Below are 121,896 nucleotides of genomic sequence, written 5' to 3'. Positions count from 1 at the left end.
CCTCTGTCAGCTCCAGCTCCCCATGAGAAGACAAGCCTCCCACAAGGATAGTAAAATATCAAACATCCGGGCGTCCCCTGGATAATGTCCTTGCAGACGGCCAATTCTCTTACACCAGAAATGACTTGGAGTTTCTCAAGTCACTCCTGACAAAAAAATGTCATTTCTGACTTACAGAGACCTTAAAATGCTTTGAACTGGGTTAACTGAGACTACGCTGCCATATATTCCAGTTCAAAGCAGAAAATGTGGGAATGTATTCAGCTGTGTGGAAGGGCCTAAGTCACACAGGCTTTCATTGTTAATGTGGCTCAATAGAGTTGCCTGCATTTTTAGACTCACTATGTGGGTATAGCTATGGGAACTCTCAAGATGACTGTCTGCATTTAAGATTTAACACTACAAATGGTTATCACACCATGAGGCTGAAGTTCACAATTGAGTTATAACTTAACCTAAAAGACAGATTGTACTACTTATGACATGACCATTGTTTCTGAGGGACAAGGAAGTAGAACTTTTTTCTGTCTGGGGCAGAACAACAAATGGCACATAGTACCCAAGACTAACCACTTAATTCTTTGACACCTAAAGGCAAAAAATCTCACAAAGTTTCCACCTCAGAGTAACACCAACAACAAAAACATCACACAAACAGTGAACCATTTGCTGCCCTCACCCTTTCATTATATAAGCTAGGTGATATGGGAGCAGTGTTTTCCCTAATGGGAGTCCTGGACTTGGGTCCAATTCCATAATAGTGCTATAAGTTTTTACTGTGAACAGGCCTCTGGTAAGTAATTGACAGGGAGAGGAAAAGCAAAAGGGAAGAAGAGTGGGGGAGAAGTGGGAGTGGAGAAGAGAGATGATAATGTACAGTGCTGATATAGTAAAATAATGTAATATAATGTAACATGACAACTTGGAAGTGAGACTAGGGCAGGGCCTCAAAGAATTTACAGCACTGTGCTAAACTGAACACTCAGCATTTCACACAGCAGGTGGAACCACATCACAAAACATCCAGTTTCTCTGGTCTTTACTAAATCAGATGAGGCTGTGTGTGTTTCACAGGTGAGGTTTAAACAAAATATAGAAATTGGGAGTTCCAGCTAAGTTCCACGTTTGTGTTCAGAAGCCAACTGAATCCAGAGCATCTGTAAACCTCATGGGTGAAAATACCCATTACTTCTCCGTCAAAACTGGTTTTATTTCATTGATCAACTTAATTCACCAAGATTTCTCTGTGCCTTTAGCAGCTACAGCACAGGCTCCATCTATACTACTATATAGTGCAGTTTGAAACTGCATTATATCATCAGTGTAGACTCCAGTAATGCAGTTAAGCTGTATTATATGAGTCTACATTGGCCATATAATGCAGTTAATGCCATCAAACTGCATTATATGGCAGCGTAGATGGGGCCACAAGCAGAAATCTAGCTGGTACAGTTTTCCCACCATGATGGCCCATCTACATTGCCATATGATGCAGTGTGAGGAAGAAATGTGCAAGTCAGTGTAGGGGTATGTATTGTCTTGTATTTTTAATGTTATATCTCCTTTCTTGTAAGAACCTGACTTGCACATTTCTTCCTCACTAATTTTATCATCCCAACAATTGACAAGGTTGAAAGATTAAGATGGATGCCAAGTCATGCAGTGAGTTTCGTAAATGAATGTCTATTTGAATGCCTTTCTTCCAGGCTATTTTCACCCCTGATTCTTAAGCACAGCTTTCATCTCCCACTTCCATAGCGTGGTCTAAACATCAGTAAAGAATTCAGAATTTTTGGGATTTCAGGCAGCCGTTTTCCTCCCATTTGCAAAGCTATCAGATTCTTCTTTCTAAGTTACTTTCCCAATAGAGGTGTTAGCATTGTCATTTCCACAGGGCTTTGTGTTGGGCATCCTCAGGTCGGTAGCACGCATGTCTTCTTTGATGGTGTTCATCCGTCTTTTCTTTGGCCATTGACATGGTCGTCGTCCTTCAATCTCCAAATGTAGTGCTGTTTGTGCTGCTGATGTTGGTTCTCTTCTCATGACATGGCCATGCCAACATAGTCTTGCTTCCTGCATTTTCTTGCTGATTGTTTTTATGCCTAGTCTATGATAGATGCAATCATTTGGCACATGGTCAAGAAGTGTCAAGCCAAGTGTCCATCTCAGCATTTTAATTTTTATTGTGTTAAGGGCTTGTTCATGTTTCTTTGTTGCTGGCCAGCACTCTGTCCTGCAGAGGGCTACTGGGAGAACAACTATAATGTAGATCTTAACCTTGACTTGTTCGGGCATTTTTGAGTCACACAGAATGCCAGTCGTTTGCCACATTTCAACCAGGTTGCATTTATTTGTGACCGTACGTCTGGCATTGTGTCGCCATCTGTGGAGACCAGTGACCCTAGATGTTTAAACTGGGTGGCCTTCTTCAGTGCTTGTCCATTAATTTGAATGGTTTTTCCAGTTTGAAGACCACATTCCAGATATTCTGTTTTGAAGTCCATTTTCACTGAGGCTATCACTCCATGCCTGCAGCCGTTGTTGGAGGGCTGCACGTTTTTGATACCTAAATCTATCAAACAAAAACTGAATTTCCTTAGACATTAATTTGTTGCCATGCACCTTTTAGTGTCTCCCACAAACAATGATAACACATTGCCATTGCTCTATCTAATCTCCACACAGTCCATTTTGGTATAATTTCTGCATGATCTAATTGCTGAGAAATAAAAGAAGTCAGTAAGTGCAATGGCAATATATACTTCAGTGTCAATGAGTGCATTGTGTGCTCAGCACCTAAATTATTGCATATATTCTTAGATGTGGAGGTCAATAGGGCCTGTACATAATCTTACAGTAATCTTTATTACAGTAATTTTGTTCTTCAGTTGAGGCTATAGACACTTTGATAGGGCTGGTGCAACCACTAGGCAGAGTGCGGCGGTGGCTTCAGGCAGCTGATTTTGGTTATCATTGAAAGGCAGAGAAGTTATTAAATGCATTATTGGTCTTTTCTGAATTCCCAAGGAGACATGTTTGTGGAATTTTTCTAACTCAGATGCAAATATGATAGAAAAAAATACAAAATTTGTGTGGTACATTTTAGCATGATATGCTTTATTATGGGTCATGATTTTCCTCCCCTATGCATTTTACACTGACACAATTTGCCCACGCTAGCATGCACTGTCCTAAGCTTTGCTGAATGAATACAGGCAGTTTTCCATGTGACCAGGAATACAGCACAAATAGCTGGTCAAACATAGGCAAATATAGATTGAGCATCCTGTAACATGAATTCTGAAATTCACAATACTCCAAAATCTGAAATTGCTGACATGGGTAACTGAGATAGTGACACCTTTGCTTTCTGGTGGTTCAATATATGCACACTTTATTTCATTTACAAAATTATTAAAAGCCTTGTGTATAAAGCTACATTCAAACGAAGTGTCCAAGGGGTATATCAAATATAAAAGGTGTTTGTCTTTAGATTTGGGTACCATCTCCAAGATATCTCATGCTGTACATACATGCAAGTGCAGCCCCCCCCCCCCCAAAGAGAGAGAGAGAGAGAGAGAGAGAGAGAGAGAGAGAGAGAGAGAGAGAGAGAGAGAGAGAGAGAGAGAGAGACTCACAGGTTGGGTAATTGGAAATATTGAAATGAATGATATCTGTTCTGATGTTTTCCCCTTGTCTGTAGAGAGTAATTTCTGTAGGATATTTAATAAGAAAGGACTATAGTGGGCCTTTGATATCTTCTGTGGGTTGGATTTTAGGACCTCACAGTGGACTCAAATATTTGTGGATGCTCAAATTCCATTACATACAGTTGCACAGCATTGTATACGAAATGACAAACAATTCAAATGAGTACCAGAGAGAGGCTATGGTTCTTTGAAATGGTGGAAGGCTATAGCAAAGTATAGTTACACATCAGCATAGTGACAAAATCACATGCCAAAATCAAGGTTTGCTTTTGGGAATATTTTTCTCTAAATATTTTCAAGCCATGGTTGAATCTGTAGATGTAGAGAGCGGACTGTGTTGAGTGATTTCAGTAACTGCTTAAACCATGGGTTCAGAGCCTGGCACGCTACACTATCCCAAAGGCTGAAACTGGACATGAATCGGGTTGAAGGCAAAGAGAACAGAGGTCTATTCTTTCAGGTTCAAAAGGATTTCAGAATAGAGTCTGGCTGTCAAGGATCTGGCATACGTCACTGGGAAATACAGAGTATATTGATTCATTTGGACAGCCATTTGGAATACATGTGCCAGCCCCTGATTGGCTGAGAAATGGCGCAGCCAGGATCCGGGCAGAGGATTCCCTCTGATGTATTGCTAGTTGGTGTTCTGCAGTGGAAGGAAAAATAAAGTTGTCATTTGTTGGTTCAAAGTCTTAGTCCATTCATTGTTCTGCCCCTGAGAGGGGTATAAACCCCAGGGATATGGAATGATAATGTGTAAATGAATTCTTAATTAACTTGACAATTCAGCTTTGGTATATACAAAGGAGGAGGTCCAATAAAGACAATGAGTAATTATGACTGATAGACAGCACAATGGGTGAAGCCTCTCACACAACTTGTGTATTTATTCTCATCAGCAGATACCTATGAAATCTTGGCAAACTTCTCCACGACAGCAGGGAATATACAAATGAAACAGGAATTTATCAATGGAGGGGGTTTCAATCAATAGCATTAATGAGAACCTCATCTATGGGAGAGGGGAGCACTTTGAGTGTGTGCCGTAAGTGTTTCTACCTATTGCCCCTTGTCCTATTGTAATGGGATTATGTAAATTGGGTACACGCATCTAGGTGTGGCTAGGCAGGCATTTCAGGCTACAACTTTGGGAAGAAAGGGGAAATGTGCAGCTTGTTTAGCCTCTTCAGGGTTGTGGAACCTAGGAAGACAATCCAATGGCATTGCAAGATTATGGGACAAATATTAAATATCATTTTGTGAATGAACCCCTGGAATTTATGAATGAATGCCAGGGGGGACTCTAGAGGTTCATGAAGGGAGTAAACTTATGAATGGCTTGGCTCATCCCTGATTGTATCAGGGCGATTGGGGTATTTAGCCTGGTGTGCAGCTGATCTGCCTTTCCAGGTGAGTTTTGAAAAGAAAAGGTGAGGCAAAGGAAGTGCCCCCTGGGTTTTACAAAGCTATGGCTTTGCCCATTCATGAAGATTCATACAATTTTGTATAATTCATATTTTGGGGGCACAATTTCTCGATAGGTGTTATACTCTGCAGCTCTTGGAACACTGTAAAATGTCGATATTTATTTGAAATTTTAAAAAATCCAAGATTTTAATTCTCTGCTTGGGAAAGCAGAATTGCTTCCTTTCATCTGTGCATCGATAAAATACTTTAAATGCAATCATTATGATGCTTAGAGCAAAAATTATTTACAATTTGTTCAAGGCAGAGCTGGATCAACCAGCAGATCTCTTGATGGTTTACAATTGATCTGCAAGGACTTTTGACATTCAATTCTTTAATAGTAACTCACAGCAATAAAATAGCCTCCCACTGAAATGGTATATAGACATCAATTTTTGTGAAGGACCGTAACCATCTACTTCGAGCACTCAGATTAATTCCTGAGCTCCAGATTCTTTAATCTAGGTTTATATCTTCTGCACAAAGCTCAAGCCGATGGCTATTGTGACCATAGGGTAGGTAAAGGTTTTCCCCTGATGTAAAGTCCAGTCGTGACCGACTCTGGGGGTTGGTGCTCATCTCCATTTCTAAGCCGAAGAGCCGGCGTTGTCCGTAGACACCTCCAAGGTCATGTGGCCAGCATGACTGCATGGAGCTCCGTTACCTTCCCGCTGGAGCGGTACCTATTGATCTACTCACATTGGCATGTTTTCGAACTGTTAGGTTGGCAGGAGCTGGGGCTAACAGTGGGCACTCATTCCGCTCCCGGGATTTGAACCTGGGACCTTTCGGTCTGCAAGTTCAGCAGCTCAGCGTTTTAACACACTGTGCCACCACCAGGGCCCATTGTGACCATACTGTTGTTTAAATGAAGTGCCTGTAAGTTTCCCTTCTCTAATAATCCTAGGATGCCCAGCTTTGGGCTAGAGCAGTTTTTAAAAAAATCAAAACTAAACTACCTGTATGTTTGTTGATATATTCCAATTCTGTGATATTTTCAGGATGCTTTTAAAAATCTATCTCACAGATAAATAAAATTTTCAACCACGTTAAAGAGGGAAATACATTTTTGTATTTGGGTTCTGAAGCTTGCAGGAATGAAATGGACTCTGAAACTTGTGAGAATAAAAGCATCATGGCAAGAGGCTAAAATTACATTGTTTATGTGATTTTTAATATGTTGTAAGCTGCTTTGGGTCCCATGAGGGAGAAAAGCAGTATATTATTATTATTATTATTATTATTATTATTATTATTATTATTATTATTATTGTATGACACAGCAAACAAGATAGATATGCTGGATTTCGTATCACAAAATCACAAGTCGAACACTTCCCAAGTGTCTAGGACTGTGTGATGTATTTTCGGATGATGCGCGCAAATCCCAGTAGGGTGGCCTTTTGTATTATTATTATTATTATTATTATTATTATTATTATTATTATCTGTGTTAGATGAATATCTTGTTAGGGGACAGGGTGAGACCCCACAACTATGGTGCTACTATTCAGAATGATTTGTCTTTAATCGTCTGATGGCTTTTTAGATGTCTTACGGATCAAGCCATAATGACAAACTTTGACTTACATGGACCATAGGCTGGCAGCTAGAGCCCTATGTTTCCCAGAAATGTATGATACAAAACCCGATAAAGATATTTTTAAAATACCTACAGTAACTCAGTCACCTTTCTGCTGCTGAAGGAGGAACTGCACCTTTCTTGGTGTTTCCTAACTAGCTGATCAGCACACAATAAACACAATAGTTCTCCAGGGGTTTTCATGCTCTGGTGTGAGAACACCTTGTCCTTGGCAGCAGACCAATGTCCATTCCTCATTTGGAAAATGGGTTCCTGAATTAGCTGACCAATACCACCTATAAGCAGGGAAAACTGCTCAGTTTTACTATAGAGCTTAAATAAATTACCATATTTCCGCACTGTTTCGAAATGCTATGCATTCAAAGGTGAGAACTATGCACCATTCCAGATGTTACCGGATAGCAGTTCTCAGCAGCCCAAGTGAGTACAATCAATGGAGAGGAATGCTGGGACTTTCAGTTCAACGATATCTAAGGGACCACAGGATTCCCATCCTTAGCATTAGATCTGTGGTGCACCTGTGGTCCCATCTACACAGTCATATAGTGCAGTTTCTGAATGCAGATTAGCTGCATTGAACTGAATTATAGCAGGGTAGATTCATATAATCCAGTTTAAAGCAGTTAATCTGCATTTTGAAACTGGATAATATGTCAGTGTAGATCCAACCTAAGTAGGAGAGGGAATGGAGGAGAACTTTGAAGGTAATACACTCTAGACTGTCAGAACAGGAAAACCACAAGAATAAACCTAAATGTTGCCTTTCCGTAGGTGATTTTGCCTCTGGGATTAGCAATTGAACTGTATAGAGAGGATTCTCAATCTTTTTATGATTCATATAAGTGAAAAGAAGAGCTATTTTTGAAACCATGATAAAGTTCTGTCGATAGCCTAAAACAAATTTGACCAGAACGCTTATTATTTAATATTTATTTAAAGCATACCATTTACTATTAATATAAAGCATAGTCTTTTTTCATAGCAGTTTACAAAGACCCATAAATCACTGATCAACACACATTTTTTTGCCTCACACATTGGACCTGTTTCTGGTTATATTTGGCCTGCTGATTCCAAAAATGGCACCAGTTTTCCCTTAAGCTCTCTTTTGTGAGATACAAAACACATGGCATCTACCAGTCGCCATCTGCTTACCCATTGAAGATCATGATAGCCATATCTAAGAAACTAGAGCTGATGCTGTCTATGCAATGCAATTTTTTGAAATAATCCCAGGAACAGTCCTAAAAGCCAAGATAGCAGGAATATTTTTGGTTGGGCTGTGAAGACAGCCCTAGCTTCAGTGGTACAGCCTGATAATCATGATACAAAAAAAAGGGTGGATATTGGGAGAGAAAGAGGAAAATATGAACTCGTATACCAATTCTTGTAACATTCTTACAACAACCAGCTGGAGGAGCTAAAACAGTTTAAGAAACAAGAGCCAAATGCTACTGTTCAAAAGAGCTTTTTTCTTTCCCTCATCTTAGGTGCTGTCTGCACCTGAAAAAAAATCTTATTTGTCCAGTATTTTCTCAAATCAATAGACTCTTGTGCAAACTCATCTCACTGTAAGCTTCCTTGGAAATCCCATCCCATTTGCACTATTGGCAAAAGTTATTAATGAGAAAGAGCATGTAAGCCGGGAAAGGCTGCAGAACTTTGCTTTTGTTTGAATCTACTGGGAAGGGCCACATTCTGCCACCTCAACTCCCCCCGTTAAGTTAATCGAATGCAAAACACTTTTGTACTTTGAACTCAGTTTGTAGCATTCAGGGCCGTAGCCAGAAAAAAAATCGGGTTTTTTTTTTTTTAATTTCGGGGGGGGGGGAGGTTGAACCCCTAGCACCCCCCCACCCCCGCTACAAACCTGTCAATATCTGCTTGAGATAGTGCCTGGAGGGACTCTTAATGTTTTGCGTCTCATAGATTTAGCATGGGGATTTGGTTAACCAGTTAAAATTCATGAGTAAACCAGGTTTTTTTTATAACCTGAAAAATTTGGGGGGGGGGGGGGGTTGAACCCCTAACCCCCCCCCCCCCCTCGCTACAGGCCTGGTAGCATTTGAAGTAAACTGAGGACAAAAGTAGGATGAAAAGAGAGAAATTGGGACATATTAAATACAGAAGGAAGAGTGGGACAACAAAGAATGATTTGAGATCATCCCTGCCAAACTAGGACAGTTGGAGGACATGGTCCATTGTTATGCAGTGGCTGGTGAGGCCATATCAACCTGAGTCTCCTGAAGTGCATGTACAGTGTAGAATTAATTTAGACACCACTTTAACTCCCATAGCTCCACGTGGAAATGCGGTTTGGTGAGGCCAAAACAATATTTGCCCTCAAACGCAAAGATATACACAAAGAATGTCAATGATAAATCAACTGATATATACAGTATAGAATGATATTAAATGAAATATAACTGGTACAGAATTTACAGTTACAATAGTATTGTTCTATACATCTGAGGCACTAGCATTCTTTGGCAGAAAAAATTACTTGTAAAATGACAACTGTCATGATCCCATAGCATTAAGCTGTGGCAGTTAAAATGGGGCTAAACTGCATTAATTCTATAGTGTAGATGCACCAAAAGGCTTCCAAGTATAAAGAGGTGACAGTTTTGACTGAAGCAGGTAGTGTATTTACAGATGTCACTGTCTGCAGATGTCACAAAGGACCTTTTCATTGGCTGCCCGGAGTGTAGAATAACCTGTCGGAAGACCTCTGACAGCTAATTTAGAGACAATTTAAGACCTATCACTTCCAGCAGGCTTACCCAGCCAGTTTTAACTTTGAATTTTAAACTCATGACTTGTATTTACTGTATTTTAATCTTTGCTGTGGTTTTAATATATGTATTTCATATAAATACATTTCAGTATATGTATTTTACATAATGTTTTATAATTTGTTTTTAACTCTGTTGTGCCTTGCTTCGAGAAGAGGTGGCTAAATTATTATTATTATTATTTTCATTTGCATCAAGTTCAAATGCTTTTGGGTGCCAGGTGAATTACAGCAGTGCTGTGCTTCAAATAGATGTTAGTGCTTCTACAGTGTTGACACTGTATAAAAATGAACTTTCAATAAGTAATTACATTCCTGAAAAAGTGAAGGCCTTTCATGAAACAAGTTGTATTACAAGTATGCTCAATAAATGTCACTGAGGATGCCTTACAGTAATCTGGAATGCCTTTTTATGACCATTTAGAGATTACATATAATATGAGTCAGAAGCTCAATGAGTTCACTCTTATCAGGTACTAAGAAAAAAAGTTCCCGTGCTTCTAAATCAGATTCTAAGTTCAAATCTCAAGGTAAAATTCTAAAAAAACAAACAAACAAAAACCCCACACAAAATTGACTTCATTATGAAAGTGAGATCAGATACTCACAAAACAAGGATGGGACCACCTGATTACATGTGGCCAAGCCCTTTTTTCAGCCCTCAGTCTTTAATATCACACCAAAAGGAGAACTGCCCTTTCTGCAATCTTCCAGCACTCTCATATAAGGCAAGGCCTAGGGACTTGCTTTAGAATAGGTGTCTTTTATGTCTTCTCATCTAAAAAGGGAAGTAAAATTTTGATCACTCTCAGTTTTCCCTACAATTCTCTCACTCCTCACCACCACCATTTTTGGACAAATTCCATAAAGGGGAGGGTAGAATTATTGGCCTTCAGATCCATCAGAGTTACCTTCCCTGATTTAGAGGAATGCAGCTTATACCTTTCACTGTGGTTGAAATATTGCTCACATCTTTTCAATTGTGTGGTGGGCACTAAAAGTGGGGGAGACTGCCAATGAAGTGGGATGTGAGAATATAGTGGACCTTTGGTATCTGCTGGTGTTTGATTCCAGGACCTCCATGGATACCAAAGTCCTGTCATATATAATTATTACACAAGCAGTTCCTAGAATACAAACAAGATAAGTTATGTTATGTAGGTTTGTTCTTAAGTTGAGTCGGAACAGGTACATTTTAAAATGTAACCCCAGGGAAGGGTTAACACCATTGTGACATTGGCTTTGCTGCCTGTGCCCCTGTTCAGAAGATTTCACCTCACTTTCTTCTCTGGGACAATTGGATTTTGAAAATTTTGGCTTGTCATGGAAACAAGGATTGGTCATAAAGCTTCAGTGGAGACATAAGGTAAAGGTAAAGGTTTCCCCTGACGTTAAGTCCAGTCATGTCTGACTCTGGGAGTTGGTGCTTATCTCCATTTCTAAGCTGAAGAGCCGGCGTTGTCCGTAGACACCTCCAAGGTCATGTGGCCGGCATGACTGCATGGAGCGCCGTTACCTTCCCGTGAGTGAGTGATCTATTCACATTTGCATGTTTTCGAACTGCTAGGTTGGCAGGAGCTGGAGCTAACAGCAGATGCTCAAGCCGCTCCCGGGATTTGAACCTGGGACCTTTCGGTCTACAAGTTCAGCAGCTCAGCGCTTTAACACACTTCATCATTGGGGCATACTTTCCCTATTATAACTCTTTTAGGGGTGAATTTCCCTTCCAAGGGGTAGATTTCTCTCATTTTCTGTTGTCTCACCTCTGTAACTAGGAGTGATATATAAGTCAAATGTTTGTAATTGGAGACTGCCTGTATATTCCCAGCATTGCCCAAGTTTGCATTTTCTTTGTGACTCATACACCTTGTCCCTCTCTCTTTGCTTTGGTTCTTTCCTTCTTCCCTTGCTTTTCCTAATACACCTTCCTTTCTCTTCTTTCTTTCTGTTCTCTGCCTTCCTTTCTGATCCCTTCTTTTTCTTTCTTCCCTTACTTCTTTCATCCTCTTTCTTTTTCATTCTTATTTTTCTTTCTTTCCTTCCTTTCTCCATACCTTCCCCAGTTTTCTTTCTCTGTAATGCTCTCTACGTGGGGCTGCCTTTGAAGATAGTTCGGAAGCTTCACTTGGTTCAGAGATCGGCAGCCAGGTTACTAACTGGAGCGCCGTACAGGGAGTGGACAACTCCCATGCTACAGCAGCTCCACTGGCTGCCGGTCCACTTCTGGGCTAAATACAAAGTGCTGGTCATTACCCATAAAGCCCTAAACCGGTAGTTTAAAAACAAAAACAAAACTATGGGTCCCCAGGTGTTTTGGCCTACAACTCCCAGAAATCCCAGCCAGTTTACAAACTGTTAGGATTTCTGAGAGTTGAAGACCAAAACATCTGGGGACCCACAGGCTGAGAACCACTGCCCTAAATGGCTCGGGTCCAGGCTATTTGATCAATCGCATCTCCCCTTATAGACCAACTCGGACACTGCGGTCATCTGAGGAGGCCCTGCTCTCGGTCCCACCCCCGTCTCAAGCACGGCTGTGATCTTCCCCACCTCTTGAATTCCCTCCCTAAAGAAATAAAGACAGCCCCTCCCTCCTCGCTTTCAAAAAACAACTGTAAACATACTTCTGCTCATTGGCGAGAAGGAGGATTAGATAATGATACTGCTATTACCTCTGATTAAAATCTGTGACCCGTATCCAGGCTCTGTTTACCCTGCTAACCCAGTTAACATCTTTGGCATTAATCATCTTATATACGCCCAATGAATTCTGTTGGCCTGGGGAAAGTGATGTTTCTGTTAGATGTTTTGTTTTATGTTGATATAATTTATTTGATAGGTTATGTCTTATTTTAATTTTAGATGTTAGTTATAATTTGTTTTCATAAGTTGGGACATTCTTTTTTGATATTATGTGTGTATTCGTTATTGTGGGAGCCCCGGTGGCGAAGTGCGTTAAAGCGCTGAGCTGATGAACTTGCAGACTGAAAGGTCCCAGGTTCAAACCCTGAGAGCGGCATGAGCGGCCGCTGTTAGCTCTAGCTTGTGCCAACCTAGCAGTTCGAAAACATGCCAATGTGAGTAGGTCAATAGGTACCGCTCCAGCGGGAAGGCAATGGCACTCCATGTAGTCATGCTGGCCACATGACCTTGGAGGTGTCTACGGACAATGCCGGCTCTTTGGCTTAGAAATGGAGATGAGCACCAACCCTCAGAGTCAGACATGACTGGACTTAACGTCAGGGGAAACCTTTACCTTTACCTTATTGGTTATTGTACTTAGGCATTTAATGTTTGCCTTTTTGTGATTAGAATCTGCCCTGAGTCCCTTCGGGGAGACAGGGCGAAATACAAATAAAGTATATTATAAAGTTTTATTATTTCTTCCATGTCCCATCTTTTTCTCCCTTCCCTCCCTCCTTCTCTCCCTCCCTCCCTCCATCCCTCATATAAAATGACAAAATAAAACATTGTTTCTTGGCATTATTTTTGGATGCAGAATCTGTGGGTATGGAGGACTGAATGTATTGTTATTTCTGCCTGCAAAATAAGATGCCCCAGGAGCTGGCATTTGACCTCCCACTCATCCCCAAAGGTGCTTCTATCTTGTTTTCCAGGGAGCTTAGTGAACAATGTATGAGGCTTACAAGATTTCTGGAATGTTTGGCTGAACACTCAATATAGCCCCATGTGCTTGTCACCACTTGTATTGTCTCCTCCTTCACTGCTCCAATACTTATCCTGTTCTTGACAGCCCTCACTGTTGTTTCAAATTTCAGACCAGGGAGAGGGGGAGATTGCAAGGAGTTTGGGAGGAGAAATCAGGATTAAGCATTTTGCCAGAGATTTGTCCCCTGTAATGAGCTCCTTTTTCTCAATGTACAGAAAAATTTCTGAATAACAGTCCCCAAGATTTCCCACTCTGCATGTGTCCGCAGGGATTTTGGGGAGTTACAGTCAAAAGTCATAATTTTGCCTGGTACTTCCAATTCTTTTGTAAGCTAAAGCATATCTAGAATTTAAAAGACTTTGCTTTAGTTAACTGCAGCTATTTAAGAAATAAAGTTTTCTCTTTTTAATTTGTCATTACTGTATCTTTTAGCTGTCATCCAGAGTGCAAGGGGACAGTAATTTTAAAACTGACTGCAAACCTTAAGAGTATTTTTTTTCTACTGACGTCACTGAAGGTGGTGTTCTCTTGCATACATTTGCTGTTCTTTACGACACTGAGCGCATTCCCGTGTCCTTGACAACTTTATAGAGAGTCACTCTGCGTCATTCATAAGTCGGCACAGAGAGAAGTGAGAACAGCAGAACGAACACTGGCAGAGCTAGGATGAGGGTGATTTATAACAGATTTTACAGTTGGACTGGTAGTTGGGTAATTTTATGTTCTTTCAACTCAATGACCCTGATTTGTGTGTATTCCTCATATACTGGAAGAGAATGTGAATAGGATAATAGCTGCAATGGAAAGTGACCACCAATATCACTGTGGAACCATTTGTGTCTGTAACCTTAGCAGCAAGTTTTGCTGGAGGGGCTTTGGCTTTGGAGATCGAAGTAGTGTCAATGAAATGGACCCAACTGCTAGGTTGGCAACAAGAAGAGCATTTAGTAGTAGACTAGACAATACTGTTGGGTGGATTTAGAATTAGTTAAGCATCAAAACTCAAAGGGTGTTGTTGTGTGTTTTCTGGGCTGTATGACCATGTTCCAGAAGTATTCTCTCCTGACATTTTGCCCACATCTATGGCAGGCATCCTCAGAGGTTGTGAGGTCACAATCTCTGAGGATGCCTGCCATAGATGTGGGTGAAATGACAGGTGAAAGTTTAGAGGGCGTGCTTATCAAGTTTGCATATGACACCAAATTAGGAGGGATAGCTAATTTGGATCAGAATTCAAAATAACATCAATAGATTACAGAGCTGGGACAAAACTAACAAAATGAATTTCAATAAAGAAAAGTGTAAGATACTGTACTTAAACAGACAAAATGAAATGCACAGATACAGAATGGGGGACACCTGGGTTGACAGCAGTATGAATGAAAAAAATCTTGGAGTCTTTGTGGACAGCAATGAGCCAACAATGTGATCCAGCAGCTAAAAAGGCCAATGAGATTTTGGTCTGCATCAAAAGGAGCATAGTGTCTAGGTCAAGGGAAGTCATGGTGCCTCTCTATTCCTCTTTGGTCAGACCTCATCTGGAATACTGCATTCAATTATGCACTCCACAATTTAAGAGAGAAATTGACAAGCTGGAACGTGTCCAGAGGAGGGCGACTAAAATGGTCAAATTCCGGAGACCATATGCTGTGAGGAGCAGCTTAAAGATCTGGATATGTTTAGCCTGCAGAAGAGGAGGCTGAGAGGAGACATGATAGCCATGTATAAATATTTGAAAGGATGTCATAAGGAAGAGGGAGCAGGCTTGTTTTGTGCTGCCCTGGAGTCTAAGACTCAGAGCAATGGGTTCAAATTACAGGAAAGGAGATTCCACCTGAACATTAGGAAGAACTTCCTGACCAAAAAAGCTGTTCAGCAATGGAACTCTCTGCCTTGGAGTGTGGTGGAAGCTCCTTCTTTGGAGGCTTTTAAACAGAGGCTGAGTATTTTGACCATGCTTTTCCTGCATTGCAGGGGGTGGCCTCTTTGAACTCTATGATTCTAAATGGCTTATTCTGTAATAAATAATCCAAAGATGTTGCAGATGAAGATACAGTTTGCAGTGATATTTTTTTCTATCCATGTATTAATTGACCAGACATGGGCAATGTTCAGCCCTTTAGGTGTTTTGGACTTCAACTCTCAAAATTTCTAACAGCCTACTGGTTATTAGGAATTGTGGAAACTGAAGTCCAAAATACCTGGATGGCCAAGGTTTGCCCATGCCTGTAAGAGACTATGAAATAAAAATGAGGTACCAATGGAATTTCCTTGTTTTAAGTTTAAAACATTAAAAAAACAACCTAGGATCTTATCCATTTATATTAATATGCATCCTGTATTTTTTAAGAACTGGATGCATACTGTATCCAGATGAGATGCTTACTGACCCAATCACAGCCAATTCTTAAGGTTTTAAAAATACTGCACTTTGATTCATCACAACACAGAAGGCTGGCTCCATGAGAACACCTGGAGGGCCAAAGTTTGTCCATGCCTGAGCCATTCAAATGCCTCACTACATCACTTTTTAAAAACAATTTCTAATGTTGCACAGGGATGTAGCCTGGAAATCTCCAACTACCATTCCCGCAAGATTTTAGCTGACGGAATTCATACTAATTTTATGATCACACATGAAAATGCCAAGTTAAAACCATATTAAATTTTTAAAGAACATGATTAGAATCCCATGTGAAATTCCTCAGTTTCTGCAACATTTCACAGATTGATTCCAATGGATTACTGGTGGAATGGGACAAGTGTCATGCAATAGGACCCGTTCGGAATCGCATTCGACGTGTCTCAGAAATGGAGTATATCCCAATGTTATAAGGTCCTTATACTTGTAGCACACAAACTCAGAGAGCAATCAGATGTCAAATTTTAATGTGTCGTTTTTCTTTTCCTGGTAAAAGCCTACACAGTGAGAAAGGCTGCCTAGATTCTGGGAAGAGTTTTACGCTTTTGTTCCAGTCCAAACCGCCAGCAGCAGCACAGGCAACAAAGTTTGCAGAGTTTATGCTGGCAGCGAAACGATACAGGAAGTATGTGTTGTCTTTTCCCCAGCAGTGTTTTGATTATAAATTAATCTCTTGAGATATTGTGACTGCTTCAAATGGTTAATGCGTTTGGTTAATGAATACCTGAACAGGTGTCCAGTGAGCACTTTTCTCCATGTGTATAAAAAGCCTTGAAGGAGTTAGACAGGAAAGAGTGCTGATAGAGAAAGAGAGACACCGAGCCAGACAGAATAACTGTCTGGACCCAACTGCAAAGATGTCAAAGAACTTTATCTCCTTCCTCCGCTATTTTGTGCTTCTACTAGGCTTCCTAATTATTTGCTTAGGAGCCTTTTGCATCTCTACTGGTGCCCCTGCCTGCAAGTGCAATAACATGCCCATTGCATATTTTCTGTTGCCCCTGGGGTTCTTCCTTCTCATCTGTGGGATTTTCTGGAGCACTTATCACGAGGCCAGTAAGCACAAGAGCCTATTTCACAGCATTTTGCCTCGACATCCTAGAATTCGGGAGAGCCACATCGATACTGTAGACAGGTATGTCTCCTGTGTTTCAGCTCATAGTTCCACTCTTGGAATTTGTGCAGCTCTTCATCTTAAACATGTCACTATTTCATTGCTTTTCTTACATTTATTTTATTTGTCCAGTCCTTGCTATTTTTAATTCCGATAGCTCTCTAGTTATATCAGTGACTAACCAATAATGATGATGATGATGATGATTCTTCCTCCCCTCCCCCTCCCCCCCCCCCAAAGCGGCTAATACTAAAAACAACACAATATGCAACCATTTCTTATTATGTCCCCCATCACACCAGTCCTTGTTTCCCTGTCTTAATTTAATCCAATATTTGTTAATTTGTCTGAAAAGTGTCTTTTGTCCTCTGTTTCTTCAATTCTAAGATGCACTCCCCCCTATGAACATCTCTAAAATGGGGTGTGTTTTAGAATCACAAGTGCTTTTTCATATTTATAAGTAAAGCTTTTTTCTGTTGGTGGTTCTGAAATCACAATTGATGATGTCTTGGAATTGAAGAAATAAGGTAATTTTATAAAACTGATATCTTAATAAGTTTGTTTCATGTAATGGCTTTTACACCTTTGTACAATAGATTGTTCCAACTTTATTTAGTCTTGTGGATTGAGCTCTATCCATGGGTTGCTCTATTGCTGCTCCCTGGAATGATGTAGGAGGAGACAAAAGGGAATTTGGGAGAATCCCTCCAACACTTCCTTTAGCACAGTGGTTCTCAACCTAGGCTCCTCAGATGTTTTTGGCCTTCAACTCCCAGAAATCCTAACAGGTGGTAAACTGGCTGGGATTTCTGGGAGTTGTAGGCCAAAAACATCTGGGGACCCCAAGATGAGAACCACTGCATGACGCTGGTGAAATCTGATCCAGTGAGCCTCAATCCAGACTAAATTAGTTGTACTATTAAAATTGGTGTGCAAAACTTGCCATGACCAACTTAAAATGTCATTGGCCCACAACTGGCTTATATCAGTATCCCAATACATTCTGCTCCTTTACTTGTACCTTTGCCTTTAATATTGCAGAGCCAATTAATTGCCTTCCATTTATATTTTACAAAATTGACATAGTACAGGTTTCAGTAAGTGAAGAAACAAATTAATATTTTTCCTTGTTGAATGACCAAATGAGAAATATATCATTCATCCTGTATAAAGTCCAAGAAACTATGTTTAGATTTTATAGTGCTTTTCTTTTTGTGTGACCTGTTCTCCCTATCAGCAGCATAACATTACAAGAAAGGTTAAAAAATACCTTTAGGCTAATAAATGCAATAGCAGTTACCTTTCTGTTTTTGAAAGTTTTATAAATTGTGTTGTCGAAGGCTTTCATGGCTGGAATCACTGGGTTGCTGTTAGTTTTCTGGGCTGTATGGACATGTTCCTCATGTTTTGCCTGCATTGATGGCAGGCATCCTCAGAGGTTGTGAGGTATGTTGGAAACTAAGCAAGTGGGGTTTATATATTTGTGGAAGGTCCAGCATGGGAGAAAGAACTCTTGTCTGTTTGAGGTAAGTGTTAGTGTAGCAATTAGCCACTTTGATTAGCACTGAATAGCCTTGCAGTGTCAAAGATTGGCTGCTTGCTCACAAGCATGTGGACAATTTCAGCATAAAGGAGGAAACAATGAAAATGAACAAAATCTGGCTACCAGCATTAAAAAAATACGCAAAAATCAGGACACTAAATAAAAGACAACACTCAAAAGTCAGGGCAATTCCAGACAAGAAACAATCAGGACCAGCTAACACCTCCTAACAAAGGATTCCCTCAGGCGGCAAGCAGCCAGTCTTTGAAGCTGCAAGGCTATTCAGTGCTAATCAGATGGCTAATTGCAACATTAACACTTGCCTCATACAGACAAGAGTTCTCCCATACTGGGCTTTCCACAGATATATAAACCTCACTTGCCTAGTTTTTCAACAGACAGACCTCACAAGCTCTGAGGATGCCTGGCATAATGCAGGTGAAACATCAGGAGAGAATGCTTCTGGAACATAGCCATACAACCCAGTTCTATAAATTGTTGAATTTAGGCAAAAATTGTCTTACTTTATTCCTACAGTTACTGGGGGGGGGGGGAGGAATCTGATCTATACCTAAGAATTCATTTAATTTTATTTCTCTCCTTTAAAAATCTGGCTTCTCTATTTCTGGACAACATTCTCTGTTACAGATAGTATTTTGTCAAGTTCAGTGCTATAGCAATATGGCCTTGAGACAGAAAAATTAAATTAAGTTCCTAGTTCAGCAAAAAAAAAATGTCTCAGATGACTAACTCTCACTATTATTATGAGCACAGAGAGACTCTGGATGCTCTTCAGATGAAGCATAGCCTTCAAAATGTGAAAAAACAGCACCTGATTGGCAATATTTTAAGAAGCTATATATCTTCCAGAGCACATACAGTTTGCTTTCATTTATTAAGCAAACACCTTCATGATGGAAATGATTAAAAGATTGCTTATGACAATGCAGCACACATCCTAATTAGCCAGAGTGCAACTATTGAAGGATTCTGAGTGGCAAAATTCATTCCAGAATATTGTACATTCTAAAGTAGAATCGTAGTCTTTTAAGTATATTAATAGTATAATGCATGCAGCCAATATGGTTCTGGATTATTTTTTTCAATCAGGTTCTTGAAACAGTAGACTTCATATTGTCCAGGCAGTGCTCAACAAAAGCTAGAGCTCTTATTTGCACATCTGCCGTTTATACTTCTGTGTCAATGTCTCAGCCATTCTTAGAAGTGAAGGCGGATGCTCTCACAAGTAAGAGTTTCGGGATGTCAAAGTGGCCTCTTGCCTGGTAAAGTTTGTCAATGGGCCATGGATACAAATGTCACTTCCTGTTCTGTTGTGGTAACAGCATCATAAACACTCCCAATTGGCAAAGTAGCAGCTCTATAAATACAACACCACATGGAACCTAGTTAGATAAGCAAAAATATTTAACACGGAGACTGCTTGTAGCCTGCCCTGCTCAATAAATCAGATTAGACAGACTGCAGGATTCTAATAGAAGACAGGGATACAAAAACTGGGCACAATCCTTCCTTGTCCAAATCTTATCTCACTGTCAGTGGTAGACATATCAAAATGTAAAAGAGTTGCAAAGGTCTGTGCACAAAAACTATTACCCAAATATTCTACACCTGCCCTTCCAACTTTCCATAAATGTAGGCCATACTTGGCTCCCAGATCAATAAATGTGTTTGTGAGGGATTCTGAAAACTGCCCAGAATATACATCATCTTCTGTGATTTTGAAAGCTAAGCAGACAGACCCACTTAGAAGTGCATCCACATAGCAGAATGAATGCAGTCGAACACTACTTTAGCTGCCAAGGCTCAATGCTACAGAATTTTGGGTGTTATCGTTTGGTGAGGCATCAGCCTTCTTTGGCAGAGAAAGCTGAAGACCTTGTTAAACTACAATTCCCATGATTCCATCACATTGAGACCTGGTAATTAAAGTGGTGTCCAACTACATTCATTGTGCAATGTAGATGCACCCTAGCACAGACCATCTAGTAATACCAGATGGGGATAGGAAACAATTCTGCTTGGAACCCAAGACCTGTTGACTGGTCTAGATAGATCAATGATTTAAATAGTCTCTCAATACAAGGTGTCTTCCTATGTATTGCTGCTTGAATTTTGAAGAGAAAGGAGAATGTGGTCGCAATATGCAGGAACTGAAATCCAAAGCAGATCTGTTGTCATCCATTCAAACCATTTGTGTTTTTGTCTTGTGTCATTTGCAGGCCTGACTTCTATCCTCCTTCTTATGAGGACAGCACTGATCCTGAGAAGCAGACGTATCCGCTGCCGGTCAACCCACTGGAAAGAGAGAAGGAGGCTTACAATATACCTCCACCACTGTACACAGAGAGCAGCCTTGAATTCATTGAAGAAGTGAGTGCTCAGGATGAACAGCCGCCTTCATATGAAGCATCCCTGAGGCATCAAGTTGCTGAGCCTGATTCGGTCCAGGAAGAGATGCCTAAGGCACTTGGGTCAGAGACCAGCTGCTAATGAAGGCTTGAGGAGGACACGAAATAGTGTCTGTTGTTCTGGAAGACAGTTCGCAGTCATGGCATTGTGTGCAAAGTGCTGTTGAAGAGGACAGGTCTCCTCTCTCCGTGTGCATTAAGTGCCAGGGGAGCCCTTTGGGTAGCACTCAGTGACTGGCAGTGTTGCAATTAGAAAGGTTATTTCAGAATTCATGTGGCAATTTCAACCAGGAATACAGCCTGGTGTTGCTAAGGCTTTGACTGATGTCACTGGGTTAAAAACAGTATTGCTGCCTGCTTTGGATCTCCTTGTTTACACTGTTGTGGCTTGCTTCACTCTGCCTGCTTTAAGAAAACGTAGCAAGAACCAGTATCATTTTGCAAAGAGCAGAGCAGCAAATGTTCAGACCTAGAGAATGAAAAAAAGAGATCCCAATAATGAGTGACGGAAGCATATACACACAGACGTACTTAGTGAGATCAGTTATGCTATTGCTGTAGGGAATAACTTTATCCTTCCCTTGGCATTTACAAAGAGGATGGGAGGCATTTTTCCAAAGATAAACTCTTGAGCTGCCTTAATTGCTTTGCAAGTATTTCTGCGTACAAAAGGGTAAATACATCTTGGCAACAGGGAGCCAATTGTGCTGATTAAATAACACTAAGCCTTGACTGTACTAAGCAGGCGAATTTTACAGCTCAGGTAAACAAAGATTTTGTTTTAAACGCAAGTGGTTCCACTAAAATAGAAAACCAAGCAACATGGATGTAGAATGTTTAGGTTGTAGGTTGGTTTGACTTTATTTTGTATTTAATTATTGGGTGGCATTTTTGTGCAATACATATATATGGTGACCCTCAGTGACACAACATGTGGACAAAGTGTTGTTTAGGATGAAATATGATGGTGAGAACAGTTCTTTGAGTAGTCCTTTTGAAAAAAAAAGTTGGTATTAATAATGTCATTTTCCCATTATGTACCCAATTATTGGTTTCAGACCCAACCTGATAAATGTATATGTATATCAAACTTGATAAATGTCACTCCACTAGACATGGAGCTCTTAAGACACTTGAAATATAGGATTACTAGCATTGATGCATCTGATGTCCATATGTGTTATCTGTTTACGTATCCCGTGGAGTTTTGACATCCGCTTCCTTTGTTTTTTGTTAGTAATAGCAAACAGAGGGATAGGAATTATTTTCATGAATTATCTAACTGCATTTTGTAATGTAATCTATAATCTAACAGACAGTTATTTTGTGTTTATACACTGTTATGAAACTATTTGGTTTACATACTGCATTGCACTTTCTTATAATAAAGTTTTGTATTGAAAACAGTTTCAGAGACATTTGTTATTTTTAATAAAGGGGAAGAACATTTGTTTCCGTATTATACACCAAAGAAGATCCAATGCTGAATGCAATGCATTAGAGTTGAACAAGGTGCTTCATGGTTGAACAGAAAATCCCACAAAAGGCACATCCTTGTCATACTTTTTTTCCATGCATCATTATCATATGAGGACTCTTCTTCCCACATTTTAAAATTTTCAAGGAATTCAAGGCTTGGGTTGCTGTGAGTTTTCTGGGGTATATTCCAGAAGCATTCTCTCCTGATGTTTCGCCCACATCTATGGCAGGCATCTTCAGAGGTTATGAGATCCAGGGTGGAAGAATGAACTCATCTGTTTCAGACAAGTGTGAATGTTGCAATTGGCCAGCTTGATTAACATTGAATAGCCTTGCAGCTTCAAAGCCTGCCTGCTTCTTGCCTGGGGGAATCCTTTGTTGGGAGCCTTGAAAAGTAAGGAGTTCAAGGCTTCCTTACTTTTCTCAACATTCCTGTGCAGAACAATTAAAGAATTTTTCTGGAGAGTTTTACTCCAGATCAATCATCTTACTATTTTCTATATAGTAGTAATCAATATAAAGTTAAGGTTCTTCATTTTATTTATCCTTAAGTGAATATGATAAATTAGGTTATATTACGAGCCAGCAATATTCACAGTAAACATTCAATTTGAGCACAGTTCTTATACTGCAATCCTTAAAAGCAAACCCAACAAATTTGTTCCTAAGCTACATTGTTAATTAAAATATCCTCAAAACGGTTACATTTTTAAAAATCATTACTTTGGCAAGAAATGAATGAACGGTAAAACTACTTTTGCTTAAGAAACTTGTGGAACGCACGTCCTAAAATAATGACTCCTTCTCTATCATTTTCTAAGCTGCAGAACAAAAACCACTTTTGAAATAGGGAGGTTCTTGAACTGCAGTTCACATGGTGCCATGAATGCCTTATGTTTACAGCAATATGCAAGATTGTTTAAAAGCAAAACTTTGGATGCTGATTCCTTTTTTGGAAACTTGCCTTGAAATTTTTATGTACCTTGGAACCCTCCCCACTCAGTTTCTCAGAAAATTAGAATGCACGGAAGAATAGGATTCCTACAGTAAGCCATGGGAACACAGGCATGACTTTGCTTTGGTTCAGTGAACTGTCCACTCAGCTTGTTTATCCTTTGCATTCAACCATGAAGTTAGTTCTGATGCATGGACTGACTGACACCAACATCCACTGCTTAGAGCATTTTCAAGGGTGGCCTGATCCAACTATGTCAAGATTAATAAGCTTCGAACTATCCAAGCATTTTACAGCATTCCAGTTTGATGCCTTCATGCCATGAGTCAAAGCCACATACCTTGTAAGAAAGAGGAAACAATACACAATACTCATCCCCTGAATTGGTTCCTTATAAGAAGCAGCAAAAAGATGGTTAAGAATACTATGTGGTTTTAATTTTTGAAAAAAATTATAAAGGTCTCTCAAGTTTTATTCAGCATTCAGCTTTTTCTGTCCCCTGTCATTGTAATAAAGCCATAACAACTAGTGAGACTGGGGCACCTCTTCTGAGGTCCCATCTGAACTGCCATTTTTTTTTTCGTGTCAGAAGCGACTTGAGAAACTGCAAGTCACTTTTGGTGTGAGTGAACTGGCCATGGGCAAGGATATTGCCCAGGGGACACCTGATTGTTTGATGTTTTGCCATCCTTGTGGGAGGCTTCTCTCATGTCTTCGCATGGGGAGCTGGTGCTGACAGAGGGAGCTCACCCACTCTCCCCGGATTCGAACCGCCGACCTGCCAGTCAGCAGTCCTCCTGCACTGGACTGAATAGCAGTGTAAACTCATATAATCCAGTTCAAGCAGTTAATCTGCATTCTGAAACTGGATTATATAGCCGTGTAGATCTAGTCTCAGAAAGGGAAAAAATATTGCTTACAAATCGGTTGCTCTGTGTGTGGATATGTGTGTGCATGTACTAGTATTATATGAAAATGATCCAGAAAACCCATTTTGATTTACAGAAAAGAGTTGTTTAATAAAATTTCAGCAAAAGTGAAGAAATGCTCAGTGCCCCATTTACTTAGACACACATTTTTAGAAGTCTTGTTTTATTAGGGTATGCCATATCCTATCATCAGCAATTTCATGCAAGGCAGAAGATTGACACTGCACTGTACTACATGTCATAGCAAATTTCAGCCATTCTCAAAAGGAAACCAGATCAGCTTCTTAAAGCAAAAGGCTACTGTGTGATTGCACTTAAGAGGAAAAGTTGGCCACTGCAATAGATGCTACAATGCTACACGTGTCAGATTGCACAAATGCCATTTCAACAAATGCTGTTCCCAAGGAAGAATAGCACTCAAATGAGTCACATGCACAAGGAGTTCTCATTGTGTCAGTGCTCTGTGCCATCCTTGGAACCAAACTATTCCTTCAGAGGCACAAGCACCATTTGTTGTGCCCAGGCATTCACTGAGCCACCTTTTCTCCTCGGTTTCATTTGTCCGATGATGACTCATTCTATGACCTTCTGATAAAGTATCTGGTAAGCTTTCAGACAGCTAAGTGAATTAGAAAAAAAGTGAAACATCATTCAATTAATTATACATTCACAGGCACCTTTTCTATTGTTAGCTGCCTAGTCTTCACTTTCCACAGAAAAAACACTCAAGAGGTACAGCACCTCTTTCTGTCACAGCAAGGTTGAAGTTCCTTGAACCAAAGTTATATGAAAATGAAAAGTATAATGCATTTCGCTGGTTAATTAATGCACTCCAAATGAAACCGCTTAAGGCTACAGATTGCTGACCATTTCTGACCCATCCCCTTTAAGGTGTGAAAAGAAAGGAATCAGGCTACTGCGCTGTTGTAAGTGGATGGAAAAAGTTTAGGATCTTCACTGATTGTTCCACAATTCTTTTTAGCACCACTAGTCTATGTGGAAACAACTCAAAGAAAGTGCCACATCGTTCTGTGCTGGTCATTTATTCTAGTGATGTTGAGTAATATTGTTGGACTCATTTGAAAAAAACCCCACCCACACACTATAATTGTAAATGGATAATAACCTCTTAACCATCAACCTGTGAACTCAAAACTTAATGCTTGAAATATCACTAAAGGTTGGCATTGAGTCCCCACGCACTTAAGGAATTGGAGGACAGTGCCATTTTACACTCCGCATCCTGGTGAAAAAGCTGTGCAATAAATAAACACTTCCCAGGGAGGCTTTTTCTAGCATATTCTTCTGAATTCACAGTTTAGCTTTTCAAAGGAGCCAGGGAGCACTTCCAATAGAAATGCCTGACCCTGCCATGGCCATGCATCCCAAAGAAGAGGAGCACAAGTTCATGGTAAGATACCATTTGCTAAGGCTTTGACCTCAAATTCATAACACCACTTTTGTTTTTTTTAAAGAAAGGGGGACAGTCAAGGCCATCTCCCTCCAAAAGGAGTTAAATTAACAAAAGACATGGCTCTCTGCCAAAGCAGCTGAAATAGCTTGATACTAAAAGAAATTCTCCTTTAACATTGTCCTTAATAAAATAGATAGCTCTTTTAAATTAAAACTGTACAAAGTCAAGATTCAGAAAGGGGTTAAGTGGGAAAAATTCACTGCAAGCACATAGGCCACATGTGCAGAGCATTTGTGCTGGTGGTGGATGTGTGAATAATACAGCATACAAAAGCAGAAAATGGAAACTGTTTGCCAAAGAATTGGCTGCATGTTGATTTAAAATGTCTTCTTATATGGCGAAATCTTTATATAAAGCATGCAAGAACATAGTTTATTCCAGGATTCAGCTGATATAGAAAACAGCATTTATTATTTGTGCAACTTTGACTAGATGCTTAAGATGACTGTTGCCAATATGCTCTGGAAATCATGATCTGTTCAATAAAATCTCATTATAAAGCTTCATTGTGTGGATTCAGAAAAAAAATTCCACTGAGTTTAATATTAATTAAATATGCAGAGGATCAAGTGACATAACCAAAACTAGTAGAGGTTACGTTACTTATCCTTGCAATTTTTGTACCTGAGCCATATTGCTTTGACAGCCTACTAATATTAATATTTTAATATTAAGGAAACATTTGTGGCATTTTGAGTGGCTTAGGCAACCTCTCAAGAAATGAACTCTATGTTTTGCCGGAGTGATCATAAGTCTGCTACACTTTAAGTTAAAAACCATGACTGCCCCTTATGATCAAATTTGGTAACAATATGGTACAGAATTTATTCTGTTTCTGACCTTTTTGAAAGCATTATTTCACAATTTCAAACTTACATTTGAATTATAATTGAGATTCTAAAATACAATCACTAAGAAACTGCAAATTGTAACCAAGTCCCAAAAGTGGAGAATGTAGCTGACAGAACATAATATTAGAATAGATATAAAGGAAGTTTTTTCTCTTTGGTTAATTTTGTGTATAATAATATAATGAAGCCATAGTATGGACATAAGTGCATTACTGTCTTAGCAGAAGAATAAAACCAAATACAATCAGCATTTAATTTTGTGTCCCCCCGAATTGCTCTTAAACCCTTAAAATAATATAAGGCACAAACAGCTGACAGGTTGTAACAACGTCTTCTTTCTCTCATCCTGTTAATCTTGGCCCTGGGTTATTGATCTTCCTGTGGTTCAAGTGATGACTGTTGGGCCTTTACGACCTGTCCTCTCGTGAATCTGAGATATTTTCAATGCAATTGCTATGAGAGGACTCAGTACAGCCTAGAAGAAAAAGAACAATAAAAGGATTTTAAATAAGATAAAGTAAGATGAATAATAACTTTTTTTTCCAAAGAAGATAATTTAAATAAGAGGTGGCAGCTGTGTATTTAAAAAAGAAATGTATTAATAGAAACACTGATGTGTACATACAGTTGGCCCTCATTCGTAATTACTTTCATGTTAACATGCAAAGAGTTGCACTGTTAGGATTTTCAATCTGTTTAATCCCAAAATGGGAAGTATTTGAATTACAGTAGAGTCTCACTTATCCAACATAAACGGGCCGGCAGAATGTTGGATAAGCGAATATGTTGGATAATAAGGAGGGATTAAGGAAAAGCCTATTAAATATCAAATTAGGTTATGATTTTACAAATTAAGCACTAAAACATCATGTTATACAACAAATTTGACAGAAAAAGTAGTTCAATACGCAGTAATGCTATGTAGTAATTACTGTATTTACGAATTTAGCACCAAAATATCACAATGTTTTGAAAACATTGACTACAAAAATGGTTTGGAAAATCCAGAATGTTGGATAAGCAAGTGAGACTCTACTGTATTATTGAATTATGACTATAGATATGAAATGGCATACCTAGCACAGTTCACTTCAAAACCTGGAAAGGATGTTTCATAGCAAAACAATAGCCAAGAACAACATGTGTATGTCACCACAAACACAATTTAGACTGCTTATAAGTTACCTATATTTATTTGTTCAGGCTCCATTGGGGACTAGGAATATTGTGCATGTTTTATCCTGCTACTTGACTGCCAGAACCACAGCCCTAGTATAGAAAGTATTGGCTATGGTCTTAAAATTCAAGTTGATATCCAATGGGAATCAATGTGGTACACAAATGAGGGGAGTGTTGAAAAAGCATCCTCTTTTTTATTATGTTTTTTATTCCACAAAGATATAGTGTGTGGCATGTTTAGGGATTTCATGCACGTAACAATGTGTGGCTTGTAGTCATGGGCCCGGTTACCATCTCATCTTTTCAATTCGTGTTTCCGTACCATTTTGTTCATTCAGAACGTAAATATCAGTGAGATGAAAGGAAAGTGGAAACAGTTGAGAGGGACGTGGGTTTAAAAAGAAATTTTCAAAGATACTTGTAATGGCTATAAGTCCCATATGTTTTGATTGACCTAAGTTGCAAAAGGCCTATGTTTGAGGAAGGCCTGCGCTTGAGAGAAAATGCTGATGTTTGGGAAAAGAGTTGTTCCAGAGAAAAGAAGTTACTTTCAAATAATAACAATACATCAAGTCAGAACCGGTTCCCATACGATTTCGAGCATATACTTGTAACAAGTCAGGGTCAATAACATGAAAGCACCATTGTCTAAAGAATTACATGTTGTTACAACATAGAAAACCAATGGGATTGCATGATGGTTAAGATGCTTGTGACATAGACAACATTAGACAAATGGGATAAATGATCTTTGTAAGCCAATAAGGATATGCTTGATAACTTCTGTGAGGTGATAAAAACCTTGCAACCATTTTGGAAATTTGGACAAATCCTTTGATTGCATGTATGCATGTTTTTGTCTCATTGCTATGGCCACGCAATAAATAGTTCTTTTGCAGTTTGAAGATCCAACTTTTGTGGTGTTTTTCCTCGCCCTCTTCATAGAAAAGGGGCCTCCTGCTTTTCACTTTGGATTAAGAGGAGTATTTTTACATCTTTTACGTCCTTGCCCCTTTACAGTAACCGTTTGTTTGGCTGATTTTTGGCGCTCTGTTGCAGGCCTTGGCAGGCACAGGTGCTTTGGGCCTGCTTGCCCCCCCCCCCCACACACACACTATCTTTCCAAGGAAGGGCCTACAGCCTGACTGGGCCTACAGCCGAGCACCAAGCACCGAGAGAAAGCCCTGGCAGACCCTGGCACTTTGCCGCCAATGGGCTGAAAATATTCATTTTCTTGGACCTTGGACAGAGAAGCTCATTCAGAAAGGTGTCAATTTTTAGTTCTCGAAAACTAAAATGAGGCCTTACAAATGAAACCAACAGGAAAGGATAGTTATTCTAGACAAATGCACAAGACTAGTGGCTTATATAATGAACATCTTTGTCTGCAAATCCCCTATTAACCCTAGCCATGTGTTGTCTTTAAATTCTGTCACCACTGGAATACCCCAGCTTTATTCATATACACAGTCTAAGCAAATGAGAATGGGGAGGTTTTAATACTATCGTCTTGATATATTTAAATTCAAACACATACCTGTCATCAATTATCCACCTAACCACATTGCCTACTGACTAACACTGGGAACAGCTGAAAAAAGGCCAATCTTCAGCTGTTTCCAGTGTGAGTCAACCAGGGTAGAGACACACACATCAGCTTAGGAAGCTGCCTGTATTAAAAAAACCCTCCAAAATCAGGAAAGTAAATAAAGAACAATACTGAGAAGACAGGGGAATTCCAGATAAGAAACAATCAGGGCCAGCTAACACCTCCCAACAAAGGATTCCCCCAGGTAGGAATCAGCCAGGCTTTGAAGCTGCAAGGCTATTCAATGCTAATCAAGCTAACCAATTGCAATATTCACACTTGTTTCAGACAGACAAGAGTTCTTTCTCCCACCCTGGACCTTCTAAAGATATATAAACCCCACTTGCCTAGTTTCCAACAGACCTCACAACCTCTGAGGACGCCTGCCATAGATGTGGGAGAAACGTCAGGAGAGAATGCTTCTGGAACATGCCCACTTCCCCTCTGTCAGGCAACTCAGTAACTTTCTTTCTTTCTTTCTTTCTTTATTTTTTGCCAGCCATTTCTATCCACAATCTCTCTCTTCCCACCAGCTTTGATCTCTCTCTGATTCTATGCATTCTGTCATTTCACAGATCAAAACTCTGTGGCCAAGCAGCATCAGAATGTAGTCAAGATAGCACCCTGTACCATCTGCCAAATGGTAATAATTCCAAAATGGTAATAATTTTTAAAAGTAATATACTGGGTGAGATGGAGCCTTAAGAATGTTCTTAAGGCTGTAGAGAGGGCAACCAATGATTCTCTATGCGGTAGTGCATTCCTATCTGCCCCTGTGGAGTTACCAAACCATGCGCAGAGGCAGGTTAAGACACTCTCTATAGCACTGCGGTGGAAAGTCGCAGCAGTTTTTCATTCAGTAGTTGGTTCCTTAGAAATCTCAGATTGTGCAATCTCTGCTGAGCCCCCTTAACCAATTCTGCCATATGAACGCCCCAGATCAGATCCTCCTTAAGGGTGACACCCAGGAACTTAAAACTGGCCACCAACTCCACTTGGTCTCCATTTATGACCAAGGGCTGAATTTCTGGTCTATTCTTTATGTACTTCACTATGAGCTCCTTAGTCTTGTTGGTGTTACAAACCAAGTAATTGTCCCTGCACCACAAGAGCAGCCGATCCACCTTATCCTAATAGGCAGATTCATCCACTTCAGAGATAAGCCCCACCATTCTTGTATCATCCGCAGATTTGGTAATGATATTGCTATGGTGGACGGGGATGCAATCATATGTGTACAAAGTATAAAGCAGAGGACTCAACACACAGCCCTGTGGCATTCCAGTGTTGAGTGAGAGCTGAAGTGGTATGATTACCTAATAATTTTTTTTGGTTTGCATGCTGCAAGTCACCACTGGAGAAATTAAACTGTTTAGCTGATATTACACCACCTGACATCCTCCATTAACGAAAGGACCAAGGCAGTGACATCTCCGGCCCATCCTATTTGGCTATCAGCCAGCACACCAATGCCTTAAATCAAGAAATAGTTTTCTAAGATCTGCAGAGATATTGCAGGAATAACTCAGCAAGCAAGAGTCCAAAAGTGGCAGGCTAACACTCAGAATCTCAAGCCATGGCTGATACTGAATGAGAGACTCCCTGCTGGGCACACAGAAGACTGGGCAACTTGGAAGGCGCTGAACAGACTACGCTCTGGCACCACAAGATGCAGAACCAACCTTAAGAAATGCGGCCACAAGGTGGAGTCCACAACATGTGCGTGTGGAGAAGAGAAAACCACAGACCACATATTACATTGCAATCTGAGACCTACCACATGCACAATGGAAGACCTTCTTATAGCAACACCAGAGGCATTCCAAGTGGCCAGCTACTGGTCAAAAGATATTTATTATAATGCCACGTTTTTAACTTTGTTTGTATTTTTTAAATACTTTACATCTGCACTCTCGATTCACTTCTGATACAACTAATAAAATACCTAATAATCTAACCCTCTGGAAACATCCAGACAAGAAATTCATAATCCAAGAACAGATTGAATATGATAATCCAAAATTCATAAGTTTAGACACCAGCCTATGTGGAAGAATTGTATTAAACGCGGAACTAAAGTCTGCAAAAAAAAAAAAAAAAAAAAACATTCTCAAATTGTTCCCTCATCATTCCAGGTGACTCAGAGCAGTGTGGAACATGATTAGAAGATGTTTTGATTGTTTTTTCACCTTTTCTATTGTGGTATTGCTTCTTATATACTATACTAAGCACAAACTGCATCGGCCTCTTAATTTAAAGTACAGTAGAGTCTCACTTATCCAACATAAACGGGCCGACAGAACGTTGGATAAGCAAATATGTTGGATAATAAGGAGGGATTAAGGAGAAGCCTATTAAACATCAAATTAGGTTATGATTTTACAAATTAAGTACCAAAACATCATGCTATACAACAAATTTGATAGAAAAAGTAGTTCAATACGCAATAATGCTATGTAGTAATTACTGTATTTGCGAATTTAGCACCAAAATATCATGATTTATTGAAAACATCGAGTACAAAATGCGTTGGATAATCCAGAACGTTGGATAAGCGAGTGTTGGATAAGTGAGACTCTACTGTACATAAAATGCTGATACATTTAACTTCCAAAATCTAAATTCTCTCCTTTAGGTTTGCAATTTGTTACAGTTTAAGAACTGCTTTATTGTGCATTAAAGAGAAGACTAGACTGGTGGGAGCAGAGCATTATAAACCTACTGTTTTTGATTTCAACAAAGAGATTTAAAGATGGGCTTAAAGCTAACCTTAAAAACTGTGGCATAGACACTGAGAACTGGGAAGCCCTGACCCTTGAGCACTCTAACTGGAGGTCAGCTGTGACCAGCAGTGTTGAGGAATTTGAAGAGGCATGAATGAAGGGTGAAAGGGAGAAACATGCCAAGAAGAAGGCGAGTCAAGTCAACCCTGATTGGGACTGCCTTCCACCAGGAAACCAATGTCATCACTGTGGAAGAACATGCAGGTCAAGAACAGGGCTCCACAGTCACCTATGTATCCACCACCAAGACACTTGGAGGACCATGATACTCGGATGACGAGGGATTGCCTAAGTAAGTAAGTAAGTAAGTTACTGTGCATTAAAGAGAAGATTAGACTGGTGGGAGTAGAGCATTATAAATCTAATGCTTTTGATTTCAGCTATACTAATACTACGGGAATGAGCTGACCTTCATAGCAAAATATTCGCATTAATTTATTAAGCACCTCTCTGTACATTTTTCCAGCATACTATTTATATGACTGTCTAATTTGGACACAGATATGGCTTGGCTTAAGAAATATATAAAGTTTTCTGTTATTCATCTATTGGTTTGTCAACCATGAAACCTGGCCCACTTTTAAAAGGAGGCCACCAACTTACTGTTCTTTTGAGTGTTTTTTAAACTTTCCAAACTGAAGTATGACAATCCAAAGACAAGTATCCAAATCCGAGGTCAGATACTTCTCCCTTTTGGTCAAATTGGTTCCCTTTTCTTCTTTATCCCAGTTTTTGCTGTATTACAGAAGAGCCAGGAATTAAGAAAATAAAGGAAGTGGGGTACTGAGTTGCATAATATTTGGCAATTGCCAATTGTTGAGTGAGGTTTAAAAGGGTATTAGAACAAATTGTTATCCAAAGAGACTACGGCCCCATTTGCATTGCCATATAATGAAGTTTTAAAATAGGTTTCAATTGCAGTGGCTAGAATATTCAAAATCCAAAGTTTGGTTTATAGAAATCAAGGTTTTACAGTGCATTGTTAGCTACACACATATCACGAATTACCTTTGCATTTTGACCAGTTTTTATCTCAGTGAATGGATATTTCCCCACTTTTGACAGAAGTGCACACTACAGTACATTGATAAAATCCTATAATGATTTTTTAATGTGCTCAAATGGACCAGAGTTCTTGCTGCCACTGATAAGTCAGTTTAATTAATGTTTCTTTAGAAACTGCTCCTTAAAGAGACAAGAAAGTAAGGGGGGAAAGCAAAGTGACAATATTTTGAATAAATTAATACACCCAGAATTCTAATTGTTGAACAATATCCAGAAGTTTTTCAAATGTTATTGAAATTGCATTTTCTGTCTTTAAAAATTATGTGAGGTAAATATTCTTCAAATACTTGATATTCATGTCTTTCCTTTCGTCATAGGGTTAATTATCTGAGGAACCTGAAGTGTCCCAGATATCTTAGCTTCTGAACTTCTAAACCTCAATGGATAAAACTTTAAAAGTAAAAAAGAACTGAAGTATTTTAAAAGGAGCTTATATTTCTTATGGGAAACTTTTATGCTATGGAGACAGTGATAGTATTTTTTTTTCTTTGCTTAATACCTGATTGCTGCTAAAAGGAATAGGAGCTGTATACAGAGCTTGAAAGAATTACTTGGCCAGTGACTATATTACCTAAATGAATCCAGGGGCTGCAATTCAAAAAAGGAACTTTTCTAAGTTTTGAGAACAATGCAATACATAAGGTACACTAATGCTCAGAGCATGGGAAATAAGCAAGACGAACTCCAACTCCTAGCACAGCACCACACATACGATGTCATAGGCATCACTGAAACCTGGTGGGATGACTCCCATCACTGGAATTTAACCATTGAGGGCTATAACCTCTTTCACATAAATAGAACAAAGGGGAGAGGAGGGGGAGTAGCTTTATATGTCAAAAACAGTTACGTTGCAGAAGAAATGCAAGACTGTAATCCGGGAAACCAGCTTGAAAGCATCTGGATAAGAATCAAGGGAACCGGGACTCAAAAAGATCTTGTCGTGGGTGTCTACTACAGACCTCCGAGTCAGGATGAAGGACTTGATGAAGCCTTCTGTCAACAGCTGACCAAACAGGCACAAAGAAGAGATATAGTAGTCATGGGCGATTTCAATTATCCCGATATCTGCTGGAAAACAAACTCAGCCAAGAGTACAAAGTCCAACAAATTCCTCACTTGCCTTGCAGATAATTTTATGGTCCAGAAGGTAGAAGAGGCAACAAGGGGATCAGCAACTCTTGATCTAATCTTAACAAATGTGGAAGACCTGATCAATACAGTTGAAGTGGTTGGATCCTTAGGGGCAAGTGACCATGTGCTCCTGCAGTTTGCAATACAAAGGAATGCTGAAACTAAGACAAGTCAAACACGCATTCTGGACTTTAAGAGAGCTGACTTCCAAAAAATGAAGGAATTACTGAGCGGCATTCCATGGACGCCGATATTAAAAAACAAGGGAGTTAAGGATGGATGGGAGTTTTTCAAAAGTGAAATACTCAAGGCGCAAATGCAAACAGTGCCAACAAAGAAGAAAAATAAGACAAGTGCAAAGAAGCCAGAATGGATGTCCAAAGAACTTCTAACTGAGCTAAAGCTCAAAAGTGACATGCACAAGAAGTGGAAAAGGGGAGAAATCACCAAAGAAGAATTCAAACGTATAGCCAACTCCTGTAGGGAAAAGGTTCTCAAGGCTAAAGCGCAAAATGAGCTCAGGCTTGCCAGGGACATAAAAAACAACAAAAAAGGTTTTTTTGCTTATGTTGGTAGAAAAAGGAAGAAAAAGGAGGCGATAGGGCCACTGCAAGGAGTAGATGGGGTGATGGTGACAGGGGATAGGGAAAAGGCAGAACTGCTTAATGCCTTCTTTGCCTCGGTCTTCTCACAAAAAGAAAGCCATCTTCAACCTCAGCAACATGGAATGGACGAAGGATTGGGGGAAATCCAACCCCAAATAGGGAAACAAGTTGTCCAGGAACACCTGGCCACTCTAAACGAATTCAAGTCCCCAGGGCCAGATCAGCTACATCCAAGAGTATTGAAGGAACTAGCGGAAGTTATTTCAGAACCACTGGCAATCATCTTCGAGAGTTCTTGGAGAACAGGAGAAGTCCCAGCAGATTGGAGGAGGGCGAATGTGGTCCCTATCTTCAAGAAGGGAAAAAAGAACGACCTAAACAATTACCGTCCGGTCAGCCTCACATCAATACCAGGCAAGATTCTGGAAAAGATCATTAAGGAAGTGGTCTGCAAACACTTAGAAACAAATGCGGTCATTGCTAATAGTCAACACGGATTTACCAAAAACAAGTCATGCCAGACTAATCTGATCTCTTTTTTCGATAGAGTTACGAGTTGGGTCGATACAGGGAATGCCGTGGATGTAGCATATCTAGATTTCAGTAAGGCCTTCGACAAAGTCCCCCACGACCTTCTGGCAAACAAACTAGTAAAATGTGGGCTAGACAAAACTACGGTTAGGTGGATCTGTAATTGGCTAAGCGAACGAACCCAAAGGGTGCTCACCAATGCGTCGTCTTCATCATGGAAAGAAGTGACAAGTGGAGTGCCGCAGGGCTCCGTCCTGGGCCCGGTTCTGTTCAACATCTTTATTAACGACTTAGACGAAGGGTTAGAAGGCACGATCATCAAGTTTGCAGATGACACCAAACTCGGAGGGATAGCTAACACTCCAGAAGACAGGAGCAGAATTCAAAACGATCTTGACAGACTAGAGAGATGGGCCGAAACTAACAAAATGAAGTTCAACAGGGACAAATGCAAGATACTTCACTTCGGCAGAAAAAATGGAAATCAAAGATACAGAATGGGGGACGCCTGGCTTGACAGCAGTGTGTGCGAAAAAGATCTTGGAGTCCTCGTGGACAACAAGTTAAACATGAGCCTACAATGTGATGCGGCAGCTAAAAAAGCCAATGGGATTTTGGCCTGCATCAATAGGGGAATAACGTCTAGATCCAGGGAAGTCATGCTCCCCCTCTATTCTGCCTTGGTCAGACCACACCTGGAATACTGTGTCCAGTTTTGGGCACCGCAGATGAAGGGAGATGCTGACAAGCTGGAAAGCGTCCAGAGGAGGGCAACTAAAATGATTAAGGGTCTGGAGAACAAGCCCTATGAGGAGAGGCTTAAAGAGCTGGGCATGTTTAGCCTGCAGAAGAGAAGGCTGAGAGGAGACATGATAGCCATGTACAAATATGTGAGGGGAAGTCATAGGGAGGAGGGAGCAAGCTTATTTTCTGCTGCCCTGCAGACTAGGACACGGAACAATGGCTTCAAACTACAGGAAAGGAGATTCCACCTGAACATCAGGAAGAACTTCCTCACTGTGAGGGCTGTTCGGCAGTGGAACTCTCTCCCCCGGGCCGTGGTGGAGGCTCCTTCTTTGGAGGCTTTTAAGCAGAGGCTGGATGGCCATCTGTCGGGGGTGCTTTGAATGCGATTTCCTGCTTCTTAGCGGGGGGTTGGACTAGATGGCCCTTGAGGTCTCTTCCAACTCTACTATTCTATGATTCTATGATTCTATGATTCTATGAAATCAAAACAGGGAGACAGTGTGATGTAGTGCTTTGGTGTTAGTCTATAGCTCTGGAGACCAGGGTTCAAATCCCTGCTGAGACATGAAATCCACTGGGTAACTTTAGGCAAGTCACATTCTTCCTGCCTCAGATGAAAGCAAAGACAGTTTCCCCCCAAAAGATCTTACTAAGGCCCCTTCTACATTGTCCTATATCCCAGGATCTGATCCTAGATTATCTGCTTATTCCAGATTGTCTGGCAGTGGAGACTTATATAATCCAGTTCAAAGGAGATAACCTGGGATCAGATCCTGGGATATAAGGACAGCTTAGAAGGGGCCTAACAAAACCCTGTGATAGGGTTGATTTATGGGCACCTAGGACTTGAAAGTATATAACAACAAAATAAAAACAATGCCACTTTCCCACTTTTTATCTCCTAACTGCTTTGATCAACTGACATGGAAGAGATCTTTCTTTGAGCCCAGCCTCTTATTCAAAGGTGCTTCCTGTCATCTTAATCAGATGGGTCATAAAATCATAAATAATTTAGTGTTTCATATTGGCAGAACATTCAGTATTGTTTTCCAGATCAGTTCACAATGCTTTTGAATACAACTCTTCTGGGGAACAAAACACACCATAATCTCTCCTACCAAAGATTTGTTAGACAGGAAATAAGTTCAGATGGTTATGTGTGTTTTACAGCTGCAGACATATTAGAAATGTACTACAGGTTTCCTCAGATGTGTCCGGAGTGGAAGCCTGCAGTTACTCCTGCTCTCCCCATGACGCAAATCAATATGAATTAACCTCTGCCTACATTGAAAAGGATTTTGCTGAAAAATGAAGGTGGTGTACTTTACACACTTACAAACAATGATCATTGTCAGTCATACTTTCAGTTTAAGTTTTAGGACTTTCTCCAACAAGACTTAAAAAAAGATGAAATGCCGGCATCCATTACTAATAGCAGTACGATAAAATAAGATTACAAAGCAAAGCAAAAAAAACCAAAACAAAAATACCCAAACCAATTTACAGCAATCTCTCCAATTTTGGAGGGTTGAAGGCCCATGATTCACATCGAAGTGGGGAAAACTCCCTAAATATAAATAATAATATAATATAAAGTTTTATTTGTATCCCGCCACCATCTCCCCGAAGGGACTCAGGATGGCTCACAGAAAGCACTCAATAGTGCAACAATAAACAATACAACAAAATATAAAAAGATACAAAATAAAAATCACAATTGTTAGTTTTTGACTGGAGAAACTACATTTGTAGTAGTCATCTCTACTTTCTCTAACGCAATTCTATAGTGCTACAGAATCACACTGGAGGAGATAGAAAATGCCTAGAGAAAACATATTTTTTCAGATACACATAGGGAGGCAGAAGAGGTGGTGGGAAATACTGCAATTGTGAATAATCAAAGCCACAAATGCTTATCCTGCAAATGTGGAGAGACAACTCTAATAATTAGCATCTCTGTATAATAGTCAATCAAACCTGATAAATGAACATGATAACCTGTTTCAGCATAAGGAGATTTTCACTTGAATATGAAATGGGACATTATTGATGTCTTAGGTTACCTTGGGAGAAGTTTGGAGGATTTTGGTGATTCGAGTACTTTTGGAGATACTTGGGTGTATGGAAGTTTTACTACCTTAAATGATTTCTGCTCCCTTTCCTATACCTTTAATAAAAAGCTCAGCCGACACAAAATAGAATAAACATCTGTGTACAAATGCTTTACTGATTGAAGGAACTGACAAGAAATATTTAAATATCTCAGTACCGTGAATCTAGTACAGTAGTCTCACTTATCCAAGCTAAACGGGCCGGCAGAAGCTTGGATAAGCGAATATCTTGGATAATAAGGAGGGATTAAGGAAAAGCTTATTAAACATCAAATTAGATTATGATTTTACAAATGAAGCACCAAAACATCATGTTATACAACAAATTTGACAGAAAAAGTAGTTCAATACGCAGTAATGTTATGTTGTAATTACTGTATTTACAAATTTAGCACCAAAATATTGTGATATATTGAAAACATTGACTACAAAAATGGCTTGGATAATCCAGAAACTTGGATAAGCGAGGCTTGGATAAGTGAGACTCTACTGTATTTCATCTGACCTTGAAGACTGACTGTCACATTGTTTGGGGAATATGTCTGCCCAGCCCACAAAATATTTCAAACTAAAATTGATCAACATGAGGCTAAATACTTATTTTTGTAATCATAGAAGTTTTCCGCAATTGCTGCTCAATCAAAAAAAAATCAAGTAAAACTTTCATCAACTTGAAATTTTCAGTTCATGAATGACTGAAAGCTTTTCTTGTAAAGTTTCCCACCAATCAGACAAAACTGTAAAGCAAATATGATATAGCAGATGTTTGCTTCATTCTGCTGGAACTCCCTTGGTTTTTAATTCCTCTTTGGTACAGAACAGATTTTGTTTATAAATACAAGAGAACTCTCATCTCTCATGCAGCTTCACATTTCTTCCTTACAAGGAATCCAAAAATAGCTTAGACTTTGGCATTTGGGTTTCCCAACTGTAATATTGTTATGGCAAGTCACTAGACTGAAGTCACTAAGCAATTCTCCAGACAAATTGGCCTGACAGCAAGTTATTTTAAAAATGGTAAATTTTAATTTAGATTAGTGCATTTGAACAGAAGAAGAGAAAAAGGAAATATACAGGCTTTTCTTCAGTACATAAATCTTGGTAGACTAACATTTCCTTCTCTGTTCCCAGGGGAAAATGTTACAAGGGAAGAAGTTAATTATTCCCACCCCATATCCTAGGCATATAGAAGTTGTTTTCCAGAACTGTTCCTTTGGAACAGGGAAAGGAGAAGGAAAGAACACATTTTCCATAGCTAGTTTCACACAGCCTGACTCCACTATAATTACAGTATTTGGAATTGCTATTCATGTCCAAGTAACTATGTTTAAATTTGCATCCTTATTTGGACAGTGCAAAGTAACCACATCACGACTAAAATGGTGCCTTAACTACGTTTCAGTATACTATTAAATGCTTCCTGATTTTTTTCCAGCAGGACTGGACAGTCTCCTGGGTCAGGGCCCACTAGATGTTACGGTATATTGAGAAATCCAGGGAAAGTTTTATTTCATTTAGCTTCCTCTGGATGAAACAGTACTGAAATCTTGTTTTGGTAATGAAGCAGGAGACTACTGAATAACAGCGAAGATCATAAAATGAGGAATAAGTGGGGATCTACAAGTGAGGAGATGATATATAAATAAGGAGAAGGAGAGGAAGGAGGAGTGTGCAACAAAATACTAGAGTACTTCTGATCAGTGGCCCTACCAGTCAGATGAGTCTCCTCTCACCTTATGCCCTTCCCTTCCATACCTATTTTCTCCTGTTACCATTTTCATGCCTACCCCTCCAAATGTGTATGCTAAACATACACATTTTCTCCCTTAAATATTTTTGTACTTCTTTAAAGGGTTTGATGATACAATTACCCCTCCACTTTTATGGGGGTTAGGGGCACATTTGCCACATGAAAATGAGAAATGTGAATATCTTCAAGGGGGAATGAGGTGCCACTGTTAAAGTCCCCAGGAGAGGACTGCCCTGCCCACCATGGTCTTGGGAGAAGAGGAGGAGCCAGCCCTGTGCTCAAGTCACCAACTCTGTGGCTCCTGGCTCATTTTCGTATTTCTGCGTGCCATGAGCCTCTGTTTCACAAAAGGACAATACTGTGGGTAAGTGATGGCAGGGAGATACCAAGAGTAATTGAAATACATAGTAAAAACGAAAAGGAGGAAGAACCGACCCTGCATGCATCTATAACATCACTTACTTGGCAAATATAGTTTATCCTTCTTTTCCTGTATGTGGTGTATTTCTGTTCCCCTGGTATGTCTGGGGGGGTTTTTTTTGCTTTTTTTTTTTTGCCCAGGGAAAACAGACAATTGCAGAACACAGGCAAAGGAAGATGAGACAAATCAATAGGGTAAATGAAGTGGCATGCAGTGCCAGCTTCCCCTCTTACCTCCATGCTGCAAATGTTCATTATGACTGGGCAAAAGAACATGGCAAACAGGAGGAAGATGAGGAAATGGCCTCACACAACCCATAACATCGCTTATCTGGTGGATCTGGTTATCCTCTTCTTCCTGTGTGTCATATGTTCATGTCCCCTGTTCCTCCCCTGTCCCCAACCTCTGTACCCCATTTCCTTTGCCTGTTGAAGTAACAAAATGGAAAACTGATATACATAGTTCATCTTGTTTTGTCAATTTATCATATGTATTCTTTTTTTTCTTTTGATGGAGTCTCATTTTCATTTGTGATCTACAATGGCATTTTGGTTACACTGTGCAAACATCCTCTTTCTCTTTCAATAACAACAACATCTTTATTTGTACCCCACCACCATCTCCCAAGCAAAATACAAAAAGTGAAGAAACAAAACATAAACAATAAACAGCCAACATAACATCACAATATCAGAATACTCCCTGATTAAAAACAGTAAAATACAGCGAGTGCTGCAGATAAAAGTAGTATTTGATCTCAGACTAGTAAAGTGCTTGATGGAGAATCTGAAGGTCCTCATACGTATTTGAAAAGAATCTAGTTATGGTTGAAGGCTTGTCGGAAAAGCCATGTGTGCAGAAAGCTTGGAGGGTGGGTGCTAGTCAGATCTCCCTTGGGAAAGCATCCCAAAGCAAAGGGGGGGGGGGGCATCATCAAGAAAGTCCTCTCTCTCATCCCCACCAACCGTGCTTGAGATGGAGGAGGGCTTCCCCAGCAGATCCTTCATAGAAGGAGACGCGGTCTTGAAAATAGGTTGGACCCAAAGCGTGTAGGGCTTAATAGATGATAACCTGCACTTTGAATTGAGTCTGAAAACTCATCGGCAGCCAGTGGAGCTGCTTTAATAGGGGCATAATGTGCTCCCTATAACCAGCTCTCGTTAGTAATCTGGCTGCCGGCCTTTGCCATCTTCAAAGGCAGCCCCACATAGAGTGCATTGTAGTAGTCCATTCTAGATGTAACTAAGTAGTCCATTCTAGATGTAACCATATATATAATGGGAAAAATCAAAACCACATTTTTCCTTTGAAAACTCTGTTTAAAATCTCTGAATTTGCAAATGTTATTTTCTCTATTGAGTTAATGCTAATGTAGCTTATATAATTGCTACCTACATCTACTTTATATTGGTTGTACTTTGGCCTATTCTAAGAGCTGTGTGCCCCCTAACTTAAAAGTGCAACCACTCAACTTTGTCAAAAGGATCAAGTCATGGGATGATATGAAAGACTTCTAACAAAGATCCTGAAGAGCCACAGCCTGTCAGAGTACAGAATTCCCCTGGTGTAAGGCAACCTTCTAAGCCATCTATGTAATGAAGCTCCTGCAAAAGTATTCATCAGGGGGATCCACACAATGTAAATGCACGCCACCATACAAGGATTTTATTGGACACCTAAAAGAATAACAGTCAGCTTACACATTTGTAAGAGATGCAAGACCCCTGAGAAAGTAGAAAAACTGTGAATTAAAAACAGCATTTTTTTAAACCTGAGAAAACATATTTCTGGGAATCTCTACATCTTCCAGTGCAACTCTATGGTCAACTTCTACCAGATATTAATCAAAGCTGCAAAAAATAAATCCACAAATGTGGAGGGCTGACTCAATTTTGTAGAAATAGCTATCTAGTTATGTTTTGAGTGAAGACAATGCTACTGTTTACAAATGTGAATGTTCAGAACTTTTCTCAAGCTTCACATATCTTCATTCAATGTATGCCAAATCAGCACGTCACCTGATTCGCAAAGACAGCTCATTTTAGTTTGTTACTCTCTTTCACAGTGAACACAAAGAACAGGCATTGCATACAAATGTAACCTATGTAATAGAAAGGTATTTTCTTTATCTTCTGAGAACTTCCCGCATTCAAGATACTCATTTTTTTGAGAGAGAGCTAAAAGCATTTTTCTTCTATACTCACTTGTGGTTCTCTGTCGTGTTTGCTGGGGTCTTTTTCATAGCTTTCCGCATAGATCCGGAGAGTAGCGCGTACATGACTAGAAGCACTTAATCTGAAGATGAGTCTGGATGCATCAGAGAAAATTATCCGTAGTCCCTTGGGAGGAAAGCAATAACATGGGTATTGGAAGCAAAAATATTATTTGCCAGTATCATTTTGTGACATATTCTCTTAATATATTCTATTAAATAATGTTTAAACCCACTCACAGTTATTTAGTATGAATCTACATATTGATATAATTCTTCCCTAGTTTTTAACTTCCACTATTATGTTTGGGCTATTATGTTGACTAAAACAGAGAGCATGCATATATTACTGTAGTTTCAGGTGCTATTCATAGGGACTATTCCCACAAAGTATTTTTCCAGCTCTATTCATTCAAAGATTCCAGGGGTGGGGGAGAAGCCCTTGCTTGTCATACCTGTCTTTTGGCCACAGTACCATCTACGGGATCCACATATTCAAAACTGTTTCCTTTTTGCACAGTGTAGACATGGCTTCCAACCGCAAACTGTTGATTAGTGAAAGACTTATCAGTGATTAAAGCCTCCAGGTCTCTCATTATGAAATATGCTGTTCGAGGATCCAGCGCTTCATAATCAAATCTTGCATTGCAGAAATTTAAAGAACAAAATATGCATGTGAAATGTCATGGTAATATCGAATTTTAATGTAATTATATAAAGGGAACATTATTTTCATTTGTATTCAAATAGATGTATCAAATAATAATCTGCATCTTAGACACTGCCTAGTATCCTAAGAAGCTATCTTGCCATAAAGCAGTAGTTCTCAACCTGTGGATCCCCAGGTATTTTGGCCTACAACTCCCAGAAATCCTAGCCAGTTTATCATCTGTTAGGATTTCTAGGAGTTGAAGGCCAGAACATCTGGGGACCCACAGGTTGAGAACCACTGCCATAAAGTATGATAAGAACCAGAGAAAGGATGAACAGCCTCCACCTGCTTTATCTCCTCCCTGGGATAAAAAAGTGGACTATAGGTCTACTGGGAGAAGCAATGTGAAAGGGCAGATGGGCAACAGTTAATGGGAAAACATTCAGAGTGAGCATTTGACAAAGTACTTGCAAGATATGGAGTTGGCATTGTTCAACAGTCTAATCCTGTGTCATGGCACAAGCAGTGCTGCCACATTAATGCCAGTGGCCAAACAAATATATCAGCAGCTGGTGGTGTCACAGTACCTAAATTAACTTGAATCATTCAATGTCTTCAGCTCTTTTGGCAAAAGGTCTAGAACTCTAGGTGAACCCTATTCTTCGTCTAAATAATGAAACCTCTTTTCTATTCTTCCTCTATTCTATTCTTCCAGGATCAGAGTTTAGAATATTACTGACGCCAAACAATCACTTCTTAGAATATAAATCTGAAGGAAGTTAGGTTGACACCTCTTATACCCTATATAGCAGGCATTGGCAAACTTCGGCCCTCCAGGTGTTTTGAACTTCAACTCCCACAATTCCTAATAGCTGGTAGGCTGTTAGGAATTGTGGGAGTTGAAGTCCAAAACACCTGGAGGGCCGAAGTTTGCCCATGGCTGCTATACAGTACTAAAGTCACTGTATGATGAGTTTACTGACAGACTTAAAACCCCTGAGCGCTGCATTTATCAATTGGAACTTGACAGCTATCAGAAGTTTGTGCTTTGGCGAGACTACAGAGACATATTCAATCACACTTACTAATGTTTTTATAATTATTGTATTGGATACAAAAACCAAAACAATTTATCTTTTCATGACACTAGCCCTTCTCTAGAGTAGTCATAAATTACCTGCAGTAGTAGTGACGGCCAAATTTTGTCCAGTGCTCTCTGACAATCTCTTCTACACCCTGCTTTCGAGCAGCCACAATTGAGAGCCAAATTAGGACAGCCCAAAGTCCATCCTTTTCTCGGATGTGGTCAGATCCTAAGAGTAAAATATGAAATGTGTATTGAGTGTTTATGGTGAAAGAAGAAAATGAATATTCAATTGTTGGTATGTGGTAGTTCTTGTTACTCAGTTATAAACAAAAACTAGCAATTCTGGCTCCGTTTGCAAGAATATGCAAAAATACTCAGACTATTGATACATTAGAAATCCACAACTTAAGAAATGCAATTGATTGGTAAATCTGTATTACTACTATTTCATCAGCTAAGCTAAGCATATTTTTAAAATATTGACAGAAAAAAGAAAATCTTTATTTTGTAAATACTACAAAGCAGAGGATGCTGAACTACTTACAATGCTTATTTAGTGCACTACTAGCCAAGATTTAAATAATCTTCCATGGCCAATTATATGATATACTAAGATTCTACTTCTAGTAATAACACTAATGATACAAAACTATTTTAGTAAATCAAATTGCATGATTACTTATAAATCCACAAAAACAATGAACACATTAACTCAGTTTTCATATTATGCTATGTAGTTTTCATTTTTATGCATGAAATCAAGTAAATTAACAATTGAGTTATCTATCCTATCAAGTTCAAAACTGGAGTACATTTTTACTTGGTGATGGGAAAATGAACCTCTTTCTTCCTACTCGGAAGTTTCGCATTAGCATTCTACAAGGAGACGAAATAATCCAATGTTCATGGCAAGGTCATGCAAAAATCATGTTGCACCAACCTTAAGCCCATATTTTGGGATTTATGAATTTGATGACAGTCCTAATCAAATTTTGGAGATGCTAATTCATTCTTGTTACACCATTAGTGACTATCAGGAGTCATCCCAAAATTGATTGCCATAACAGTCCAGCATATTTTCAAAAGATATGAAAGACATACTGCCTTAACACCGATAAAAGTTGCATGTAAAGTCAACTTCCATCAAATTTTAGGTATAATCTACCGCTAAATGACACGAGTAGAAACATTTCCAGTGTTTCCTGTGGAAAACCACAATTTCTTTTTAAAAAATCACTGTTTCATAGAGTTTATTAGTAACAAAGCGCAGATGCCAATATAGCATTAGACCAGTGTTTCTCAACCTGTGGGTCCCCAGGTGTTTTGGTCTACAACTCCCAGAAATCCCAGCCAGCTAACCAGCTGTTAGGATTTCTGGGAGCTGAAAGCCAAAACATCTGGGGACCCACAGATTGAGAATCACTGCATTGACAAATCTGACTTTACAGTAATCATGTAGACACTGTTTACTTGACCTCCAATTTAGCTTGTTGACAAGCTCCCTCTAATTTTGAGCAAAGTTTGCACTCAAAGGTAAGGGGAGAACAGGAAGCAAAAAGTAGAAATGAATGGTCTAGAGCTGCTGGGATATTCAAAAGTTCCATTTAGTAAATATACCATAAGTCAGTCAAATAAATGTGCTAAATCATTTTCCAGTTCAATTTTTTCAGTTAAAGGCAGGGTGTTCAACTTCTAGACTGTTTTAAAAAATCTCCCATTCTTTTCATTCCTCTGATTATTATGTGGCCTCATAAAAATAACGGAAAACATAAAAGCCTTTTCACTATTTATGGATATTGTGCTTCACAGTAATAAAAGCACTGATTGACAGTGGATGCCAGAATGTTTGTTTATAGTAGGTAGCAGCAATGAGTACTCAGCTAATACTGTAATGTGTTTACTATCTTGAAGTTTTTTTTTACGAAGGAAAGGACCTAGATCCAAGAATACATGAAACCGAACACATAATGAACATACATTCCATATAATGGAATTAAAAAACCAAACACACACACAGACCAGGAGATGGAAACTGCTTCTAGATGTGTGACAAAATTATGTGTGATATAATGAACCTCTAACATGCAGTTCTCAGATCAAAGAATATAGCAGACGACATTGAGAAGGCAAAATATGATCCCTGAGCTTGAGTAGCTTGTTAATTGACCATATCTAGTAGGACTTCGATTACATCCAAATTTCTTTTCATACATCTTTCTTTAAAGCAAGGTAGCCCTCTTTGTCATACTTTCCTTCTTCCATTCACATGTCTGGGCAAATATTCTATCAAGAGTTGCTGAATTATCTAAAATATATTGCTAGCTGAGAAAAGCACAGTTCAATTTCTCTTTTCTCATTTAGGACTTCTTGCTATTCAATTTACTATACAAGTGCCTGACTACAGTTCATATAAGCTAGGAGAGGGAGTAAAAATTATTCCAATTATGCCAAAAAGGATTAAATCAAACATATAAATCATAGCTAGAGAATTCCTAATGCTGATTAACATTTTGCAGGAGACTGAAGGCTGTGTCTGCCATCTTATTTTTCAAACTTCATGTCAGTTTACAGAACTAACTAACCATCTGACAAACTACATTTTGCTACTGCAAAAAGCAAGAGGTTACAGCAGCACTGGTTGAGCATCAGATCAGCTGTCAGAGAAGAGGTCTGTCATTACATGGTTGAAAATTAGAATGTTCTCAGTAATAAACCATAAAACTGCCAGAACCTGACCTTCTATTGATAATACAATATTCTTAATATTGGCTCAGTTGCCAAGTTATGTATGAAATGTAGAGACAACAAAAGCCAACATAAAAGAGAAAAGCTTGCACTGTTAAAATATATAATTGCTAGGTGAAACACTCATGTTTTTATTATTCATTACTATATTTTCCAGACTCATAAAGGCTCTTTGCATAATCTGGCATATGCTTACTTTTCACTGTACCAGTTTATTTGGTATCAGGAACTTATTGAAGAAGGCAAAATCTTAAAGGCTACTAGATTTTTAAGACAGAGACAAGGGCTTACAACTTCCATATAAAAAACCCTCATACATATGCAAGCTCTAATCCAGTGGTTCTCAACCTGGGGTCCCCAGATGTTTTTGGCCTACAACTCCCAGAAATCCCAGCCAGTTTACCAAGTATTAGGATTTCTGGGAATTAAAGGCCAAAAACATCTGGGGATCCCAGGTTGAGAACCACTGGTCTAATCTTTACTACTAGTCTGCTCTACTGCACAAAGCAAAGACTTTATTTTAAATTTTAACTTGTTTAAACTTGTTCTTCTTATCCACTACCTTGGGTGAAGTTACACTGTAGAATTAATGCAGTTTGACAACACTTTAACAGTCATAGCTCAATGCTATGGAGTTGTGGGAGTCGTAGACTAGCAGAGTAGGCTGAATGCCTTGTAAAGCTATAACAACAACAACAACAACAATAACAACAACACTTTATTTATAACCCGCCCTGTCTCCCCAAGGGAACTCACAACTCCTGTGATTCCACAGCATTGAGCCATGGCTGTTAAAGAGATGTCAAACTGCATTAATTCTACTGTGTAGATGGACCCCAATATCTTAGGACTATTGATGTCTTGAAGATGAAGAATGGACAATGCAGAATCACCAGCAATCACTCTGAAACACAGGGATTCAATCTGCAAGTGAGATCCGACCCTGAGTAACATTTTCAATGAGGGATTACTTACAGTGAACTCTCCTTGCTATTTACTAGTGCCAATGGGTTCAGGGAAGTTTGTGCAGATGAGACCACAGGCTGGTTAAACATGGCCACATATTTATGGTAATGGCTTATAAGTTTGACATGGCACTATGCCAAAGACCAGTAATGTGCAGCATTGTGCTGGCCAAGAGTTATCTTCTATGCTTACCTGCTGGAAACATTTTTATTGGGTTTACTATGAAACATAGTAACACAAACATAATTCCAAGAAGCAATATATTTCTTAGAAGAGTCACAAAAAATCAACTAACCCACACAAAATTTAATAGTTCTGAACGTTTGTATCCTATCAAATGAATATACTGGGAACTTTTGTATGAGAGCCAAACCCTAACCCCTCACCCCTTTCTTCTCCTGAACATTTAATCATTTTTCGTCTAGATTTCTTTGAAGACAGTCCAACCACAGGATTATATATATGACAGCAAGAGCAGTCAACAAGGGCATTTGTTTAAATCTCTTCTGTTCTTTATAAGCAGTGAACTGAAGAGAAGAAAGGCAGAAAAGGGGGGGATGGGAATGAAACCAGTAAATAAGATACTGACTTAGAATTTAAGTATTACTGAAACTTTTTAAGTTTTACTCTGAAATACAGCAGAAGCTTTTCCCCCTTGGGAGTTTCCATAAGAATCAAATCAATACATGACCTCACTGGTTTAACATCTGAAGCTTCACTTTCAGGCAGCATCTTGCTAGCTCTTAAAGAAATGTTCTGTTTCTAAAGTAAATTATACTCTTGATCATTTGTACATATTCTAAATATTCTCCTATAAACAATATACAAATACAAGTGAACATGCCAGTTTAATTCAGACATGAGGGAGGAAATGACATGGAGCAGCTAATGTAAACTTAGAGAACTCCCTTCCACCAATACATTTTGACTGTTTTCTCAAGGACAAGAAAATATTAACTTTGTACTGTAAAAATCTGTGGCATTTGAAGATACAGATACTCAATTAAATGCTATTCCTGCAACACACGGTTTAACTGATGGTCAATGTGATTGCATTGTGCATGCCTTCCCTTTGCTTATTACTCCAAGAAGGAAAGATAAACATTCTCCACCTATTATTTGACAGTCAGCAATTCACACTGCTTTAACTACACATAAATGTATATTTTATAGATGTAAACTCAAAGAAAATGTATTTTTGGGAAATCTGATGGTTCTCCAATGGAGTAAATGTTGCTGATGGCTGTGGTATTTGTAGCTGTAGTTCAGATTTATAAAAAAAATAAAAAAATAACTAGCTGTCACTTCTGTTGTCTTGGAGAACTCATTAGCAATTCCTGGCACTGTGGCAATATTTTTTGCCCACCCAGGGGGTGGCATTTTAAATTCTAGTATATACCACAATAACAAAAAAAAACAAAAAAACTCAAAGAGATTTTTATGGTTTAATATATGCAGTTCGTATCAGGTTCTGTTATGGTTGAGCCTTCTGGCTCCGATACTGGGAGACGTGGTCGTAAGACTCCTCGGGAGTCAGATTCTCTTGAGGAGCGAGAAAGGAAGCGGCTGCGGGACTTATTTGCAGAACCAACTGACGAAGACTCCTTTGAGGGTTTTACCGAGGGAATGGAGGAAGAGATGGTTAGCTCAGAGGAGGATGACATGGAATGGACTCGTGTGAGGGAGGATTTGGGTGTCACCGGCAATAATAGTGTGGGAGGCGACTGGGGGGTTTCAGGATTAGACCCGTGGACGAGCTGGAGGGATGGAACGGGATCCACAGCTGGGGATGCTGTGGGGCGTAGTCAAAGGTGTTTTAGCTCTGATGAGGAGGATGATGATGAGGCACCTGGAATTAGGGTAACAGCTGACAGCGATGAGGAGTTGTAAACTGGCATAAAATGGGGTTTAGAATCCAGGGCTAATGGCGTTGGGCAAGGTAATCTGGACGAACGCTTGGGCTCTTGTTGGGAATTTCCTGAAGACGGGTGTGATTCGTTTGCTGAATACCTTGGACCTCCGTCGTCTTTTTGACGGACATTAATTGCCTACTCTGGATTGACGCTGGACTGACTGACTGACTACGACCTCGGACTACCCTTTCTGTGGCTATCGGTGGAACTGGTGAACTAAAGACATCTGTACCTGGCTTTCGACCTTGGACCGGATTGGGACCCCGCTGACCGCTGCTACCCTGATTGATGTGTTTGGACCCGGAGTTCGCTTGCTGCACGGAGGAGTAACAACTTAGTTATTCAACCTCAGCTGTTGAGTAGCAGAGAGGAATCTGCTGCCAGTTATTGGAGTTCGCTTGCTGCACGGAGGAGTAACAACTTAGTTATTCAACCTCAGCTGTTGAGTAGCAGAGAGGAATCTGCTGCCAGTTATTTACGTTTCATGGAATCTTTGTTTACCAGCTTTTGTTTGTTTAAAGTGCCAGGCTGAAGTAAGCATTTTTGGTTTAACCCGGATTAAACTCCTGTTTAATCCGGTTTATCTTTTGAACCGTTTTTTAGTGTCTTTTCATATTGAAGGCGAGTGTTTGCCTAGCCCTTTGTTTTTTACGGGCGTTTTTGGTTCTGTATCCTTAATAAACTGTGTTGAATCTTATCTGGTGGCGTTCTGTCTGTGACAGGTTCCTTGCCAGAAAAGGGGGTGGGGGTGGGAATGAAACCAGTAAATAAGATACTGACTTAGAATTTAAGTAATACTGAAACCTTTTAGAAGTTTTACTCTGAAATACGTATAAGTGGAGCACTAGCGTGGTGTAGAGGTTTGAGTGTTGGTTGGACTAAGACTTTGGACATCAGAGTTTAAACCCACATGGGTAACTTTGGAAAAGAGGAAGAAAGTCATACTCTTTCTGCCTCAGAGGAGGGTAAATGCAAACCCTCTCTCAATAACTCTGGGCAAGAAAACTCAGTGATGGGGTTGCCTTAGGATTGTCATAAGTTGGAAAAGACTTGACAGAATACAACATGCAAGCATATCTAGAGATTGGGAACCACCTAAGCACAGTGGTTCTCAACCTATGGGTCCCCAGATGTTTTGGCCTTCAACTCCCAGAAATCCTAACAACTGGTAAATTGGCTGAGATTAATGGGAGTTGTAGGCCAAAACACCTGGGGACCCACAGGTTGAGAACTACTGCCTTAGCAGGTCATGATTACATGGGCCAAATGTAAACACAGCTCTCAGCTGCTGTAGGGATTCCAGATGCTGGATTCACAGCAGAAGCACTGCATCCAGTTATTAATGCAGCTAAAGGGGAAATAGGAACTACTCTGGAGCATCCATGAAACTTCAGAATGATCCTGGAGTTTTTGGCAATGTAGATAGTTAGATGATGATGATTATTATATTTATTTATACTCTGCTTTATCTCTTCCACAGAAGACTCAAAGTGGCTTCAGATTGGATCTGGCCCAATCCACTGTCTACAAATTCAGTGGACCCACTGCTGCATTGCTGGCCTCAAGGAGCTCCCAGCCAGAGGCTTGCTGTGGGTGTCACTTCAGGTAAGGTCACACCATGATGCCCAGTCAAATAATCAGGAAATGCCACGTCACCAGCAAGCCTATTCATCTGTCTGAATAGCCAAAGGGTTCTGGGGATGCTCCCAGGCTGCATCAGAACAACTCTGAACAGTTTTCCTCAGATTAATCATTTAAGTGTTGACCTGGGCTGATATGCTGGAAACAATGAATTTTTATTTATGTATACTTCTAAATATCTATAAACAAAGCATTTAACTGAAATAGTTAGAAGGCCAATTTCAGGAATTTCTTGTATTCAAGGATGGGAGTGACAAATTGGTTTAATACAAATAACCAATATCAGAGGATTTATATGGACAGCATCTTACAGTTTGTATTCCTGGAAACAGATTGAGACCTTCCTGAACTCTGACAGATTGTCAAGCAGTTATGTAATGGAATGAATCAGATTGTTAGTCTTCACTTCTTTAGGCCAACAGGAAGAGGGAAATCCATTAAGTGCGTGCTTCGTTTTGATAAAACAAATTGCAAAATGAGAATGTTTATCAGGGGTCTGGTGGACCAGCAGATTTAACTGCCTGATTGCAAGTATGTCTTAAATGGTACAATCTTCCATAAACCATCATGGGATTATGCTTGACAAATCTTCTCTTCATATAGTATATTGTATTACGTCTCACCAGTGCCAAAGCTTTCTTCTCCACACAGTGAACATCGACCAGAATCCATCAGATTTGAGAAGAACCTCCAGCCTGCTGGTGTTTCATACACAGGGACCTTCATGGATTTTGCCACTCTAAAAGAGATAATCATACGATACCACGGTTTTAGGATAGTCCAGAGATTTACATATATGGATGCACTTTTACCCCCGTCAAAATGAGGGATTTAGACATGGATATGTGTGTACACCATTCCATTCCTTGTTAGAGCTTAACGTTTGTCAAAGAATGAGAGATGAGGTTGTTAACAAGATTTGGGGTGTCATGTACTTGGTTACAATTGTACACTGATCACAATCAGCCATAAAGCATTGCAAAATGTTGACTGCAAAATGTCTTTTCTTTTTAACTTTTGACCTTGGGTGCACATAAACCACATTAATGGGTTGCTTCAAGTTTCATGATAAATCCTCCTTTTTGCTTTGGACATCATGCAATATTATCAGATACCAAAATTTGCCATTGCTGACAACTGAACACTATACACCTGAACACCCACTCTTCCTCCTTACACAATTATATTTCCACTGTGAGTAGCAGATAAATTAACTGCTATAAAAGTTGGTGATAATGTATGACATTTCTAAAAGGAATTACACAACAGGACTGAAGCTGCCAAGTGAAGGAATGATATGGTGTTAGAAATTTCATTCAAGATACATGAAATACAAATAAAAGGAGAAAATGTAGAAATTCATATCTAGAGATATGTTGAAAATATTTTAAAGTGCTAAATGTTTTAAGCTTAGGGGCACATGTTCTCTTTAAAAACATATTAGCAACTCTGGTTCTTATGATCTATTAGTACAGCTGATGGTAATCAAAGTAGGCACAGAAAAATCTTTTAACATACTTGTAACACTAACTGGTTTAGGCATAAGGATTACATCAAGGGTGGAAAAACTATAGCCCTCCAACATACATCCCATTCAATTTTTTACTTTTTAAAAAATTGTTAAATAAACTCTTTGTTTTATAATAAAAATTAACATGATACAATAGTTACATTGATTATTACTAGCTCTGTTCTCCCCTACTCTGTCCCCATCATACACATAACTTTGTACAAACACAGCTTTGTCAATTCTCCTGCTTTTGCTCTAATATTAACCATTACATAAATTGTAGTTCTTGTGGTAATTTTTTATAATTCTTCATCCATAGTTTTTCTTGTTCATTTGGTGGTTTAAATGTGCCATTACATTTGCACATGTATCTAATAAATGGATTCAATTTATGTTCAAGTAGGCCTTTTTTTGTTTCTCCTTTTGCTAATCTTGATTTATAGGTTAACTTTTCTGATAGCATGGTAGCCTATATCCTATTTAGCCAATTCTTTATTGAAAATTTTTCTCATTTTTTTCCATGTTCGGACTATTTTGAGCCTTGCAGTACACAGCATCAGTGATATAAGGTTTTTATTTATGAAATCTTTGTTTTCATGTTCAAATAAAGAGATCAGTGGTAGAGCTCCCCTGAAGTGAAATTTCTTTTCACTTGAACCCCAGTCCTTCTATTCGGTTTTAAAAGCCAAAATATAATGAAAAGTGGGTGCAATGAAGTGCAGTATAAGTGACCTTTCCCCCAGCAACCGGCAGTAAGTCAATCTGGTCTATATAAACTCTGTATCATGCCAATTTTAGTATATATGCTGCCAAAGCAAGCACTCTGGTCTATATAAACTGACTGTATTTGGACAGCAACTAAAATTTCATGGGGTTGCTTTAAGTTGACAGAAAAGTAAAAGTACACACATAGTATATATGATTTGCAAAGTTGTAAGTGCCTTTACAATTATCTAAATGTTTACAAAAATAGTTGAATATACTGTAAAAGAGGATGTTCTTGAGTGTAGCTAGGAATTGTAAAAGTCTCAATATCCATCCTATCTCCCACCCCAAAGATTCATATCTTCCTTAAATAAGTGCTGCAGGCCACACTGGGTCAATACAATCTCATCTAACGTTGATCTTTTCTGGACTATGAAATGCAGTTTTAAAAATAATGATGATGTATTTACATTACAGCTCCGTCTCTCTTGGCTTTCCTGTCTTCCAGGTGTCAGCTGCACATTTAAAAATGCTGATGTCAAAATGGGAGAATACTGCCAGAAACGTTTGCAAAACATAAACCAGTACTTCATGTTATATATTTCAATCCCAGAGGGTCCTGGAAATGGAAGACACCCTACACAATAAACTAAGTGGTTTGTGGAACTCTAGGAAGGAAGCTATATGATTCAGAGTTCCTTGGATTTGGAATGAAATGAAGAAGTGACAGTTTATTCTAAACAGACCTACATATAAAAGTATAATAAATTAAGGATACTGGTAACGAATGCGCAAAACAAGATGAGCAATGTAGAAGAAAGATCTAAAATGCAGTTGTGGAAGCTGCTCACATACACCGTAGGAATACAGGCATGATAAAAACAGTATTTTGAATACAGTAACGTCGCAATGGCAAACCCTCTCTGAACAAATCGTGCTGAAAAAACCTCATAGCAGGTTTGCTGTAAGTCAGAAACAACTTGAAGAAATGCAACAAAAACATAACAATTTTGGAATTTACAGTGTTCCTTTTAAGCATTACTAGCCTTCATGGATGGACCAAAAATAAAAGTAATATCCTGGAAGTCTGTCTCAAATGAAAACGACCTAGTAGCGGTTTTCTGAAACCAGAGACACAGGATGATTAATGGAGAACTTGAAACTTTCTTAAGAACATTATGATTCACATCAATCCTCTCTTTTTTCTCTTTGTTAACAGCCCTAAAAAAAGAAACAATACATATTTGGGCTGCTGATACTTGAGACAAACTGTGGATTGAGGATGATCACTACAACCACACAGGACAAGCATGAATCAGCCAGTCACTCACTCACTGTTATGTCAGCTAGTCCCATGGCATTTTCCCATTGCAAACAGATTGATCTAAATAGATGTTCTCTAGAAACCATGATACTATAAAGTTAGTCCACTAAATTAAGTTTGTAAAACACAGTGGAGTTCTCAGCAAAAAGGAGCAGGAACAAAAAGCAGTAAAAAATACATAAATACAAATATTTCAGGCATAAAATATATGGAGCTGCCTTTGAAGACTGTACAGAAGCTCCAAGTAGTCCAATGGGCGGCAGCCAGGTTGCTTACCGGAGCAACGTACAGGGAGCATACAACCTTCTGTTATGTATCTCTCCCTATGAACCTGTTAGAGAATTAAGATCTGCAGAGGGAGCCCTGCTCTTGGTCCCACCCCCATTGCGAGCGCGACTGGTGGGGACGAGACAGGGCTTTCTCTGTGGTGGTCCCTCGGTTATGGAACTCCCTCCCCGGTGATATCAGATTGGCCCCTCCTGGTGTTCAGTGAAAAATTGAAGACCTGGCTTTGCAATCAGGCATTTGGGTAGTGCAATATAGAACCAGCATATGATAGCATGCAAATGGCAACCTCAGGACTGAATATTATGTTTTAATGGTTTTATGATATTTATATGTTTTAATTGTTTATTATATTGATGTATTGTATTTTATATTATTGAATGTGCAGCATTGAATATTGCTATTTGTACGCCGTTCTGAGACCCCTGCAAGGGTGAGGAGGATAGAAATAAAGTAAATAATAAATAGATAAAAACATATTTGTTCAACAATAACAACAATAACAGTAGTAGTAGTCACCCACCTCTCCTCACAGCTCGAGGTGGGGTACAACATATTTAAAATACCCAGATCATAAGTACACCTCCCCCTTACAGAATACACAAAATAGGAAAAGACTGGTAAATGAAAAATGTATATTTATTTTTATTAATATTTAAGTGTTTATAGGAACAGTTCTTGTGAACTTGAAAAACGTTGAAGTAATTAATGAACTTTTGGAGTTGCACAATTTTTTGAGGAAAAAAAAGTGGGGCATATTACATCCCAAAAGCTATGGTAGGCTAAAAGTGTTTTCGGCTTTCATGGCGTGCTCTGGCTCAATGCAAGATGGGTTTGCAACACCAGGACCCATTTTAGAGCCTCACGCAGTAAAGTCCTCAATCTGGATGCACTTTTACCTCTTGAATGTACTGAACTGCTTGCAATATGAACAGAGTTGCCAGAATTTAACTGAAGAATATTGTTCTTTAATTTTAATATGCAGTGGCAGCTGTTGTCTAGTGAAACAGGTGGGGCAGAGAACTGTCTCCAGATGCAAAGCCACAGAATTATTGAATCTTAGCGCTGGAAGGGTCCATAAAGGCCATGTAATCCAACACTCTGCCATGCAGGAATACACAACTAAAGTGCCCCTGAAAGATGCCAAACTCTGTTTAAAGACCTCAGAGGGAGAATTTCGTTCCATCTGAGACAGTATATTCCTCAACAGTTCTTACATTTAAAATCTCTTTCTAAAAAAAGTTAGAATTTGAATGTATTGGGTCTTATTGTAATCTGTGGAGCAGCAGAAAAATCCCAAAATACAATATTTCAATAAATGTTCAATTTTTAAATAAATATTTCTCAGGTGTTAGTTAAGATTTCTTAATTAAGAAGGTTAACTTGCTCATTTAAGTTTCCTGTGTTCTAAATGCCAGGCTCTGGTGTTTGTGCTGCTCATCTGCTCCTGTTAACATTTTAACAGTGGCAGGTCTATGAAGTAGACGTTTCGCTTCTGGATGTTTTCACTCTGCATGCATTGTGTTCCCTTAAAAGGCATCAAGTGCATCTTGCAAGAGTGGCCACAAACAACTGCCAATACCCCATATATGGTTAAGTATTACAGCTGTTACTCCCAAGGTCTGTTCCCAAGTGCTACTCCTATCATCTCTAATTTATGAAATGAAAAAAGGCATTGGGATGGAAGGTCTTAACACATAGAATAGATAACCAGGACATTTCTGAGAGATAAGCAAGACAAGTTTCAAATAGCCTTCTTGAAGCACTACAATGCAGAAAATATCACAAGAATCAGATGGAACCAAGAAAACAATTATGGGAAACAACTACAGAGCCAACAGTTCAACTAACTAAACAGTAGTTTAGGAAGGGGCCTTTAAGCTGCTCAGCAGAGAGGTCCTGGGCCTCACTAAACTACAAACCCCAGAATTCTGCATGAAGCAGCAACAGGATTTAAAGCGGCTAGATGCACTAATGTGATGAAGTCCCAGGAGCTGTACATAAGTTGGATGTTTGTAACTCAAGAACTGCCTGTATTACTTTATTCAGCATTGGTCAGACCTCACCTGGAGTATTGTGTCCAGTTCTGTGCATCACAATTCAAGAAGAATATTGACAAACTAGAACATTTCTAAAGAGGGGTGACCAAATTAGAAAATAAAAATGTCTGGAAACTATGCCCAACAAAGAGCAGTAGTTTAGGAACCTGACTATGTTTAGCCTAGAGAAGAGAGGATTAAGAGATGACAGTGATAGACATGCTGCTGCTGCTTCTTCCTCTTCTCCTTCTTCCTAGCTCTTGTCCCATGAATTTGCAGAGTTTGCCTGTTTGCTTCTTGTTCTCCACTTGTTCCTATCAGTCGCATCTCTCATTGTGAGTCTTGCTTCAGCCATGTTGCATTTCAAACAGTCGAGCCAGCACATTTTAGTTCTGCTGCGTGACCTAATACCTGCAACTTCCATATTTAGTGAGGTTTTAGCCACAGAACGCTCATCACTTCGTTAAACATGTCCAAACCATCTCAGATGGGATTCCTTCATCTTCTCGGCGATTGGAGCATCTCCAAAGATGGAACACACTGTATCGTTTGTAATCCTGTCCTTCCAATGAGGGCAACACTCACTGACCACTTGAGCATCCGCATTTCCATACTGTGCAGAGTTTGCTCGACGGCGTTAGTAGTTGGCCAGCAATCGGTCTCACCACTGTCCTGTAGATTTTTGATTTCAGATGGACTGGGGTCTTCTTACCACACATTACAACTGTTGTTGCTCTCCACTTCATCCATGTGGCATTTACACACGAGCCACTCAAAGTGAGCCACTCACAGCCTCGGTCTCCCAACAGCTTCCAAACATCAGCAGGCAAGTCATCTGGACCAGCAACCTTATTTGACTTCATTTTTGAGATAGCTTCCTTGACTTTGTCCGATGTAATTTGTGGGACAGGTCCTCCTATGATGGCTGCAGATTGGATAGGTGGATGCAGGAACTCTTTGTTAGAAATGAAGTGCTGTCACCACCTCTCCAAGACATCGGTGGGGCGCCGGAGGATGGTGCCATTAGCAGACTTGATGGTACTGATATGTCCAACGTCTTGAGTGGATCGATTTCATCCCTTGGCTAGATATGATAGACATACTTAAATATTTGAAACAATGTCATTTTGAAGATGGAGCAAGCTTGTTTGTTGCTGCTCTGCAGACTGACATAGAGCAATGGATTCAAACTATAGGAAAAGAGATTCCACCTAAAAATTGTGAAGAACTTCCTGACTGGAAGAGCTGTTCGACAGTGAAATACGCTGCCTGGGTGTAGGGTGGAGTATCCTTCTCAGGCATTTTTAAATAGAGGCTGGATGCCCTTGTGATTTCTTTATGATTCTATGAAAATATGGGGGAAATTTAGTGCCAAGTTTGATGTCTCTATGTAAATAGTGATAATTTGGAAACTTTCATTCTGAGAAAGGAAAGTTGTTTTACTATAGGTGTTTTACTATTGCTGTGAAAACAACGATAAAATAGAAGAAAAGTTCAGTAGCTATATGATCTTTAAAGCTTTTGGAAAATTTTGATTTGAGTCGTTAGTTACATGATTATAAAATGTTTTCTGATATTTTCATCTCAAATATTACAATTAACTATAAACCTTTGCAAAGAGGGAAAGTTAATCAAATTTAATTTAATAGACATATTACTGCAGAACATACACTAAATATGAAAGCTAAATCCTAGGCCAAAGAGATCAGAGGGCCCTTCAAAGCTTATGTGTCAAATCACAACAGCTGTCAGAATTTTATACTGTATAGGTATGCATGTAAGAATGGATCACATCTTAGCTATGATTAATATACTGGAAAAGTCAACAGAATTCCAGAAAGGGCCTATTGCGATGGACCACATCAATCCCCAATCACGCTGTGTATTAATAAATATAGTCACAGAACCTAAATATTTCTAACCCTAGATATGGCAAAACCTATAGCCAGATTCTCTCTGCAACAGCAGCCGCCAGTTAAACCTTTAACCTCAATTCTGATGCAACACCACTCTTCAAGAGACAGTCAAGACACTTCCTCCTCTAGTAATTCCAGCCATTCTTCCAAGTATTCTTTAAAAAGTGTAACCTTTCTGTTTAGGAAGGTATTTGTGTTGCACATCGCTGTTCTACCGTCTCTGGACTGTGAATGCCTTTTATTAGGTCCTAGCTTGAATACCCGGCGTTGTCCGGGTTATTTGAAAAAGTCAGTGTTTTAATTGTACAAAATGCATAAGGTTGTGGATTAACTACAACTGACATCATGCCAGGCTAACCCTGAGAAACTCCATCAGTACTTAAAGATTGTTATGTTGGGCAAGTTTACTCTAGATGCATCATCGGTGGGATTAAGTGTGCTCTCTGGCTGTAGGGCAAACTACAACTCCCACTATGGTGAGTCAGTCTCCTCAAATCCCTCCAGTAGGTTGACTTAGTCATGGGGGTTCTGTGTACCAAGTTTGGTCCAGGTCCATCATCGGTGGAGGTCACAGTTTCTCTGGTTGTGGGTGAACTACAACTTCCAGAAAGGAAGGTCAGTTCCTCCCAAACTGGAATTGGGTATGCAGGCCAAGTTTGGTCCAGATCCATCATTGTTTGGGTTCATAGTGCACTCTGGATGTAGGTGAACTACAACTCCTATAAATCCTTCCAGAGACACCCAGTACTTTTTGTTGGTCATGGAGGTTCTGTGTGCCAAGTTAGTTCCAGATCCATTGTTGGTGGAGTTCAGAGTGCTATTAGATTGAAGGTAAACTAATACATCCCAGTACCTACAATTCCTATAAATCATGGTGATTTCTCCCCAAATCTCTCCAGCATGTTCAGTTGCTGATCAATTCCTCTGTTTGCTGTGTGCCATAGAAAAGAATAGGAAAGGCTTATGGGAGAGGTAGTGGGCAGAATCATGCAAATTCCACACCAATGGAGAGAGTAAGAAACTCTGGGATGTCTGTGGTGGAGGAAAAACAGACAAAATAGGATGAAATTATCCCTGTATGAAAGCTTTCACTTGGGTGTGTGTGTGGGGGGGGGGGCAGTATGGTGTTTGTGGAGGACATTGACAGGGCTCTTATACATGTTTACGGCACTCACTATAACCTGCAATGTCATTGGAGGGACGGTCACTGGTGTCTCCTGAGTAGTGGGAGCTATAGCTATTTGTGGAAGTGGGAGCTTATCTGTGTAAGCGGACATTGTAGCCACACACATAGATACATATTTTCACTTTTATTATGTGTATAGATGTACTGCATTATTTCCTACTGCTGTTTAAGTGTTTTGATGCTAGATTATCATAATCCTTTGAATTATTTGTTTCCCATTTTAACACTCAGCCACTCTTGAGTTCTCCTGCAGGGCTAGGTGGGTGTTGTGGCTCAGCAGCAGAAGAGCCAGAGTGAAGATGAGGAAGGGGATTTTGGGTTACAGATGCAGGAGTCAGCAGATGATGGGATGCAGGATGAATTCCAGGATGATGTCATGGGGATGGGGAATTATGGAGTTACACAGGCTGGTTCAGAAGTGCAGCCTGTGGATGAATTCCTGAACTGGCCTGTCACAGATGAAAACCAGGGAGACATTCCCATGGGAAATAATGAGCTTGATTTGTCTCAGGCTCCTGTTCAGGTGCAAGATAATGAGGTGTTTGGCCTTGACACTCAAGAAGTTCCATTGCTATCTTGAGCAGATCGTTTGCAATGGAAAGGAATGCCTTGGCGTAGTCTGAGATTAGCTGGAAAACGGGAGGCCACTGAAGGGAAGAGAAATGCCTTTTTGGGTTGCTTTTAAAACTGTGTGTTGGGAGGCAACCCTCTGTCAAAGCAAATTCTTGCTTCAACAGAGTGGACGGTTTATGTCTTCATGCTTTGGAAGTTCTCCTGCTTGTGAATCCTTAGTAACCTGTGGACTATTTTATCTTTGGGAATAGAGTCTTGCTTTTTGCCTATGGACCATTGGATTTAAAGACTCTATTTTACAATTACTTTGGGAACTATATTTTTGCCTGCTTTGATATTGCATATATATATATATATATATATATATATACACTACTTTGCTCAATAAAACTACAAAAGACTATCTTCTGTGTGTGGCTTGGTGCGACAGTGGGATATTGATGTTTTACATAAAAACAAATGATGGATGATATCTAATGTTCAGACTCATTGTTACAAAAACAACAGACCATCTATAGTTGTTCATATGTAAGATGTGCTGGTCCTATGATTGCAAACATTATCTATCACACTTGTTTCCAAGGAAACATAAACAAAAAATACGCCCTTCTATCTACCTGCATGAATTTATGTATGTCTTTCCCCCATAAAATTACAATCCCTCAAAAGACAACTTTTTAGACTGCAAAAACACATGGTCTTCGATTTCCCCAGAACTTTACAAAAAGACTTGAATAAAACCAGTGCAAACCATTGACAGTCTTTGAATCAATGTGCACATGACTGCTTCAAATCAACGGCAGACACAAAAAGTTTGTGTTAATGTAGGAGAAAACAGCTAGAAAATTCAAGCACTTTTAAAACAAAGATTTGTGATTTGGCAGCAGATTTCCAAAAACAAAAGCATTTGGCTCATAGTTCCTATTTCCTATTGTGTGAAACTGCACACACAAACAGGGCACGTTAACAATAGTTGGGTTCCTGACTTTACATGTTTTCAATAGAAAGAGAATTTGATACAGACAGATAGATAGATAGATAGATAGATAGATAGATAGATAGATAGATAGAGGGGAGGGCAGTCCATGAATTACAACCATCTGACTTACAAACAACTCATAGTTAAGAACAGAGGTGAAACAGCAGGAAGTGAGAGAAAGGGGAATTCACTCCTGGAAGAGTTATCATGGGGAAAAGGGGGCTCCACTGAAGATTTATCACCAATCCTTGTTTCTACAAACCAGGGACAGAAAGTGAGGTGAAATCTTTTGAACAGGGGCACAGACAGCAAAACAAACACCACAGGGGTGTTAACCCTTCCCTATGCTCTCCAAAGCTATTCTATATATATATGGCTGGAGTTACACTTAAAAATGTACCTGTTCCAAATTACATTCAAATTCAACTTAAGAACAAACCTACAGAACCAATTTTATTCATAAGATCAAGATCAAGGCTCCTTCTTTGGAGGCTTTTAAGCAGAGGCTGGATGGCTATCTGTTGGGAGTGCTTTGAATGCGATTTTCCTGCTTCTTGGCCGAGGGTTTGGACTGGATGGCCCATGCGGTCTCTTCCAACTCTATGATTCTATGATAACTTGGGGAATGCCTGTATGGTGTTCCATCTGTCAACTGATTTAGAATATAACTATTTCCTCAGTACTGAATTAAAGATAATATTTTTAACCAACAACACCATGAACAACAATGCAGTGGTGGCTATGACTCATGGATTCAGTTGTCTTCAATGCATTTTAGATTTATGCATGGTAATATATTGAAATATATTGGGCCCATTCCAAGACTATCTAGTGTTGACAACTAGGCATACCTTCATTTAGAAATCCTTCTGGTTCAAGCAGGAGACTAATTAAAACCTTCCATACCAGTAAATATCTTCCAGAATGTGTGAACAACCTAATCTTGGGTAATTTCACTTGAAGATGTTGTATCACATTTTTAAAAGCAGTTCTGCAACTTACAACTTTTTAAAAATTCATGAAATATATTAAGTAACCATCAAAAGAAACATCCATTGTGAAATACAAAACATAAACAAAGCAACCTCAACCAAATCAAATAAACAAAAGCAGAACTCTACCACCCCAATTGTCAAGAGAAGATATTCTAAACTGACATCTTTTGAATAAATAAGCTAATATGGAAACCAGAACTATAGTTCTTGAAACCTTATTTTCTGTCCCCGCCTCTAATGCATGATTGCTATTAAACTCACACACTGAAATGTTTGTTGTTATAATCAATTTGTAGTATATTCAATCAATCAGTTAACTGTCAGTCTTTTGGTTATAGCTGGATTTTGTATTTTCAAAAATGAGAGCGGTGGTCTTAACCATCATTATTATTTTGGATTGTTATTGTTGTTAGGATAGCCAGCAAGAATATTCTTTGCCTCCTCTATTCAGTAATTTATTGAGGTTCTTCACCACTGAAAGTGAGCCCTTTTCAGATATTCGGTTCAAATGTCTTTATCACAAAGTCCAAAATAAATTAAAGGCAACGGTCATCAAAAGAATATAGGCTGCTAGAGCTCTGGAAAATACTGAAGACATCAAATATTCTGCAGATAAGTCTGGCTATGATACATTACTTGTGCACCACTATACGGTAATCTAAAAAGTAGTGTCTGCTTCTGTATCTTAAGAGCAATTTCAGGCTCCAAATATCTCTCAGTATGGGCACTTTATTCATTTGCAGCTGCTATCTGTGGAGAGCTTTTGGCTAAAATAGTACAGCCAATAATGTGTTTGGCAGAAAACTCATCTTCTAAAAAAGAAAAGAAAATCCTGTACACATAAGACATGTGGGTTATCGTGATCATGACATGAAGGAATGTACTCATCATTACAGGCTGACATAATGAGACTGTGAACAGGCTGCCAAAAGTACAGTTGGCTTATCCAGTCAAGTATCTAAGACCTTTAAGTAAATGTTATGTGAGACACCAAGCTACCCAACACCTAGAATCAAACACAGCAGGAAACAATTAGGTTGCTCTTCTTGAGAGACATGTCACACTGTACATAATTAGTATGCTAGCTATATACACCAATATAAGTTAGCAAGTGCAAGTGAATCTGCAAGGCCATTAAATACTAATCAAGCTGGCCAATAGCAATATTCACACTAGCCTCAAACAGACAAGAGCTCTTTCTCCCACCCCGGACTTTCCACAGATATGGATGCCTGCCATAGGTGTGGGTTAAGGCAGGCCTGGCCCCAGAGGCGGGCCTGGCCCTAGGCCAGGCTCTGAAGGCAGCCACAGGCCGAAGGTGACCACAGGCCCTGAAGGCGGGCCCATGCCTAAAGGCAGACCCATGCCTGAAGGCGGGCCCACGGCCGAAGGCCCAAAGGTGGGCCCAGGCCGGAGCGACCCTAGGAGGAGGTGGGGGTGGGAGCACCTCAACTGCGCCCCCTAGAGGATGGCACCACAACTGCCTAATTTGCCTTGTGGTTGAACCGCCCCTGCATAACATAAAAAGGCAAAACTTAAATCTTCAACATACATATAGTGCATCATTCTATCATCTGGGTTTTCTGTTTTATTTTCCTTTTCTTTAAAAATGTAGAGATTAGAATACTGTGGGGAAACACTCATAGGAAGGAAGATTAGTATATTCTAGATGTATTGGCTTATAGTTCTCATAAACTCCAGATACAGGATTCATGGGAATTATGGAAAAATAGCTCAAAGCATCTGGAATATTGTTCAAAAGCATAATATATCTAATTGTTTTGAGACTACCTGTAATTATTTAATTTCCAGTGCATGTTTCTTCTAAAGCAAGAAAGCAATGTGAACAAGAAATCTTGCTGAAGCGAAATTCTGCAAGTTCATTAAATTTACCCAATTACTATATGTGACCTTAAATGATTCTAATGCACTTTATCTATTTATGAATTTGTTACCCATAATGTGCACCGTACACTTTGCTTATCCACTATTGCAACCTCATTGTTTTTAACCTGATGTTTTAATTCTGCGTTGTGTTTTTTAACTTATTGTGTATATTTTTTATTGGTTTTTGTTTTTGACCTGATGTTTTATATTTTATCATTGTTTGTATTTTGATTTTGCTGTAAGCCGCCCCGAGTCCCCTTCAGGGGAGATGGAGGCGGGATACAAATAAACTTATTATTATTATTATTATTATTATTATTATTATTATTATTATTAAAAGTGATAAATTGAAGTTTGTTCTGAGGAACAGGAGATGTTTATACTATAATTAGGATATTTAGCCCACCCTTCAGTCCTGCTAGATTTTTAATTATTTAGCACTGTTCATCTGATTGATGCGGGCTAAATGGTCTGCCCATGAATTGCAATCTGAAAACACTTATCATAAGTCACAAGACTTATTAAAATGAGCCAATATTTTAATAAGGTTTTAAATAAGGTTATGGCTGATATGAGCTATAGCAACTAGACTCCTGAAAAGCTACAGCTATCTTCTCCTATGTATTACCACAAAAAATAGTCTTGCCCCCTCTTACCTGTCTAAAGCAGTGCTGGTTGGCATGCTCCTACCAAAACCTCGCACAGCCATCTGACAAAAATATGGAATGCAGGGAAGATTGGCAGCGATAATGGCCAATGAATCAGAAGGGTTCACAAAAAATCCATTTTGACCTAGGATCATATAGCGGTCCTGGAAAATAAAAGAAATCACATTTGTGGAAGGAATATAATTTAAGTATGAATATAGAAAAGGTCATCCTGGGTTAATACACAGGCATATTAATCCAGCCCCTTCTCTTCCATTTACCGGGAAATTCCCAAACTTGGGAGGGGGTTTCCCTTTTTGTGCTGGTTAGATTCAGTTCATTGGTGACAATGGGGAAACTTTAGAGACTCGTTTCTATGTCATTTTTAGGCTTTTCAGAATGAAACTTGCCTCACTTGTGGGTCACATTTATGATTGCAGGCCTTTCAAGTTTCAGAACGTTTCACCAATCCACTAATTTTTAAAGTTTTTATCATAACATTTTTTTAAAAAAACACCACAAGAGGGGGTTCTGGGAAATGAAGTCCTAAGCGAAGAGAGGAGGAGAATGAAAACAGTCAACCAGGCTACTGATTGGTTGAAAAAGAAAATGAGAAACACAAGACAGAGAAAAACCTCAACTCCCATCAAGGCCTGGGGGGGGGGGGGAGCACAGAGGCTCCTTCAATGCCCGTGCCACACAAAGTGGTGCTGGGAAAGCAAGTTTCCATTTGCCTCAAGCAGGTCCTGGGGGACGGGGCTTTTGGGAGTAATGGAGGAGGCTGCTGGGGATGAAAAAAGAGGAGCCGTAGCTTGCCAGATTTGTGAGGCTGCCCACACGGCACCTCAACCTCAGGTAGAGTGCCGCTTAGCCCCATTAGCTGAAAAGATTTGGCTGTTGTGATCCGTATTGGATAAGGAATTGGTTGCCCCTCTCCAGGCTTGTTTTCGTGGATTCGGCAGCTGACATCCCCCAAATTCAGTATACCAAAATGATACCATGCACACCCCTGCTTTCTACCAAATTACCTTGACCAGTCATTAAATGAACTAGCCTATAGTTTTACATCTCCCCAAAATTCCTTTCTAAATGTTGGTGTTACATTGGCTTCTGGTATACAGACTCGTTTTAGGAATAGATGTGATGTGAGGTAGGAATACTTCTCAGGTAACGTTTTCCAAAGGATTATTTTCCAAGTTTATTTAAGAATGTTCTTATTTTTCCTGACTCCTGTAGATAATGTATTCAATTTTCAGATCATTTGTTAAGGTTACGGAACTTTCTTGAGCATTACAGATAGTTTTAGAACTAACTTTCCATTGCTCAACTTTAATGTCCTGCTAATTCCAAAAAAAGCAGCATTTTAGTCATTTCACTTCCTTCTTAACAACCAAATCTTGATTTTCAAAGCCTGACAACTACATCTTACTATATCAATGAGCCAACACGCACCACACTAATTGAATCTCTACCAAGTTACCAAGATAATACTTGATGCCCACAATCTTAGCAGAAGGCAGACAAGTCTGTCCGTATTTATGTGCCTACCATATATAATGTCTATCAACATTTCTAATGGTTCAATTGCCTATTGCTATAAGCCTCTCCCCCTTAGGTGCCTTTGTGGCACAGGAGAATATCAAACAGGCGGGCTTTGTGACGAATCACAAACTCTGTCTTTCTACTTCAGAATGAGAGCTTCCTTCCTCAAAACACACTCGTCCCTATGACTGCAAAAAGAACTGTCATGTCGAGGGTGGGATAACACCATAAAACATCCAAAGGCCTCTCCAGCTAGCCTATCTGCTTGTCTCGACTTCAGATGGAGAAACTTGTTCTCATTGTTACTGCAAAACAGATAATCTCCTGGTTGAACTCCTTATTCCTTTACCCCTTCCTTTGCAATCTAGCATAAGGAAAAAACATAATCCCCTCTTGGCTCCAGTCTGTCTGGTAACACTGCATTACTTTTATTTATTTCCGGTACGTATCTTTTCACAGATTACACTTTACTCAAAAAGTCCAAGAAAAATTATAACTGGCCTGAGTATAGTAAGGCAGGACTGATATCAGAAAAAAATATATTTATAGTATGTTTCGCAGTCCAAACCCTCTTTCTCACTCATATTCTATTACTGTACAAGTGAAATGTATTAATGCATAATAACAGGGTGTTTGAAAAAGAACTCCCTAGTTTTAATGTAGTTTTAATGTAAACTAGGGAGTTCTTTTTCAAACACCGGCATTAACAGATTATATGTTTAGCAGATTCTAAGGCCCCATCTACACTGCCATATAAAATCCAGATTATCTGCTTTGAACTAGCTTATATGGCAGTGTAGACTCATATAATCCAGTTCAAAGCAGATAATTCACATTATCTGGGTTATATGGCAGTGCAGAAGGGGCCTATCTTATATTGTCATTTAGGTTCCAACTACACTGTCACACAGTGCAGTTTCATAATGCAGTTTAACTGCATTGAACTGCATTATATGGCAATGCAGAGTCGTCTTCGTCGTCTCACTCGTTCAGTCGTTTCCGACTCTTCATGACCTCATGGACCAGTCCACGCCAGAGCTCCCTGTCGGCTGTCACCATCCCCAGTTCCTTCAAGGTCGAGCCAGTCACACAGAGTCACACAATGCAATTCAATGCCATTAAACTGTATCATGAAACTGTATTATATGGCAGTGTAGAATCATAGAATAGTAGAGCTGGAAGAGACCTCATGGGCCATCCAGTCCAACTCCCTGCCAAGAAGCAAGAAATCGCATTCAAAGCACCCCCAACAGATGGCCATCCAGCCTCCGCTTAAAAGCCTCCAAAGAAGGAGCCTCCATCACAGTCCGGGGGAGAAAGTTCCACTGCCGAACAGCTCTCACAGTGAGGAAGTTCTTCCTGATGTTCAGGTGGAATCTCCTTTCCTGTAGTTTGAAGCCGTTGTTCCGCGTCCTAGTCTGCAGGGCAGCAGAAAACAAGCTTGCTCCCTCCTCCCTATGACTTCCCTTCACATATTTGTACATGGCTATCATATCTCCTCTCAGCCTTCTCTTCTGCAGGCTAAACATGACCAGTTCTTTAAACCGCTCCTCATAGGGCTTGTTCTCCAGACCTTTGATAATTTTAGGTGCCCTCCTCTGGACACATTCCAGCTTGTCAACATCTCCCTTCAAATATGGTACCCAGAATTGGACACAGTATTCCAGGTGTGGTAAATAATCCGTAAAATCTGCTTTGAACTGGGTTATCTGAGTCCACACTACCATATAATCCAGTTCAATGTGGATTTTATACAGTTGTGTGTAGATGGATGGGGCCTTATAAAAGCTAGTAAAGAGTGGAATTATCTACACCTCCTTTTCTTCCTATTTTGGTTTCAAAAGAGAGACATTCCAACAGTTATTGCCTGTCATATCATACTCTGGCAATTGTCCATGTGCAATGCAAAAATTATTTCTCTGCATACTTACTTACACTGTGCAGAATACAGAAGTATGCAGAAGGGCAAGAATGGCATTTAAGCAGCAGTACCAACATTATGACTACTTTCCCTAAAATGGAAGTACAACCTGAAGGGAAAAGGTCTACAATTTTGCCAAAAGAATTAAAAGTGTGGATCTCTAGGGGAAACACTTATCTTGGCTCCACAGACACTTAAAGTCCTTTTCACCTCTGAAGTTATAGAACTACCTTTCACTATGGCCCAGAATGCCTTAATCAAATTCATTTTCACTGTCATCAATTTCATAAAGTTTCTTAGCAGCCAGGTGCTCTAAGCTTCAGTATGAGATGGAACAAAATGACCGGGGAAAAGGCTAAAGTAATATTTATAATAGCAATGCTATTTTACAGAGCTAATTGTTGTTAATTAATTGGATTTTTTCAATAATTACACAGAGTTGTCAAAATCCTTTCAAGGATTATTTTACTTCCGTAAAATGCCCTAAATCCATTGCAGCCCCCAGTGGGGCAATGGGTTAAACCCTTGTGCTGGCAGGACTGCTGACCGACAGGTTGGCAGTTCGAAACTGGAGAGAGTGGGTGAGCCCCCTCTGTCAGCTCCAGTTCCCCATGTGGGGATATGAGAGAAGCCCCCCACAGGATGGTAAAACATCAAACATCCAGGCAACATCATTGCAGACGGCCAATTCTCTCACACCAGAAGGGACTTGCAGTTCACTCCTGACACGGAAAAAAATCTGGTCAAATTAAAATGTACCTACAACTATGAATAAATGATATATATTTTCATTTTCCATCCAGATTTTCACCTCTCTTTTTTTGCCTCACACATCTATAACCAACTCACAATTGCTTTATCTCCGCAAATGAACTGACTATGCCTTCAAATATTACATTTTTTAAAATTGGATAGAAGCTTAGCCAATCAAGATCCAAAACCTCAGAGCCAATCAAAATTAATTTTCCTGGTGTGATTATCCAGAGCAATCAGAATCGGTTTGCCTGGCCTGTCTGCCATCTAGGAATATGGAAGTGGTCTTGTTTTTTTGGGGTTTTTTTTCAGAATTTGTCACCAAGCAGCAATCACTACCCAGATTGGCAACACAACGGTGCATAATGCAAACAGACAATTCTATACAAAGCATTTCTCCACAGCCCCATGCCAAAATTATAAGTCTCCAAAATCCCTTTCTTAGAACATAAAGAAATATAATAGTTTGCTAGTCTTCATCTAATTATTCTTGCTTTGTTTTTTATAAAAGGGCTCTCCTGCATTTTCTGGCTGCAGAAAATATTTGAAACTTAATAATCTTGACTATGAAAAGATGAAAAGGAAGTAAAAAAAAGACTTTAGCTGAAACTTTTACAGTTGGGTTCATTTGTCTAAACTGTGCTTATCATTTTGACATCTAACTAGTGCTCTCTAATTTCATCTTATGAAATGGAATCATAATAATAATGGGCCGGGCTTTAGCCCAGCAGGTAAATCACCAAGCAGCAATAAATCTTGCCAACCGGAAAGTTGAGAGTTCGAAGCCCAGGTCAGGGTGAGCTCTTGACCTTTAGCCCAGCTTCTGTGTAGCTAGCAGTTCGTAAACAAATGTGAGTAGATAAACAGGAACCACATTAAAACGTGGAGGTATTTTAGCTTGACGTTTCAATCAAAAAAAGGAGGAAGTTTACGAACAAAGAAAGCTCTTCAGCAAGGAGATGGAGCGACACCGCCCCCCATGACTGGAACTAAGCACAGCCTCCAAAGATGCCAAAAAATGAGAAAGCCTATGTATACCTCTATCTGTTGTCTGCCTTGAAATTGTTATAATTGGCATTGAATGTTTTCTGTATATGTGTTCTGTGATCAGCTTTGAGTCCCCTTCGGGGTGAGACAGGTAGAATATAAATACTGTAAATAATAAATAAATAAATAAATAAATAAATAAATAAATTAGCCAAACAAATGTACGTGTGTTTATCACTCCTGATGACTTACATGGTGGATTCCAAGTATAGATCACCTAATTGTTAGATGTGTATGTAAGAAATACCATTTTATAGACATATAAGTAGGAAATACAATTTTTGATATAAAATATAAAACATAATTTTATAGACATCTGAGTAGGAAATACAATTTTCATGTGAAACTTTTGAAATAACCCATACTCAAAAATCTGGACCTTCTGTAAAACTGTGAGGTAAAAGGCAAAGTTTTAAAAATCAGATTAAAGCCCAGAGGACCATTGTCAAGAACACAGTGTGTCAGGATCACAGCACCTATACAATGAATATATTTTCTTCTACAGTATAGATAAGTCCTAAGTAAGTCTAAGTAGTATAGGCATTTCCACAAACAGGGAGATTTTCAATGTTTTAGCTATTTACTAATACTTAGAACTTCATTTTATCTTGGTTTTAAAAATGGTTACATATTCAGTTGAACCTAGAACAATAAAAGTAATTCTTTAGAACCAAATTCAGCCTTCCCCAAATACCTACTCCATCAGCATCAAAGGCAGCTCCAAATCCATACTCTCCTCCTTTCATTGCCTCCAGCAAAGCAGTTGCGTATGTCAGGTTTGGGTCAGGATACTGGCCACCAAAATCCTCCAGAGGAACACAGTTCACAGCCGAATTAGCAGGAGCTCCTAATTCATCGCACAGGATTCTTCGGACATAAGGACCCATCACTGCAAAAGGAATTTGCCTTCTAGTTCAGAAACCTCCTTTGAATTTACATCCAGAATAAACATCCTCCATTTATATAACAGAACTGGAAGCAGTCTATATTAAACAGGATATCATGTTCGTCTCTACAAGTTATGAAAGAGGTTAAAAACAAACAGAACTGGTTTCTGTGAATGATGTCTATTTTGAGTTTGATGCACAAAAATCTACAGTGGTACTGAACATGTTCATATCCACCTAATGAGCTTCTTGGCAGCATACACTGGGGTCTCGTTAAACCATCTGGTCTTTACAAATAAATAAAACCCGTCAACCAAACAAGCAGAGAGTGAGGTATATATGTGAAAAGGTCTTCACTGACATCTCATTCTACCCATGGAAAACTTCTGCTGTGGAAGGATTCGCTAGATACATTCGCTAGATACATTCCAGAGATTACACAGACCTGTAATATTACTCCACCAGTATATATTTTAAATCATAAGTCACTGAAAGAGTGTTAAAATCCTGCACCTACAGATGCCAGAAACCTGTTATACTAGGCAATTTAGAACATTTACACTTTATAGCCTCACAGATATAATTCATTACTGTAATGTATACAGGGAATAAACTAATACTATTAAGCATTTTTGTCTTCAAAAAAGTAACAGTCCTTAGTACAGGAGGCCCTCCACTCCCTGGGAGTACAGGGATGCAAGACTCTAGTAAAAGTGGAGTAACCACATATAACCCCCCCCCCCCCAGTATTATTTACATGGGAATTCAACAACACTACCATATAATGTAAATTGAATTGCATTATATGACCAGTGTGGACTTAATAAACTGCTTTGAACTGGATTATATGAGTCACACTGACAATATAATGCTGTTCAATCTGCATTATAATGGCAGTGTAGATGGAGCCTGAAATTCAATGTAGTTAAACAATAGAGAAAATTTCAATCAAATCCACATCAAATCTACAAAAATTAAACCAGCAAATTGGGGTTCAGACAGTATTTCAATGACTACTATTTTATTATGGCCAATTAAAAACTATTCTAATTTCAACTGAAGACATAGATATTCACCTGTAATGAGGCCTCTGCCAGAAACTCACTATAAGATCCTGACTATGGTTGCATCTACACTGCCATATAATGCAGTTTCATAATGCAGTTTAACTGCATCAAACTGCATTATGACATTGAACTACCATATAATGCAATTCAATGCCATTAAACTGCAATATGAAACTGCATTACATGGCAGCGTAGATGGGACCTATGTCACTAATCCACTAATCCTCAGTCTAGATCTCAATCTTCATTACTGGGCAATAATACTGAGATAGGTAGAAATTGCTAGACTAACACATATGAAACATACAGGGTACATATATCACCACAAGCATGCACAGGTTTAGTTGGAAATCCAACTAATATATGTATTCAATACAAGCTTACTCCCAAACATGTTCATGACTGCAAAGTGAAATTATTATTGTTCAGCATAATTTAGCCATTATTCTCATGCTTTAAAACAGTGGTTCCCAACCTTTTTGTTTTGACCAGGGACCACTTTGACCAGGGACCACTCTCCAACATTAGTACCAAAAAGGTTACGAATTGGTTTGAGGTCAACTTTAGATTTGGTTTGCTTATTTGGGGTGCTGATTCAGAAAATTGCATTGAATAGATCACGTCAGCTCTAGTTTCTGATACAAAATATATGCCATTCAGTAGCTGCCATCTGCTCACCCACAGAAAATCATATTGAATAATTTATCTTATGTGGTCTATCAAACACAATTTTTTGAATCAGCACCCCAAATAACCCCAGGAGCAGGCCTAAAAATGAAGACACCAAGGTGCCCCCAGTTCCAGGTGTCACATGGAACGGCTCCGCTCAGGGGGAGGGAGGGAGGAGGAGAAGCAGCACTCAGGAGGCTTGCTGTCACGCCTTTCGTGGGTATTCATTCTCTCCCCTCCCGACATCCCCGTTGCCCTGGCGTTTCGCGAGACCAGTCATTCTCATTGCAACAGTGTGGTAATGGTGAGGTTGCAGACCATATTTTAGTTCTTGGGGACCACTGGTAGTCCATGGACCACAGATTGGGAACCACTGCTTCAAACCAACATTTTCGTTATGTTAATATTGTATATGTTGCATCAAAAAGTCCTCCTTACCTCCATTCATAGCATCGATTCTGATCTTGAGTTGATTTGGCCCCGTTAGCAAGCTTCTAATGGCACTGAAGTCAAAGATAGTCCGCAGAAGGTTGAGGTAGACTTCCACTGAGTCTATTATCTCAACTACACATATAAAGGAAGAGAAATTTGTAGTCAGTCAATATATTTTACTTTTGAATCTGTTCCACGAGCCTAACAGGATCAAACAGTTACACAATGACTCAGGCAAGGCCCATTAATCAAATACATCAAGCATATGCACATAAAGCTATTACTGTCAAATATGTCAAACAACTGATGTTGTCAATGTTCGTTGTTGGGTTTAAACATGAAGGCAAGACAAAGGACAAGCTTGAACTGTGTGTTTATACTGAGCACAATCTATCCAACACACCAAATGTGTGGAAATGTTAAGGACATGCTCAAATATTTCCCATGATATCAAGTCAGATGTGGTGCTTAGTTGTGGCTGGATCATATCTTTTTAAAAATTAGTCTGCTGTCTTTCAAAATAAATTGCTCAAGTCAGCACACAACTAACATCAGAACAAAAGAGGATTTAAAAACAACAACAGAATGTGGAAAACACAAACTGGAGCTATAAAAAGTCAAACAATGTACTCCAGTTCTTAATGTAATGCAATAACAAAGCCAACGATCAAGAAAATTCTGTAGAATAAAACAAATGCTGCAGAATGTAAATCTAAAACTGGACTGCCATCAAGCTAAAGCTAACAATTATAATGACTAGTGAAAAAGCTCTAGAATTTGAATGCATGAACTAGTGAAACAAAATAAGGTAACACAAATAATTAAGAGATTTGGCTAGTTGTCAGTCAGTCAGAATCTGAGTAATGTCAGCTAAAAATGGTACATCCTGTACTAATTATTCCCTTGATCAATTATTTCCCCATGTGATCATGGGAGAAAATTTTCCATACGATATGAAGGGCCAAGATTTCAACTTTGTTGATGCAAGAGCAGAAGGCTGGGAGACAGCAATTTAAACAGTGTGATAAAAAAGCCACGGTTCCCACCAACCATTTCCAATTTCAATTGCAAAACATTACCACACCAGCCAACAATCAAACTCTTTTAGTAATAACTTATAGATCCACTTTGCAAAAAAGAACAAAATACCCCGAAAAGGCTTGAACTTGTTCTCCAGATCAAACTCTTGTCTTCCTAGTCGAGATAAGTCAATTCTCAAGTCAGGACAAATGGCATATTCTTCGAGAGTTTTGCTGATTTGGTAAATTTTGTCAGAAACAGCATCTGGAGCTGGTCCTGAAGATATACATATACATAAACTAAGTATTAGTAACTGAATATACTCAGAAAAATTGCTTGATGAAGAGAAATTTTTCTCTTGATAAGAACATACATTTCTTTGTTCATTTACTTACTGAACTTTTATCTTACTTTTCTCCCAAAATAAGATTCATATAATGGTGTATTAAGTATAATTAAATGCAGATGTAAAATAGAATTTCAGGACATTCAAGTTCTATCATAGATCTTTTGGCCTCTGAAATGCTTCCCATAAGAACTGTCCTGAACTATAATTCCATTCTTCTGAAAACATAAATCAAACCCCTTGGGTTGAATGTCTCAGTAAGTATAGAATCATAGAATAATAGAGTTGGAAGAGACCACAAGGGCTATCTAGTCCAACCCCCTGCAAGAGATGCCAAACACGCACACAGACAAAAGGTTATAAAGTATGAACTTTCTAAAAACAAGCTGCCAGAACATTCAGATCTTCTGTATACTTAATATTTTGCACAAAATAGCCTACAACTATTAAAAAGATAGGATTCTTTGAAAAAAGAAGATACATATATTTAAAGCTATACATAACTTTAAGAATTGTATGCTTGTAACCAAGCTCATTTCATCTTCAACCGCTTTTTAAAACTATAATGACTTTGTTTTTCATACATACCTCCATTGGCAACATTAAACTTGACACCAAACTCGCCTGCAGGGCCTGCAGGACAGTGACTAGCGGTCAAAATAATCCCTCCAGCTGCTTTGACCTTTCTGATAACACATGATACAGCAGGGGTAGATAAAATGCCATTCTGCCCAATAATCAATCTTCCAATCTAAGTGGACCAGGGAAAAGAATAAAGTCACATTTAGCTAAATGCAGAATGATTCTGAAACTTGTTCTCACCTGATTTTTTAAAGGAAAAAGAAGAAGAACATTTGACTCCAAACATAATAACACAGCCAGAAGTCCACTAGCTACAGTTAATAACTAAATGAAAAATGCAAAACTATATAAAATCAACCAGTAAGAACAAGGCTTTAAACTCATTAATTCTGATTCAACAAGTGATTTGTATGCAGAAACTAGCTTTATGCAGGCATAGGTGAAGTGTGCACACAAATGTGCATGTGAATGCTCATTTGTATTCATGTACATGGCTTGGCCACCTCAAGCCGCTACTTGTTGTGTCCAATTATTCCTGGATCAAAGTCTATAACTGAAATGATATAATAAATAATAATAAAATACTTTATTTCTAGACCACCCTCTCTCCCCAAAGGGTCTCAGGGTGGTTTATAGACACAAAACAAAAAGATAAACATTCAGTGCCTCAAATGAGTACAAATATATCAAAATAATCCAAGATCATGCACAGTAACAACAGTAAACTTACAACAAAGAATTAAGCATTGAGGTGAAAAAAAAAACCAATCCAATAAGATAGTGGTTCTCAATCTGGGGTCCCCAGATGTTTTGGCCTTCAACTCCCAGAAATCCTAGCCAGTTTACCAGCTGTTAGGATTTCTGGGAGTTGAAGGCCAAAAACATCTGGGGACCCCTGGTTGAAAACCACTGCAATAAGACATAGTAAACTAAAACATGAATAAAACATTACAACATATACCCTAAAAGCAATTAAGATACAATTACATTAAAATGGCTTTAAAATGGCTAACATAATCTTCGTTTAAGATGTATCGTAGCAGCCATAAAATACAAGTGGCTAGCCAGCATTCCAATGGGTTAAAGCAGGGGTCCCCAAACTAAGGCCCGGGGGCCACATGCAGCCCATCGAAGCCATTTATCCAGCCCCCACGGCACAAAGTCCCCGTTGGGGAGATGGTGGCGGGGTATAAATAAAGTTTTATTATTATTATTATTAAAGGCAGAAGGGGGTTGGGCTAAATGACCCAAGGGTTCTCTTCTTCTCTTCCTATTATTATTATTATTATTATTATTATTATTATTATTATTATTATTATTATTAACATTGAGGCTGGGAGGCCATCTGTCAGGGGTGCTTTGCTTGTGTTTTTGGTGCCCAAAAGCAGAAGGGGATTGGACTCAATGGCCCAAAGGGTCTCTTCCAATCCCTATTATTATTATTATTATTATTATTATTATTATTATTATTATTATTGCTTGTTGGACAACTATAGTCCGGCCCTCCAACAGTCCGAAGGATCGTGAACTGGCCCCCAGTTTAAAAAGTTTGGGGACCCCTGGGTTAAAGTGTCCTAGTCCTCTTCCTCTCCATACGCTGAAGTGCATAAGTGTGTTTTCAGAAGTTTCTGAAAGGAGAGGAGGGTGGTAACTTCCAGTGGGCTACCAATCTCAAATTAAAATAAACTTAAATGTACAAAACATTATAGAAAAACAAATATTAACATAACTTTTTGTAGGTGTGTGTCTTTAATTAATTTCTGATTTACGGTGGCCATAGGGCAGTGGTTTCTTGGCATAATTTATTCACACTCACTATCCTCTAAGTGAGTGTGAGTTGCGCAAGGTTCAAATCCCTGTTTGACCATTGAAACCTAGTGGGTTTCCATGGTCAAACAGGGATTTGAACCTTGGTTTCCTGGTATCCTAATCCAACACTCAAACCACTACACTGTGCTTGTGCCCTAATATAACTTTTCATTTAATTAAATTAACCTAGCCAGTGTGGTATAGTGGTTTAGCATTGAACGCTGGATGCTGGACACCAGGGTTCGATTCCTTACTCGGCCATGAAAACTCACTGGATAACCTTGGCCAAGTCACATGGTTTAAGCCCCAGAAAATCCCATGATAGGTTTGTCTTAGTCATCACAAGACAGAAATGACTTGACAGTACACATAACAACAACATTCACTTAAAATATTTCAGAGCAACCGTTTAATTTCGCCATGATATAAATTAAGCACCTAATATTACCAAGAAAAGTCTCACCTTAGCTATCCTGGTCAGTGAACTAGGTAGAGGCAAAGGTAAAGGTTTCCCCTGACGTTAAGTCCAGTCGTGTCCGACTCTGGGGGTTGGTGCTCATCTCGATTTCTAAGCCGAAGAGCCAGCATTACCCATAGACACCTCCAAGGTCATGTGGCCAGCATGACTGCATGGAGAGCCGTTACCTTCCCGCCAGAGTGGTACCTATTGATCTACTCACATTTTGCATGTTTTCGAACTGCTAGGTTGGCAGAAGCTGGAGCTAACAGCAGGTGCTCACTCTGCTCCCCGGATTCGAACCTGTGACCTTTTGGTCTGCAAGTTCAGCAGGTCAGCGCTTTAACATACTGCGCCACCAGGGGCTCCAGTGAACTACCTCCACTAAAATAAATGGGGGAAAAATATCCTATGGATGTGCCAAAAATAATGTAAAATCATGCTTGGTATGATCATACTAGTAACCTGTCACCAGCTAAGATACCTAGTTAGCCCCATAACAGTAACAAATGCATAGGTAGTACTAAATGGAAATCGGCCAGTTCCCCACAAAGCTGCAAGAATGTGAAGCATGTGAATTTAACTAAGCTCAGATCCTTAATTGGCATAAGAAGGAACAGACATCATCTGCCTTTCAGGGTGGCCTTTTAGCTGGATCAAAGAGATGACTAACTGCAAGGACCTGTTGCTTCCCTCGAATCAGATTTCTGTGTTAAAAATAAAGGCCAGGAGTACAGTGCATTTCAGAACACTCTGGCTTGCGAGACTACATTTGCCAAAGATAGTGTGAATCAATACTGTTCGACCTAGGCATGTCTCATCCCATTCTTTTAATATGATAACATTTCAGTGCATAGTTATTAACAACTGACTCAGTATATTTGGCACTAAATAGAAGGGAACTAAGGACTATGATTTCACAGTATTGTTTAACTAGTACTTTAACTTAATATGGAAGTAGCCCTCCAGCCTAATACATCATTTATCTGGTATGATAATGCAACATGACAGAAAGAAAAAATGTATTCCATGGGGGAAAGGCCTTAATGTAATATCAATTTCTGAAAGAGAAAGACATTGAAAATTGTTGAAGACTATTGAAAATACACATACATGTTCTATTATAGTCTCTAATAGAACATGTATGTGCTTTTCATGTCTACTCAGTGTGACTTAAAAGTAAATCACATGTTGAACGCCAAGAGATCATAAGAAATTCCATTTTCTATGGTGTCCCCCTTTTGGTGAATGCATAGCTATCCCAGGGATTCTTCTTACCATAACTGTTATATAACAGATATAACTATTTTATTATGGGTTGCTGTGAGTTTTCTGGGCTGTATGATCATGTTCCAGTGGCATTCTCTCCTAGGAGAGAGGAGAGAATACTACTGGAACATAGCCATAAAGCCTGAAAAACCCACAGCAACCCAGGGATTCCGGCCATGAAAGCCTTCGATAAGATATTTTATTATGATAGTAATCTTTGTTTTAGAAAATAAGTCAACAGTAAACAGAGTTTGATAACTTCTGTGAAGTCTTGGCTCTGCCTTTCCCTCTCCTTTGCTTTAGTTCCCCGTGTTTATAGGTTTTCCCAATAGTGTAGATACCTCCCTTTGTATTAGTTTTTGGGTTATGCATAAATACCCCCTAGAGGCCAGCCTTAGTTGGTCTATTCCATTTGCCTGTACAGAGCACTCTTGCTAGACTCCTCCTTCTTTCTACAGCAGAGCTACTGTGACTAGAGGCTTGGGCACTGTCTGATAATCCTAGGCCCAAGCAATCCAAAATAGGCATCCTTAGCACCTGCATTCAGCAGTATTAATATGCCACCAGTCCCTGAGACAACAGAAGCTTTTGACTAGCTTAAGTTTCACAAGAAAGAAGTCTGAGACAGTTTATGAACACCAGCTTGTAAACTATCCCTTTGCATCAGAGGCAAAAGACTTTCAAAGACTCCAGAGAGATGACTGCAACCAGCAAAATCTGGTGAAGTTAACCCTTTATTCATCTTGTTTTCAGTAAAACTCATTTTGGTTATCTTTTCACCTTGCCTAAAGTGCCTTGAAGGTATACAGATAGCCCTCGAGTAAAGCCAAACACTATAGTTTTTACCAAAGACTTGGGAGTGCCATCACAACTTCACTCACACTGCTTACCATAGTAAGGGATCACACAGGTTTCAGTGAATGAAATAAGTGCAACCATACCTCTCAACAAGTGTCAAATACTTCTGGTGTTAAAAAATATAAAGAGGGGTGGGTAATTTTTAATAGCCTGGAAGTCTATCTGTCTCACCCAGGATGCACCAGAGGTAGCACCAGGAAGCACCCACTTATAGAATCTGTAAGTTGATAAATACTCTAAAGCAAAAAAGAGGATCAATAGTTGTAAATGTGTGCCTATTGGTAAATTAAGGAAGAGTTAGGTAAGAATAAAAAAATGAGAAGTCTAATGTAAAACCAAACAAAGAAACAGGAAGGCAACACAAGCAACTAAATAATGAGGGAAGTCTGTGAGGAGAAGACTATAGTAACCAATACTGTACCAGAAATAAAAAGCATAGAACCCGACTATAATATGTTGCAAAAGCTGGATAGTATAGATGATAGGAAAAAAACAAACACATTTGAGATGTCGTTTTTGAGTTCTGCAGATATGGTGGACTGCTAGAAAATACATGTGTCCCAGAGCAAATTAGAAGCAAAGATTACTAACTTGAGGCTGTCGTACTTTGGCCATATCATGAAAGCCAGAAAACACTACCGATGTTTCACAAAGTGGAAGATGCATAGGTTTCTGTGGGTTGATGTGGCAACATGGACATGGTCCATCTCTTTTCCCTGTATTGATGAGTGCATGGAAAGGATGTTGGTGCCAGTATCCTGTCTGGACAGCAAATCAGGCCGAATGGGATCCAGTCTATCTGTCAAAACTGCTCTGAAGCTAAGGAGTATTTTGGAATTCCAACAAACCCCTGACTTTGCCTAGAAGTGGGGTAAAGCCTGTGGAGTCATTGGAAGTAGTGTGGTATCGTGAAGATAGCCAACCATTCATTTAATTTTGATGGTCATATCCTGTTACAAATAGTGAGGTATAAATTCCTAATAAACAAATACGGTGCAGCAGCAAGGTTAAATAAAGTGCATTTAACCTTACTTGAGCAGATGAAGCTTGAAAGAATACTAATCTGGATAATTTCTGACACTTTTTTTAGCTCTCAGCTATAAAGCATATTTTGAAAGTCCACATTTTTGATGTTCCAGTATTAGAAGAACTCAAAACTGTTTTAGTCATGTCTGGAACCGCCCAAAGGCACCTAAAAGGTAGTCTAAATCAGAGGTTTCAAATCACCCTGGAGAAAGACTGGTCAACCTATCTTTTTTCCCTAGGCAATTCAAATGTAACTGCTTATCAAGCAAAGAATTAGAAAACAAAATTGCATTTTACTAACCTGGACCATTAAGTTGCCCTTGATTATGTAAACAGATCCAAAGCTGAAATGAGTTAACAAGGTGTTGTAACAGGACAAGAAACAATAAAAACAAGCTTTATAATGTGAAACAGCACAAGTCGAGTTCCATTCCAGTTACTGCAATCTGATTGTTGATAAATTAATTTCTTCCTCTTCTACACAGACGCAGGTAAATAAAAAAATATCCCATCTGTCCATCTGAGAATTACTCTGAACAGTTTCAAGCAAATTCTTTGCCTATTAGAAGAGTTTTAAATGGCACCACTATTACTACTTTATTGGTTTTTAGTGGTGAACAACCTTTTCCTATTCCAGATTAGATTGATTTGTAAAATAACCAAGCTGTTTTATTTTTTAGAAGAGGGGAGAATTCAGAATATTTCCAAAGCAATCTCACTTCTGATGTTATCAGCACCTTATACTCATTCATCTTTCAAAGCTTTTCAATACATTCTCCAAAGTTCTACTTTTAAATTTATTAATGCTATTGTAGAAGCAGAAAAATCGAGCCACTCATTCCACCTTTGATAAGACATAAAAAAGAAATAGATAAACTCCTTATCTGGCATTCTGCTAGTATGCTAGGGTAAACCTTGGGAAATGAAGTACCCTCTCCCCGCTCCCCTTTCTCCTCTTGGTGCTAAAGTGCCTCCACTACTGCTCCTGAGGAGCTGTAGGTGGATAAATTGGTATTTTTCCTCTGGTTTGAATTTTAATCTGAGCTTTTTAAAGAGGCTTCTAAAAAGTTCATTCTAGCTCTGCTTTTTGAGACCTTTGGAAGCATCTCTCATTCTTTCCATGTTTCTACAGATGATTAAAAAAATAAAATTATACAACGAATTGTTTTGGAGTAGTTTTATCCTTTTATGGCTTCTTTTCTATCCTTGAAGCTGTTCTTGAAATCCTGCCACTTAACTCTAGATTATTAGTGCTGTCTTTAGCCTACGCTTTCTGCCAAATTGTATTCAAAGGGTGGAGAAAATATAAGGAATTTTTGACAGAACGTCACAGTTGAACTTTGCAATTAATTTGTAATTTGTTAGCCTTAGCCATTTTTTGCTTGTACAAAGTGTATTTTATGTTAATTTCCCATAAAACAAAACAACTTCATCTCCTGAAAAACAGGTAGGAAGGCTGTCATTCATCCTAACAATTCAAAATTCAATCCGCAGAATAGTATTTAAACAAAAAGCATGTGGGGCGGGGGGCAGTACTAATACAAACAAAGATGTAATTTTATACACTCACACACACATACCTGAGGAACATTTTGATTGTGTGTTCCTACATGGCAAGGAATTGGACTGGATGGTCTTGGTGGTCTATTCCAACATGTACATGCATGTGTGTATGTGAAACTCTTGTCTGCATTAGGCAGGCAAATGCTGAAGGCTTTGCCCAATTAGAAATTCAACTGACTAGCAGCTAAAAGGCAGGAAGAGGAGTGGTCAAAGAAAAGGTTGTTTTCTCTTTTCTTCACCAATCACCAATCAAGGGCAGAGAGTTCCACTGCCAAACAGCTTTCACAGTCAGGAAGTTCTTCCTGATGTTCAGGTGGAATCTCCTTTCCTGTAGTTTGAAGCCATTGTTCCGCGTCCTAGTCTCGAGGGCTGCAGAAAACAAGCTTGCTCCCTCCTCCCTATGACTTCCCCTCACATATTTGTATATGGCTATCATGTCTCCTCTCAGCCTTCTCTTCTGCAGGCTAAACATGCCCAGCTCTTTAAGCCGCTCCTCATAGGGTTTGTTCTCCAGACCCTTGATCATTTTAGTTGCCCTCCTCTGGACGCTTTCCAGCTTGTCAACATCTCCCTTCAACTGTGGTGCCCAGAACTGGACACAGTATTCCAGGTGTGGCCTGACCAAGGCAGAATAGAGGGGTAGCATGACTTCCCTGGATCTAGACGCTATACCCCTATTTATGCAGGCCAGAATCCCATTGGCTTTTTTCGCCGCCGCATCACATTGCCATTGCCAACCTCCATGTTCAGAACAGCATGCTTACCTGAAATCTTGTTTGAAAGGCAAGATAAAAATAATTTAAATAACAAAATACCAGCTTTTGGGAGACAACTGTGTTAGAAGTTTATTGTCCATGTATCTTGCCAGGGGGTCTTGAAAATATATTCTTAGGATATTTCATGGAGTAGGTAACCTGGTGCCCTCCATATTTAGGGACTAATTCAAATGCATGCTCTCCCAGCTACAGGTTAATCAGTTCCAGAGACGATATTCCAGAACCTCTATAATACATTTTGAAGCTATACAAAGGGCTGAAAAAAGATGAATAATCACTCCTTGTAGTTCCACTGAGAATAGCATTTCTATCTCTAGATTAGTGGTTCCCAACCTGTGAGTCCCCAGATGTTTTGGCCTTCAAGTCCCAGAAATCCCAGAAATCCTAGCAGATAGTAAACTGGCTGAGATTTCTGAAAGTTGTAGGCCAAAACACCTGGAGACCCACAGGTTGAGAATCACTGCTCTGGCTCAATCACATTGCAGTCTAGTGTAACTACTGTTCTTATAAGACTTGGCAATTTACCATGCAAGTGATGGGGCAAGCATCATGTCCAAAACAGAAGGCTCAGGAAGCAACACAAATCTCTTGCCTTTGTTTCTCCAAAGAACTATAGCAATCGTCTTGGTTTTCAACACTTCTAATAAATTAACATCCATAAAAGCCTTTTTGGCAGGATTAGCTTAGACCTTGATATTTTGCTAGCTATTTGCTGCCTGTATGATATTGCATATCCTTACATCATCCCTTCTTCCAAATTGTGCTTTGCAACAGACCACCTCCCATAACAACTTCAGCCTATGCTTCTTGAAAAGGAATAGTCCAGTTTGAGAAGTTATGAAGAAAACACAGATGGTCCAGATGGACTGCTTTGTGATAGAAGCTCTGAGGAGATTGATGTAAGCAGTAGTTTGATATGTCAACAGGGCAAATGGCTGGAGATGTGGTTGAAATCACTATAAAACCATCAAGCTAGGTTATTCCAAAATTCTGCAAAACAAAACAACCAAACCAAACCATGCTACAGGCTATCAAAAAAGAAGATAGTTCTTTAGGTCCTATTCCCTTAGGCTTTCCATTTCCAAAATATGCACCACAAAACTGAATGCCTCATTATTATCAGCACAAAGTATTGTACCTATGCTCATATCCTTTAGGTGTTCTCTCTCTCTATCCAAAGCATGATAAGAAACCAGCAAAAATATAGTCTGTATTCAAAGTACCATCTTGAACCAAATGTTGATCCAAAACTATATTCCTGTTCCAATGCCACTCTATAACCCTCTTAATTAATTTTACTGTTTATTTTTCAGTTCTGCTGTTTTCTGGAAGCCAAACATAGGGTGAGGCATGCTCAAATGCAGCCTCAGTCTAGGGAAATAATGAGATGAAAATAATTAATGGACATAGTGTCTGAATGGGTGAGGCAGGGCCATGGGTGGGGTTCATGCAACTGGTATAATAGAAAGTTGAACATTTAGATCATCAAGGAGTGGTTACAGTAGATTAAAGGATAAAATAGAGCAACAAATTGTCTGGGAATCTCTTGAGTATTGTAAAGGGCGAGTATTAAGAGAAAAACAATACAGGGTAGAGAATAAATACTTAGGAATTGTGTTAAACGTTATTGCCTCTTGTCCTATGTAAAGCGTGCACTTTGCCAGTGAATTCACTGGATTTTTATGCAACACTGGAACACAACTGGACTGCATCTATATTCTGTTTGTAGAAAGCAAGCTTTCTGGAGCTGACAACTTTCATTGCTAGCACAAATGTTTATAAGATACGTTTGTATGACTCACCATTGAAATGTAAACATTTATGGTATCTAAATGTTATTTCAACATGGATTTCAGATGGAAGAGGAAATCTCCAAGCTGAAACTAAAGCTTTCTGAAACTAGAACAAGCCAAACAGCAGGCACCACTGAATCAATTTCTTTACACAATTTCCCCTCTACTCCAACATACAGGAGCACAACTACTTTCAATGAACACATATTTAGGAGTTCAGGCAGGCTTTACAAGAAAGGGTGAGGAAGCAAGTGGTGCCAGATAGTTTGATGCCATACGCAGATAAGAGCTTCAGCATGCAACACATGATTTTTTGAGGGGGAGGATAGAGGAATTGAATGAGTGGGGGCAACAGCTGACAGGTGTGCAAGGTTCGAAATACATGGCCTTTATGATAGGTGCATGGGGCACATGGGAATACAAAAGATCAGCCCAGAAACAGCAATGGACACTGTGGTTCCTAAGGACCCATGAAAACATGAAGCCAGCACTAAGCTCTTTTGACTGCTAACTAAACAATATGTCATTTACTTCATAACTTCCTATCAAATTGGAAAGGTTACACAGAACTTTTTAAAAGGGGGGGGCACTTAAATATAATTCACTTGACAATCTAGTTTAGTTGGTCTTAATTGACCTGCAACTAAATATTACATCTATTTGTTTAGGGGAAATGCCATTATAGAACTTTTAAGGAAATACAGTCCACACTCTGTAGCCATCCATCCAGCCTCTGCTTAAAAACCTTCGAAGAATGGAAGTCCACCACACTTCGAGGCAGCATGTTTCCGCTACCAAACAACTCTTACAATCAGGAAGTTCTTCCTAATGTTTAGGTGGAAACTTTTTTCCTACAATTTGAATCCATTGCAGAGCAGCAGAGAGGAACCTTGCCCCCTCCTCAATGAAACATCCTTTCAAATATTTAAACATCACTATCATGTCCCTCAGCTCCCAAATCTGCTCCTCATAGGGCTTGACTTCTAGATCTTCTATCATTTGGGTTGCCTTCCTTTGAACAGCTTCTCAAATTGAATTGAGCTATACACAGAACTCCAGGTGTGGTCTATCCAACACAGAATAGAGGGGTACTATGACTTACCTCAATCTAGATCAGTGGTTTCCAACCTGTGGTCCGTGGACCGGATTCAGTATGGCTAACCTGAGATGGTTTAATCAACTGATTTTAAAGCGGTGGTAGCTGATTTTAGTGTTTATATTATAGTTTATGTTCCAGAGATGAATATTTGCCGTATATATGTTATGCTCTGCCCTGAGTCCTCTTCGGGGTGAGAAGGGCAGAATATAAATGTTTTAGGAATTCATGCCTAAAATGGACTGGAAATCAGAGGATTTGCCATTCTCTGGTTTTGGAGCTAATGCCAAAAGAGAGCTAGAAATCATGAGAAATTATCACAAAGGACAAGCTCACTGCACACTTACAGCTGATGATTAGTGATAAAGTTGCAGGATTTCCCATTCTTTGATCCAGGGATTAATGCCTAAAAATAAGTTGGAAAGAATCCCCTCACTGCACACCTACAGCGGATCAAGTCAGTGACAAATTCACAGGATTTCCTAGGGCCCTTCCACACAGACATATAACCTAGAATATTGGCAGATTATCCACAATATGCTTTGAACTGGATTATCTGAGTCCACACTGCCATATAATCCAGTTCAATGTGGATTTTACATAGCTGTGTGGAAAGGGCCCCATTCTCTGGTAGTGGAATTAATGCCTAAAAGTGAGTTAGAAAGAATCCCCTCAATGCACACCTACAGTGGATGATATCAGTGATAAATTCACAGGATTTTCTATTCTCTGGTCTTGGAATTAATACCTAAAGTGTGCTGGAAATCACGGGATTTGCCGTTCTCTGGTTTTGAAGCTAATGCCTAAAGCAGACTAGAAATAGAAGATTTTCCGTTCTCTGTCCTGGAGTTAATGTCTAAAGAAGGCTAAAAGAATCCTCTCAGCACACACCTACAGCTGATGTTTAGTGATAAAGTTGCAGGATTTCCCTTTCTCTGCTCCAGGAGTTAGTGCCTCAAAGTAAGTTGAAAAGAATCCCCTCAGGGCACACCTACAGTGGACGATATCAGTGACAAATTCACAGCATTTACTATTCTTTGGTCCTGGAATTAATGCCGAAAATGGAGAAGAAATAATGTCCTCACCACACATCTACAGCAGATATCAGTGATAAATTTGCAGCCTTGCCATTCCCTGGTCCTGGGATTAATGCTAAAAGAGGGCTAGTAAGAATCCCCTCACCACACACCTACAGCAGAGGATATCAGTAATATAATTGCAAGATTTCCCATTCTCTGGTCTTGGAATTAACACCTAAAAGTGAGTTGGAAAGAATCTCCTCTCCACACATCTACAGCAGATGGCATCAGTGACAAATTCACAGGATTTGCCATTCTCTGGTCTTGAAATTAACAGCTAAAGTGTGCTGAAAATCACAGGATTTGCCATCCTCCGGTTCTGGAGCGAATGCCTAAAGTAGACTGGGCCAACTAATACCTCCCAACAAAGGATGCCTACAGGCAGGAATCAGCCAGGCTTTGAAGCTGCAAGGCTATTCATTGCTAATCAAGGTGGCCAGTTGCAACATTCACACTTGCCTCCAACATACAAGAGTTCTTACTCCCACACTGGACCTTCCACAGATATATAACCCTCACTTGACTAGTTTCCAACAGACCTCACAACAGAGGACTTCTAGACATGAAACAATCAGGGCCAGCTAACACCTCCCAACAATGGATTCCCCCAGGCAGGAAGCGGCCAGGCTTTGAAGCTGCAAGGCTTTTCAATACTAATCAAGGTGATTAACTGCAACATTCACACCTGCCTCAAACAGACAAAGAGTTCTTTCTCCTACCCTGGACCTTCCACAGATATATAAACCTCACTTGACTGTTTCCAATATACATCACAACTTCTGAGGATGCCTGCCATAGATGTGGGTGAAACGTCAGGAGAGAATGCTTCTGGAACATGGCCATACAGTCCAGAAAACTCACAGCAACCCACTGGAAATTGAAAGCTTTGCCATTCTCTGACCCCCTCACCACACACCTAGAGCAGGTGACATTAGTCATAAAGTAGCAGGATTTTCCATTCTCTGCTCTTGGAGTTAATGCCTGAAGTAGACTGGAAACAGAAAGATTTCCCATTCTCTGCTCATAGAGTTAGTGTCTAAATAGAGTTCGAACAGTGGTTCTCAACCTGGGGGTTGGGACCCCTGGGGTGATCATGAGGGAGGGTCAGAGGAGTCACCAAAGACTAGTATTTTTGTTGGCCATGGGAGTTCTGTGTGGGAAGTTTGGCCCAATTCTATTGTTGGTAGGGTTCAAGACGCAAACTATAAATCCCAGCAACTACAAGTCCCAAATGTCAAGGTCTATTTTCACCCAAACTCCACCAGTGTTCAAATTTGGGCATATTGAGTATTTGTGCCAAGTTTGGTCCAGATCCATCATTGTTTGGAGTCCACTGCTCTCTGGATGTAGCTGAACTACAACTCCAAAAATCAAGGTCAATGCCCACCAAACTCTATTTTCTGTTGGTTGTGGGAGTTCTGTGTGCCAAGTTTGACTCGTTGGTGGAGTTCAAAATGCTCTTTGATTGTAGCTGAACTATAAATCCCAGCAACTAAAACTCTCAAATGACAAAATCATTTCAATCAGTATTCAAATTTGGGCCTATTGGGTATTTGTGCCAAATGTGGTCCAGTGAATGAAAATACATCCTGCATATCAGATATTGACATGACGATTCATAACAGGAGCAAAATGACAGTGATGAAGTAGCAAGGAAAATAATTCTATGGTTGGGAGTCACCACAACATGAGTGCCTAAAGCAGGTATGGACAAACTTGGGCTCTTCAGGTGTTTTGGACTTCAACTCCCATCATTCCTGGCCTCAGGCCCTTTCCTTTTCCCCCTCAGCCGCTTAAGCGGCTGAGGGGGAAAAGGAAAGGGCCTGAGGCCAGGAATGATGGGAGTTGAAGTCCAAAACACCTGAAGAGCCCAAGTTTGTCCATGCCTGGCCTAAAGTGAACTTGGGAGAGCTGGCTCCCCGGCTCCTTCCTTGCTTGCTTGCTTGCTTACCCCGTTGGCGGCAGCCATCTGCACGACGGCCTCGATGGCGGCCTTGCTGAAGTAGCGCCCGTCGCTGCCCACCACCAAGGTGCAGCCCTGCCGGTCGCGGAGGTCGACGGAGGAGAGCAGGCTCTGGATGAAGTTGGGCAGGTAGTTGCGCTGCCCCTCGAAGACCGCCGTGGGCCGGCGCAGACCCCCGCCGCCCGTGGGCCGCTGGTCCTCGAAGGGCGCCGTGGGCACCGTCAGCACCGGGATGGGGCTGCCCTCCATGGCGAGCCCGAGCCCTCCGGGGCAGAACAGAAAGAAAGGGCCTAGAGGGGCGCACCGGGTGCTCTCTCTCTCTCTCCTTCCTCGGGAAGCCCGAGGGGGCGGCTCGTCGGCCTCCCTGCCTCTCCCTCTTGTGAACAAGGCTCCACCGAGCCCTCCTCTCTAGCCCTCCTCCTCCTCCTCCTCCTCCTCCTCTTTGCCCTGCGCCAAGAATAACTCTCGCAAAGCCCGCTGCCAGGGAGGTGTCACCAGAGGCTGAGCGAGGGGAGGGGGCTTCCTCTCCCCTCCCCTCCCCTCCCCGCCAAACACGTTTGTTCCAGGGAATCACAGCCTGGCTGGCTGGCTGTCAGCCCTTCGCCCGCCTTGTCCGTTTTGAACAGAGCTTTGGCTTTGGATGTGCTTTGCTGGAAGGGACCTTTGGATACAAAAGGAAGGAAGGGGAAGGGGGAAAAGGAAGACAGGCAAGGGAAAAGAAGGGGAAGGGAGGGAAGGAAGAAGGAAAGACAGACAGAGGAAGGGAAGGCAAGAGAAGGGAGAAAAGACAGACAAGGGAAAGGAAGGAACGGGAAGGGGAAAAGGAAGACAGACCAGAGAAAAGAAGGGGAAGAGAGGGAAGGAAAAGGGAAAGACAGACAGAGGAAGGGAAGGGAAGAGAAGGGAAGAATGACAGGCAAGGGAAAGGAAGGAAGGAAGGAAGGAAGGAAGGAAGGAAGGAAGGAAGGAAGGAAGGAAGGAAGGAAGGAAGGAAGGAAGGAAGGAAGGAAGGGGAAGGGAGGGAAGGAAAAAGGAAAGACAGACAGAGGAAGGGAAGGGAAGAGAAGGGAAGAATGACAGGCAAGGGAAAGGAAGGAAGGAAGGAAGGGGAAGAGAGGGAAGGAAAAAGGAAAGACAGACAGAGGAAGGGAAGGGAAGAGAAGGGAAGAATGACAGGCAAGGGAAAGGAAGGAAGGGGGAATGGGAAAAGGAAGACAGACAAGGGAAAAGAAGGGGAAGGGAGGGAAGGAAGAAGGAAAGACAGACAGAGGAAGGGAAGGAAAACAAGGGAGAAAAGAGACAATGGAAAGGAAAGAAGGGGAAGGGAAGGAAGAAGGAAAGAAAGAGGAAGGAAAGGAAAGAGAAGGGGGACAAGACAGACAAGGGAAAGAAAGGAAGGGGAAGGGAAGGAAGAAGAAAAGAAAGACAGGAAGGAAAGGAAAGGAAAGAGAAGGGGAAAAGACAGACAAGGGAAAGGAAGGAAGGGGAAGGGAAGGAAGAAGGAAAGAAAGACAGAGGAAGGAAAGGAAAGAGAAGGGAAAAAAGAAAGACAAGCGAAAGGAAGGAAGGGGAAGGGAAGGACGAAGGAAAGAAAGACAGAGGAAGGAAAGGAAAGAGAAGGGAAAAAGAAAGAAGCGAATGGAAGGAAGGGGAAGGGAAGGAAGAATGAAAGAAAGACAGAGGAAGGAAAGGAAAGAGAAGGGAAAAATACAGACAAGGGAAAGGAAGGAAGGGGAAGGGAGGGAAGGAAAAAGGAAAGACAGGCAGACAGAGGAAGGAAAGGAAAGAGAAGGGAGAAAAGACAGACAAGGGCAAGGAAGGAAGACAGACAAGGGAAAAGAAGGGGAAGGGAGGGAAGGAAAAAGGAAAGACACACAGAGGAAGGAAAGGAAAGAGAAGGGAAAAAGAAAGAAGGGAAAGGAAGGAAGGGGAAGGGAAGGAAGAAGGAAAGAAAGACAGACAGAGGAAGAAAAGGAAAGAGAAGGGGGAAAAGACAGACAAGGGAAAGGAAGGAAGAAGGAAAGAAAGACAGACAGAGGAAGGAAAGGAAAGAGGAGGGAGGGATAGAAAACAGACAAGGGAAAGGAGAAAGGAAGGAAGAAAGAGGAAGGGAAGGAAAAAAAGGGAGGGAAGGAAGAAACCCTTCACTTGGCTTATCCATTTTGTACAAAGCCAGGCAGACCTTTCCAAGTCGACTGTGGATGTGCTTTGCTGGAAGGAACCTTTGGATAAAGCAGGAAGGAAGGGGAAGGGAAGGGGAAAAGAAGAAAGAAAGACAAGGGAAAGGAAGGAGAAGGAAAGGCAGGAGCCGGGAACAAAGACAGACAGAGGAAGGGAAGGGAAGGGAAGGAAAGAATGACAGACAAGGGGAAGGAGAAGGAAAGAAAGACAGACAGACAGAGGAAGGAAAGAAAAAAGGAGGGAAGGAAGTAGAAGGGAAGCAAGACAGACAAGTGAAAGGAAGGAGAAGGGAAGAAAGAAAGAGGAAGGGAAGGAAGCAGGAAAGAAAGACAGACAGACAAGGGAAAGGAATCACAAGGGAAGAAAGACAGACAAGGGAAAGCAAGAGGAAGGGATGGAAGGAGAAGGAAAGACAGAGAAAGGAAAGAGAAGGGAAGGAAGGAAAAGGGAAGGAAGACAGACAAGGGAAAGGAAGGAGAAGGAAAGAAAGGAAGAGGAAGGGAAGAAAGGGGAAGGGAAGAAATAATCCCTTCGTCCGGCTTGTCCATTTTGAACAAATCTAGTCAGACCTTTACAAGTGAGCTTTGGATGTGCTTTGCTGAAAGGGACCTTTGGATAAAGAAGGAAGGGAAGGGGAAGGGAGGAGATAGGAAGAAGGAGAAGAGAAGAAAGACAAACAAGGGAAAGGAAAAAGAAAGGAAGGAAGGCAAGTGAAAGGAAGGAAGAGGGAAGAAAGACAGCAGACAAGGGAAAGGAAGGAGAAGGGAAGAAAGACAGACAGATGGATAAGTGAAAGGAATGAGAAAGAAAGACAAGGGGAAGGAAGGGGAAGGGGAAGAAGGAGAAGGAAAGACAGACAGACAGACAGACAGACAGACAAAGGAAAGGAAGAAGAGAAGGAAGACAGACAAGGGAAAAGAAGAAAAACAGAAAGGGGAAGGGAAGGAAGAAAAAGGAAGAGAAGAAAGAAAGAGGAAGGGGGGAAAGTAAAAAGGAAGGAACAAAAGGAAAGGAAGAAGAGAGCCCAGGGTAATTTGAGGCTTAAGACTGGAGACCACGACCCTGTCTATACTGCCATATAAAGAATATGATGCAGTTCAGTGCAAGTTAGTGCATTTCACAGATCAGGTAAAATGTACATTAATATTCAAAATTGATTCCCTTGACATGAAGCACAATAGAGTCAGCCCCCAAGTTACAAACATCTGACTTCCAAACAACTCCTAGTTAAGAACAGGGGTGAGACAACAGGAAGTGAGAGAAATCTACCCCTAGGAAGGAAAATAACTCTTGAAAGAACAATTATCATGGGGAAAGGGGATCTCCACTGAAGGTTTCTCACCAATCCTTGTTTCCACAACAAGCCAAATTTTTCAAAATCCAGTTCTCGGGACAGAAAGTGTGGTGATATCTTCTGAACAGGGGTAGTGACAGTTAAACAAACATCACAGGGGTGTTCACACTTCCCTATGTTATCCAAAGGTAAAGAATGTATACATCTGGCTGCAGTTACACTTTTAAAAATGTATATGTTTCGACTTACAAACAAATTCAATTTAACCTACATAACCTAAATAGCCTAATGTGTTTGTAACTTGGGGACTGCCTGTATCCACTTCAGCCATGTGCAGTTTGAAATGCATATACTGTAAAGCAATTCAATGCAGGCCCATTAAGCACTGCCATATAATCCAGTTTCTGAATCTAGATTATCTGCATTGAACTGAATTATATGGCTGTGTAAACTCATGGAATCTTGTTAAAAGCAGATAATCTCCATTTAAAAACTGGCTTATATGGCAATGTGGATCCACATGTGGTTAAACAGCATTGAATTGTGTCATATGAGTTTCAAACTGCATTTATAGTGTAGATGAGACCCCGGGTTCAGATCACTGCTCAGACATGGAAACTCATTGGGTGACCTTCGGAGAGGCACCGGCACCATCTACACTGACCATTTGAAGGTAGCTTCAAATTGCGGCAGCTAGACAAAAACTCCAGCAAAAGTGCATGAAAGAAAATAAATGTCTCACTAGAGTCATTTGCATAAGTTTGTGGTGAGGGATTTTTTCCTTGTCCTCTTTAAGCATCAACTCCAAGACCAGAGAACGGTAAATCACCTGTGGCACCATCTATACTGAGCATTTAGTGCCATTTGAAGCTAGCTCCAAACTGCACCAGCCAGACAACAAACTCCCACAAACATGCACAAAAGGAAGCCCTTAATGCACATCCAGTGCTCTGTGGTTTGTGTCAGCACCATCCAGTCCTCAAACTGGTTCCAGGATTCTCTATATAATAATTTGTACAGGGAAACCACTTTTTTCTAATAAGATAGAGGGAACACAAGCAACTGAATAATTTTAGACCAAAAATGGGCAACAGTAACCACATTGTCTGTAGATTTAAACAGTTCTTCCTCTGTACATGAGGCAGGACATTGTGGTCAAGCATACAGATGCCGAGTTGTTTGTTCTGCTCCACAGTTGCACAAGGTGAGGTATTCTTTTAGGTAGTGTCATTTAGCCAGGTTGTCATTTGATCTCCCAATTCCACTTTTGAGTCTGTTCAGGGACTTCCACGCTGCCCATTCTTGGTTTGCCCCTGGAGGCATCCATTTGGGATTTTCTGGTTTAGCTGCCCAGAGGGATACTCTTGCTATTGCTGGGGGAACATTAAGAGGAGTAGTGGCTCTCATGAAGCTTTTCCTTGATTTGAGTCTACTGGAAGGAGGCTGATAGCCATGCAGTGAATGGCTTTCACAGTGTTCAACCTTCTTTCTCTCACAGTCCCATCACACATCGGGGAAGGGGGGCAATGTCAGCTAGCTTATAGAGTCTATCAACAGGTGTAGGTTTGAGACATCCTGAGATTATTCTACATGTTTCATTTAGTACTATATTCACCTGCTTTGCGTGGGCAGACTTGTGTCAAACAGGGCAGGCATACTTAGCAGTTGAGTAAGAAAAGGCCAATGCTTATGTTCTTATTAATGTTGAGTCTGCATCACATGCACTACCAGTAAGTTTCTGCAGGATGTTATTGCATGAAGCCACTTTGTGCTTGGTGTTCATGCAATGTTTCCTAAAAGTTAGGGTTCGATCTAAAGTGATGCTGAGATGTTTAGGATGGGAACCAACCTAAAATGGTCAGTACAGATACATTCTCTCAGCCTGAAAGGAAGGCAAAAGCAAACTGAGAAATGAAATGTAGGCGTACAACAACAAATATAAAACAAGCTTCTTTGCTAGAAAGGCAGTACAGTTTGCATATCAGAAGGTTTCAGGTTCCCCCACCTCAGGAATTTGGAATAGCTGTATTTGCATATATGTACATCACCAGATATCTTAAGACTAAATTAATTTATTTTTCATGTATACTTATAGGAGTGTCTACTATATGTAGAACAAATGCAATCTGACACCACTTCAACTGCCATGGCTCAATGTTCTGGAAACATGGGGGTTGTCGTTTGACAAGATATTTAGCTTTTTTTTTTTTTTTTTGCTTTTTTTTGCCAAAGAGTGCTGGGGCCACACCAAACTGCAGCTCCCCAAATTCCATAACATTGAGCCATAGTAAAGGAATGTGAAATTGCATTCTTTATAAAGGATAGATGCAGCCTCAAGGCATACATCAACAACAAGCTAAAAGAGGCTTCCATACTAAAAAGGCAGTACCATTCAGAAGGTTTTGGATTTCTTTCCAATGGGACTCAAGTCTAAATCAAATTTGTGTATTTTTATACACATAGGTGCATTTACACTGTAGAATGAATGCAGTTTGACCCCACTTTAACTGCCATGGCTCAATGCTATAAATTCACGGAAATTGTAGCTTTACAAGGTCTTTAGGGTCTCTACCCTAGGGTTCTTTTGCTGCCTAATCAAACTGCAAATTCCATTATTCTATAGCACTGAGCCATGGCAGTTAAAGTGAATTCAAACTGCATTCATTTTACACTGTAGAGATACACCCATAGCCTGAAGATAATTGTATACATACAGTAATATTTTTCAATGATTTTGTGCATGAAACAAAACTTGGGCACATTGGATCATCAGAGAGTAAAGCTGTTACTAGCTCAGCCACCCATGTGGACAATATCAGGCTTTGGAGCATTTCAGATTTCTGGATAATAGTGGCTTGGCATGTATCTCCTGCTTCCCCATCCACCCACCCCCAGCTATTTTGGGGCTCAAGGCATTTAACTCACATGACCTCAGTTTCTGTTTACTCCAGTAGGATTTAAAAAAAGGAAACCAAAAAATTGGGACAGGAGATTCTGTATTTCCCAGACCAATACGAATTCCCGATATCAGCACAGGAGCCAATGTCTTGAACATTTGTCAGGGCCTATCATTTGGCAAAGTGAAGGGGGGCACTTCAGGCAGAAAATTGGGGGGGGGGGATCAAGAAAGGGCAACAGATTGCGATTTATTAAATGCATTTTACTGCCAATGAGGGAAAGAAGTGCTTGAGGGATTTTCTACATGATGTCCCAAAATAAGTCATCTGCCCTTTGAGTATTATAGACTGGCTGAGATTGTGGCAGGTGCCATTTGTTGTTATGCCTCGGGAAAGCATGTCTTCTGTTGGTGTTATTTTGTTTTTCCTCTTGTGACCCTTTGTATCTGCTTGGTTCCAAACTCAGAATGGAGCTTTGTAGGTACTGTACAATGCATTTCCTTTTTTAATTACAAAGTCAATTCAACTGAAACTTTATGAAGACAATAGAACCACTTCTCAGGGGAAGAAAGGGAGCACTTTTTTCCTTTTACATCATCTTGAAAACTTCCTTTGAATTGGCTGCCAGGGCAGAACTTGGAAGCGAGTGTTCAGAGATCCACAAAGCATAAAGAGTAGTAGAGTCCCCAAAATACAATGTGGCTGGCTTGACACATTAAAATATGGGCAATAATAGGCATTGTCATCTATTCCCAACTCTCCCAAATTCATTGACTCAAGTGTCTAAAATTACCCAACATTGCTTGTATTTCCTTCATAATACTATTGTAGGGAGCTTTCTGGCTTTTTCAACTTAATGCTGCTACTGCTGCTACTGATACTACTACTGCTACTACTACTACTACTACTACTAATAATAATAATAATAATAATAATAATAATAGATTTATTACCTGCCACTTCTCATGGCTCAAGGTGAGGTACGACACAACTGTACCAAAATACAAAATACATTTATGATACCAATGGTATTAGTCACCCTTTCTACTAACCCAGTGGTGGGTTAAGATAAAAGTACCCTGAAATTATCATCATATGATAGAACAAAAGAGGGACAGAACAGTGGGTTAATCTCAGTAATATAAAGGTGAGTAGCCAACTGTACTGTTGGTTCCTTTGAAAGTCTATGACCATGATGCATGGTATCCCATTACAGGCTGCCAAGGACAGCCTTCAGTATTTGTGAAACACTACCATTGGATAGTGGAGCAAGAAGAGTTGTTTCCTATAGTCAAGCAAGGCTTTACCATTAGTGAGTGAGCTACAACCAGTGAATGAGTTAATGGTTCACCCATTTATGTAAGTCAGAGACCACAAAGGAGAGTAACAGTTTGCTTATCTGTTAAGACGCAGGACCAGGCAGCCTCCACAGAACTCCTCTGCTCAGCTGCATTTACACAACAGATTTGAAATTCTTACATCAATAACATACAATCAGGAAACACATCTTGTGGAGGACCACAGTTTCTTAGATACCACTCAGTGGACCATCCTGGATCAATGCGCAGGGGATAGCCCTGACAGGGACAGTGCATCACCACAGTCACACTTATGTAATCATGCAAATGCTCCATCCCCAATCATAGACCAGGAGCAACAGGAACATCCTTGGGAGAGTAATGGGCTCTCGGATGTATCTCAATGGATTGTCATTGATGAATGCACTGGGGATGTTGAGGAGGAGGACAACACTTTACACCTACATGATTCACTTCAACAGGAACACTCTTCAGGGGACATACACACTGTCTTGCACAAAAGGGACCCTGTCAATCCTCAAAGGAAACAGGTCTTGGTAGTAGGTGACTCCCTCCTTAGAGGAACGGAAGCCATCATTTCCAGACCGGATGGGATGGCTCGAGAAACATGCTGCCTCCCGGGGGCAAAAATACACCATATCACTCAGAGGCTCAGCAGGCTCCTAAAGCCCCATCACCCTCCCCACCTTATGTTGATTCATGTAGGTACCAATGACACCGCTAGGCATACTTTTCAAAAGATCACAAATGATTTTCGAGCTCTGGGAACAAAGCTAAAACTGTATAATGTACATGTGATCTTTTCATCCCTCCTCCCCGTTGTAGGACATGGCTCTACAAGGGCCGGAAAAATAGTACAGGTCAATAACTGGCTCAGAAAATGGTGTCAAGAGGAGCATTTTGGCTTCCTTGACCATGGTCTACTCTTCCAAGAGGATGGACTACTGGCAAGCGATGGGGTGCATCTCACACAAGTAGGAAAACATCTTTTTGCACACAGACTCACAAACCTCATCAGGCGCACTTTAAACTAAATCCACTGGGGGAGGGGAACAACAGCCTGGCGAACACTATATTACCCACGACCACAGGGAACCGCCGTAAGGCTAAACGGAGGGCTGCACAAACACAGCAAGGACCAAGTACAGAGAGCACAATAATCCCAAATAAACAGTTCGAGGGGAGGTCACAGGGGCTTACATGTCTTTACACTAATGCTCAGAGCATGGGAAATAAGCAAGACGAACTCCAACTCCTAGCACAGCACCACACATACGATGTCATAGGCATCACTGAAACCTGGTGGGATGACTCCCATCACTGGAATTTAACCATTGAGGGCTATAACCTCTTTCACATAAATAGAACAAAGGGGAGAGGAGGGGGAGTAGCCTTATATGTCAAAAACAGTTACGTTGCAGAAGAAATGCAAGACTGTAATCCGGGAAACCAGCTTGAAAGCATCTGGATAAGAATCAAGGGAACCGGGACTCAAAAAGATCTTGTCGTGGGTGTCTACTACAGACCTCCGAGTCAGGATGAAGGACTTGATGAAGCCTTCTGTCAACAGCTGACCAAACAGGCACAAAGAAGAGATATAGTAGTCATGGGCGATTTCAATTATCCCGATATCTGCTGGAAAACAAACTCAGCCAAGAGTACAAACTCCAACAAATTCCTCACTTGCCTTGCAGATAATTTTATGGTCCAGAAGGTAGAAGAGGCAACAAGGGGATCAGCAACTCTTGATCTAATCTTAACAAATGTGGAAGACCTGATCAATACAGTTGAAGTGGTTGGATCCTTAGGGGCAAGTGACCATGTGCTCCTGCAGTTTGCAATACAAAGGAATGCTGAAACTAAGACAAGTCAAACACGCATTCTGGACTTTAAGAGAGCTGACTTCCAAAAAATGAAGGAATTACTGAGCGGCATTCCATGGACGCCGATATTAAAAAACAAGGGAGTTAAGGATGGATGGGAGTTTTTCAAAAGTGAAATACTCAAGGCGCAAATGCAAACAGTGCCAACAAAGAAGAAAAATAAGACAAGTGCAAAGAAGCCAGAATGGATGTCCAAAGAACTTCTAACTGAGCTAAAGCTCAAAAGTGACATGCACAAGAAGTGGAAAAGGGGAGAAATCACCAAAGAAGAATTCAAACGTATAGCCAACTCCTGTAGGGAAAAGGTTCGCAAGGCTAAAGCGCAAAATGAGCTCAGGCTTGCCAGGGACATAAAAAACAACAAAAAAGGTTTTTTTGCTTATGTTGGTAGAAAAAGGAAGAAAAAGGAGGCAATAGGGCCACTGCAAGGAGTAGATGGGGTGATGGTGACAGGGGATAGGGAAAAGGCAGAACTGCTTAATGCCTTCTTTGCCTCGGTCTTCTCACAAAAAGAAAGCCATCTTCAACCTCAGCAACATGGAATGGACGAAGGATTGGGGGAAATCCAACCCCAAATAGGGAAACAAGTTGTCCAGGAACACCTGGCCACTCTATGTGATGACTCATGGGCCTTGTAGTCCTGCTTATGACACTGTAATGCCTGATGATGAAGAAAACTTGGGTTTTTTACCTTCCCAGTCTGAACTGGAATCTTCCCAGCCAGATCTTTCCCAGGCAGATCTGGGAACCTTGCACCTGCAAGAGAGTTGTGACCCAGAAGTATGTCAAACAAATCCGGAGCCCACTTCCCCTGTGTTCTCCCGCCATGAGTTTTGTAAACAACAGAGAGGTTTGGAAGCTGCTTCGCGCAGGAGTGCGAGGATAGCAGCCAAGAATTCAGCCAATTAAGTCTGCTTTTTCGTGAGAATCCTTAAGGAGTCAAACATCTGGTCTCAAAGATTAGCTTTCGTTTCTGGTTCCCAGAGAACTGCTTCGGCGGGAAAGTTAGACTCTATATAGGTGATTTACCCGCGAAGTAACTTCGCGGAGTCAATTCGTCAACCTCCGGAGCGAGTTGTGTCTGGACAGCGCGCTCCGTTTCAAGCCTCGCTCCTGCTCAAGCCTTGCCCTGCTTTCCAGCCTTCGCTCCTGTTTCTGCCTTTGTTTACCTACGGACCTTGCTTGTTTCCCAGGACTAAACATTGCCTTGTATCACGGATTTTACCAAGTTTTTCCACGGACCTTGTTCTTGTTCCTTGTTACCTTGTTCCACGTTTTAAGCCTTGTTTCAAGTATCAAGTTATTTCCTAGCCTTGCTCAAGTTTATGGACTAAAGGACCTTGTCATCTCCCCTCACTTTGCCTGGCAAAGTGAGTGTTTCGGTTATTGGATTACAACTTTGAACCTTAATATTTCATATTGGACATCGCTTTTTTGGACTAATTTAGACCTTTCCTGAAAGGTCTGCTTTTGGACTATTTCATATACTTGCTTTTATTAACTTTATATATTCCTTCAATAAAGATATTAGATAGATTCTGGCCTCTGTGTTTGGTTATTGGTGCCTTTGCAGCCTGGGTCCTGACAGTTTGACTCCGCCACCCATAAGCACCAATTAACCAAGGCCAGAATGTCGACCGGAGCCGCGCCGGCTGGGCAGCCGCTCAGCTACACCATCAGCAAAGATGAAGTGGATCGCATCCGTGACAGACTCAACGCGCAGGATGGAGAAATAAAAGGATTGAGGGAGCGCGGAGTCCGCCTCCCGGCCATGGCGTTGCCAACTAAGTTTTCTGGAGAAGCTTCCAAGGTCCAAGTTTTCCGCCGCCAGTGCCAGGCTTACCTAGAGGCCCGTGCCGCCGAGTTTCCCCAAGAAGACATCAAGGTGGCGTGGGTTTACAGCCTTCTAGACGGACCAGCGGCCAGCTGGGCGACGGCCCTATTCGATCAAGCCTCTTCCCACCTAAGAACAGCGCAACGCTTCTTGGATCACCTTAAGGAGACCTGGGGAATCGAGGACAATTTGGAGGCAGCCGGCCATAAACTCTGGCGCCTCTTTCAAGGAGACAGACCCATGTCTCAGTACATAGCTGAGTTCCGAGTGCTGGCCCACAGCACCGGCTGGAACGATGTAGCCCTCAGGGGACAATTTCGGGAGGGTCTCAACATTGAAATGCTGGAAGAAATCTCCAAGGTGGACCCTCCCCAGTCCCTCGAAGCACTCATTGACCAATGTTTACGGGCTGAAGTCTTGATTGCCAACAGGAAACAATGGGTACGTGGTCAGAGCGGTAGAGCTGGGGCAAAACCCCCCGCTCCCGCCAGCGTCCAGCCGCGTCCAGTGTGGAGACCCCCACCACCAACCCCATACCCCAGAGGGAGCGAGGAGGTGCCGATGCAGTTGGGCAACGTGCGACCCAGGTTAGATGCCGCCGAGAAGGCCCGTCGCCAACGCTTAAATCTCTGCTGGTATTGCGGAAATGGGGGCCACTTCGCCAGAGAGTGTCCAGCCAAAGGGAAGCCCGCCGCCCGTCTTGCGGCGGCGTCCTCCACGGAGACGAAGGCGTCTGAGGCGGCTGGCACACAGCCGGCGGGGGAAGCCAACGACCGGGCGTAGAGAGGCTCGCCAACCCGGTCAGAAAACCCATTCAAGAGCCGCCAACCGGGGTCCTGTTCCTTCTAGTGGTCACCTTATGGTCAGCAAAAAGGGGACCCGTCATGATCCACGCCATGATAGACTCCGGAGCCACCAACAACTTCATTGACAGAGAGTATGCCGACTCTCTGGGATTACAATATCATGACTTCAAGAATGCCCGTGTGGTGCAAGCCATAGACGGCCGCCCCCTCAAGACGGGGCCCGTAAGCCAGTGGTCAGAACCCACCAGGATGTGGATAAGGGAACATATGGAAGAGATTTCTTTCTTTGTTACCGAGGTTCCCCATTTCCCTGTGATTTTGGGAATCCCGTGGCTGACTCTCCACGACCCAAGCATCTCCTGGTCCAACAGAGAACTACAGTTTGCTTCAAAGTACTGCCAAAACCATTGCCTCGTAGCCAAGGTCTGCCATGCCACAGAGACCGAGCCCATCATCACCCTGCCCAAGAAGTACTCCGAGTATTGGGATGTATTCAATGAAAAAGAAGCCGAGAAATTACCCCCACATAGACCTTATGACTGTGCCATTGACTTGGTGGAGGGGGCCCCGATCCCGCGAGGACACCTATACTCCCTGACTGAACCGGAGCAAGAAGCTCTCAGGGAATTCATAGAGACAAACCTTCGCAAGGGATTCATCAGACCCTCTCAATCCCCAGCCGCCTCCCCAGTGATGTTTGTGAAGAAGAAGTCAGGGGAATTACGCTTGGTGGTGGACTACAGAGCATTGAACAATATCACCAAGCGGAACAGTTATCCCCTGCCCTTAATCTCGGATCTACTGGACCGACTTCGAGGAGCCAAGGTCTACACCAAGCTGGATCTTCGAGGGGCTTATAATCTAGTTCGCATCAGAGAAGGGGACGAGTGGAAGACTGCCTTTCAGACTAAATTCGGATTATTCGAGTCCCGAGTTATGAATTATGGATTATGCGGAGCCCCCGCAACGTTCCAGCATTTTGTCAATGATATTTTTCAGGACTATCTAGATCGGTTCTTGATAATCTACCTGGACGATTTTTTGGTGTTTTCTAGATCACAATCAGAACATGAGAACCACGTCAAAATGGTGTTACAACGTTTACGAGATCATGGACTTTATGCCAAGTTGGAAAAATGCGCTTTCGATCTACAAGAGGTAGATTTCCTTGGTTACCGTATCTCGCCTCTAGGGCTCTCCATGGATCCAGCCAAGGTTTCAGCAGTATTGGAATGGCGGGCGCCAACTAACAAGAAAGAGGTGCAGCGTTTCTTGGGGTTCGCGAACTATTACCGCAAGTTCATTCCAGATTTTGCCCGCTGGTCTGACCCAATCACTAGCTGCATCCGTGGAAAACAGCCCTTCCGCTGGACTGATCAAGCAGAGAAAGGGTTCCAGCAACTAAAGAAATTATTCACGTCCCAGCCAATTCTACAGCACCCAGATCCTGGAACCCCTTTTGTTGTGCAAGCGGACGCCTCGGATGTGGCAATTGGGGCTGTACTCTTACAACCGGTGGGAGACCACCTTCATCCCTGTGCCTTTTACTCCCGTCAACTAACCACACCAGAGAGAAATTACACCATTTGGGAAAAGGAACTACTGGCCATAAAGGCAGCCTTTGAAACTTGGAGACATTGGCTAGAAGGGGCCAAATTTCCCATTGAAGTCCACACTGATCATCGAAATCTAGAACATCTAAGAACTGCCCGCAAACTGAATCAGAGGCAGCAACGTTGGGCTTTATTCTTTGAACGTTTCAACTTCCAGATCCATTATGTGACCCCAGCCCAAACCAAGCAAGCAGACGCCCTGTCACGTAAACCGGAATACGCTGCAGGACGCAAGGAGACCTTTGAATCCCAACTACTACAACCCGAGAACTTTGCCACGCTCACAGTGGGGAACACCAAATCCACTCCCATTGGTTCAACTTCCTCTACTCCAGGACCCATCTGTGCTCAAGAAATCAGGGCTAGTCAGCAAGCAGATGCCTGGGCGCAGGACCAACTTCGTCAAGGTCTGCATTTTCCCTTTTCGCTTAAAGATGGACTGCTTTGCTATAGAAATCATGTTTATATCCCACCCGGACCGGGCAGGGAAAAAGCGCTTCGTCTGTGTCATGACTGCAAACCAGCAGGGCATTTCGGACTATTTAAAACCATGCATCTGATCCTAAGGGATTTTTGGTGGCCCAAGATCCGCAAAGATGTGGAAAAATATGTCAACACCTGCCCAGTATGCCAGCGCTCCAAGATAAGAAGGGAGAAGCCCTCAGGGCTTCTACATCCCCTTCCTACCCCATCTCGCCCATGGGAAATAATTTCTGCGGATTTCATCACTGACCTACCACCTTCCTGTGGATTCACCACGATCCTAGTGGTGGTGGACCTTTTCACCAAGTTAGCCCATTTCATACCCTGTGAAGGTCTCCCCACGGCCAAAGAGACTGCAGATCTATTCCTTCAACATGTTTTCAGACTACATGGATTGCCCAAGAGTTTAGTCACAGACCGTGGATCTCAATTCACCTCTCGTTTTTGGAAGGCACTACAAAAACTATTGGGCATAGACTCTCGCTTATCTTCAGCTCATCATCCTCAAACAGATGGGCAAACGGAACGCACCAATGCCACCTTGGAGCAGTATCTTCGCTGTTATGTAAACTACCAACAGGACAATTGGGCTTCTCTGTTACCACTGTCAGAGTTTGCTTATAACAATGGAGTTCAAGCTTCTACAAAAGAAACGCCGTTCTTTGCAAACTACGGCTTCCACCCACGTTTCTTTCCCCCTGTCATTGAAACTTCAGAAGTTCCCGCAGCAGAGGATTGGCTGCAGGAACTCACAGCGGTACAACAACTTTTGCTCCAGCAACTGGACCAAGCCAAGGAGGACTATAAACGCCACGCTGACAAACATCGCCAGCCGGGCCCCGAAATCAAGGTAGGAGATCGGGTTTTCCTGTCCACTCGCTTTCTGCCCTCCCACCGCCCTTGCCGGAAGTTAGATGCCCGTTTCATTGGCCCTTATCCAGTGGTGGCGCAATTAAACCCCGTGACTTTCAAACTCCAACTTCCGCGTTCAATGCGCATCCACCCAGTGTTTCACCGTTCCCTGCTCCTTCCGGCGGATGGTGTGCGTCCTGATACAGACCAACCGGCTCCCCCTCCTGTTTTGATGAATGGGGAGGAGGAGTTCGAGGTTGAGGACATTTTAGATTCTCGCTTTCACCGCCGCCGCCTGCAATATCTCATTGACTGGGTGGGTTTTGGCCCTGAGGAGCGCTCTTGGGAAGACGCCTCCACAGTTCACGCTCCTGATCTAACCCGTCGCTTTCATCAGACCTATCCCACCAAACCGCGGCCTCGCGCTTCGGGGAGAGAGTCCCAGTTTGGGAGGGGCCCTGAGGAGGGGGATAGTGTGATGACTCATGGGCCTTGTAGTCCTGCTTATGACACTGTAATGCCTGATGATGAAGAAAACTTGGGTTTTTTACCTTCCCAGTCTGAACTGGAATCTTCCCAGCCAGATCTTTCCCAGGCAGATCTGGGAACCTTGCACCTGCAAGAGAGTTGTGACCCAGAAGTATGTCAAACAAATCCGGAGCCCACTTCCCCTGTGTTCTCCCGCCATGAGTTTTGTAAACAACAGAGAGGTTTGGAAGCTGCTTCGCGCAGGAGTGCGAGGATAGCAGCCAAGAATTCAGCCAATTAAGTCTGCTTTTTCGTGAGAATCCTTAAGGAGTCAAACATCTGGTCTCAAAGATTAGCTTTCGTTTCTGGTTCCCAGAGAACTGCTTCGGCGGGAAAGTTAGACTCTATATAGGTGATTTACCCGCGAAGTAACTTCGCGGAGTCAATTCGTCAACCTCCGGAGCGAGTTGTGTCTGGACAGCGCGCTCCGTTTCAAGCCTCGCTCCTGCTCAAGCCTTGCCCTGCTTTCCAGCCTTCGCTCCTGTTTCTGCCTTTGTTTACCTACGGACCTTGCTTGTTTCCCAGGACTAAACATTGCCTTGTATCACGGATTTTACCAAGTTTTTCCACGGACCTTGTTCTTGTTCCTTGTTACCTTGTTCCACGTTTTAAGCCTTGTTTCAAGTATCAAGTTATTTCCTAGCCTTGCTCAAGTTTATGGACTAAAGGACCTTGTCATCTCCCCTCACTTTGCCTGGCAAAGTGAGTGTTTCGGTTATTGGATTACAACTTTGAACCTTAATATTTCATATTGGACATCGCTTTTTTGGACTAATTTAGACCTTTCCTGAAAGGTCTGCTTTTGGACTATTTCATATACTTGCTTTTATTAACTTTATATATTCCTTCAATAAAGATATTAGATAGATTCTGGCCTCTGTGTTTGGTTATTGGTGCCTTTGCAGCCTGGGTCCTGACACTCTAAACGAATTCAAGTCCCCAGGGCCAGATCAGCTACATCCAAGAGTATTGAAGGAACTAGCGGAAGTTATTTCAGAACCACTGGCAATCATCTTCGAGAGTTCTTGGAGAACAGGAGAAGTCCCAGCAGATTGGAGGAGGGCGAATGTGGTCCCTATCTTCAAGAAGGGAAAAAAGAACGACCCAAACAATTACCGTCCGGTCAGCCTCACATCAATACCAGGCAAGATTCTGGAAAAGATCATTAAGGAAGTGGTCTGCAAACACTTAGAAACAAATGCGGTCATTGCTAATAGTCAACACGGATTTACCAAAAACAAGTCATGCCAGACTAATCTGATCTCTTTTTTCGATAGAGTTACGAGTTGGGTCGATACAGGGAATGCCGTGGATGTAGCATATCTAGATTTCAGTAAGGCCTTCGACAAAGTCCCCCACGACCTTCTGGCAAACAAACTAGTAAAATGTGGGCTAGACAAAACTACGGTTAGGTGGATCTGTAATTGGCTAAGCGAACGAACCCAAAGGGTGCTCACCAATGCGTCGTCTTCATCATGGAAAGAAGTGACAAGTGGAGTGCCGCAGGGCTCCGTCCTGGGCCCGGTTCTGTTCAACATCTTTATTAACGACTTAGACGAAGGGTTAGAAGGCACGATCATCAAGTTTGCAGATGACACCAAACTCGGAGGGATAGCTAACACTCCAGAAGACAGGAGCAGAATTCAAAACGATCTTGACAGACTAGAGAGATGGGCCAAAACTAACAAAATGAAGTTCAACAGGGACAAATGCAAGATACTTCACTTCGGCAGAAAAAATGGAAATCAAAGATACAGAATGGGGGACGCCTGGCTTGACAGCAGTGTGTGCGAAAAAGATCTTGGAGTCCTCGTGGACAACAAGTTAAACATGAGCCTACAATGTGATGCGGCAGCCAAAAAAGCCAACGGGATTCTGGCCTGCATCAATAGGGGAATAACGTCTAGATCCAGGGAAGTCATGCTCCCCCTCTATTCTGCCTTGGTCAGACCACACCTGGAATACTGTGTCCAGTTTTGGGCACCGCAGATGAAGGGAGATGCTGACAAGCTGGAAAGCGTCCAGAGGAGGGCAACTAAAATGATTAAGGGTCTGGAGAACAAGCCCTATGAGGAGAGGCTTAAAGAGCTGGGCATGTTTAGCCTGCAGAAGAGAAGGCTGAGAGGAGACATGATAGCCATGTACAAATATGTGAGGGGAAGTCATAGGGAGGAGGGAGCAAGCTTATTTTCTGCTGCCCTGCAGACTAGGACACGGAACAATGGCTTCAAACTACAGGAAAGGAGATTCCACCTGAACATCAGGAAGAACTTCCTCACTGTGAGGGCTGTTCGGCAGTGGAACTCTCTCCCCCGGGCTGTGGTGGAGGCTCCTTCTTTGGAGGCTTTTAAGCAGAGGCTGGATGGCCATCTGTCGGGGGTGCTTTGAATGCGATTTCCTGCTTCTTAGCGGGGGGTTGGACTAGATGGCCCTTGAGGTCTCTTCCAACTCTACTATTCTATGATTCTATGATTCTATGATTCTAATGTAATTCTTTGCGTGGTCATCTGTGAACTTTCATAATCTATCCTCCTCCCCTCATCTCATTCTGCTGGGATTACTTGTGTCAGATGACAAAACTGAAAGGAATAACATTTGTGTACCCATGAGCTAGAAGAGGCTCTGTACAAACTCATTTGTGCCAGTTCATAGATGAAGATGGAGAACTTTAGCTATAGACAAGTTGTTCTTGTATGTATTTTATCCAAGAGGTCAGCATGGCTGACCTCCTGGATAAGAGAGGGGATGAAAAACAAACTTTCTTTGTTAGCTAAAAGAAAATCTTAGCTTTCAGGACATTATAAGCATAATGCAGAAGCTAGTTTACTACTGAAACACTTGCAAAGGATGTAACAGAAGCTGACAAAGAAACAAGTACAATGTTATAAATGGCACATCACTCTTGGAAAGAGTTTTGGGTAACATTAATTAATGCATTCCAAAGCAAGCGCTCTCTGACCTAGGTTAGTCATTGGTTTCGTCAGAGGGATTATTGTTCCAGCAAAGAAGGGTATTTACTTTAAGCAAAGGTCACCAAACCGTCTTAGATCTCAGTTGAGCTTACATTTGCTGCAGGGAAAAAGTGTTTACTGAAATATTATTTCAACTTAGTAAATCACAACACACTTACAGCATGGTATGCTGTTATTTGTAGCAGGCCAGAGAAATATCTGAGTCTGTACTATCTCAAAGCCCTCTTCCATGGGAAACAATTCTCATGTATTATCAACATCTAACTGCCTCCTTAATACCTACCTTCTAGCTACTATGATTCTTGCCTCTTATAAAACCTTTCCCATTATTTGTGGAATAGTGGTACTCCCTACAAATAGTCATCTGGCACAAAAATTTTGTTTTAGGACCTGTGGTGCTAGTACATCCACAGTGACATTAAATCAGAAGCTGAGAATGTGCTGCCCTCCAAATGTGGATGGACTGTAAACATCATCCCTCACCATTGCTAGGGTGAAGGGAATTGCACTCTGATAACAACTAGAAGGAGCACATTCTTCATTTCCATTTTAGATAAGAATATATTTTCATGGGAAAACATGTCAGCTTCCACCAAAGGAAGGAATTAAAGTGCGTGGGAAGCAAGATTTATTAGGAAAAACTGAACTTCTCCATACCCATGAGACCACTTAGGATGGTTCTGAAACTTCAAAACAAGACTTGAAAATTCCTTTGGATTTGTGGCATTCCATTTAAACTATGTAGTTTGTTTTACAAATGAAACATATACAGTAGAGTCTCACTTATCCAACATAAATGGGCCAGCAGAATGTTGAATAAGTGTAAATGTTGGATAATAAAGAGGGATTAAGGAAAAGCCTATTCAATGTCAAATGACATTATGATTTTACAAATTAGGCACCAAAGCCTCATGTCTTACAACAAATTGACAGAAAAAGCAGTTCAATACATGGTAACATTGTGTAGTAATTACTGTATTTATGAATTTAGCACCAAAACATTGCATTGTATTGAAAACATTGACTATAAAACATTGGCTACTGACAAATGGACTACAAATAAAGAAAGAATTGCATAAAATGAACTTGCAGTAACAACACTGTCGGAAGTTAAATCTGTAAAATGTTCAGTCGTTGCTGCCTAGAGAAACAGCTGTGGATCCGGGCAGGAAGCAGACTGCGCTGGATAATCCAGAATGTTGGATAAGTGAATGTTGGAAAAGCGAGACTCTACTGTATATAACTAACCTTTCATTAAATCTATTGCACTAAGATTTGAGTCTCCTTGTAAAGAGAAAAAGTGGAGTATAAATAATAATAATAACAACAACAACAACAACAATAATAATAGTTAAAAGTAATCTAAAGTGAGTTGAAGGGTATTTTTTACTCTACTGATATTTTCAATATATTTAGGGTTACAATGTAATGTACATTTCTTATATATTCTTAGCCTAATAGTAACCCACTATGTCACCTTGTTATTGTGAGGGGCTTGCGTGTTCCAATGAAACTGCGGGCATAACTGTTGGAGTCATGTACTCCCAGGAGGGGCCGCAGGGGAAGATCCAGATCAAGAACAATCTGAAGACCTCAACAATGCAGCAGGCAGATGACAACATGGTACATGTTGCGATAGATGTGAAAGCAGAAGAGGCTGCAACAGAAGCCGTCGTCGTCATGCTAACCATGCCACTGGATGTGCACCTCATTCTGTGAAGACTGTGTGTTGATTGGCTGTGCACTGACTTCCATACATAAAAAAAACCTCATGCATTGGCATCTTCCAAGTGAATCGCAGTACTCTCTAGACCATCTTCCAAAAATGGGATGCCCTGACAAATTTGTGAACATCCTGTGGCTCCTCCATGATGATATGATGGCAACAGTCTTGGACAGTAGTGGCTCCCAAAGTGTCCCATTTAAGCTGTAATCAGGTGTCAAATGGGTATGTTATTGCCCCAACCTTATTGTCCATCTTCATCGCTATGATACTGCACCTTGTTGATGGGAAGCTTCCTACTGGCATGCAAATCATCTATTAGACAGATGGCAAGCTGTTTAACCTCAGCAGATCGAAAGCCAAAACTAAGGTCACAACAACATCTGTTATAGAACTATAATATGCTGATGATAATGTAATCTGTGCTCATTCCCTCTGCAATACTGGAAATACAGCTTAAAGTTGACAATTTCCACTACTTTGGCAGCCACCTCTTCACAAATGTCAACATTGACACTGAAATACAACACCGTTTGAGGTTTATGAGTGCAAAATTTTCCAAATGAAGCAGACAGTGTTTGAGAATTGGGACATTTGATCAAGATGCTTGTTTACAAATCTATTGTCTTCCCAACCCTGTTATACACTGTGAAATATGGACTATGTACAAACATCACACTCAATTTCTAGAACGATTCCATCAGTGCTGCCTCAAAAAATCCTGCAAATCTTTTGAGAAGACAGGCGGACAAATGTCAGTGTGTGCTAGAAGAAACAAAGACCACCAGCACTGAAGTGATGATCCTCCTCCACCAACTTCACTGGACTGGCATGTTGCCCAAATGCCTGATCACCGCCTCCCAAAACAGTTACCATACTCCCAGCTCAAGAATGGAAAATGGAATGTTGGTGGGCAGCAAGCGAGATTTAAAGATGGGCTTTAAGCCAACCTTTAAAACTGTGGCATAGACACCAAGAACTGGGAAGCCCTGGCCCTTGAATGTTCTAACTGGAGGCCAGCTGTGACCAACAGTGCTGTGGAATTCAAAGAGGTACAAATGGAGGGCAAAAGGGGGAAACGTGTCAAGGGGAAGGTGAGTCAAACCAACCCTGACCAGGACTGCCTTCCACCAGGAAATTGATGTCCTCACTGTGAAAGAACACATGGATCAAGAATAGGTCTCCACAGTTACCTATGGACCCACCACCAAGACACAACACATGGAAGACAGTCATTCTCTGACATGAGTGATTGCCGATGATGATGATAATGATAATGATGTCCCTCAAAAATAATATCAACCCAGTAACAACCTGACTATTTAATTTATGCTTAGATGGATCACAGTATGTTAGAGAATACCTTGGGTTTTTGTTACAATACATTTCACTGACTGAACAACTTATGCCACTGGCCAAAAGTAATATATATCATAATTCACCTAATCTAAGGAGCTGTCATATGTAAAGTGCACCCCCCCCCCCTTGTTGAAGCTTCAGTTTTTTTTGGGAAAATAATTTTCTTAAAACCCTTAGAACATTTTCATTTATATAATATCTTTTAGAATTTGCATGCACAACAGGCCCATAGACTTAGTAAAAAGATTTTTAAAGGGTTTTCTTGTCTTCATTAGGTTTATTTTTACTTGTACCTAGTCTATGGGCCTGTTGGAGAGACAGCAGAAGCAGGTAGTGGCACTTAGCTCAGCCAAGTGGCATCTACATCAGAACAGGACTCCTCTGGGGCACAGAATTCTAGAATCACAAACTTGGAAGAGAACTTGTGGGCCATCCAGTCCAGCCCCCTGCCAAGAAGCAGGAAAATCACATTCAAAGCACCCCCGACAGATGGCCATCCAGACTTTGCTTAAAAACCTCTAAAGAAGCCTCCATCACCGCATGTGGGCTAATAGTTGCTTTGCCTTTGAATTGTACTGAGTGTGTGTGTTTGTGAGCATAAAAGTTTGTGGACTCTGTCATCCGGGGAAAAAATGAACTGCATAGACAAGAGATGTTCTGCATACTTTCTTCAGACCACCACAATGCAAACAAAAGGAGTAATTGTGGTCTGTTGTTGTTCTTGTTGTTGTTATTTGCCTTCAAGTCATTTTCATCTTATGGCAACCCTAAGGCAACTCTTCGTTATGATTTTCTTGGCAAGAAGTGTTCAGAAGAGCCTTCAGCAACACAGAGTTCAGAAGAGTTGCCTCTAGTCCTTTTTAAAAATCTCTTTTCTTTTTTGAAAATGGTTGACGAGCGCCATCTGGAGTGAGAATGCCCCACACAATTCCATTCTGCTTGAAAAACTAAGGCTCAGGCTCCTAGTTTGAGGAAGGGCACTGGAATCATAGAATCGTAGAGTTGGAAGAGACCTCACGGGCCATCCAGTCCAACCCCCTGCAAGAGGCAGGAAAATCTCATTCAAAGCACCCCCGACAGATGGCCATCCAGCCTCTGCTTAAAAGCCTCCAAAGAAGGAGCCTCCGCCACAGTCCAGGGCAGAGAGTTCCACTGCCGAACAGCTCTCACAGTCAGGAAGTTCTTCCTGATGTTCAGGTGGAATCTCCTTTCCTGTAGTTTGAGGCCATTGTTCCGTGTCCTAGTCTCCAGGGCAGCAGCAAACAAGCTTGCTCCCTCCTCCCTATGACTTCATGTATTTGCACATGCCTATCATGTCTCCTCTCAGCCTTCTCTTCTGCAGGCTAAACATGCCCAGCTCTTTAAGCCGCTCCTCATAGGGTTTGTTCTCCAGACCCTTGATTATTTTATTCGCCCTCCTCTGGACGCTTTCCAGCTTGTCAACATCTCCAATTGCGGTACCCAGAATTGGACACAGTATTCCAGGTGTGGCCTGACCAAGGCAGAATAGAGGGGGAGCATCATTTCCCTGGATCTAGATGCTATACCCCTATTTATGCAGGCTAGAATCCCGTTGGCTTTTTTCGCCACCGCATCACATTGTAGGCTCATGTTTAACTTGTTGTCCACGAGGACTCCGAGATCTTTTTCACATGTACTGCTGTCGAGCCAGGCAAATGTCCCCCATTTTGTATCTTTGCACTTCATTTTTTCTGCCAAAGTGGAGTATCTTGCATTTGTCCCTGTTGAACTTCATTTTGTTAGTTTCGGCCCATCTCTCTAGTCTGTTAAGATCGTTTTGAATTCTGCTAGTAAGACTAGTAAAAGTAAAGGTTTTTCCCTGACATTAAGTCTAGTTGTTTCTAAGCCAAAGAGCTGGCGTTGTCCATAGACACCTCCAAGATCATGTGGTTGGCATGACTGCATGGAGTGCCATTACCTTCCTGCTAGAGCGATACCTATTGATCTACTCACATTTGCATGTTTTCTAACTTAATTGACACATGGAGGCAATGGATACAGGAATGCAAATTAGAGAACTTAAACTGGGATAAGCAAAATCAAAGGATACTCTGAAATGGGGCCTGTAATATGCAGGGTGCCTAGGTGTAAATGAAATTGTATGGTGAAACCATTTAAGGGATGGGTGCTCAACATATTGCAGAGGTTGAAAAAAACATGCCAAATCCTCTATGGCAGTGAAACTGCAGATCTTGCAGGTCCTGGAAACAGACTGGAGCCAACCACTCTGATGAGTATAAGCACCTTCCAGGCCTCAGCCCAGTTTCTGATGTGTGATCAGCTCCAGCTATACATTGCTGCTTCCTTTGCTCCTTTGCTGCCTTCATACTGTCTTTGAGGGCAGTGTAAATGTGCCCTCAAAGACAGTAAAATCTTGTCAGTAACTGCCTGTAAATATTTCTACAGAACAGTTGGCTTTGTTTACTCAGTGTGCTAAATCCAAACCATGCAGAGGACTGTTTATCACTGCAAGTCAGAAACTTACTTTTGCTGCAATGGCATTCAGTTTGGCTATGAAGACCAGTGCTATTAACCTGTCAAGTCACTGCAAATAATAGTATTTGGGACTTTGCTAATCTGAGGAAGAGAAGATGACTGGAGACAGTGACAGATGCTTATTCTAATATAAGCATGTTAAAAGTAAAGACTTGGATATTAGACATTAATATTTTAACTTCTGTGACCTATCAGTGGAATTCTGTGCAGTCAAGGAAAGATTTTTCCCTGCCCAATTCAATCCATGTCACCACTAGAGGGTGGCAAAAATCACTGTTTTCGGATACTGTGGTTGTGTTTCCATTTCAGGCAATATTCTAATAACAATAAATAACAAACTTCTTTATATGCAGACTAAGGATGTTTTTCCTCCTGAAGAATTCTTTTCCACACTGAAGCCAGTTAAAATCATTTCTTCTTTGCAAATCAGAAAATATGTGTAAATTTACTATATTGGTAGATATTGCCCTAAATCAAATTACCTATCCTGCTTACAGTAAACCCACTGAAGCAATAGAGTTTACATACAGGTTGATTTAATATTTAACAAATATTCAGTACATCTACTTAGTTGTCACTTGGAACTGAATTTAAGCAGCTTCTCCTCCGATACCTTACTGATATGAGTTAACTTTTTGCAGCTGTCTAGTGACTTCCATGAGTGTGGGTCTGCAAATCCACTCTGGGTTTTCATCTGGACTTTAAAAGAGCTATCAAAGGTGCTGAATCTGGAATAAATTCATCACCCCATTGGTTACACTGTTACTTATTTCCATGACACAGCACTTTATGAAACCTGTCCCTGCTGGTTTGCTTTTAATTACTCTGATTTTATCTGCTTGGATTTTAATGTATTGTCCATTATTTTATTTTGTGTATTGTTGGAATGTTTTAAGTTTTTGTGAAATATGTTGTGTTGTTGTTTCGGACTTGGCCCTGGTGTGAGCTGCCCTGAGTCCCTTTGGGGAGATGGGGCGGGATATAAAAATAAAGATTATTATTATTATTATTATTATTATTATTATTATTATTAAGAGAAAAGGTAGCCAATTTATAATGAATAGTACTAAATCTATATTAGTCCTTTAATTAATTGAAAATATAACATATGTCATCTATTTTATTACAGGAAAATCCAAAACCGGAGTTTGATTGTTCAGCACTGGTACATTTCCAGTGATGTAACTGATCAAAAGTCAGTTGTTGGTCTTGCAGTCTGTAGAACTGTCTCTGCCAAAAAAGAAATACAACTTTGATTCTTAAAACTGTAAGTTGAGTGCTTTGTGTGCAATCACCAGTTTTGTGAGTGATGGGCAATGCCTCTGTCCAGACTAACATTTGGTACCAGAGCTCATCTGATCTTGGAAGTTAAGCAAATTCAGCCTTGCTTAGTATATGGATAGGGAACCAGTAAGGAATAACAGATGCAGTGGGTAGTGTTTCAGAGGAAAGAAATGGCAAAACAACCTTGAGTACTATACTTTCTGCTTAAGAAAACTATGAAATCCATAAGTTGACAGGTGACTTGAAGATGTACCCACACAGACTTGAAAGAATAAACTATTTTGTGGGAAGCCTGCATTTTCTGACAGATTGGGTAGATTGAGTGATCACATAGATAAGTATTCAGGAAAACAATAGTTGCCAATAAGCAACCCATCTCTGTATAGTCTCTCTTCATAATCTCATACATGGGAGAATAATTGGCATGTGCAGGTGATTTTATGCAATCCCTGAGCTTAACAGAACCAGTTAAAATATATTTCTGAATCTCAATATTCATTCCAATCATATCGATGCAGTTGTTGTTTTGTACTTTCAAGTCATTTCTGACCCTAAGATTATTAGGGGGATTTTTGACAACTTTTTTTGCAGGAGAGGTTTCTTTTGTCTCCCTCTGAGACTGAAAGAGTTTGGAAATGACAACTTTCTTCAAGCCTTCTCGAGTAATGTTTATCCTGTTGCTTACTGTTTGTATGTATGTTCTGGTATGCAGCTTCCTTTACTCTATGGTTCCTAAGAAGTTATAAAAGGGGCTGCAGACCACATATTCACTAGAGCAGATTACAGACAGACTATTACAAACAGACCGCAGATCACACACTTGTTTGCTGTTTGCTGTAAGAGATGTCCTGGCCGGATGGCACAAAGAATTATCTCAAAAGTATCTGAAACTGGACTGATAGGTTTTGTACCTGTGTATGCTGAACACATGAAGGTTGTGAGTAAACCAAATATGTTTTTTTTCACGTCTACTTCATTTTTGTCTCTTGAGTGCATGATATAAAACAAGTTGTTTTATGGGAGTGTGTGAGTGTGTGTGTGTTGGGCACTGAAAAACACCTCTGAAGCAGTGCTGTTTTTGTATGCACTGGCAAAATCTCTGTTTTTCTAACAAATCAGAGTTAACAGGTTATTTAATCTAAAAACTGGAACCATTGCCTTGCATAATTAATTATATCTGGTTGTATACCACAAGAGAAGATTCTACTCTAAAGGTTTTTTGGCTCTTCTCTGACAGGTTATGCTTTTCTAAAAAGTTATGATCTCCAAAATATGTTTTCCAAAAGGTTATAAATGCCATTTTCTAAAACCCTGTTCTCCAGAATCTAATACTCAACCCAGAATATCACTTGTGCAGCACTAGCTGGCTTATAATAACAACAGAAAAATGAAATCCATCCATTAAAATCAGATTACAGTACTTCATTCAAAATGACAAGAACTTATTGTTATCCTTGGCATATGCAGCACTTCTCCCCTTCTGCTACAATCTTATTCCAAACTTATTGTACAACAGCTCTTTCCTTAGGGTCTTCCCACTCACAATTTATAAGAGTTACAGGTGATTTAGCCTTAAAGCTTTTGGGACTGGCAATGTGGCCACTGGGCTGGATCCACTTTGAAGAAAAATAGAGATCTATGTGCCCCTTTCCCCCATTTTGAGGGTCCTCTGTAGTAATGATACAGTGACTTCTGCCCGTGTGGATCCTGGTTACTGCCAATCTGTGGCTCTCCCCATGTGCACATAGGTGGCTAAGGGTGGGTATACTTGGACAGTAAGCCTATTTTCTGAAGTTTGGATCCTTGTTCTCTGTTGCACCATGCCTCTAAAAGCTATAACCAACATGTTGTGGCCATTTTCTAATATTGTCTCCTCTGTGGGTTAATGTGGTCTCTTTCATCTAAACCTGGCTGAGCATTGTTAGTCTGGTAAACTGATTATGAATGACTTCTAATGTGTTTTACAATCATTTCATGGCCCAAAGTTGCTGAGTCTGTATAGGCAGTCCCCAAGTTGTGAACAAGATAGCTTCTGTAGGTTTGTTCTTAAGTTGAATTTATATGTAAGTTGGAACAAATACATTTTAAAGTATAACTCAATATACACATGTTTATTTATTTATTTAGAACATTTATATCCTGCCCTTCTTACCCTAAAGGGGACTCAGTGCAGCTTACAAGTTATAAGTACATAGGTAAGGTAAAGGTTTTCCCCTGATGTTAAGTCCAGTCGTGACTGACTCTGGGGGTTGGTGCTCATCTCCATTTCTAAGCCGAAGAGCCGGCGTTGCCCGTAGACACCTCCAAGGTCATGTGGCCGGCATGACTGCATTGAGCGCCGTTACCTTCCCACCGGAGCGGTACCTATTGATCTACTCACATTTGCATGTTTTCGAACTGCTAGGTTGGCAGGATAAGTACATACAATATATTATATTATTAGCATAGCAAAATATTAGTATTATATATTACTATATTGAACTATACCACTATACTGCAATATTATTAGTAATATTACATGTAATATATAAAATATAATTATATAATTATTACATTGTATTATTATTAGTATTATATTGTATTACAATATTATGATCAATATTATATGTATTTAATGTGTGTGTGTGTGTGTGTGTGTGTGTGTGTAAAAGCAAGCTTTGGATAGCATAGGGAAGAGTTAACACCCCTATGGTTTTGTTTTGTTTTTTTGGCTCTCAGTGCCCATTCAGAAGATTTCATTTCACTTTTTGTCCCTCTGATAACTGAAAATTTAAAAACTAGCTTGTGAAAACAAGGATTGGTGATAAAGCTTCAGACATCTTTTCCCCATGATAACTCTTTGAGACATTAATGTCCCCTGCTAGGAGTATATTTCTCTCACTTCCTGTTGTCTCACCTCCATTCATAACTATGAGTTGTTTGTAAGTCAGATGTTGTAAATTGGCGACTGCCTATATTGGTATGTTGCAGAACAATGGTCCCTCCCCCCACCCCAAATATATAAATATTTATATAATATAGATATTGGGTTGTTGTATGTCTTTCGGGCTGTGTGGCCATGTTCCAGAAAAGTAGAATTTTAGAAGAGAGACACAAGGAATTCTCCACGTAGCTTATCTCCCCATTGTCTGTCTCCTCAGGAGATTTTCTCTCTAGCTTAACTTTGACACTTGATTATACATAAATCGGGGAGGAATGCATAGAAGAAACTTCAGGGAAGTAAAGTATTAGACCTGAACACCAGTGGCCCCTACATTGCTCTTAAAATCAGATCTCCACAGTTTAATATCAGAACCCTCATCTACCAACTAACCTTTTCTTAATAAAATATTTTAAAACTAGTTATCTAGTTTGTTGAAACAAATGATCTTAGCTCTAGCCCTTATTCAAAACCAGGAAAAACAGAGGAAAAAGGTTACCATACTGCTTTATTACAAATACATTATGTTCCAAATACAACTCACGTCAATGTTGCATTACATATTATAAGGGCAGAAGTTACATGTAAGCACTATTTAACTGTTCTTTCTATTCAAATTAATAAACCTGTTTGAACAAGTAATAAATACAGCAAATATAAACAAAATTGATTTGACATTTTAGATCGTTGCTCAGTCTACCTGATACAGAGTGATAAATAATATTTCCATTGCCAACAACCCACAGTTGATTTTGTGCTAGGTAAAGATTAAGGATATTTAAGATACACAATTTTCACAAAGTCCTCCTTCTGGTACAGCAGGCAAACTAACCCTAACTGATGCTCTAAGAAAGCTTCCAAGGAAGTTTGTCCTGGCAAAATGAAGGCTTTGAGATGGTACCTTAAAAGAGTAACATAATTATGTCATAGTCGTTCTAAAATATGCACATGCCACAATGAATCTGTTCATTTTTAAATGCCATAAGATATTGTTTTATTTGTGTGTGTGTTTGTGTGTGTGTATACTTGAGTTCTTCAGCAAGGTAACCACTGAGATTTGTGAGTTCCCGGTGGAGCAACGGGAGGAGCAGCAGCGTCAGCCGAGCTCAAGGGCAAGTTTTGAATCTGATATTAATTGCTCTTGTATTATTTTAAACTCTCAATTTTAACTGAAGACTGCTGTCCTTGAACTCCTTGCATTTACCGAAGACTGTTCAAGTGAAGTTAAGATTTGTGACAGGAGAGACTGAGGGCTCTTTCAGACAGGCCTTATATCCCAGGATCTGATCCCAGGTTTTCTGCTTTAAACTGGATTATATGAGTCCACACTACCAGATAATCTGGGATAAACAGAAAACCTGGGATCAGATCTTGGGATATAGGGCCTGTCTGGAAGGGCCCTAAGAAACACTGATATACAGCATGTCCCCTTCAAAAATGAAGTTAAAGTTGAGACCTTAAAAGTTAATTCTAATAGTAATAAAATGAAGTATATTGCCCAAAAAGGTGAACACACAAGTAACAGTGTATCATTATACATATTTTAATCCCCCCACAAAAAGGTATATATACTCTTAACATGATTAATGATTGAAATACCAGAACTGTATGGTGAAATTAGAAGTCTTCTCTGTGTTATGATAATGCAATCAATGCAAATTCAATACCTTACATAGAATTGTAATTTAAGATGGAATATGCAACTCTAATTAAAGCATTTCTCTCTAGAAATCTCTAGGTCCCAGCATGAGAGGGAGGAAGTTGACCATAGAGTCACACTAGAGGACTTAGAGATTCCTAGAGACATAATTTTAATCAAACCATGAATATTCAAATCTGCAAAAGCCAGAACCATGAATAGGGTGGGACCATGTTGTTAGCCTTCAAATAATCAGCAGGGCTATCAGTAGCTGTTAAGAGCATGCACATTTTTGAGGGGATGCTCTGTAAGAGGAAGAATTCTTCCAAAAAGTGGTCAGTTTCACAGTATTGGCTCTCTCCTAAACTAAATCAACAAGAAATTCATGGCACATCACTGATCACTTATGATGAAGGGATTAGACCCACAGTAAGTAAACATTACCTTCACAATAGCCAGGGAGGATGCCTGTGTAACCCATCCCACACAGGATTGGCCCAGGATGGCAGATCAGTGTAAACGCGCTCTCAGAGGCAGGTTCTTGACACCTTTGGAGAAGGGATTCCCAATCAAAAACTCAGGTCGAGGTGCCAACATCCTCAGTGGAGAGGCTGTGGGCGGAGAATGTGTGGGCTCCTTCAGAAGGAGGCTGAAACCACCTCTGTATTGGAAAATAACTGTACTCAGTCTCTGTGCACATATCTTTTTGAAAATAAATGGCAATCATAACCTTGTTGAAAAGGAAGAATGATGTCACATCCGTTTGGCTAATGTGAATCTCCATAAATATGTGGTGGCCACCTTTTGAAAACCACTAGTCAAGAAAAGCATGACCTTGTTAGATGTCAACTCTTTGAACAAGTGATATTCACAAGCATTTGTGTAATCGCACACAGGTAACTCAGCTGTTAAACTGAAGAGCCATGTCTTTGAACTGCCAAAGACAAAAACATGCCACTACAAAAATATATTTGGTTAGCAGAGGATGATTGTTTCTTTTTAAAGTTGAAATTGCAGTTGTAATTGCAGTTGTAATTGTAATTGCAGTTGTAATTGCCCAAAACATATACACTCCCTTTAAAAGCCTTAAAAAGTATGCATTCAGTGATAAAAACAAAGTCTTATTTGAAAAGTAACATATGTTGTTTACTCATGAACATTTTGTATTAATTCACCACACAGGCACATTTCTTATTGAAGTTTAATTACAGATAGGATGTAGCTTCTCTGTGTTGAGTACACAACATGTCATACATAATCAATAGTCCACAGTCTTTAAGTATACTTAAGCAGCAACATACATACATCCACCTCCACTGAGGTCTGATGCAAAAAGTAAATATAAACCTTAAGATTCTCCATCAAGCACTTTACTAATCTTATACTGTTTTTATTACAGCAATCACTGTCTTTTACTGTTTTAATTAAGGAGCTCCTGGTTGTGCAGTGGATTATACTCTTGTACTGGCAGGACTGCTGACTTGAAGGTTGGGTTGCTGACCTGAAGGTTGCTGGCTTGAATCCAGGGAGAGCGCAGATGAGCTCCCTCTGTCAGCTCTAGCTCCCCATGCGGGGACATGAGAGAAGCTTCCCACAAGGATGGTAAAAACATCAAACATCAGGGCATCCCCTGAGCAACATCCTTGCAAACGGCCAATTCTCTCATACTAAAAGCAACTTGCAGCTTCTCAAGTCGCTCCTGACACACACAAAAAAACCCCATTTTAATTAAATTTAATTTAATTAAATGACGTTAAGTCCAGTCATGTCTGACTCTGGGGGTTGGTGCTCATCTCCATTTCTAAGCCGAAGCGTAGACACCTCCAAGGTCATATGGCCGGCATGACTGCATGGAGTACCGTTCCCTTCCCGCCAGAGCAGTACCTATTGATCTACTCACATTGGCATGTTTTCAAACTGCTAGGTTGGCAGAAGCTGGAGCTAACATTGGGCGCTCGCTCTGCTCCCGGGATTTGAACCTGGGACCTTTCAGTCTGCAAGTTCAGCAGCTCAGCGCTTTAACACACTTCACCACCAGGGCTCCTATATATAAACATATATATAAGCATATATATATATATACACACACACACACACACACACACACACACACACACAAATAAATAAATAGTGAGAGGCTTGGGAGGTTGCTATTTCCAACAGCCCCATGAGTGCCAAACCATGTTGGATACTGATGGGCGGCTGGGACTCTCTCCCACCT

General features: G+C 40.5%; 3 protein-coding genes across 3 annotated transcripts in view; 1 reads left to right on the top strand and 2 right to left on the bottom strand.

The window, feature by feature from the left end:
- The first annotated feature begins 16,451 nt into the window (after positions 1-16,451).
- tmem252 (transmembrane protein 252) lies at positions 16,452-22,158 on the top strand. The gene is made up of 2 exons (XM_008103314.3): positions 16,452-16,801; positions 20,564-22,158. Exons 1-2 carry the CDS (start codon positions 16,524-16,526, stop codon positions 20,832-20,834), a joined length of 549 nt encoding a protein of 182 aa, XP_008101521.3. The 5' UTR covers positions 16,452-16,523; the 3' UTR covers positions 20,835-22,158.
- A 2,020-nt stretch (positions 22,159-24,178) lies between these two features.
- Positions 24,179-89,953, bottom strand: pgm5 (phosphoglucomutase 5). Its single transcript, XM_003216486.4, has 11 exons — positions 89,560-89,953; positions 75,889-76,051; positions 75,084-75,230; positions 73,941-74,066; positions 71,578-71,768; positions 65,626-65,780; positions 52,194-52,309; positions 44,396-44,531; positions 43,022-43,205; positions 42,559-42,693; positions 24,179-26,915 (listed from the first exon to the last, which is right to left on the bottom strand). Exons 1-11 carry the CDS (start codon positions 89,818-89,820, stop codon positions 26,826-26,828), a joined length of 1,704 nt encoding a protein of 567 aa, XP_003216534.1. The 5' UTR covers positions 89,821-89,953; the 3' UTR covers positions 24,179-26,825.
- Positions 89,954-118,526: 28,573 nt separating this feature from the next.
- The window catches only part of foxd4 (forkhead box D4), a 5,243-nt gene continuing 1,873 nt past the window's right edge, over positions 118,527-121,896 (bottom strand). The window contains exon 1 of the mRNA XM_062971966.1: positions 118,527-121,896. This exon is cut by the window's right edge and continues 1,873 nt beyond it. The gene's annotated coding sequence lies outside the window, so the exon portion shown is untranslated.

This window comes from Anolis carolinensis, chromosome 2, assembly GCF_035594765.1.
Source record: "Anolis carolinensis isolate JA03-04 chromosome 2, rAnoCar3.1.pri, whole genome shotgun sequence".
In the NCBI taxonomy this organism is placed as follows: domain Eukaryota; kingdom Metazoa; phylum Chordata; class Lepidosauria; order Squamata; family Dactyloidae; genus Anolis; species Anolis carolinensis.
This window is presented reverse-complemented; position numbering and strand designations above follow the sequence as displayed.

Excerpts from the sequence above, each read along its gene's own strand:
- pgm5 (XM_003216486.4), bottom strand. The coding sequence starts at position 89,820 with ATGGAGGGCAGCCCCATCCCGGTGCTGACGGTGCCCACGGCGCCCTTC. Across the intron at positions 65,781-71,577 it reads CTGCCTTTGATGCTGATGGA|GACCGCTATATGATCCTAGG; the intron begins GTAGGTATTTGG and ends TTTATTTTCCAG. Across the intron at positions 42,694-43,021 it reads GTACTGTGGCCAAAAGACAG|GGACTACGGATAATTTTCTC; the intron begins GTATGACAAGCA and ends TTTCCTCCCAAG.
- tmem252 (XM_008103314.3), top strand. The coding sequence starts at position 16,524 with ATGTCAAAGAACTTTATCTCCTTCCTCCGCTATTTTGTGCTTCTACTA. Across the intron at positions 16,802-20,563 it reads CACATCGATACTGTAGACAG|GCCTGACTTCTATCCTCCTT; the intron begins GTATGTCTCCTG and ends TGTCATTTGCAG.